The 140,616-nt window shown below is 39.8% G+C and overlaps 4 protein-coding genes across 6 annotated transcripts; 3 read left to right on the top strand and 1 right to left on the bottom strand.

Annotated features, from left to right (window-relative positions):
* Positions 1-69,762: 69,762 nt before the first annotated feature.
* Positions 69,763-93,081, top strand: ccdc80 (coiled-coil domain containing 80). Its single transcript, XM_072397366.1, has 10 exons — positions 69,763-71,149; positions 71,231-71,428; positions 72,297-72,754; positions 74,679-75,008; positions 77,441-77,597; positions 80,015-80,151; positions 82,894-83,045; positions 84,112-84,215; positions 89,304-89,387; positions 92,151-93,081. Exons 1-10 carry the CDS (start codon positions 70,462-70,464, stop codon positions 92,471-92,473), a joined length of 2,631 nt encoding a protein of 876 aa, XP_072253467.1. The 5' UTR covers positions 69,763-70,461; the 3' UTR covers positions 92,474-93,081.
* slc35a5 (solute carrier family 35 member A5) lies at positions 92,970-102,696 on the bottom strand. Of its 3 annotated transcripts, none has more exons than XM_072397369.1 (10): positions 102,620-102,696; positions 100,881-101,032; positions 100,624-100,722; positions 99,045-99,178; positions 98,738-98,805; positions 98,312-98,500; positions 97,431-97,631; positions 97,212-97,339; positions 96,166-96,434; positions 92,970-95,635 (listed from the first exon to the last, which is right to left on the bottom strand). In XM_072397369.1, exons 2-10 carry the CDS (start codon positions 101,005-101,007, stop codon positions 95,567-95,569), a joined length of 1,284 nt encoding a protein of 427 aa, XP_072253470.1. In that variant the 5' UTR covers positions 101,008-101,032; positions 102,620-102,696; the 3' UTR covers positions 92,970-95,566. The 3 variants fall into 3 exon arrangements, with proteins under 3 accessions (XP_072253470.1, XP_072253469.1, XP_072253468.1); XM_072397368.1 differs by having other exon boundaries at positions 102,612-102,689; XM_072397367.1 differs by having other exon boundaries at positions 100,881-101,035; positions 102,620-102,689.
* A 1,662-nt stretch (positions 102,697-104,358) lies between these two features.
* On the top strand, positions 104,359-123,409 carry f5 (coagulation factor V). Its single transcript, XM_072397365.1, has 25 exons — positions 104,359-104,617; positions 105,018-105,100; positions 106,441-106,563; positions 107,095-107,307; positions 107,416-107,574; positions 107,889-108,110; positions 108,199-108,364; positions 108,528-108,708; positions 108,954-109,050; positions 109,156-109,361; positions 109,815-109,962; positions 111,075-111,287; positions 111,376-113,476; positions 113,605-113,773; positions 118,505-118,741; positions 119,031-119,247; positions 119,467-119,646; positions 119,751-119,867; positions 119,971-120,042; positions 120,176-120,261; positions 120,619-120,774; positions 120,867-121,011; positions 122,140-122,291; positions 122,517-122,699; positions 122,814-123,409. The coding sequence occupies exons 1-25, from the start codon at positions 104,457-104,459 to the stop codon at positions 122,958-122,960; spliced, it is 5,934 nt and encodes a 1,977-aa protein (XP_072253466.1). The 5' UTR covers positions 104,359-104,456; the 3' UTR covers positions 122,961-123,409.
* A 1,613-nt stretch (positions 123,410-125,022) lies between these two features.
* Positions 125,023-130,050, top strand: rgcc (regulator of cell cycle). Its single transcript, XM_072397364.1, has 5 exons — positions 125,023-125,154; positions 125,313-125,486; positions 127,902-128,009; positions 128,448-128,510; positions 129,320-130,050. The coding sequence occupies exons 1-5, from the start codon at positions 125,127-125,129 to the stop codon at positions 129,325-129,327; spliced, it is 381 nt and encodes a 126-aa protein (XP_072253465.1). The 5' UTR covers positions 125,023-125,126; the 3' UTR covers positions 129,328-130,050.
* Positions 130,051-140,616: the final 10,566 nt, after the last annotated feature.

The raw sequence follows: 140,616 nt of genomic DNA, 5'->3' as shown, positions 1-140,616 counted from the left end.
TTGGCTCTGACAAGCTTTAATACTGTCCCGCATGCTGCAATCTTCCATTTGTAAAGATTCTTCTCGATTATGAAGCTGAGTCAGTGTTTCAGTAAGGAATTATAACATCCATCTGTTGGCTCAAATCTTGTCCTTCCTTTCAGGCCTGAAGGAAACGTGTTGCTTCAGTCTTTATCTATGCGCTGATGACAACTACATACCTACAGTTTTTCATGAGATCTCCTGAGCAGTGAAACCTTTAAACCCTCACTCACCATTGTAAGTTGAATGCTTTGTCACCACATCTTTTATTACAACGTTTTTTTCTTTGCTCCAATTTTAAAGCCTGTGCTGAGCTGGTAGAAAATTGATTTAAATTAGACTGCTAGAAATCAGCCACAAAATCACCATAAACTCGGGGAGGTGGTTCCTTTAATATAGATTCAAGGAAATAATTGTACTGCTGTATCTACTGTTGACCCAAGTTGCTTCCTTTCTTAGTCAGAACTCTCTGAAACAAATAAAGCAGATAAAATGATAAAGCAAACAAATGTTGAATAAAAATATTTTCTTTGTAAGTAATTAATTACAATTAATGGAGTTTCTCATCTGTCCCAGAACTTTCAGTAGGAAGAGTTTGAACAGTTGAATGAATATGCACAGACACATTTTCTTTGTTAGAAGAGAGTAAAATTATTAATTTGCTTTGGATGTTGAGCTTTTTGTGTAGCTTAACTGTACAATTGTGAAAGATGATTTTCATAACAGATAGAAAAAAGGGACTGGCTTTGTTTAGAATTTTTAAAGACTAAAGGAAAATTTAGCTGTAAACAGAAAACTGATCAAAAAGAATGAAAAAAATCAATTTGTTGTTTGCAGGTATCATGTGAACGCATGGGTGTCTCGTCCAAAATAGGTACTTTTGCACCGCCTTCTTGTGCTGACGCGGCATACATTTGAGGTCTTTGATGAAGGGATTGTCCATGGGAAAGTCTGGGATGTTGATGGTGACAGTAAATACACAAAGTGGGTTTCACAGCATGCTTTTCTTTGGGCTGACAGTGATCATTTAGCTGTTGATGAATCTTATTGGTCAAATAAAACAAAAACAAGAATTTCCCGTGAAATGAAACAAAACTGTGTGAGCAGGTGTTTCTCTGTGGTAAGAAACATAAACTTTTGGAAGTTTTTAGGTTTCCGTTTTACGGGCATTTTCTCAAACCTTGCCTTGTTCCACGGCACATTTTATGTTCACTTATAGCAGCTTTTGATCAAAGATATTTGATGCCGACACTGAGGGGAACCACACGTGTTGATACTTCTGCATTAGGTTACACTACGTACTTAAGACTTCATGCCTGATTGATTTGTGTTCATACCACATTCATGCAAATGCAACCAGCAGTAAACCACTGGCTCAAATGAAATCTTGTGCTTAATTTTTCAAAAAAAGATCAATGTATTTTAAGTCTTTGGATCCGTTCCTCAAATGCTGAATAAAGTTCTTTTGGTTTTCAACAATGTGAAACATAAACACATAATTCCTTCAGAAGAAATATAAATGAACAAATACATAGTAGTACTGACTCCAGGAGGTATGATTGCGTTTGGAGAGTTGACTGGAAGCAGCACTAAGTTTAGTTTAGTATCAGGAGACACACATGGGGGATCGAGGGGTTTCTCCCCTCCTCTTCCGAGAGAAAGGTGGTCTCATTGACTTGTCACTGACAGGAAACATTAACCACAAACCAACGTCTTCTCCCACCAGACAAACACACACAAACAGACAACCCTTCATCTTCTGAGCACAGAATGATTGCAAGAATCATCAGTTTGACACTTAATCATGTGCTATAACTTAAACTAGGAATTGTGACAGAGAGAGGGAAATACCAATACGAATGTGACAAAAATAAAACTTGCGTGTGCACATACATGTATGCTAATGTGGTGTTTGTGTGTGATTTCCCTGCACCTTATACAGGGAATTCCCCTCAGTTTTTTCATTGCAGAGGGACTCTTGCTCATGTCCCGGCAGAAAATCGCATCTCTCACAATGAGTGCTGGAAACTTTTCTGAGTATTCTCCGCTTGCTTCCTTTCAAACTTCTTTCTCTTCCAGATCAGTGAGCAAGTTTACATAACACTAGAAAAAAAAAGTCATGTTGGAGCTCTGCTTCTCTTTGTAAATACATGAGTACATTATGTTACAATAGCACAGATGAAGTCCCAATAAAGCCGACGTAGTTTCTTTTGTTATACAGCTGAAAGCGTCAGGAAAATCAGTCCATTAAGACTATGCGTCAATTCCCAGTCACTTAAAGTATTTCCAGACTCTAATAAAATCTTATCTTTTATTACTGCAGCATAATCTGACCTGAATTAACACACAACTAACTTAAAGACAATGTCTAAAGAAGGTCTTGAACATTTTCTCACAGTCCAAAGCATTGTGGTGGCAGACATACTTGGATTAATAGCAGGATTCTGCTCCCATGCATGTAAACTGTTATAAAGACAGTGGTCCAGTTAGACAGCACAGTTGACCTTTACCCGTAGCTCAACTCAACTGTCTCTGACTGTCTACTTCCTCAAATGTTTACGGAAACAATCCTTCTTAGTTTTCCACATGCATACAATCATCTCATTTTTAGGTATTTGATTGATGCAAAACAAAATAAATGAATAGAAAATCTAATTGTTACTACCACTGTCTCTTGTCTAATTTTATGCAAATAGAAGTGCGCAGGTGCCAAGCTCTGATTGGCTAACACTCCAAGAGCTGATAGAGGATTAGCTACCGGATTGGCTACCGGACTGGCTACCGGATTGGCTTCTTATGAAGACCTGGGATGATGACAGCAGGGTTCAACTCATCTCCCTCTCCTCCCAACCAGCCACACTGTTGCCACAAGTCATGTTGAGGATAACTTTATACAATCATAACTTAAAGTTTGTAGGGGTGGGCTGCCATATTCTTTTCTTTAGTTTATCCTGTTTTGTTAGACCAGGAGGTAAGTCATTGTCTATTCTTTTTATTTGCTTTGCTTAGGTCCCTCCTGACGTAGATAGCTTTGTTTGTTTGTTGCTTTGGCCTTTGCCCATCCTGAAGCTTATCATTTAACTCCAGGTGGACCTTACATTTCTCATACAACTTGTAAATAAACTTTCACGTTAAAATATCGAAATTGTGTCTCCGTGGCTGCTTGAGACCTGAGGAAGATGGGTCACTTTTATGTTGTGTCTTGGTTGCCCCTAGACTGGGCACAACATAAATTGGGGGCCCGTCCCATGTCTTTTTTTCTCTCACTTTGTGGTAAGTTTTGGTGGGCAGTTTTTTTCTGGTGGCCAGATGTATTTCGGTATGTAGGGAATAATTATGGAATTTTGTCTTGATACCTTTGTTGCCTCTCCTGCATGGGAGAAGTTAGAAGTAGGAAGTGTAGGAAAGCAGATTTACTTCTTATAAATTTACATGTATTATATGTAAGACATAAATTAATATGCATTCCATTTGTCACAAAACAGAAAAATGGGTTTTTAACCACATAGCCAAACACGAATGATTCAAATGATCGCCATGTAAATAAAATCAGGTTTTTAAACAAAAAAAGCATTTTCATTAACTAGTACTACTTCACACCGGGAGCACGGTGATGCATGTGTGCACATTATGATTTTCTTTTTGGCTTCCATGTTAACAGTGATTTGGGTTGAAGCCTATTATTCATGCACAAAGTAAATGTTAGGGAAAGGGTTCTTAGAAAAAACACACAGCAAAAACACTTGTTGGTAATCGTATTGACGTCATATAATCAAAAATGCACTTTTTGCTGTAATTTCAGTGCAAAGGTGAATTGATTTCTTTTATTTTCAAGTTGTAACTGGGCTACTTTAATTTCTTCACTTTTCTAGTCATATGAACCATGGGTTACACAAAGTTCTTGTATTAATGTTACTACCAGAAGGAGTTAAAGTTACGAAGAAAGATCAATTGATGAATGAATGAATATGAATGGATCCACGACACAGCAGCTTCCTGATGTGAAGCTTATGCAAGAAGTTTTGGCTTTAAGTCCAACACCATCCTCTCTAGATTTCAGAAGTGGACACATCTTCATCTGAGCTTGTCCTCAGTTAAGCATCGCGATCCATTTGTCCGACATAACAACTTAGGAAAGCACATATCACTTAGCCAATGGCTTTGAGTGGTGTACAGATGATTTGGCGAGGAGACATCTGATTCTTTCTTTTTTTTTAACCATTTAAGTTAACAGCAACATAGCCAAATACACACTCGCACATGTCTTTGTATGGATGCATTTCAGTAAGTCAGGCACATCAAAAGCTTGTCATTTGTAATACCTTTAAGGTGAAAATAAGCCGTGGAGAAAACTACAAATTTCATGGGTGATTAGCCGTTTTCTGTTGCATAGATTTTTTAAAAGAAATTTGGCCTGAGCTCAAATTTCACAATACCAAACAAATCTCAGATGTTGTGTTTTGTTTAATCTAATTTTACACTGCACATACAAGCTGCTGAAAGCAAGTCCAAAGACAACAATCAGTTTTAAAAAAGACTTTGGGGGATATAGTGTAATTCCTTAACAGAATAATTTTGTTGTAGAAAAATCTCTGTCCAGCAACTTGTAGCATTTTATTTGTAGATCTCTAGTGATAGAGAGAAAAGATCCTGTAACTTGGAACATAAAAACAAATCTGCAACTGTAATTTATTACCTGTGAGAAGACATTACGTTCATCCATTTTATATACCTTTCTTCAAATTCAGGGTTGTAGAGGGTTTGAGTCCATCCTCGCTGCCACTTGTCAAGAGGCGAAATACACCCAGGACAGGTCACACAGGTTTATCACAGGGGCAGCAAAGAGACAAATAACTATATTATATATTACACATTCTATTTTTTTGGTCCTATTATATCACATTGGCTCGTTGTACTTTTAACTGTAGAATTTATTTAATCACAAAGCACTTTTTATTAAATAATTTTTTTTTATTTCGGCCTCTATATGATAATTAAGACCTTGACTTTGAAAAGGCAAAGTGGATTTTGGTAATTGGCTGCATTTCTTCCCAACTGTGAAGCAAATTGAAAATATTTTTTTTTAAATGTTGCCCAACCAGAAAATCTGCATGGGGAAGGATTCCATTAGGTGGTTTGAGGTGAATAAACTAAGCTGTGGGCCTTTTCACATGTGCCTTTCACACTGGGTCTGAGGTGCCTTTTGTGTGAAAATACAGAGGCAGCATGGAGGGTCGACCTCTGATACACCTCTGAGCTGGCAGGGGAGGTAGTAACAGAGGCAAAACAAGCTAACACGCCACTCTAACCAACGACACTGTGGTCACTCAGTTGAGTTCACACCGTTTACAGGGCTGAGCCACCTCTGGCCCGCATGTATGAAATACTGAGGAGAAGGTTAACAAAGACGGCTTTTATGCCAATAAGCCACAACTAACGTGATAAAGGCTACTATTGTCAAAATGTTATGGTATTCAACCATGCATAGTGGAAAAAGACACAAACAAAACCAACCTTTGGCAATAAAGGAGATAAAAACTAAGAGTTTTTCAGGAATCATTTTTAGCTGTTGTTATTCTTTCATTTCAACAAGTACTGGCCATAATTATTCTCTCCAAAAAGAAACAGCTTATTGTGTGATCAATCATGTAAATATTCACTGTCAAAATGAATTTACAAAGGCTTTTTCGATCCATTTTTGTTTTCTTCTTTTTCAAATTTTACCATTTCCATGAACCTTTTCTGATGTGAAACCTCAACATCCGCATAATTATTGGTGGAAACATCAGCTGTGACTCATAAAAGATTGAAGAACCTGATCATTTTTAGACTGAACTGAACTGAAAAGAAAAAAATAAAAACACACAAAAAGGAGCTGCATGGAAAACATTCAGATGAACTTAGATGACAATAAATGTAAAATAGCAAAATTGTATAGAAATAAGTGTAATTTGAGACGCTTACAGTAATTTTATCTAGACAAAAGTAACAATATAATACATACAAGTGGAAATATTCATATCATCACAAAGAATATCTTTTAAGATGAAAAAAGAATGGTAGTGCAACAGATAATCAACTTCAGTCTATTGTATTAGGCTCAATCTGAGAACATTTCTGAATATATTTTAGAACTGGCCAGCTGGAAAAGTTGTGCACTGTGTGACAGAGACTGAAGTGTCCTCATCCCTGATTGATTCATCCAAATTATGATGCAGCTAGTTGAACCTTCACCGCTCTGATGGGGAGGGCACTAGAGAAAAGCCAATGCGATGTTCTCTCATGTTGGGGCAGGACACTGAGAGGTATTACAGAGCTGAGTGACATTTTGATTCAGGTAAGTGGACGTGAGGTTTCTGCTGAAACAAAAGAGAAAATTTTGCTTGCATGAGGAGGAGCTGAGAACTATTAATGAGTAAAAAACACAGTATTTATTTGATACTGTATGATGTTGGATAATTAATCTAAAGGAGAACTTTTTTAGAAGGATATTTTTCTTTTGAAGGCGAGAAATGACATGAAAAACTTAAAAAAAAAAAAAATTATTCTTTCTATTTCTCATTTCCTGATGAATGGCATCACTGAACTGCTGGTTGGAGCGGTCCTTATTCAAAGCAGCACTGTTGGGTTTTATTTCTCGTGAGCTTTTCCATCCTGTGTGGAGTGAGTGTGACTCATTAGCTCTTTACCACGGCTTCATTCCACATCAGAGCCCAGTCAAATCAAATGTTTTATTTGTGCTTTTGTTTGAGTTCATGTTAGCAGGAGAGAGTCAAACAAACTAAATAAATGCATGTTTGTACTGGTGGACAGGTGTGTGTTATCATTGTTGGACTTCCCTAACCTGAGTTCTGTCAACTGTCCATGAGTCAACAGTATTTACTAGAAACCTAAATAGTAACTGTGCTCTTTCCCATAACATGATTCACACTGGTTTAGATACAAAGAAAAAGCAGGTGTTTGGACTTCACCTGCGCCTAAGTGCATTATTTTCCCTTAATTAAGGCACACACCTGTCTGTATGAGGTCTAAGGGTTCACGTCAGTTAAAACCAATAATGAAGTTAAGAGACTTCTTGGTTGAACTGCTAGAAAGGATTGTAACACAGCACATGAAGAATACAAGAATACAGAAGAACACAGTAGCCTTCATTGTTCTACAATGGAGGAAACGGGGAACAGCAGAATTGCTAGATCTGACCGAGTAATTTGGGATGAAGGGCTCCTCTCCAAACAGGCCAAGCACCAAGCTAATTATCACTATGAAGGAGATCCAAAGTTTCCTTTAGAAGATGGAGAAATGTTACAGATGGACAACATCAGTGCAGCATCAGTGGTCAGACTTAAGCTATTTGTTGACAGTGTCTTCACTTCTTAGTTTGAGAAGTAAAATGAATTTAGTAGATTAAACATCATCACCTGATAAATGTCATTCATACAAACATATTGATGGTATCATTACATGAGGATGTTTTCCTGCTACAGGACCTGCAGCAACCTGAAGCAGACAGCCAAATCCGAACCAAACACCGGACCTGAACCCAGTAGAACAACTCAGTTATGTGATGAAAACAACCATCCAATTTAATCAAGCTTTCTCCCAATAGGATTCTGACAAACTTCCAAAGGAAAGGCATGTCAAGCTTTCATGATCACTTACAGATTGCTGCAATTGCTGCCAAAGGTTACTGCTTCTCTTTAATTTTAAGTGACGCCCTACTCCTTGAAACTAAGTTACTTGGAAAGTGGTTGAAATATTATCCCATGGAATGAGATGCCCTTTAAGAAGCTGATACATTATCAGGTGTTAAAGTGTCAGGTGTTTTTTCTATGTAAAAAGATGTAAATGTAAATCAGATGTAAACAGGTCAAAATTAGCGGGCAGATTGGGTGATCAGTTGATTGTACTTTACCTTACAGCTGTGTGGGCTGCAGACATGCTTTTGTAGTTGACTGCAGTATTTTTGTTAATGGTAAGAAAAGAAAATATATTCATTTTGTGGAAATGCTGATGTTTCAGTTTGTCTGATAGACCACATATTAAGGGTATAGTGACCTCATTTTATTTTGAATTAACCTGTGAAAGTAACAGTGATTACTTTGTTGAGCTGTGTTGATCATGTGATGAACTGTGTTGAAATGTATTATAACTCAGTTTGAAGGGCTGAATCACTTTTCTCGCCTCCTCACCCAGAAATGAATTGTTCCTTGATGTGAATGGGGGAAACTTAAGGGCTTAAGTAGGCAAAGGTTGAAATGGAATTGTGCTCAATTGGGTCTGAACACTTATCTGAATTACCTATTTCAAAACACTCCAGAAATATGTTTTTGCCTTTTCATTGTGGAGTATTGAGAGAAAAACAGAAGGAAATCCATCTGATGATGCCTCTGAAACAAAAAAAGTGGAAAACTTTTTGAACACACTGAAGATGTAGATTGTGAATGAGTCTTTTATTCATAATGTTCCGTACTAACTGGAAACAATTATATGAGAAGGGGTAATGGTGGAAAAAATAAACAAACTATCAAAAATAAACCACAATGCTGAACCAAGTGGTAAACATCAACAGAATAACTGAATTAAAAACAGAATAACTCCTCTATAAATCCCTGCATAAATAAGATATGTTGCTTATAGGGAAGGCAGTTTAAAACAAATGAAAGCAGTGACAAAAAAGAGGAAAGGAAGGAGGATAATTGTAGTTAAAGTTTAAGAAATACTCAAAGTTCATCTGCCACTAAAATCGTGCCAGAGGTCGAAGTCACTCAAATTGCATGTTTTTTCCATTCTGATATTTGATGTGAACATTAACTGAAGCTGCTGACACGTACCTGTATGATTGTAAAGATTGCACAGCGGCCCAGAACCGGACCAGATAATTATATGAAAATGAAGGTGCTGTCATTCTTAAAGAATATATATTTACTGAGAACTGACAGGAAATGAATACTCATCAATGATCATCGATTATTCACCAACTTGTTGAAAAGTTTTCTGTTTGTCAGAGAGAATGAATATTATTTAGATCCAAATGTGGGATGAAAGAACAGCCATCTCAAAGATGTCTTTGATGTAAACTTATGTGGAGAAAACCATTCCAATTTCCAGAAAATAATGGCCAGTTACCAAAAACATAACTGCTAAAGAATGCTGAGTAACTCGTTTGGGTAATTTCTAAGAACCTCTGAATAAAGACCTGCATATTAGGGATAATTTAAAGGCTAAATAAGACATTTGGATGAGTTCTTGTTTAGTTGGTATCATTTCTTCATGATTAGTGACACACCGCTACAAAGAAAAACCCTTTCCTCACCCGTGGTTCTGAGGTATTTAGTTTTATTTGGGAATTTCCCATTAATAAATCTAAAAAAAAAAAAAAATGAAAGAACATCACATTCATGTTTGTTTGATGATCCATTTGTAAAACAGCTCTAGACCCAATATTTACTGGTATTGAAATTCCTCGTGTTTTATCTATAAAAGCTATTTTAGTTTTACATCTGTTTTGAAATTTAAATCTACAAAGGGAAGGTGTAATTTATTTATGGTGAATAATTATGGAAAATTAAATATAATTTATCATGTTTATATGACAGACATGAACTACAGTCTTTATAAAAAATGCTGACTTTGACATGCAAAAGTTTAGCACCTCTAATGATCATTTTGTAACACAGAACAGCCAAGCAAGCAAGTAAAATAATAAAAGATTTCCAAAATGAGTAAATTTATACACATTTATTTTACAGTTTTAGCCGGAGAACTTTTACAATATCAAAATAAAAAGTTTCGCCACCATGGATGGCCAGTGGAGGGTCAATACTCGTTGGATGGGGAATTTAACTGAGTAATGCTTTATTAATCTCCAAAGGGAAATTAAACTTGTAGTATGAACGATTAATTCATTTTCCATACCTGCATCATCCAAATCAGGGTCACAGTGGGGGCTGGAGCCTATCCCTGACATCAGATAAGAAGCATATATTATTATGATAAAGTAATAATAAAAATCTTGGAAGTGTAGCAGAAAGAGAGAGGTGGTTGAAATCTCCAGAAATCACCACATGGCTGTTTGCAGCTCAGCAACAAGTGTGCTGATAACATCTTATGCAGCGTCCTCAGGTAACACAGATGAACTTTCTTGATAGACAAAGCCAACAGTTCAATAATCAAAATGCATAATTCATCCTTGTAACATATCAATGATTACACCGTCTGTTGTTAACAAGGACTATGTCTATCTGTATAGTCTTAGGCTCAGTACATAGCAACACAGATTTTTTTAAAACTGGGATTTTTCCCTCCTCCACTCCCCACCCAAAAGCAAGAACATCAAATCACATCCACGCAGCACCATTTACAATCCATACAATACCATTATAAACTACAGCCACATGAAAACACACAGACACAATTGACGCTAAGTCATTTGCTGCCCTTCATTGTATAGACAGAGCAGATCAGTCAAATGACACAGGGATGTCCGGGACGTATGGAAACACAAATGCATTAAAAAAAATATATGCTTATCAAAACACCTGTGAGTACAGGGCTTAAATGATGGGTGGAGGAACATGTTCCTGCAGCCATGTCTCAGTGAAAGACACTATACTGCAATTATTCTGCATTCATTGACCAGTGATCACATGTTCCGAATGATTCAAGAGAAGAAATGGTTCCTCCTCCTTATTCTCCTGGCCCTGCCATTCATCCATGAGGTCTGCATGCACTGCTCTATTGCGGTTTGTTCAAAGCTGATTCAGGGTTTGGAACTATGAAGGCCACGTGGATGTTTAGGTGTAAATAGAATAATTATTGTGTTTACGTGGCCATCCGCTTTTCATCTTAAACTATTCTGTGGACACCTTGACGTTTACTCCCAGAACTGTTTGCTATCTAACAGAGTTTCTTGATCTCTGAACTAGAGAAATGTTACCTGTGCCTCTGGCTGCAACACAAGCCCAGAGCATGATTGAGCCACACCTGTGCTTAATACTTGGAAAATGTTTTGCTCCCATGGATCTACACCTCTTTCCTCCAAGAACATTGTTGAGAAAAGCCAAAAACTGCTATTCAAATTTAGTCGGTTGACAGAACTTGTTTCCAAAAGGCTTTTATTTATGTTTTTAATTACATTTAAATCTGAGGAAACATCTACCCGTTCGAGGAGGTAGAAGGGCCTGGCACTAGATTGTTGGGAGGAGGTTTTTGAAATTTGAATTGAAATTTGCATCATCTAGCCTTTCCTAACAATAACTGTGAGCAAGCTAATTAAGGTCTGAGATTTAGGTAACAGTTACTGGAGAGTTCAGATCTCTTGGGGTGCCCTACTCTCCTAGACAAGACAATGACAGAGTTTAAAATCACATCCTGCCATTTTGTCTCTTGTTTCTGTGGTGCCACTTAAAGTCCAATAATAGAATAAAAAGAAATAATACTTTCCTCCAACAATCTTACAGGGTAGGATAGAACATTTTAGGAATATACAAGGTTGTGAGACACTGTTGGTTAGGGATGACACAAAATGACGACGATTCATAAGAGTCTGATGTGTCAATTTACAGCTAATAGAAAACTGATGTTAGTCATAGAAGCAAAAGTGAATGGCTGAACTGCTCTGAAATGTTAGTTCTAATTTCCTCACACTTTACATGACATTTACCCAATGAACTAAAACCTGAAGTGTTTTTACGTGTATATCCTGAAGCTAAAAGAAAGAGAGGAATACATTATTTTTGAGGGAAAGGAGAGAGTATCAAAATCACTAAAATTAAACCCACTTCAAGGTGAGTGAGTAGTTTTCAATTGCAGTTTCTCTGTCAGCTCTTTTTTTTTTCTCCTTTCCTGACAACTATATCTGTCAGATAAGATTTTTTCATCCAAATGTAAGACCGCTTAAGTATGGGCTCTTCATATTTTAACAATCACTATTTTTCCCCACTGTCTCCGTGAACATTTCTTTTCACCTCCTGAGCATCGATGCTCTGAAAATACAGTTTTAACACTTCAGACTTCCAATGTGACGCTCAACCCTATATCTTACTGTAGGAAATATGTAATTGTTTTTCCTACTTGTGCTGTGGTAACAAACATCATCTGCTCATAAACATAATCTCTCACTGAAAAAAGATAATAACATAATTTGTTTCCATGTCTTTAGTTGCAGCCATAAAAATGCGAGAGATAGCACAGTTTCACAGATACAAAATAGTGCTTTTGGACCAACAAGTTGATTCCCAAATAGACAAGTGGAAGACAAAAAAATAAAAATAAAAAAAATGATCAGAGATGCATCTGGACCTTCAGCTGATCCATCTACTGTTGGCCTCATCACAAATGGTCTCCATGGAAGGGTGGCTGTCAAGAAGCCGTTCTTAAGGAAGGGAAACAGGGAGGAAAGGCTGAGCTATGCCAAATGACACAAGAAGTGGACTGAAAATCAGTGGCAACAGGTCTTATGGAGGGATGAATCCTCCCCAGAGCCCGGACCTCAACATTATTGAAGCAGTGTGGGATCATCTTGACAAAGAATGGAACAAAAGGCAGCCAACATCCAAAGAAGAGCTTTGGGATGTCCTTCGAGGAGCCTGGAGAATTATTTCCTGAAGACTACTTAAAGAAATGACAGAAAGCTTGTCTAAGAGGGTTCAGGCTGTGTTGAAGAATAAAGGAGCTCAGACCAAATACTGACTTTCAAGCTGGAAAAAAAATCCAAATTCAGTTTTTGCTTCATATATTGTATTTCCATTGATGTTTGCATATGCTGCACTTATTTCCGTTTTCCTAGCAGCATATAAAGAGTGAGATGTGGCTCAAAACTCCTGCACAGAGCTATAGGTGACAAAAACATTTAAGACCGTATGATATTTGCAGGATGGCTTTGTCTTACTGTCTGCAAAAATATCATTAGGGTTGTCAAACTTAATGAGTTAATAACAATGTACTGATTTAATTAACATATTAAATCAGTGAGTCTTTGTTTTGTCGGACTAGACGAAATGTCAATGTTTTTTGGATCTGTTAAGAGTTATCTCACCTTATTAGGATTCAACACACACCTGCCTCACACACACCATCATCTACCACTTTCACACTCGTCCCACCACTTCCCCAGGGTTACATATTACACAGAATAGTGGTGGATGCTTTTCCTCCTCCCCATATACTTAACCCTGTATCTCACCTGTGTGTTTTCTGTGAGTCAACAGAGACAACAGCCAGAGAAATTCTTGCCTCGGTGGCTGGATGCTGCAGGGTTCGGCCGTTCTGTGGATGTACATGAGGAGGCAGAGGACTCGCGGGAAAACATCTCCCTGGAAATGAAGCATCATCCACCTTTGTGTGTCAGTTCTACCTCCTCTCCCCAGCTGCTTTTACACCTACGCGTCCTCCACCTTCGTACGTCCCAGTCCTGTTGCTCTCTTCATCTGCCTCCTCTTACTTCTCCATCCTCCTCCCTCCTCCCTGTTTCACATCAAAGTTAAAAAAAAAAAAAGCACAAATAGAGTGGATATGTCTTTTAGATGTGGTGTAAGTGTAACAGAGCAAAACTGGTGGAGGGTTGTATTTTGAAATCCACTTTTCAAATTTTTGATTACATAACATTATATAACTGCATCTGTAATCGTACAAACATTTTGGAGGTGCATGACCCTGTGCTTTCTGTAACAAAACTGAGTTTCAGTTCCCCAGATATTTTACGAATAAAAATGATGGTAAGCACAGTGCATGGCAGGCTGAAGATCCCAGCAGCTTTTAGAGCATCACATAAACACAAAAGTCAAAAACAGTTCTTTGAGGGTAAAACACATGATGACGCACATTCAGATGTCTAGATGAGCCTTGGGATGGTCAATGCAATGTGTAGTTTCACAGACAAAGGAAACTGATGAGTGCACTGGGAGGACTATTGACTGATTTGTTTTCTGTCAGTTTTTGCCTCTTGCCAGCTTGTACAGAGGCAAAAAAAAACACAAGCGCTTTAAAAGGGGATCTCCTATTCTCACATCTATCCCCATTTTGCTCCTTATCTTTATTTCTCTCTTCTCTGCTACATGCACACAACACTGTGCTTTGTCAGACACACCCAGTATTTTAGTCAAGTAATTCTCAGACTGTACGCCACAATCAGAGCGCGATTGTTGGAGAACCGCCTGTTGCACCTAAATGTCAGTAGACCAATTCACCACAAGAGTTCAATGCTGCTTCTTTTAACAGCGGATCATAATGAAAATTGTAGGTTTTCAGGGAAGAAAGAAAGAAAGGGAATGAAAAAAATTTCTGGAGCGCTCTTTGGTTTCTAAGCAACAGTTAACGCTGGGTGCAGCAAGAGCTGCAGGGTGGGTTCCTGAGTTCCCATGTTTCTGCCTTCGTATCCACATTCTCTTCCTGAGGAATTTGACCCGCCTGACCTCTCTGAATATGTCTGGATTTACCCTCCCCTCTGACACACAATCACAGAGCACTGTAATCAAAAACTGTTACGAGAGCAAATCTAACTCCTTTTATCACCGCTTCTTCGCAGAGGTGGTTTCAGTCATAACGTCATTTATGCTGTGGGCATGCAGGTTGATTTTATAGGAATTTTTGATAAATCCAGTGCATCCGGTGTATTTTACTGTGTGTTGGCATTAGTTGCTACATACTGTTTGAAGCTGTGTAATTTGCTGCATGCATTTGTCAGTCAACCAAGGACGTAGATACATGTATATAAGCAATTCTGAGTCCAGTGTCAACCCATCAGTGGAGAAACTACACAAAGAGGTTATTATTGTGCAGAAATAGAAAAAAAAAATAATTGGAGAATGATAAAAATAACTATATACTGTCAGGGCCTCAGGACACAGATGCAGGGTCGTTTTCAGAGTAAGAGTGTTGATTTGAGAATAAACAAGTTGGTTGAGGATCTCCACATAGAGCAACTGAGCGGGGTGTGAAACTGCTAACGCGCTCACCTCAATACCTACGATTGTGGAGAGTGCAGCTATGAAAATTAACAAACAAAACCTCTCCACTCTAGGAGGGACACAAAAGGCTATTAAAGATTACAAAATAAACTCACTCTCCTACTGAGGCAGACTTAAACAAAAACCGAGATACTATGAAACCTTAATTATCAATAAGCGCAACACTCCACTATTGGAGGTTCTATGAAACATTAATGAAAGCAAGTCACTCCTTAAGGGAGGAACAAAAACTGGCTATGGAACTTATCGTGAACTAAACCGAAGCTATGGAATAAATTTCAACTGAAGATAGCTCTGAAGGAGGATCGCTCAACTTCAGGCTCAAGGAAATCACGACTTTGGGATACTTGGAATAAAGACGCAAGGATGAGGCTCATGGAAGAAACACAACACACTGGCCCAAAATAAGGGAGATGCAGACTATTTGAGCACATGAGGAACCAAGGGGAACAGGTGGAAACACTTTGGGAATCAGGGAAGACAATCAGACACCTGACACAGGAGCAAGAGCAAGATACCTGAGGGAGGGAAGTTAGTGATTTCAAAATAAAACAGGAAATGACGAGAAAAGACATGAATCAAACCTAAATTGTGACATATACCAATAACAAAAAAACAAATAAATTTGGAAAGTTTTGTTTGCACGTCCTTAAAACTACAAATGGATGCATCCAAGAGAGCATTCATCAGGAAAAATAACATCACTTCTAAAATTCTAAAACTATCACACATGCATGCCCACATACAATTTTTGCTGTGCTCTAACAATAATTCACACCTCAACAATATGCCGATTTCAGTAACTGGAAAGGAAGGCAGCACTTTCTTTCCTGTAGCCATTTTATTAGGAGCACCAGTGCACCTGCTTATTCATGCAATTATCCAATCAGACAATCATTTGGCAGCAGTGCAAAGCACAGAATCTTAAGCAAAGGTCAAGAGTCTCAGATAATGCTCACATCAAAGATCGGAAGTGAATAATGTTAATTTTGTAATTGATGTATTGATGTTTGTTACGATAACTGCTTTCCATCCCTGTAAAATCAGCCTAAAACACCTACCGATGGCATATCCAAAGTAAATTGAAAGCTACTCTAGAACCATATAGAGTAAATGCTTGATTTTTGTCTCTTTTGAAAACTAAAACTCACACTAACACACTTTGCTCTCCCAAAAGGTCAGAATCAGTTCGAGTGTTACTCAGACTTAATGAACGATGTTGGAACAAACTGGAAGAAATGTGAATATCGGTCAAATTTCTGTAAACAGATGCCAGTCCTGCCTCAGTCCTGTCTCTTTTTGTTAACGCATCTTTGTTAACAAAGCTCTTGATTTACCATTTGATCTATGATCTTGAGCAGTCATCCTAAAACTTAGATAGTGACCAAAACAATGAGATTGTGAGTACACGACTGAAATGAGTTCCCTCTGCTGGACCTTGGTGATATGGGTAAGGATCAGAGTAGAGCTTGCACTCTTTCACGTCTTTTTCTTTTATAGTTTTCTGGGCACACCCATCTCATAAAAAATTTGGGGTAGACCCCAAGGCCACGTTTCATTAGGCCTTGCAGCAATTTGGGACTCCCAAAAACAGTGTAAAAGTGTATTTTGGGAGGAGGACAGCTTGAACATCCTGCATGGACTATCATCAGTCATGACACTCTGGTTTCTTGCAGTTTTGGTTGAGTTAAAATAAGAGGACTTTTCCTCACAGTTGATTTTTCCCAACTAAACCTCACCTATAGATTGTCTGGAATGGGCCACAATAGCTATCCTCACCATTTCAGTAAAAGGAAGATGGAGAATTGGGTACCCGGAAGGCCAAAACAGACAGCCAGGGCAAAACTGCCACACCACACGAGGTTAAGGTTGCAAGATTGGGACAATGAGTCAAGGTACAGGGACCCCGCACCTGGCCTTTACGTACAATCACCATCAAGTTTGATAAGTGGACACCTCAAAAGACACAACACTGAAGCCCTGGGAAGAGCCATTAAGGGTAACTGCCTGGAACCAGGAAGCAGTGACCATCCAACTTTGCCAAGCACCACTAACAACAAGTTGGGTGGGAGAGAACTTTTGCCATACCATACCATACCATATCATACCACTTTATTAATAACAAATAAAATCAAAGTCAACTCTGGGTTAAAGACCGGGGAGTAAAAGTGTGTTTTTAAATGAGATTCAAAATCAGTGAGTGACGTGTTGATATGCAATAATATCAACATGGAGTCATCTGGTGAGAATAACATTTATAAATTATCATCTAATTGTACTGACAAAAGGAGCAATGTGAACAGATGACCTGACTTAAGGAAGTGGTGCATATTGCAAACAGAAGGTGCACCAGCACCTTTGGAGGCACCCCTGCTTTAAGCCGAGTACACTTTGCCCAAAATAAAAAAATTCAGGAAGTATGGTTGGATAGTATGATGTTGTGGTTTATCGTGTTAAAATCTTAACAACTGTGCTTACAAGCCTACCAAAACTGGGCAATTGAAGATGAGAAAATATAGCTGCATTTGGTTTGGCAGATGGTTTGGTCATGATTTGGCATCAACAACATGAAACTAGGGACCCAAACTGTCTTGCATCACCAGTCCAGGCTGCTGCTGATGGTGTAATCATGTGAAGAATGTTTTCTTGACACACTTCTTAGTATCAATAATCATGGTTTAAATGCCACAGCCTGTTAGAGAGTTGTTGCTGACCACCTGCATCCTTTATTACCACAGTTTACTGTCTTCTAATGGATACCTCCAACATGATAATACACTGTTTCACAAAGAAAAGGTCATCTCAAACCACTTTCTTGAACTCAAGAATGAGTCATTAAGTGGCTTCCCCAGTCAGCAGATCTAAATCTAGTAGATGCAGTGACTTGATGCAATCATATCAACATGGAGCAGATTTGCTGGGAACACGCAGAATCCATGAAACCAGGAACTCAGGCTGTTTGAGAACAAAGGAAGACCGAACCCAGTATTTGTTTACCCATTCTAATATCATGCGTCCTGACTGTGCATGTGTTTTGTTTACATGTCAGAGAAAAGAGCTTGAGAGTTTTTCTGTCTATGCCTGCTATGGCTTGATAAATAGAGGTGTATGAGGGATGATTAGCCAGAAGGACATCAGAGAGCATGGCACACACTCCATCTGGACACACTGTCACTGTGAAAAAGAGTGTGAAAGAGGAAGAAGAAAGACACACTGAGAGACAGAGAAAGAGATGGGCAGATTATAATTATTTAATTTAAAATATAAATATGTATAAAAATGACCACTAATACACCAATGGTCTAGTTTTAATCAGTGTTTTTCATTTAATTTATATTGTGCACAATGTCCATTTGCTCAAGGTGATCTATCCACCACTTTTGTTGAAAAGCATCTAAATGAACTGTTTTAACCCAAAATTGAATCATACTCTTTTAGTGGTACGAACATTGGCATCGATGTAGTAAAAAGTCAAAATGATTGATTTTGACTTTAAATGAGTAAAATAAATAGTTTCTGTTGGAAAGCCTACAGTTGAACTTTTGTAAACCGTAAGTCCCCTGAAACATTTGAGAGGGAGGTAAGGTTTTCTGTTAGTTTATGCTGGGTTAATAGGGATGTTAACTGCCTCCCCTTAAGAGAAATTAATTAAAGCTGTTAGATTTCTGCAGACCCAGATACTGAAATCACATGTCCTTTTCCCAGCATTACAATTACTTTACTGCATGCCATTTTGTTGGTTGCCCAGGCGCAACATTTCATGAAATGAATTGGTAGGCTCAGCAGGTACCAGAAGGTCACTGATAACACCTAGAGAACAGACATTAGAATGTAGTTAATGTGGTGTCCAGAGGTGGTGCACATCTTCATTTCTGAGACCAGGTTGATTTCCCCTGAAAGAGAGAAATATATGCAAGAGGTTTCTAATATGGGAAATAACAAATACTATTTAAGGAGAGCAAGTACTTTAGCACAGTACTTGAGTAAAAATAAATTGTTACTTTCTGTCACTATTTTATTTTACCAGAAATCTCCATTTGAGGGCTTGTTTTTTTTTTTAGATTTTCTTCTCCAGATGCACGACCCCCAGACTGCAGGAAAAACAGCACAAAGTTTCTTGGTAATCCCTGGAATTGTGGAGGAGGTTCAAGTCAGGAACAAAGCGGTGAGACTACGAACATACTACAACTAACACTGCCATCTTTAGCACAAGGAAGAAGAGAAAGGAAAAAAATGGGGATTAGATTTGATAGCATTTATAACTTAAACAGACAAATGGTCAGTAGCTTAGTGATGGAATAAAGCACGTTACTATGTTACTATGTTGAAAGCTGATGACAAGAGGTTTTCCTTCTCTTCTCACCATACTGATCATTTTATTTGTGAACTTTTGCCAATTAATGATGGATAATATCTAGTATTGTGTGTGAGGATAAATCTCTGTTTAGTGCTGAGCAGGCACTTTACAGAAAGACTAATCAGTAGATGAAAGTTCTTGAGCTTTTTCCTGCCTCATTAAGAGTATCAAACAAACCATTGACCAAAATAATGAGTTTGAATATTTTCACTCAATTCTAAAGTTCTACACATCATTCAAGATATTGTAAAAATTCATCTGGTTGTTACTAGGTTTCAGATATTTGTAAATTCAACTGGAGATTAATAACTTTTGTCATATTACACATATTACATCTTTTTGTATTTAACAAAAACTAAACTGCATGAAAAACAAAGTCCACCCCATGATTTAAGCTTGTACAACCACCTTTAACTGCAATAAACTGAAGTGGTTGTTTTCTGTACGATGTTATCAGTCTCACATCCTTTTTGGCCCATTCTTCTTTCCAGCTTTGCTTCATTTCATTAAGTTTTCCAGAATTCATTTATGCACAGCTCTCTTATTGCCCCACCACAGCATTTCAGTCAGGTTGAGATCTGGACTTTGACTGGACCATTGCAACACCTTGATTCTTTTCTTTTTCACATATTCTGTCGTAGATCTGCTGCTGTGTTTGGGATCATTGTCCTGTTGATGAGGAAGTTTCAGACAAGCTTTAGCTGTTGGACAGATGGCCTCACATTTGACTCTTGGATACTTTGGTATCCAGAGGAGTTCATGGTGGACTCAGTGACTGCAAGGTGCCAAGGTCCCATGGCTGGTTTGTCCAAAGGACATTGTTCCAGAAGAACCCTTACCAAACAAGCCATGTTTGTTAATTTTATTTCTAATTGAACTGTCATGAACTTTAGTATTTAACATGTTAACTGGGGCCTGCAGAGTCTGAGATGTAGCTCTTGGGTTTTTTTGTTTTCAGTTTTTCTGAGCATTGCACGGTCTGACTTTGGGATGAACTTCCTTGGAGGGAGGAAGGAGCAAACACTCCTGGGAAGATTGACAACTGTCTCGAATGTTCTCCACTTGTGTATAATCCCTCTCTCTCACTGTACAACTCAAAATGGTTTGACAATGACCTTATAACCTTTCCCAGATTCATGAGCTGTAACAATTGCTTCTCTAAGATCATTGCTGATGTGTTTCTTCCTTGGCATTGTGTTAACAGGCACCGATTGCTCCAGACCAGCAAACTGTCTAAACTTCTGCTTTTATGGAGGTGCTCACACTTAACGATGATCAATTATTCAAGTACGTTTGATACGTTTCTTACATACTATGCATTTTATCATTGTTTTTGTTCAGTGAATAATGGCACATCATGTGTTGTTTTCTATCTGAGGTTATATCTACCTAATCTCAAGATTTGGTAATAACCAAAAACTTAAATTCTAACCTATATTATGGGTGTCAGAGAGTATATTGAGAAACATCTCTCTATACGCTGTGAACAGATATTTGATGCTCTGATGCTGATACGTATCCCTGTATTAAAAAGTCCAGGGGGAAAAATATGTTACATGTTTCTTTCATTATTTTAATTTCTGTTGTTTTCTAGGTCAGTACACACGTGCAATAGCTATTTGCTCATTAACCGCACCCACACTAAAATTACATAATCTTAAATCTTGCAAACTCACAGAAACATGGACACACATTATTGCAGAGGTGTTGAGAGAGCTGACCTGTGGCCTTATAATCAGTGCTCGATGTGCTTCAGTGTGTTATATAAGGGAGCAGTGAGTGCTAGTCAGATCCTCCTACAGATGCCTGAACAGTCACGACTAATGCGGATGTTCTCCATCCATCCACTCAGCCTGGCTAACGCAGACTTCACCTTAGCCTCTGCTGCACAGTCCCACACAGATACACGCATCCACGGCATGCACACACACATATGATTAGCATAAATGTGTGGTTGGGCAAATAATTACCACATATTTCTGAGGGTTCCACAAATATCTAAAAAAATCTTATAAATTAAATATAATATTTATGGTATGGGGTTTATAAGTTTGTGATGTAGAAAATGAAGCAGAGCAGTGGATGGAGGCAGATTTAAAATATTAGAACATATACTTTGAAATGTTATAGAACTAACACTTGCAAAGTTAAATACTCCTATTCAATGCACATGAAAAGATTGACTCCAACTCATTCTACAATTCCCTCAAGTCCCACATCTTTTCAGATGTATTTTTCCGGTCTCAAGGAAAGGGTTATCTCACCACAGACCTGCAAGTAGCCTTTGGAATCTCAGCATCTCTGGCTCTAAGAAGCCTGTAGCTGAGAATAGCAGGCAGATCCTACCCACCATCTAATGTTCACATGCAGCACTGTCTGCAGGGAGACAGATGAACCCTGATGAATAAATATGAAGATAACCTGCACCTCTGCTGTACTTTTTCTTTTCCCATTCCCCATATGGTTCCACTGAAGAGAAGGTTAGAGAAAAAATCATCTAAGATTTTCAAAAGAAGCCTCTGGGCCATTGTGTTTGGCTATGTGTGTGCTGGTTTATGTGCTCCAAGGATGTGTGTGCATTTATTTGTGTATGTGTGCGTTTCTTTGTATGGTACAATCTGAATATGTGCATTATTGTGTGTGCATGTGTGTGGGCGGCACTGTGTAGGAGTGTGCAGTAGCTTTTTGACAGAGCCTCCAGTAGCATGTATTTGTGCATCTTTTGTTTTGTTCTCCATCTCGTATTCAGCTCTGAAATAATCACACCCAGCAGGGCTTCTCAAGTGCCACTGCCCTTGAAGGAAGAGAAGTAAGATAAGGCTCTTCATAAACTAATTCTCCAACCTTCCAATCATTTTATCTGAATACCAACAGTAAAGAAGATCAGCTTGTTTATATTTATCAACATAAAAAATAATCTAAGCATGATGAAAATGAACATACGATCTCTGCAGCAAACAAGATCAACTCAGTACCCAACAAGCTCAAATACTGACGCGGTACAAAGGTGAAATGTGTTTTGAATGTGGAAACACTTTGATATTAGTAGATGCAATCACTGTAACAGCTCATGTTTTGGATTCATCGGAAAGAGATGCAAATTGATCCATTCATTGCAAAATTGTTCTGACGAAGACCAGGCAAGTGAATTGCAAGAAGAAGAGATGACAAAGACACAGACAGAATTTTATCAGGGTAACTCAAAAGTGAAATGCTTGGCTTAGAACACGACTACCAAGTTGCTGTTTTTTTCAAAGGTTAATGCAACACAAATTTCTCTTAGTTAATCTCTTATATTTAGATTTTTTCCCCCTGTGTAATTAAATGTCCATTGTCTAGGATGTAGTGATATCTCGCACTGCACCTAGCCCTAAACTTCTGTAGCCATGACAAACACAATATGCTTGCAATAGAGTTGGTGGTTGTTTAGTCACCTTCTGGGCAACTGTACTGCAACATGGTGCAAGAGCACAGAGCCACTGTTAGATATAGACACAGCCAATGTTGAGTCTGCAGATAACGGGGTGGGCTGGAGCCTATCCCAGCGGTCAGTGCGCGAGAGGCGGAGTACACCCTGGATAGGTTGCCAGTCCATCATAGGGCATAACAGGCAACTAAAATAACCAATTTTAAAAAAGCATTCACATACTCTTTGTCACTAGTAACATGTCACAAAAATAACATTTCTTCCAATTTTGTTATTTGCATCTATGAAAATTGCCAAAGATAAGATAATTTGACAGACATGAAATAATATTTTTTTGCACCAAAAAGGTGATTCCCAAAGAGCTTCTGGCTGAAAACATGCATATTTCACCATAGTGTGGAGTGTGTCCTCAAAATGTCTTTTAAGGGAAACTGGACAAGTGGAGGACAAAAAAGAAAAAAATATTTACAGCAGATGAACAGAGATGCATCTGGACCTTCAGTTGATCCATCTGCTGTTGGCCCAAGCCTCATCAGAAACAGTCTCCATGGAAGGGTGGCTGTCAAGAAGCCATTCTTAAGGAAGGGAAACAGGGAGGAAAGGCTGAGCTATGCCAAATGACACAAGAAGTGGACTGAAAATCAGTGGCAACAGGTCTTATGGAGGGATGAATCCTCCCCAGAGCCCGGACCTCAACATTATTGAAACAGTGTGGGATCATCTTGACAGAGAACAGAACGAAAGGCAGCCAACATCCAAAAAAGAGCTTTGGGATGTCCTTCAAGAAGCCTGGAAAACTATTCCTGAAGACTACTTAAAATAGATGACGAGAGTTTGTCTAAGAGGGTTCAGGCTGTGTTGAAGAATAAAGGAGCTCAGACCAAATACTGACTTTCAAGCTGGAAACAAAATCAATAAAAGTGGTCATACCAAATATTGACTTTCAAGCTCATTAAAACTGTACACATTCATCATGAATGTTCTGACAAGCATGTTTTCAACCATAACCTGTTGGACCAAAAGTTTCAATAAATCACTTAATCTATCTCTTGTTTTCCTGCCAAAGTTGTGGCTTAAGACCCACAAGACAACCTACTTAAAGTGAAAGTATCCATTAGATAACAGATTCAGTTTCAGCAGTAAGTGGTGGAAATATGCCATTAATGGTGGTTCATAATTTCAGTAGAAGAACAGCCTTAAGGACTTTACTATCATCATTTTAATTTTTTTTAAAAATTTATTTTCTTAACTGTGCAACTTCTATTGTTACATTTTTGAAAATCTTTTGTGATTGCAAAATTCTTCAAGTTTCCTTTATATCCTTCCTTTTGTCACACATCTGTTAAGCAGCTGATTTTATATATGCAGATAGATTTAGTTTGAATGATTTATTAATTGAACTCCTGATCATCTATGGTGGTGAGCTACCAGAGCACAGGTGTCACACCATCAGTCTGTTCCTGCAAGCACAAACGTTGATATTTCACTTACATGTACTGATGAAATCCCTGCAATGATTTTAAGAAATGGCAGAAACTCATCACATTGTTCCTCAGCAGTGGCATAGCACAAATAGCACAGCCTGTCATGCATGTCTTCCAAGTCTTTAAATTGAGTTTTTTTTCCTCTGTCTCTTTTTGATGGATTTTATTTGCTCCTCTAAATGGGTAGTCTTGCTGGGATTCTTGAATGCTTGATGAACAGGCTTAATGAGCATCCTAAATGTGCTTCCAAAGGTTCACTGACAAAAAGAGGAGAAGCTCACAAATAATTTTTTTTTTTAACTCTAGGAACAAGCATGTTTTCAATCATAACTTGCGGGGCAAAAAGTATGCATTTTTGATGATTGATTACAGCTTGAAGATTTAGAGTCAGAGAATTTGACTTGTTGGTCCTCCACCAAGTTCCTTTGACAGAGACAATACCTTATTTACCATTATTATCATTATCATTATTATTATTAATAACATTAGCATCGTATCATAGCGGAAGTGTATTTGAGTTTTGAGTGGAAAAAGAGTTTAATTTCTATGGGGTAGATTGAACAAAACTGCATGAGCAGTAAGATGTTGTCTATTGCATACTGCCTCCTACAATTGCCTAAAATTCTTTTCTGATTTAACCAAGAACTAAGTAAATACTTTACCCACTTACAATAAATACAAAAGATACAATCTTTACTTGCCGAAAATGATCGACTTGTTTATTGGTGGCCGTCAAACAAGAAAAAGTAAGAAATATCATATAATCAAAATATTGGTTTTATAGTCCTCACATCTCATATATTCTTTCTCAGTTTATCTTTGTAAAAGGTACATGTTCTCACGGGCTCCTTTCTTTTTGTGGCAATCTCAAGTTTTACCTTTAGACACCGCTAAAACGCAATATCATGCCCTGCGTTGTTTTACAGTCCAGTGCCTAAACCTAACCAAGAGACAGGGTCATTTGCAGCAGAGACACCTTACAGAGCACAAACATGGCCCATACATATTACCAGAGCAGCTTTTACAAATCATAGAATAAAAATGGGATTTTTTTTATGATAATAGATTAATTTATGTTGTTATCTTGGGATAACAAGGTTTATTTTCTCATAAGAGTTAAATATATTTCTTAGTTTGACCTAGTAAAGTTTGTTTCCTGTCACCACATACAGTACGATCACCTGAAGGGTAGCTACTTGTTGAAGTGCAGCACGGGTGGTTAAACTCTTATCAACGCCCACAGAAGCCACTGTCTGTGCTCAAGAGCAGACATTTATTAAACTCAGTGCAGCAAACAGAATTAAACATGCTTCCCTTGACTCAGTGCTATGCATCCTCTCCAACTGTCATGACAACGATAATGAACGATGAAATTAGGTGTTAACACAGGAGTCACTCATTTTTCAGCACAACACAATCACCTTGTTTTCTGATGATAACAGGTCATGTGTCGTAATCTGGAGAAAGCAGAAGGCTCATTGCTTCTGAGCCTTTTTGAATAAATGTAGTGTCCCATGATCATTAATGTGCATGAATATTTTGCATGAGGACACAGGAAAAATTGTGTGATAGTAAATGTCATCAGTCAGTGTTTTTACATTTCAGTCAGCCAGGATTAGAGCGTTTTTCCTTTAGCGCCACTCAAATTGCATGTCTGTCATTTTTCTCTTCTTCTGTGTATTTCTGATTCTTTACAAATCACTTGATAAGTTAAAGGAGATTGATGTGAAGCAAGTACCATCTCATGTCTTTCAGTGGTAGTAAGTAAATTATGATCATAAGACTAATCGTAATATCTAAGATGCCATATGGTGTGCTAAAATTATGTTTTAGCATGTATCACCTTGAAAGACCTTTATGCCCATGGAAACATTGCAAAATTACTTTACATTTACTTTATATACTTTAGTTTACATATTAATATTGCAGCATTTTTCTGTTTCAGTCTTGGGGGAAATTCATACATACACACACATATTTATACATAGTATAAACGCACGGTTATTCATGCAAATGTGGTCTGTGCATGTAGCAGTGAATGCTACAGCGAGCAGTTTATGAATGCCAGCCAGATCAGAGACAAAGACATACACTACCCCATGCAGAGAGATGAGAAGTCAATGATGTGTTGTGTAATAATGGAAGCATATTTCTGCCTCATTTATGCTGCCAAAACTCCCAGGATCTCACAGCATCTCTCAGCATCCACGCTTAATGCATCAGATCTGCCCAGCACCTTACTGCTCTGACACCACCTAACACCAACACATTCATTTACAGGCAAATGCAAGCGCTATGGAGCTATTTTCTGAGAGCAGAATCACCCTTAACCAACCTGACATGATTCATGGTGCATTCAAAAACCAAAGCTTTGTGGAGTGTGAAGTGATTTAGTCTGTAATGTGCCATTCTGCCATTCTACCGTCACATTCTCCCCCCCGAAAACATTGTCTCAGCTGTCATCTGTTTGCTCTCAGCAAAATGTCAAAATTGTTTACCAGGACAACTCGCTGGTTTTCAGAACATTTTACGATTGGGTGCAGTGAGGGGGAATGTCACAGCACCCTCCTGCACCCATCCTTCCAACATCTGCAGTATAATCAGATTTGTCTGATTCTTTCACTTTGGTTAGCTTTAAGCACTAAAACAAAATAATTAGTTAGAGGAAACCATCTTGATCAAGCAATAGCTAGTTCAGCTGGTTGGGTGGGTGCCCCAGGCCTGGACTCAAGTCCCCACTTGTTTGCCTTTATCTGCTTGTCATCCCTTTGTCTATGTCCACTTTCCTTGAGTTCTTTGAGAAAATTCAACATATAAAATTGCACTGCTTCATAACATTTATCCAGTGCATGAGATACAGAGACAAAAATGCACAATTTTACTGTTAACTTGGGAGAACATTACAATGTTAGAGTGACAATGGGCAAAAGTGGTTCATTTCATGCGTTATGTGAATTGTTAATCTTTCCACAAAATAAGATTGACACCCATCATGCACATTTTGTGTGAACATAATTTTTTTTCTCCCTTTTGCCCCAGTAGGCCAAATGAGATTGACAGACAGACCTTGTTTTCGTGCATTTAATCTTTAATATAAAATGTTTTAAATATGTCACCTTTAAAAGCTGACCGAAATGTTGTAATGTTGGCCTTCTTTCTCACAACACTTAATTCTGGCATTGAGGATATCAAGTGATGAAGAGTTTTAAATGTTATTTTGTCTAATTTTTCCAGCAACAACTTAAAGTCTGCAACAGTACAGGGTTACCACTATTGCATTTATCGTTTCAAAATACTTCACATATTTTCTGTTGGAACAGGTCAGGACTGCAGGCAGGCCAGTCCTGTACCTGTAGCCTCCTTTTCCTCAGCCAATAATGTTTAATGTGTGCAGTAAGTGGTTTTACATGGTCTTGTTGAAAAATGTATAGACATCACTTGAAAAGATGAGTTCTGGAAGGCAGCATATGTCATATATAAAATCTCAGTGAACTTTTCTGTATTAATGTGGCCATCGCAGATGTGTAAATGAGCTATGCAAACAACACTTATACCATCATGGAGCCTGGCTTTTGGACTGGTAGCTAATCTGGATGCTCTTTTTTTGGTCTTTGGTCCAGAGCACACAGCGTCCATTTCTTCCAACAGAGATCTGGAGTACTGATTGGTCTGATCACAATACACATTTCCACTGTGATGGTCCATTCCAGATGCTTCCAAGCACACCGCCTCTGGATAAGATTAACATAAGGCTTCTTTTTTCCACAATAAAGTGGCATTTGTGAATTTAACTCTGTATTGTAGTGCTTGACAAAGGTTCAGTAATCCCTTGTCCATGTGATTATATCAGTTCTTGATGCAGCACCGTCTGAGGGATCAGAGATAACAGGTGTCCGGCTTCCAGTCTCTGCCATTATACAATGCAATTCCTCCAGATTCTCTTTATTAATTGATACTGATATAATGATAAGATGTCTTATGATATATGATATTTTGCACCGTAGAATAGAATAGAATAGAATATGCAAATTCTTACCAATCTTTCTTGTGAGGAACATGGTTTTTAAAGTTTAGTGAAGAAATAACATCACAAATTTTTTTCTAATGAATTTCTGGTCTGAAATGCACAAATGGATGCATATTAAGAAGAAACACACCCTGAAAACCAAATGGAAAATATTGTGGGTTTTTACTGTCTGAAATAAAAGTGAAAGTAAATCTAAGAACTACTGCATTGTCTTTTAGATTAACATTTTCCATACTGTCTCACGTCTTCTGTTTTGAGGTTGTACTTAGCAGCACTTAGCAGTGGGTGTAACATGGAGCAGGGGTGACCTGAAGTAGGTGTAGTTTTAAATCTTCTAAGCAGCAGATGGATACTGTTGCCTGTAAGGCCTGTAGTGTTTATCAGTGATAATACAGAACACGGAATGGGGAGCTGCTACATTACATAAATATGAAGCTCCTGACAAAGCATGTAAAGGGGAGAGAAAATTGATGCCTCAGTGACCTGCTTTTTTAAAGCCACACAACAATACATTGGTGAGCTGAAGGCCTTCGCTCCAGAGTGGCCTTATAACTGTGTAGGTGGCAGGGTCAAGCATCATTGTGCTGGTAGGCAGGGAAGAGATATACTAACAGAGGAGATGCTCTACATTGTCAATTACCTGGACTTCATCACTGACAGACCTCTATAGAGGTGTTAAGAGTTTATTTCACCTGCCTCTTTTGGCTAGCCATCCACGCCCACACATCCCATAATAATCTCCTATAAGAGGGAGGGAAACCTCATATTGGGTGAAGCTGCTTGGCTACTTTTTGGGTAGAGTTGGTGCAACTGAGTAATGGCCACATAGATAATTATTCAAGGTTCAAGGGGGGATGAGATGAAGATAGAGTGAGATGATGAGATGAAAAGAAAGTCTATTTTAATAAAGCCTTTGGCATGAAACTGTGTGTAGACTATGGCATTGAAAAAAAAAATAGGAAATTAACAGATTTGGCCAATTTACTCACAGGGATTTAAAACAGCTTTTTGAAAAATATCCATATTTTAATCTAGATGCCCCGGAACATTCCTCACTTAGTGTTGCATAACTAGGACCTACCTTCAAATTACTGGAGGAAAGTCCTAGTATTGCACAGTTGTCTCTGGAGCTGCTAAAGCCGGGAAAAAGGGTCCAAGAGGCCTCTGGAATGCATCAACAAGGATTTAGAGGCTGTCATTGTTGTTAAAATTTTAGATACAAAAATAAGTAAAGGATATGTTTTGGATCTGAGAACATTTAGTGTTTGTATATTTTATCTCACAATATGAAAATCTCTATAGTTGCAAAATAACTGGACATTTTCTTTAAAACGAAATCATTATTTTCTGTTCTGATAATTATGAGCAGCACTGTGCTCTTTGTAGGTCCTTACAAACATTAAGTCAGAGAACCAAGCTTGGCTGACTTTTTGACAGATCTAAATCTTCATCAAAACTTGCCATTTTCAGTTCAGAGGTTGCCTTTTCCAGCAGAGAAGGAGATACTGCAAACAGTTTGACAGTGGACCTCGAAAAGAGCAGCCAATCGGAAGGCTGATATCCTGTGAGTCAGACTAATTCAGATCTAGACAAGAGCATTGGTTTACTTGAAACAAAGTGCTTGTCAGATTCATGTAGGAAAAGGGGTTTTGCAACTTTCCAAATCTGACAAAAAGCACAACCACTAGAAGAGGCAATTGATAAAGTGTGAGGATGACTGCAATTAGACTTTGGCTTCTCTCAAGCACTTCTTTAATTATACAATTAGCGCGGCCACTTTTCCTGAGTGCAACCACATGTAACACAGTAATTTCTTTCGAGGAGAAATGTTTTTGCCTTCATCCCTAATTGCACAGTTAACAGTAACAAGACAACAAGAAGCGATGCTTTTGGAGATGGCTTGGGGAGGTATTGTGACTTCAGGATTTGCACCCCACCTTCAAGTTTGCCCAGTTGGAGCAGGTAAAACCTCTTTTGTCATTGGACCCAGTCAGATGACACCTCAGACAAACTAGTTCTCCAGACGGAAAATAAACCAAGGTGACAGATGAAAAGGATTTGGTGTCCTTGAACATTTTCTTTTTCTATTCCTGGAAGGCATTAAACAACAATTGAAGACGTCTTAAAGAAGACAGTTAAAAAACACAGGCCATGCAGAAAGGGTTAAAAAAGTCAAATAATATGAGTGTGGACTTGAGGTGGCAGCGAAGTTGGTCTTATGCTGCTGTTTGGTACAAGGTGATGACATCTCCAGTTCATTTGTGGTATGTGTGTTATACCTTTGAGCGATCATTTGGTCCAAAGGGTGCCGTGTGTCAGGAGTGTAAGTGTGTATGCAGGCTTGTGTAAGTATTTGCATACCTCAGATTCCTGGTGTGCAGGTTGCATGTGGGAGCAGAGAGAAAGCACCTGGCTGAGAGGTGAGTCACAGATGCAGGTAATCACTCTGACATTTAATTCTAATGAAGTACTTGGAGGATAATGGCACCTACTGGCATTAGCAGACGTGCACATGCTCACACAACTGCGCCCAAATACAGACACACACACACACAGAGACACAAACACACACAGACAAAAAGCCCTCCCCAACACTTACCACTGTAAAAAACTGTTCTTAAGACCCTGACTCATACACATTAAGGCAGAAAATGCGGAGGAGTGAGAAGTGTATTGAGGCCCCAGACAAGATGACAGTCAAAAGGACACTTACACAGCCAAACAGTGCCAGCACTGACAGAAGGCAGACGGCGGAGACGAAGGAGGAGGGATGGAGAGGGTAGAAAGGTGACTAATGCAGGAGATGCTGATTAGCTTACTTGAAGACGCTGTGAGAGTTAGAGAGAAATGAAAAGTGAGTTCATAGTTTTAGCAGCTTTCACCGAAAACTCTCAAAGTATTTCACTTTGGAGGAAGAAAGGGGAATATCTTCAAGTAATATTGCAGTCAAAGAAAGAGTGGGCAGTTTCACAAGGCCCAACGTTTCCAGTTGTTCTTTGACTGCCTTTTATTTGAAAAGCTGAAGGGCAAGTTGCAGTAAATTAAAGTGGGGTTTTCTCTGTTGCCAGTCTGTGAATTTGAATGTAAAATATTACAGCCACGCATGTCTCTGTGTTGCTTAAGGTCACATCTGATGTCACCGTGTTTCCCCGCAGTGAAAGCGTTGCTGCTTGTTGTGGTTGTTCTTGACTCACTGTGGTTTCCCTCTATCTCTGTCAGAGTGAAGTTTTGTATTGTGTGTGTGTGTGTGTGTGTGTGTGAGAGAGAGAGAAAATGAAAAGAGAGAGGATTTTCAGTTTTGCGATTAGATTCTTGTTTGCTTCCCTGGTCACGTCAGGGAAAACGTTAGGACTCTGCGTCGTCCGCCACACAAAACAGGTTCAGACTCCATCTCTTTGTGTCTCCTCTAAGATTTTCTTTTTTTTTTTTTCCGGGGAGGTGTTTTTTTTTGTGTGTGTCCTTTGCCCACACATACCAAAAAACACGAAGTACAAAAGCCCTCGTTCATTTAACCTCTGTCAAAGTTTTTGATGTTTTTGACACACTGTAAAAACGCCCATGTGGTTTTGGGAAATTCTGCCTTTGAATTTCTTGCTCTTTTGTTCTGTCTTCTCACCACCCCCACCCCCAAAGAACAGTCACTATTTACTGACTGTCAGCTTACACACAGACGACAATGACTTTATGAGTGACTGTGATTGAGTATTACAGAGTCTGCGTTCATGAAACATAAAGAGAAAAATGCATATTTGATAAAGAAATCAACAGCGGACTACCAGTGCAGCACAAGAGCCCTTGAAATTTTGCTTGTTGCTCCGGTAACAGCAAGGTCTAATTCAGGTGAGAATCACACGAAGTGAATGCACACAAACTTGTGCATGATTTTTTTCCTTTTCTATTTGTGTCGGGGTGCAGTTATGGGTAACACATTGAATTTCTCTTTGACAGCTAAACACAACAGGTCCTGATCCACAAACCTGTCTGCTAATAGAGTTTATTACTCACATCTGTTTCTGCACAGCATTATGGTTTTCCATTCACTACTTGTATAGGCTCATTCTCGTTCCTTTCATTGGTTTAACAGAAGCTTCACCTTGTTAATGTGCATTGATCATGCAACTTTTATCGAGATTTCATAATATGTTCTATGGCAGCGCAGCATTAGTGGCCTCAGTGGCACATCTTTTCTTTATCTGGGGATAGAGGGGGACTTTGTCCCCACCTCACCCCACCTCTGAGCAAATTCTTGTATCTCCATTAAATATGATGCTTTCATTGGTTTCAAAAGCAGCAGTCTTTACACCACGCCCTCTCCATTGTGCTGCTATTTGGCGATGAATCCCGTGGCTGAAAAAAACATCTTAGAAACTGTCACTTTTCAGGCGTGGACTCATTTTTTTCTAACAATGCTTCAATTTTACTTTCAAATGATTTATTTATTTATTTATATATATTTTTTTTGCCAAAGCGCTTGTTTGAGCGGTGGAGGTGAAACCCATTATAAGATGTGTCGGCAGAGAAAATGAGTTAGAGGGGGAGAGAGTGGCTCTATGGTGCTCGATGAGTGGGCTGTCATGCATTCTTTTAGCCTTATTCACTAAGCGTAGGCAGCTAATTCGTGTTTGCATTCACCAGGTTTACCTAAGGGGGAAATGTTTTATTATATGCTGTCTTTGAAATAGATGACTAATTGTACTTCGTTCTCTCTTCAGCCATTTGTCTCATGTCCATTCATCTCCCTCAGCTGTAGTTTCTCCATCGTTACTTCTCCCACCTCCCGTCTCTCACCACCATCTCTTCTGCACTTCAATTTGGGGGTAAACTTGCTTTGGGTGATGGTCTTGAAAAGCGAAGAGGACGTTCTGTGCAGATAAAATCTGTCAATACTGTAGCTGCTGAAAAATACTGTACTGTACAGTGTGTAGCTTTTTGAAAAGGTGTTGTAATCGCTCAAAGAAAGAGCTCAGGAGAGTTATGCAGACATGACCTGAGAAGAAAAGAACAGATTGAGATAAATGGAGGGTGAATGTGATTGAAATTAAATAAGACAGTTGGGGAAAAAAAACTAAGAGAGAGAAAGAAGTACATTCTCTCAACATGAGTCACTTCTAAGTGAAAGCTTTGTAATTTAAGCCACACATGGTGAAGGAGAAGGCAAGCGGGAGGGATAGATGGAAAGATACAGCAGGAAAAACAGACAGAAGTAGACATTATCCATCACAAAAATCACCAGCTTTAACCACAGCGCAGTAGGTGGGTTCAATTAAGTCGGTGGGCGTACTGTACCTGATGTGGCAATACCTATTAAAGTTGATTCAGACATGCAGTAATTATACACTAACAAAAAGTGCAGGTAAAGTCTTATGTTGGCATTCATTTAACCGTATGAAACCTAGGACTACTTTCACCCTTCAACCCATTTTTTTCTTTCCAGTTTCAAACCAGCATTTGTCAAGGCTCTGTGTCATTAATGATCCAAGCAAATATACACCAAAAATAATAAAATATTTTTTCTGCATGCTTGATTTATCCAGGACAGTGATATGAATGACCAGGGTCCCCCACTTATTACTGTTCTGTATGTGTATATACAACATGAGAGCATGATGACTTCCTTTGGCTCTGAAGTGATGAAAAAACACAGAATTATATCTAGAAGTACAAATTACAAATTGCATTTAAATAGATAACTTTGTGGTTATAAAAAACATGAAAGGACTGTTTTGGAGCCAGTAATTCATTTACCCCTTTTGGGATTCTTTGGCAACAAAGTGATATAAAATGCTCAGTCTTATGTAATGAAAAGACAAACAGTCTTATTTTCATGTAACTTTACATGAATATATATTATATTTCACTTCTGCCAGTAGATCACCCTAAATGTTACACACGCTGGAACTTTAATGGAATATTTGTTATGTTGCATTTGATGACTATTCATGATATTCCATGTAATGCTGTATATAGTCCTGTTCACATTTGCCATCAAGACGCTTCCTGAGTGATTCACGAATGCATAATGTTAAATATGTGTGTAAACACATTCAGGTTGGATTGACACACACACAACTGATTCCTATTGCATAATCTGATGAACATTAATCTCATGGGTCTCACTTTCAGCATTTACGGTCATTATTTTTTTTCTTTACTGATATACAAGTGCTTCAGTATAGTTATGGAAACACATTAAAACATCTTCCCTTGCAACATATGTCCACCAAATAGTGTAGGCTTATATATATAACAGTGAGGCGTAAGGAAGCCACATCAGTGGGCAGCTGGATTCAATGTCTGTATCCCTTAAATTATCCCACTCTATTCAGTTATTTCCCTTGCTGATACAAGAAAATTGTTTTCATCACTCGTCTGTGCTGTATGTTATTAACTTTTGGCATTATCTGTTATTTTTTTGTTACTTCGTACACGGTCATGCCAGGACTTAAGCATCAAAGGTCTAAAAACTAACATTTGGCTGAGCATGTCAAATCTGTTCAGTCCACATGGCCAACTGTACATGAGTCATGTTGTCCTTACCATGACCAGCCTTGAGTCCTACCTCTTCTCTGACCACCAGCTACTGTTTAATTTACTGTGGTCTGGATAATGACGTTGTCCTGGCTACATACACACACACACACGTGCATAAACCTGTATGTGTTCTTTAATGTAGCCGATCCACTTCAAACTTGCATTTTCAAAAAGAAAAAAGAATGTCATTAGTCTTTTTGTGGTTCTTTATTCTTCATTTTAAAGGAACAAAAACAGAGACACATGTTGTGAGTCACCGCGGTGTGTCATGCTGATCCATCAGGGAAGATGGCGTCCTGTGTTGGTGGTGATGTGGTCCCACAAGTTGCACATTTTTTTCATGACACGCACTGTACCTCCTACTGCCTCAGAAGTGGACAGAGAAGCAAGACAGTAGAGCTTGTTGTCGCATGAAAGATGAAGCACAATACATTGTGTTCCCATATGACAACAAGTTACCAGATCCACAAGATTCAGCAAACAAGTGAGTGGTAGTACATAAAAAGACAGACCAGAAAACTATAATTAAAACAAGTGTTGCCTGATAGGACACAAAGTTACTCCTTTAACTCTATATAGAAACAACACTAAAGGTCACATCATACAAAATCACCTGTAAGTACAGCTAACACGCCACATGCAAGCATAACATAAGCTGCCTGTACTGAAAACAATACCATCAGTAACTGATAGTCTCTAAAAAGCTCTAAGCTCAGGCTTTGCTTATAAATAATGACCTAATACCACATATAATCTAATATTCAAACAAACTTTACAAAACCTTTCAGACTGTCACTTGTTTAGCTTGTTATCTTCACTTCTAATCAAATTAAAAATATGTGGTGTAACCAGCTTAATTACACTAAAAATGTAAAAAAAAAAAACATGAGCAGGCAGAAGAATACAGATGCTGTCCATTACTGAACCTTCACCTGATGCTTCGACTGAGGGACAGCAGAACTGCCTAGTTGAAATACTAACTGAGGAGAGTTTCAGTGAACACTTAAAATATTTTAACACATCTTGTAACATCCCATAGGGAGAAGAAAAAAAACTGATGTTCACGCTCCACAAAATGTTCAAAGAATCCCAGACAAGCTCAATGAATGGAACGCAACAAAATATGGTAAGAGACACTAAGTTTAGACTAAAAAAGGGGGCTTTATCCCCTCTCCAAAATGAGGGGAAGGACATAGACCTATTAGTAAATTAATAGCTTTGCTCTACATCTCAGCCTTTTCTTTGCAAAGTACAGCGATCACATTACTGCAGAATCTGAAACCCAACTCTGGTCAATACCAATATCCTTTTCCTCATCACTTGTAAACCAGACCTTGAGATAGATTAACTCCTCCACTTGAGATAGAGCCTTCTTGGATCAGGATGTCATAGCAGAAGGGTTTATATGGTGTAGTGAACCTTGGGGTTATCTGGAGCTAAATGCTTCTAGCAAGGTCCCTCAAGGCAAACATATCTGGGGTGAAGATCCAGAGAAGCATGATCCATTACAGCTCAGTGAATGAGGGAAACCAAAATGGTTACCCTGACTGGAACATCAAAACCAGGAAACCTACCAAGAAACCATCCCTTAGAGTAGAGCACTGACAAACTACAAACCCGATTCCACAAACTGTATGAAAAATGTTGTATAAAAAATTAATGCAATGATTTACAAATCTCATAAACTAATATTTAATTCTCAATAGATAATAGAAAACATAGCAAATGTTGAAAGAGACCTTTTACTATAGAGGCAGAGTCTCTCAGAAGTAAAGATGTGCAGAGGTTCTGCCAAAACATGTACACAAATTGTGGAGTAATCTCAGAATATTGTTTATCAGAGGAAAACTTTGAGGACTTTCAATAACCCATCATCTACAGAATATAATTGAAAGGGTTTAGAGAACCTGGAGATATCTCTGTGTGCAAGTGATACGGCCAAAGATTTGTATTGGATACTTATTGTGATCCTCAGGCCCTGCATTAAAAACAGGCATGATTCTGTCATGGAAATAATTTCCTGGGCTTAGGAACACTACCAAATATCGTCCGTGAACATAGTTCACTGTGCCATCCACAAATAGAGGTTAAAGCTGTTATCATGAAAAAAAGAAGTAGCCATATGTGAACATGATCCAGAAACACTTCCATCTTCTCTGGACCAAAGCTCATCTAAAAAGGACTGAGCACAGTGGAAAACTGTTCTGCATTCAGATTAATCAAAATTAGAAATTATTTTTGGAAGTCATGGACACCACATCTTCCGCACTAAAGAAGAAAGGGACCATCCAACTTGTTGTGGTGCAGCCATTGTGTATGATCCAGTATTTCAAGTCTTCAACAAACCCCAAAATACTGTAACTACAGGACATAAGTCTGAGTTGTAGGAGCATTAAAAAGAAACAGATCCTCGTCCTTATCTCCTTGATTAAAAAAAAGTGTTGGATTGTGATAGGTAAACTGGACAAAATGTTATAAGGGTGTATGATGCTGTAAATCCTGCAGACATTGGTTTAAGAGCCTGCTATGCAAAGCACGTTGACATTACTGTCAGAGAAAGCACACAATGACGCAGAGGTTTAAAGTGGATTATCACACTGTCAGAGGAAAGAAAACTGTCATTATCTCCCAACTGCACCGATTACTTTCCCTATAACTTAAACTGTGTAACTGAAGCCAATGCCTTACAGGTACAGAAAGCAGTACATTAAAAAAGAGGAGGGCTAAACCTATGAACGGCTGAAATATATCACTTACTTCCTGAAAAACGTCTCAAGTTCTTTTTTAGGGGTGTTCCCAGTGAAATCACAATGCAGTTTGTACAGACACTGAATGAGACTATAACATGATTCTGTTTCTAACCCCAAACAACAATCAAAATGTCAGCATTCAGTTGAGTTCATTTGAAGGACTCTGACCTGCTTTAGAAATAGAGCTGTAAATAAGGGAAATCCCTAATATAGAAATTGTACACCTGTGGCAGAAAATCCAGCGACTCAGGTGAATAAAGTTATGTTGTCAAAGCACACATGGCTGACACTGTATTTTGCCCTGGATCTGTGACTTACAGTCATTGTTGCACAACTGTTGCAATTCATTCCAAGTTCGTGACAGGGCAGAAGTGCAAGCTGCTGGCTCAAGTCCACCATAAGTCCCTGCCTGCCGCCTAAGCAGCAGCGTAGTCTCCAGAATCGGCTGGAGGCTTTGATTTGCATCCAGAAAAACTTAATCAAAGGGCATATAGGTGATAAAGCGGTTCACTGTATAGTTCTCCCCACCCATCTTATCTGTGTGACCTACATCACGCTACAGTCGGGTCATGTACTGCGTGGCAGGCCAACACATGGTATCTTACAGTCCTGTCTACTGTAAGGAAAAAGAGAAACAAGTGCGGGACACAGTTTAAAAGCCCAATGTTCATCTGAATGGAATATCCTTGAATGTGATTTTTGCCAAAACATTTCATGAAACACCTTTTTTTCCAGAGTGTGACTCAACATATTTAAAATCCAAAGTCTTAAAAACGTAAGATACACAACAGAGTGGACTTTTGCTTTCTGTGATTTGTTCTAACCTCTGCAATTATTGGATGATATCACATTGTAAGCACGTTTATATGACGTGAATACAAGCAATTTTCGTTTGCTGTATGGCACCGTATCACTGATAAGGATCCAGACATCAAATGTTTTTCATGGGGTAACTTAGCAACCAATGTGCCAGGAACAGTAGGCTGAGGATTTGCGGCTAGCTAGAAGTTTGACCGTTTAATTGCTGACATCAAAGAGGACTTTCACAAGCCATGTGACATCACTCTGCGGTACACCGGTCACACGCAGATGGTATTGACCTAAGCTACATAACCTCTAAGTGCTTGAGGCCAAAATAACAGAGCGGGCCTGTGCTGAGCACATTTAAGGCTGAAGCATGACACAGCATTGTGGCGCTTAAGTAAAGGGGGAAAAGATTTTTGGGGCTGGGGGATTTATCCTTTCCTCTGCATACAAGAGCAATCACTGACTGAATCAAATACGAATGACTGGAAAGACAGTTTTTTACATTTGAAAATATAAAAAATTTGAACTGTGATTTTTACGGCTGTAAACCCACAGCCTTTTAAACCAGGACCTTGAGAACACAAATGTCTTGAAAGGCCTTTTTCAGAGGCACAAGGTCTGTCTCAGCTGAGGTTTTTGTACTGCAGAGAAAAGCATTGATGGGAGAGGGAATGCTTCAGCTTTCCCCTTTAACAGAAGTCATATATTTCTAACTGAAAGGCCTTTCGCAACAAGGCTGCAATCATGTTTCTCTGAAAAGGCTGTCTGCCCTTTGGCCTCACATATCTCTTATAGGCAAGCAAAGGAAGGAAAAGAGGGGGGACAAATGAAAAACAGCTCATTTACAACCTTCTCACTCCTTCCTCTACACCTCACCTTTTCATCCTAATATGGAACCTCTATATCTCTATGCTCCTTTTCCTTTTGAGGTCGTGTCAACGTTTATCAGTTTATCCAATTCCGCCATCCATCCATCTCAGGTATTTGAGCAGGAATTAGTTGCTAATGCCAGAGTATTGTTTCCCACGCTGAACATTTAGGGGTTAACAGAGCAGCGTAGGAGTAGTTTCGATCCGTCAGGTAGGTCAGGTTTCTCTTAACACGACTGCATACCTGTGTGAAACTGTTTGTGTGTGCATGCGTTTGCATGTATTTTCAGATTTTTCATTGTCTTTTTGATGCAACAGTCCTCAACAAGTTAATTTAAGGCTGGCCCGGTGTGCACACAGCAGAAGAGGACCGTGCACTAACATGCAAGAAGGATACTTGTTTGTTATTGTAGCATGTGGACACAGCATGGAAGCTCCTATGATTTCAAGTGAAATATCAATCAAAGGCTTAAACACTGGCTATATTTTGAAATCACTGTATCAAGGATGTTTACAGTCAAACAGACCTATAGGTGAGAATATGTGAAAGATTAGACACAGAATCAAATGTAAAAATATCCAAAAGCGATCTGTAAGGATATATTGAAGAATAGACTGTTTTGGCATCAAAATTGAAAACTGAATTTTTGGGACATTTGTCAGTGGAAATATCTCGTTTTTGGGGGGAAATATTGACCATTTAGTGGTCAAGCTGCACTAATTATGTAATTTGTGTTTTGGTTGTTGTTTTCTATGATCGCACCCGCTGTGGTCATTTTAAAACACTTTGTGTCAATCAAATCACAAGAATGTCAGCTTTACACTTATATACAGCGAATTTATGAGGTAAAAAATGTTGATGGCTCCCTTAGGGCACCCTCTGAAAGGTCCAGTCTACTCTGACTGTCCAGCAGCTCACTTCTTATTTTCCCTTCATTGTAGATTTTGGGCTTTGTAATAGCAGCTCTTTAAATGCAGGTGTGTGCAGTCCTATTAATGGGTTTGATTTCTGCTTTTAGGCTATAAAATGCAAGAAATATACAAATGCTAGGAAATCCTAGTTCTCAGTGGGTAATGTACTGTATTGTAGTAAACTGCTACAAAGGTGCAGGACCTCAGTTATGCTCTTGTCTCTAGATTGAGGCAGTTTTGGAAAGCCAGGTTCCAAAAACCATTAAATCAGAAGACTAATGCCAAAGTATAGAATAATTTTATACTCTTGCTTAATTACAGAGAGACTTAGACGGTTAACCAGAAATCAGCAGTATAGATGTGTATAGAATAAAAAGTAAGATAGAAATGAGTGTTGTGATTTTTTAAAAATTATGACGTGCATTTTGATGACAAATGTTTGTTTTGGACTGATTCGTGTTCTGTTTATCATTTTTCGATCTTGCAAGGAAACATGACACGCAGAATACTCTGAAAGGGAGCATGCTTGATAAAGCATCCTTGCTTCATTGAAATGCTTTGTGCAAGGAGAGTGCCTGCAATCAGCCAGTCTGTTTGTCTCCTACAGTCACTTTCAGACATGCGTGCACTCTGAAAAGCATGTAAACTGGAAGGTGGCAACTCACATTTTTGTAAAAATCTGACTTTTTGATACAGAAGAAAGATTTGTTTCTTTAATTCAAATGAATCAAAAGTAAATCTTAGTAGCTGATTTATTTTGGAAGCAAATTGAATCAGGCTAACATAGACATTTTTTGCAGCGTTTAAACGTATATACACACATAGAGACCCACACACACCTTGTTTAATCCCTTTCATGGCGGGTGGCTGTGCAGGCGGATGCTGTTTAAACAGAGCGGGCCCTTGATGTGGGGCCTCTAGGGGCCAGGGTTTGTGTGTGTGTCTTTCACCCTGGATGTGTATGTGTGCCTCTCTGAGTTTTCTGGCCATGGGAACAATGGTCCTTTAGAATGCGAGGTTACTGGTGCGCTGACCCCTGGCAAATAAGAGCCATGTTCTGGCATTCCAGGCCTGATTGGCACTTTGAGCCTGCAGGGAGCTCAAAGGAGACACAGGAAATGTGACCAGTGTAATTGGTTATATATTAGCGGAGCATTCTCCCCCCGTTTAAATGATGGAACATTCTTCAGTGACACTTAGGTGGATGGGGCTGGGATTCCACCAGTTACAAGGGGAGAGGGGGAGGGACAAATAGTAGAGTAAAGAGCAGGGAGAAGACAGAAGCAAAGAAAGACAAGATGAAGGGAAGGAGGGTGAACAAAAGGGTGGGAAGATAGAGAGATTCAAAGATTTGTTCCTATCTTCTTCAGAGAAGAGAAGGCATTCAAGAAGGAGAGTGACCATGAAGAAAACTCTGAGCTGGGGGTCGTCTCTTGTGCACCTTGTGTATTTACCCCTGGTGGTGGTAGTGAATGGGGCTGTCAGGTCATGATATGCTCAGCACTCTCTCTCTGAAGCGTGGCGATGGAGGGGTAGGGGGCAAATCAGTAGCTTGACCTTTGGCTCAGAGCGCACGATCGCAGTTCATGAAAGCTCTATCTCACACTTCTGCTTGTGCGCCGGTGCATATTTGTGTCCCCAGTCCTATTGTGCCGACAGGCAAGTATCCCTTTCTGCAGAAAACATATCTATGAATAACAGGCATCTGTTAAAAAAAAGGGGGATCACGTATGTGGAGGCAGTCTGAAAGCCCATGCAAGGATCCGTAGCCCTGCATCAGAGGAATGAATTATCATCCCCTGAGGCTGAGCCAGGGGAAGTTTCAGAGACAGCCGACCTTCAGAACCACCCTGCATTCCTTTTTTAGTCAGTGACTAAGGTATAGAATTAGTACTGATGGGTGCTAATGTAGTCACCAGAGCACTCTTATCTGCCCATTGAAAAAAAGAAAACCTTCTTGGAGTTCTTTAGATAACATTACTTTAGCAAACCTCCCCAAAACTCACAGGCATGGGTATGAGGGTACCCACACACAAGCACTTAAACACATGCACACACACCTTGGTATGTGGCCTTAGGCTAAATGCAAAACACACAGATCTTGTTGTAAACTAACTAGAGGTTGTCAGTTTCTGTCTGTCAGGCCATTAAATCCTATGGGAACCATGAGAATCTTGTCAAAATGGACCACCCACTCCTATCAACACAGTTGAAGTTCACATAAAGCTGATGACAGCAACAAAACACTTGAAAGGAGACCATCGTGATGATTCAGCTTTACTTTTACAGTCTTTCTGACAAGAAGAAAAGTCAGAACAAAAGGTTATTTTTTTTTCTTGTAAAGTAATTCAAGTTTGATTTGAAAAAAAAATAATATTCAGGGTACTGGCAGAAGTGCCATGTAATATTCAGATCAATGTTTTTTTTTCTTTTCTCTTAATTGATGTCTTACAGCATGTAAATAAAAACTATGTTTTCATGACCTAGAAATGAGCAATTTATTTCCAGAGACACCGTTGGTTGCTTTCCATGATGTTGCCATTATTTGTTAACATAATAGCCAAGAAGGGACAAAACATATAGACACCACGTATTTAAAAAGTTCAGTTGGTTGCAGTTTGCAGTTTATGCCATTAGATGTCAGTACACCCCTCACACTGGACCTGGTCTGATAGTGGAAAGAAATGCCAAATGTTACACTTTGCTTCCAGCTTCAGTCTAACATTATTCAAGGCTCTCAAGTTTCTACGTCAGCTTGGCGTCCTATTTGTTGAACCAGAGAGATCAATTGTAAATCTTCTACTGCGTGTGAAAATTGATGTGTGACATGAGAGTATCCAAAAAGAGTGATCTGACTTGAGAGTCATGCATTGTTGCCACTCTAGTTGAAGTCCAAGAGAGAGGGCATTCACAACTTGCCAACAGTCTGAGTTTTCCCCGAGTTTTGAGAATGGAGTGGATTTCAGTGCAAACATTTGTCATTATCAAACACAAATGGTAAATTCATGGCCCCTAAATTGAATGAGTGAACAAGTTACAGATCAGTGAGTTAGTGAGTAAAATGGCATTAGTTTTAACCTCAACCTGTAATTCGATTCAGTTGGTTAGAATCAAGAACAGATTAATGAATTAATCAGTAGTTTGGCTTTTGAAATCAAGCAGTCTTAAAATAGGGTGGGAAATTTGTTTCACACAATAAACAAATTACAGCGTTTTTGACTGCGGACCAAAACCCACATCATTTGTAACTGAGCCTACAGATCAGTAAAAATGAATCACACTGATAAAATTGACCAGAGTTTGTTTTAGATGAATCAAACACCTTAGCTGAGAAAACAATCAATAACAGGGGCTTAAAAGATGGCAACCACCTGCCTGTGGAATAACCATTTGTACTGTTATATGAAAAAGGAGGTACATCTTGTTTTAGATGTAGGGTTTTACATATCAGGACATGACAAAAAAATTCAAAATCTTAAAATGAAATACAACCTCAGATGAACAACACCACATGATGTATTGCAAAATGTATAAATAATGTGAAAACCTAAGTTCACCCTTACTACTTACTAAGAATTATGAAGGTAAGAAGCAGCTGCTAATAAAATGCACTTCATTCACTGACCATCAGTAGGAGTGAGAACCACTATAAAAGCAGAGGTTTTGCTTGTTTGCCGGACTCGAACCTTCAGGTATCAGTAGTGATCTTAGAAAAGCAATTGTTGCTTCTCATTAGTTTGGGAAGTGTTCTCACCTTGGCCATGAGCTATGGACAGCAAAGGAAAATATAAAAACAAGCAGCTGAAAAGAGTTTCCTCCATAGCGGCTGTACTCTACCTCAGAAAAAGGGTGAGGAGCTCAGACAGCAGGCGGAGAACGGAGTAGAGCTGCTGCTCCCTCAGGCTATGAGCTAGTTTAGGTGGTTTGAGCATCTGATTAGGATGCTCCCTGGGCACTTTCCCTTGGAGGTTTGCCAAACACCCAGGAGGCTTTGAGATGGGCACAGATTTCTCAGACTTCTGACATGGGAACTTCTTGGAATAAACTAGGAAGCGATGCTGGACAGAAGAATGTCTGGAACAACCTGCTCAGCCTGTTGCCACAACGACCTGACCTCCAACAGGTGGAGGAAAATGAGCAGAGTAGTTAGAGTAAGAGAATTATAGAACATCCATAATATAATATTCCTATTAAGGTCTGATTGTTGAGTGACACTTTTCTTTCATCAAACTCTTGAGCCACAGTTTGACTGTAATGTTAGCTTCACTAGATGGGAAGATTGAAACAGTCAAAACTGAGGGAAGAAATGATAGGAAAGAAGGGGAAAATGGAACTTACCACAAGAAACTGAATAAAATGAAAGGTTAATGGACAAACTTAGAAAAACAACATAGATCCATACACCACGCCGGACTACTAACTTTGATACGTTGCCTCTGCAAACTAAATGTATTTTTGGACTGAGTGGATGCACTTTGTGTAAAGAAAGGGTTTTGATCCCATCATTTTTGCCCCAATTATTATATTCAACAAACTGTCAAATTTCCACAAACATTCAACAATGTGTTAATTTTATTGAGAGGGCTTTATCAGATTATTAATATTATGAAAGACATAATTAGACTTTTGTTATGTGAAGTAGAAATTGATTGAGGCATTACTTCAGAGGTTAGTTCTACAGTGTTTGCCTAAAAGGACAATTTACAGTGTTCCTGTATACAAAAGGCAACATCAGAGTAAATATAATCCTAAAAACATGGCATTGAAATAAAAACAATGGTCCTCACTTACACAAATTTCAACTTCCTGTATAGGTCTCCCCAAGGTTGAGTCTGTAATGAATCTATCAAACCCACACACACACACAGCACTAACTGATTCACAACAGCAATCATCACCACCACTATCCACCATCCTTAAATTCATGATCAAGATCCGAAACAGCATCTCACTTTCAAACCCACATCTTGATGTATTTTTCTAATGTGCACAGTAAGCATGCACATCTATTTCCGCTGCCTGCACAAACACGCTTATTTTTACTGTTCCACTGCATATTTCTGCTATACTACAAACCCTGTCCTTATTCAAACCATGACTTTCACCCGGAGAATTTCTAAATCTGTTCGCCAGTGTGCACACATGCATACTCTTTTCCCATCCTCTTATGTGTAAATGTAAAGGGGGGCGAGTTGATTCCTGTCCTTGGTTGTTAGCCATGGGAACTGAGGAGCATTCCCTTGCATTCCACGCTGAGGTGAACACAAGGGTTGAGAAGAAGCATGTCTGTGGATGTCAGTGACTCACTGTCAGACCACTTTGGATCATCTGTCTTTATTCAAAGGGGCCGCCACAGTTGGCACCACTAGCTGTTTAGACTCAGTACAGGATTTTCATAAATTTTCTTCTTCCTGTAAACCCTCTGAGGGGCTGTATTTCAAACAGAAAAACACTGGCTGGTGGTCAGAGTTGTTAGGAGTATTGATTTGGCTGAAGGAAGCCGCCATCAGGCTTTAGGAAAAGCTTACTGGTGAGTGAGTTAAGTGTTTATGCTATGTGATCAATCATGTTGATCTGATGGACCAAGACAAGATGTGTCCTGCGTGACCGACCTGAGGATTGCGCACATGCACACACGGACTTGGCGCTTGTAAAAAATAGTGAATGAAAACACACTCGCAAACACAGACACAGGGATTACGCAGGCATTTAACAAGCTCTTTGTGCAGGTCAAAGTTGACTGCAGGCCCCTCAGAAAAAAAGGAGGGGCGGAGGGCGGCTGGGGAGGCAATGGAGGGGAGAGCTGGGGAATGCAGGGGTACAGGGGGAGCAGAGACACAGACTCAAACAAATACTGTAAATCTTAAACAGACACAATGGCTAAATTTTACTCTTCCTTACAGAGTTACTCTGTGTCTTTATGTTTTGTTTCTAAATGTAAAGGTTTTCATTTTCTTTCAGGAAGTAAAATTCTCTTATCCTAAACACCTCAGAGGGGATCAGGTAAAAATGCGGGGCCGTAAAATATCATGTTTTATCTTGTCAAAGCAGCTTTAAAACAGCTATAGATAAGACAAAGACAAAATCCATTTAATGTTCTTGAATTGTGTCAAAGATTGCCAAAGGCAAGTACATCATAGTGCAAGGACTGAGACCACCCAGGAGCCTTAACTCCACACAGAGATTAGTTCATGTTTGATGTTGCAGGACAAATCTAATAGAAGAAATAAAAATGTACAAATCATGATAAGTTTTCTATACATTCTTTTTTCCATCTTAACCCTGCAACATTGCTTTCTAGCATATTTCATTAAATAAAATACATTGAAAATGATATAGATGCTTTGGAATAACTTTATTTTACCAACTACAAAAAACAGGAACATCAGCAGTCATACCAATTTCCTCCCACCTGATTTATTCATGCCTGACAACAGCTCTTTTCGTTTAGAGGACTGGATTGCTCTTTAAAGAACATACAATTAATCCAAATAACTGAAAAACTCTGTAACAAATCTTTGAGGCATGACCAATTTATTCTTCCTCTCTGCAAAATCTCATGAGCCTGAATCGACTGGATCAGGGGTGACTACATACTCAAAACCGCTTGTTTCTTAAAGCAGGTCATTCATGGTGATGTGCATCACATAAACCAATCAATTCACAGTTTAATACAGAAAAATGCTGAAATTTAGAGATATATTTGCATGACAATAACCAAGATTTAGAATTAATGCTGCTTTCCATCAAGGCAATTAGGGGAATTTTCTGGACTAATAGCTCCCTCTTGTGTACATGTATGGTCATCATAATATGGAAGGCTCATTTTTAAAATCACCAAGAGGCGGCAGGCTACTCACAGGACATGAAATAAAAACACAAGGACTGTGTACCTGTCCAGGGACAAACTGAAACTTTACCGGAGGTGATGCAGTCGCAGCCCTCAAGAACACTGTGTTTGCAAAAAATGGCCCACGGATGGCAGTGTTGCACATTTTACTGTTGTACACGCCTCTGTCTTAGAAGGGTGCACATGTGCAAACATGGAATTTCTGAGACCAAGTCACACCTGGACTGAGTGATATAACTAATGTGTGCCCTGAAATACCCACCTCTGTGTGTAGTAACAAACAGTGCTGATAAGTGAGTGAAGAGAGTCTGCTACAGCGATCAACGACATTTAACATCAATTAACTATTTTAGCACTTGTGTATATATGTGATTTTTTTGTGTAAACTACAAGCTAGGTTTTCTTCTGTGGCTCTCCACACTCTTATTTTGAACACAGTCTGACCTTTGCGTCCCAGCAGTGCATTCCTGTGGTGATTGTGTCTGAGAAAAGAAAACAATCTTCAAAAACCTGCTGCTCCCCGTCTTTGCCAGAGCTGAAACTCTGACATTTCTGCAGAAGTTCAGGTCTGTGTGGGTGTTATTCTTGCTAACCATTTAAAGAAAACAAACAGCTGGGCAGATTTTCTGGTAGGGAAACATGAAAGACTTCCATTATGCACTGTTTTATATAATAAAAAAAAGCAAGAGGAGAGGCTGTATTCACATCAACAGTTGAGTAAGATGACCAGAGCAGGAATAATTATGCAAGCTCTCCTCTAAGCTTACCAGATAAACATGTCATTTTATTCAGATTGAAAGATACAGTGGTGGGGATTGATATTATTCAACATTATTGTTCCCAAAAAACTCTGAGTATTGCTTCAAGATGATGATGATGGTATCCAAGCACTGCACAGTCTGGATTGTATTACTCCTCAGAGTCAAAAGGTTTAAAAATCATTTCAGCAAAACTTATTTAAAGTTAACTAAAGGTTCCTAAAATAAACCTTTTTCCTGAAACTTTTGAGGATTGCTCTATCTTCATCATTTTGCTCTTTGGGAACAGATATTTATTTTGTGTACAGGCATTCTTGTCACTGCCATACTCTATGGTCTCTTGTGTTTTGTTTAGTTTTCCTTGTTTTGTCGGTCTAGTCTTTAGATTGTGCTTTGTTTTTGTAAGTTTGTTAGTTTTGGGCATTTTCCATATGCTGTATTTTAGTCAACTTTATTTCAGTTTTATTTCAAAGTTGTTTTGTGTTCTGCACCACAGTGAGCTTTACTGTTTTATTGATACAATATTCTTGCCTTCTTCCAACCTGTTTAGTCAATCTTTTGGGTCCTCTTTCAACCAAATTTGACACCTTTCCTTTTTTTCTACTAATAATGATGGTGTCAGAAAACATTACAGATATGCACGTTTTTGGACGCTGGGAGGAAGCTGGAGTACATGAGAACCCATGCATACACGGAGAGAACATGCAAACCTCACACAGAGAGGCCCCAGCCAGGATTTGAACCTGGAAACCTCTTGCTGTGAGATTATGGTACTAACCACCACACCCCCGTCCAGCCCCATTACATAACCAGCAGTTGAATAAAGTCTCTGATAAAGTAAAGTGTTGCATTAGATACATGGTCTGAAACTGTATGTTAATATACCGATTGGCCACTACATTAAAACCACTGACAGATGAAGTGAGAATCATTGTTCATCTTGTTACTGTACAATGTTCAGCTTGAATATGACAAAGAGTCTAAAATGTTCACCTGGCCCCCCAAACTCCCCAGATACCAACCTGATGGGACCTGATGGCATCTGTGGGAAGCAAGCCCAGCCCACAACAACCCCACCCCACAGCACACATAGCCCAATGGACTCATTGGTAATGTAACACATCTCATATGTTTTATTTTCCTCACCTTGATTGGTCAAAGATTGATTGTATGAGGAAGCCCTACTCAGTTTTACTTGAGTGGTCATGAGGCTATAAAGTCTACATATATGTTTTCAGGTTTGAAAATGTAATGACACCCTTAAATGGATCAAAACACACAAACTGTAGGCAGAAATATGTAAATGAATACTGACATTTCCAAATAGCAAGAACAAGCCAGTAAAACTATAAATAAGATTTATACAGTTATGTACAGTTATGTGAAAAAGAAAGTACACCCAAAATGCCTGCTTTTATTGAAGCGCGCACATTTGCTGATGATCAATTAATCAAGTGCATTCGATCAATAGCACCTGGGTGCTGCTTACCTCTCTATGGAAGCAGCAAAGGTGGACTTCGCACACTTCTTCAATGTTTTTTGTTTGGTTTTTGTTCAATAAATAATTACATGGTGTAAAATCTCATGTCTTGTTGTTTATATAAGGTTTTATTTGCCTAAATTTAAGATTGATCTTTAAAACCTTGACATTGTAATAATGTGTCATTTCTTTTTTACATGAATGTACATGTTGTTTAAAATCATTTAAAAAAAGAACTTATAACAAATAACCAGCTTTCAAAGCGAACCATTCTCTTAGCTAGATATTTGGTAGAACCTGCAATGGATCAGGTCAATGATGCTCTTTAGTTTGGAACAGAAACATGTTGCCAGGACAGAAAAGTGAAATCAATTCTGACTCCTGGTTCAGAGCTCGCTGCAGGGCTCCAGGGGGAAAATGGTAGCTGTCAGGAGTTTACTGTGAGCACTTCATAACTTTTGGATGCTGTAATAGTTAACTTCACTCCTGCGAGTCTTACTGTGAGTCTGTGTAGGTGACGTCAGTGGAAACACTGCAGGAAGTGGCAGTCGGCTGATTCACCGGTGTCTCAGCTGGGGGTCAAAGACTGGTCTCGTGGGACTGAGGCTGGGATTCCACAGGTTCCATGATGTTGGCGCTAACATAGGAAGCAGGAAACCTGTTGCTCACATTAGCTATAGACCCTCCCAGTGACATCACCGGCAAGATAAAACCTTGATGGAAAAGTTTTGTCAGACTATAAATGGTTGCCTTGTTTCATACATTGTAGAAAAAAACAATTCTGAATTCTTTCTAAAAGTGCACATCAGCATGAAAAAGGTTTCATTTCTCATTTGCAAAAATACATTTGAATACTGTATTAATGCAAAATATTTGGGAGTAAAGACATATTTACTGCTTATGCTTAAGACTTCTCAGGTCAAAAGTTCTCTTTATGAAACAAACAGAACAGATGTATTCAGCCCCTTAGAAACAAGCACCAAAAGCTTTTTGGACCAAAGTATGTTTCAGTTCACAATAATGCTGCTAAAATCTTGTTCTATAATTAGCTGTTAGTTTGTTTTGAACATATACATTATATGCGTCCATGTTTGCTTTCGTAGGTATTATACAACTCTATGGGTTCTGTTTATTCTAGACAGATTTTCTCTTGGTCTCTAAAGATCTGTGTGTTGCAAAGCTAGAGCTCAAATAGAAAAGCAAGTATTTCAAACAGCAGCTTGCAAAGTGGGAAACCATTTCCTGAAGATAAGGGCCTACAGCCTTGCTGGTAGCACTGTCAGGTTGCTCTGAGCTAAATAATAGTGTGCTAAAGAGGTTCTTCCTCTCTGCCAGACCTCCACCACTCGATGAAAGCACACAATGTTTTTCTTTACTTCATTCACCAAAAAAACAAACAACACCAATTCCAGAGTGGGAGCTAACTGTACACAGGGTACAGCTGGTGCATTCTTGCCTCATAATTGTCCAAACCCCTTGTCTTATCATATGTGACCTCCTCTTGCTTGCTAAAAAGTTCAGCAACTTCTCTGACAGCACCGACGGAACATCTTACAGTTTTCTTCCTCTCAATTTGAGGGCAAAACATCTAACTCAAAGAAATCCTACCTACAACCACTTTGTTCTCAAAGTCGTACAAATAAAGGTCAGATCAGGTCTCATCTGAAACTGCAGAAGGTGGCTGACATGTAAAAAGTCCTGTCAGCACAAGTGCTATCTTGCTGGTATCTACCGTTGCAATGTCGTTGAAAGGCAGTAAAGCCCATTTTCAATCGTTAAAATCAAGGTCACAGCGGGTTATTAGGGATACTCAGGGATTAAGAACTGCAGTTGTAAAATAATCTGTTTGTCAAAACACCTGTGCTTGTGTGTACAGGGCTGAGGTTTCCCTAAATTTAGCCTGGTAGTTATGTGTGACCTGACAAAGGCAAAGAAAAGCAGTGACTGTATACCTTAACATAAGAGATATGTTCTGTAAACTACAGATTTCACAGGGCCTCCTCCTTGTACTTCATGCCACCATATACAGTAGCACAGATTGGTCAAATCAAACAGTAGTTCAGGTTTTCATTTTTTTTGTACACTATACCTCTATTACATACATGGAAGGACAATGTAAAGTACAATAAGTTATAACCAAACTTAATACAATTCATTCTGACAGGGAGACCAATGTTTTAAACAAGAAACAGCCCACAGAAAAACAGAAAACCTCAGAGTGGAATAAAAGGAAAAGTCAGGGAATCACATTCGTTAGTTAGGAGACATAATTTAGGTATCATTGGTATGTGTACTAAATGTGTCACAGATTTCCACTCAGTATTTCTGCATTCCTTAATCAGTTTCCAGAGGTGGGGTGTGCTGGGAACTTCTCATAAGCATGTAACTTTTCCAAAACTTAATTTAGGAATGTGACCCAGACATTATTACTTATCGAAACCTTTAAAGACTATCTGAAGACAATTTTACGTGTGCCTTTTGCTTCAGTTTCAGCAAGCAATCGTAGCCATCTGTGGCTTTCGTGCCGCAGAAAGCAGCAAACTCAGCCAGAGTCCTTCTCCGCCTCTTCTCAATCTGCCAGTCCGCAGTGCACAGTCCCATGATTGAACAGATCTCATGGCTCTCATTTGCCAAACCAGCTGTGGAGCTGGCCGCTGACTTCATTAACATTTGAGTCAGAAACAGATGTCCCTGAAAAGAGGCTCAGAGCTTTATTGTTATGCCAAATATTGTCCAGGTTTATCCATCTCAAAATACAGATTTTTTATGAAACTTCTGCCGAATATATTTGGAGTTTTTTTTTATTTATCTTGCATGCTTTGGCCATAAATTCTTCTCGTTCCTTGGTCCACCACCCTGTCTTGTGTCAACATTTCCTTTAGAAACTCTAAACTATGGAAGCACTTGATTGCCTTTAATGTTGGACATGTCAGTGTATAACATGTGTGTTTCAATGTGAGTTTTTGTTCATCTTTTTAATTCATCTATTTTTGACTGAAAGAATTCTGGTAGAGGGAGATAAAAGCCCAGGGATGTGAATGGGTAAACCCACAGACCAGTGCCACTTCAAGAAATCAACCCCTAGCAATTCTGCCATTTTATGTTCAATGAAGAGGAGATATTTCGAAGGAACAGCTTATCTTGATTGATAGTGCTCTACCAACTTCAAATGATAGACAGCTTTATACATTTAACTTTCGTGGTCATAGAGTGAAACAAAATATGTTGATTACAACAGTGCTCTACATGCGCTTTGAGTCCACTGTGATGGTAAATTTTATGTCTCAGGACTGACAGACTCTCCAATCCACATTAACCATTTGTATCACCCAGACACGCTAATTGTTTTAAATCATTTACCTCTTAATTAACACTCAGACAAGATAATTGTTTTAACCTCCTGTTTCTTAATCATCAAGACTGCATCCTGCCCCCCTCTGGAGGTGTGGTTACACACCTAAAGAACAAAGCCCCCCATCTCAGGTATAAATGCTCTGTGTTCCTTTTGTTTGTATCTTTTCATACCATTACCGCTGAATAGTGTGGACTGATCTTTTTCCTTGCAATGAAGAATAAAAACTTAGCCGGCCGGCAGAAAAAGTAAGTTTCTCTATTTCATTGCTCATCAGAGGTATTAGGAAGGAAGAGATAAAAACTTCCATAACACCACCCATGTTTACTAATTTTCTGTAGTGATGAGAGTCGATAAGTTACATTAGTTCAACCAGTTCTCAAATTATTACTGTACAATTATGGGTATGACTATGAATTATCTTTCCATATCTGGGTTTTTTCATGTCTACATCAGGTCATGTGTTGCTCAACTTTGATCCCAGATGACATCAAAGTGAAGCGGCTTCACACAGTCATTTGCGTAATGGTGTGAGAGAGTCTGCGCTCTTTGTGCTCACTGGATCTATTGCTGTAGCAGTTACACTCCTGTTGTCTCTGTGAACTGTCAACATTAGTACAGCGCAGACTGTCTGCCTCACTGCTCCACAATGGGACTGTTGTTTCAGTGTAAAAAACATGACAATGTGTTCAAAGTATGAAACACTTGAAAGCTTAGCTTTGCCATGTTTTTTGCAGAATACACAAGCTTTGTTCTGAACTCTGAATGCCACATCTAACACAGACCAGTCTCTGTTTTGTTTTTTCTGTTTGTCAAGTCATCATTTCTTCCAAATTATTTGCTAATGATTGGTGAAATGTGCTTTATGTTAAAGTGAGAGACTTTATTTCAACATGAAAGAGGTGATTTGGAAACTCTTTGCAACAACTGATAATGATTATTTAGTTATCCACAGCCCACTCTTATTCTACCTCACACGTGAGGATTTGATACTGTTCTTCTCTGAAAGCTTGTTAATGAATCCCTGCACCTACATCTATTGTGGCTTAAGAGACTAATAAATTTGTAGAAAAACAGCAATGATAGTCTAGATGCTCCTTTTGATCTTTTGTCCAGAGGACATGACATCCACTTCCTCCAGATATATCGGCATCAAGTATCATCCATAAAACAGGTGTATTCTCTTAAATTTATTCCAAAGACATAAAAAATCAGCAGTGTGTAAGTCTGAAAGCAGATCCTTAGAACCTGCTTTGAATGTGTTGAGCCTCATGTGAACTGGACACAGTTAGACATGATCTTAAAGTTAAGTCAAATTTAGTCAAATATTGTTCTTAATTGGTTGATTTGAAATAAAACAGTTTTTAGATTTATGATATAATTTTCATACCAAAAGTAATGCATTTAGACAGATTTTTCAAGTGCAGCCACACCAGTCATAACTTTTCCCACTGTGTAGCAGCAGCTTTATCATCTGTGCTCCAAAGGATACAACTTACTGCTCCAGGATACCTCTACCTCCCAGAGGACCATGACAATATAAAGTTGATGGCCTATAGGCTGTTTTCTTATAATTCTGACTCTGACTCCACAGAGTAGAACAAAGAACAAGCTTCCAGCTGTCTTAGTGCTAGAAAAAAAAAATCAGTTGTTGCTGTTAGTTCAGTGAAAAAAAATGTGAGCTGTGCCCATTTTTGTTGCCCTGACTTAAGCATTCTTAGTGAAAATGGTTTTGTGTTCCCTTTGATGCCAAGCTTAGTATAGTGCACAGTCACTTGAGCCAGATGTTAGAAAGTGTTTGTAAGTTTTGAACTAGTGTAAAAAGTGCTTAATAGGAATTAAATGGTTCCTAGAACCACAGTCTTCTGGATAGAGACCTGGGATCTTATATGGAAAATTTGCCAGACCCTCTCCGCCAGTCCTGGTGTCACCACTGCTGATGCTCCACCACCATGGACTTCATCTTCCACATCTGTCGAGGCTGTTTTTTTCAATCTGCGATTCTCAAGCAGAATTTTGTTTTTCTGTGATACAAAGATGTGCAAGTTACTAAAACATCCATTAAGGAGGCTGAATTTGCAAATCAACTTGGTTTTCTTTACGCTCCTAATAGGTATTTCATGAATGAGAGCCCTGGATATTTCCTATAGTTGAGGGAGATTCTCACTTGTTGTAATTTGTGATGTCAACCCTCATTGTTCTTCTCAGTTAAGAGGAGCTGTTAGTGTAACATTTACCCAACACACTCAGAACCACACCAAATATTATCATTTATTGTTATTTTTTATTGCAGTTTAACGTGAGGGGGTGGCATCACTGCACCACATATTAACAATGTAGAAATGTTTCCTCTCTCAGTAATTTAAGTTATTATCAACATGTTCCCTAAATGTTGATCAGTACCTTTTCTGTGGAAATGTCTGTCAGAATAAAAAGTTTAATACTGAACCCTTGTGACTCATCAAAATTACTCAGTTACACGTATGAAGCCATTTTTCAATATTTACTCTTTCATTTAAGCATCCAGCTGTCGAGTGCAATGCTGCTAGTGTCTACTGTAAGAAAAATAATCAGGATTTATGGTAAGGTTCCTCTATGGTCCTTGGATGAACATTCAGCTGTGTCTGCTGATCCATTTAAGGCCCTGAGCATGTGTGTGTTTGAGTAAGTGCGTGCACAACTATTTTTAGTGTAAGAAGAGCTATAGTCAGCTTAATTCTGCCTGTGGGTCTGATCTTTTATAAGATCTTTAACCTGGTATTAGGGACCCATTCATCCATCTCCAGACATCAGAGATGTTTTGGTGCCCGGTGTCCTATGAGCAGCTAGCCGCAGGGAGAACTGGCACCAGGAGACGTCGGCTGGGGTGAATGAAGATGCTGAAGAAATCTGCGCATGCTTAGTGTGAGAGCAAACATTTCAACCCTAATCCCCACCAAAGCAAACTTGACCAACAGATATGCCAAGGCCTTGGGACATTGTGCAGCAGACTGGGTGTTAATAGCTCCCTCTACTTCCTCAGACAGGTTAATGTGCTCCAATGGCTCAAACAAATGAGAAGATTTTGGCAGCTTATCAATAGAGAAAAGTGTTGATGTTATTTTCCCTGAGTCTGAGCAAAGGTACAGAGGGTACAATTTTATTTTTACCATATGTGAGGTAACGCCTGTTTTCATGTGGTTATGCATGCAGAGGAGAACTACCAAAACTGCAGCAACAGCTGTATGCTTATGCTCATTTTTCAGTCATCAATCCCTGGAATGTGTGGAGGATGCTGTCAGCTAAAAATAAGACTCATAAACAGATAATTGGCAGACAGAGTGCTTAGATTTACTGTATATGGGTACACTGGACTTTTACAGGATTTATCAAAAAATTGGAATTAGAATGAAGGTCAATCTGAAGGAAAGGGCTCACTTGCTACATTCTGAAAATATGTTGTGAATATGGAAGAAGAACTGTAGATGTGAAAGCAAGCTTAAAATCAGTGGGCTGAAGAAAAAAACACAAGGATCCATAATGCATGACATCAGTCAACTCTAGCCTAAACATACCAAGCTTAGTTTTACACATTACTATAAACCGATAGACTTGATTATTTCTACGTTTTGTTTAATTTGTAATCACTATTTGCTGTTAGTTGCACTTCCTGTTTGATCAGGTTCAGGCATTAGAAACTACTTGGTTAGGGTTAAATAAAACATCATGACTTGTCGTAACATAAACCTTTGCTCAACATTTAGTGTTTTAAAGTAACAGGTGTCACACTAAAAGTAATATAGAGGTCTAATATGGAGGTAAACTGGCACAAGTACAACGTTTCATGCAAATTTATCACTGTGACTGTCTCACTGAATACTTTGATTTCTTCCACGTGTGGTTGCACAGGTACAGTATGTATGAGAACCTAAAGGCCTGGTTCATAAGAAGATGGGGCACTTGGAGTTTTTTGTACCAGGAACTGTGCATGAAGGGAATGTTATTCTAAAGCCTGGCTGTGGAATGCTCTATTCAAACATTATAGACTTACCCACACACTGTACTATGTTCCCTTCACATGCTGATTGAAAACATCAGGGTGGCTTCTCAGTACTATAAAACTATATCTGTTGTTAATTTTTGCTTTAGTTTGTTGCTTGCTTTGATTTGTAGAGAGCATGAAAACTGTACATGTCTGAGAGTGTTTATCTAACCTCATGTCAGAGAGTATTTGTCGGCATACATATTTATACAGCCTAATGTAGCAGCCATAGACAAGCCCCAGCTCTCGCATGAAAGAGATTTTTGATTGTGATTGCTGTAATTCAAATGCTAATTGTTGAGATTTAAAACTATTTGATGTCTTTTCTCACATGGAAATGCACACATCTTAACTTCACCTTGCCGATAATCGACTGTTGGAAACATAGAGAGTATGTCAGAGATGGTGCTGAGGGAGGACCCAGATGCAGAACTTCAACGAAAACACTTGATTTATTTAAACAAAGACAAGAACAAAAGCCGGATAACAAGAACTAAACTGTAGAAAACTATAAAACAAGACTATGACCGCAGAAACTAAGAGGCAAAACCAGACCTGACCAAATCTGAAAAACATGAAACCTGTGGCAATGAACTGAGGGAAACCTGGAACTAAATACTGTGGGCAGGTGATTGGTGATGGGGTGCAGCTGTGAAACAAGGACAGGTGACTTGAGTGAACCTAATGTGACAAGGGAAAAAACATGAGAAGAAATAAACCTAAAACTTGAAAACAAGACAAAAACAAAACTCAAAACATGACACTGTAGACATCATTGTGCTCTATTGAACCCTGAAGTGGTTCATGATGAACATGCTGAATTATGTTACTGTGGTCTGTGAGAAAGACACCCTCTCATAGGCCTTCATTTGACCTACTTTTTAATGCATGAAGCTTAAATGTTAAATGAAAGCATAAATGTACAAAACAATGCAAATGGTGTGATCATTTAAAACAAAAACAAAACAGGTTTTTGAGTAGTCTTCACTCGTTAAAACAAGTCTAACTAAAAAATGAATTATCAATGACCTTTATACAAGCATTGCAACAATCGTGAGATTTGATCTTCTACAAGTGCTCTTTGCATGAAGGATGGAGAAAGAGAAAATGTATAGACAGAGCGCAAGAGTCAGCTCTGAATCTATTTTGGCAAATGCTTGGACACACTGGGCTGCACCAAATGAAGCAGCCAGTATTTGGGAGTGTTTACTTATGAACAAAGAAAAGCGCTCAATAAGGTCCATTTATGCTTGTTTGCAACAGACAACTGTAGATATTATAGATCCAAAGCTGATCCTATTATAGTGTTGATCAGCATCAGCATACAGAAGGAGTTTGCAGTCAAATCCCCACTACCAGGACAAAATTGGTGGCAATACAATTGTGCGCAGAAAGACTTATTTCCATCTTCTCATAATGATTTTTAGTTCATGTGATCTAACTAGGGTCACACGAGTGAGTGTACGCAGTGAAATTAGAACAACTGCTGGTTTGTGTATCCTCAGCTGTTCATGTGCATATCTCCAACTGAATATAAACTTGACCTAAGGTGCTGTAACTGGAGGAAAGCCACATGATCTACAAACATGATACTTGGATTCAAGACGATGTCATTTTTTTGTTTGATTAATATAATTTCATTTTCATTTGTTTTTTGATAATTTATTTTCTTTTTAATTGATTTTTCACTCACTATTTGGTTAGGTTTATGTTTGTCATCCACTTGATTAGGTTCACAATTCTCTAAACTACTTTGGATTCAGAAAAGATCATGGAAACAGAGTTTCTCTACATTTCATGTCTCTTTGAATCTTATGCTACAGTGGTCCTATTCATCCTTTCTTTTTCCATACCTGCTTTATATTGTTAGGGCTACAGGTGTCAGGAGCCTGTCCCAGCTGCTACTGGGCGAAAGGCAGGTTAGACTCTGTCGATGGATTTGTTTTCTGACATTTCTGATGACTATGCATGCCATATATTGGCAGCTGTGGCTCAGTGGTTACAGTGGGTCGTCTAATAACCAGAAGGTTGCCAGTTAGATTCCCACTCTCACCACTCAAAGACAGCTGGAGGGGTGGCAGTCCATCTCCTTGCCACAGCCAAGGTGCCCTTGAACAAGGCACCATACCCCCATGCTCCCCGGGCACTGTGATTGGTTGCCCACCACTCCAGTGTATGGCATCTGTCTCCATGAGTGTGTGACCCTGTGCATGTGTGTGTTCAACAGGTGCCAACCTGGATGGGTTAAGTGCAGAGGAGAAATTGTATGTATTTCCCTGTACATGACAATAAATCATATATATAAGATATTGTTTTTATGCTTTATATAAAACTTCTACTACTACTTCTGTAGTTTTAGGTTTCCTAAAGTTTTTTCTGGTTTAACTTGAGCTAACATGAGCTAATTATGAGTTATGAGCTAACAGTACCATGAACTCTAGCGGTGCAAACAACACATAAACTTCTTATTATCTAACAGCAAGATCTAACGATAGATAATTAAATGATTATTTGGTGTGACTCCATTTAAAGATTTAAATCCACAGAAGTGCTTTTAATACTTCATATTCTGACAGCTCAGTCCCATCAGTTATTACCATAACCAATAGGAATGATAAAAAAAGTAAAGAATTGTTGTGTTATGATCTGTGTTTTTTTTTAAATGTTTTATGAAATTATGAGCCACTTTCATGACTCCAGATAACCTTGAGATGATCATAGCCCATGTGGTGGTGATGTCTCATTTGAATGTCTATCATATCAACTTTTGATGGTACTTTTTGTTAGGTTTTATTCCTGGTTTCATTACCTTTGTTCAGCTGCTGTTGTATGTTGAGTTAGTAGCTGCTTGAGTTATCATTTAGGAGCTGCATTTCTTGTTATGTTTGGGTTCTAGGTCTTGGTTCTAGTCTCTGTTTCAGAGTTTGTTTTTTCTGTCACCTTTGCTCTTAGATCACAATGTCATCACCAGTTCCTTGCTGCTCATCATGCATCCACTCACTTAATCACCCATGAACTTTTGCAATATATCAATTCTTACAATCTTTTACAATCACAAAATGAACTTCTTCCGGAGCCAGATGCTGATTTCAAGTCCTGTGTCTTCAGTTTGTGGTGTTTCATGCTGTACTATAAATGTAAGCTTGGTATTTCTCTCACCCTTTTTTTGTTTTAGAGGAAACTCATCCTCTGACCTACAGCTTTCCATGTAAGGGAGGTTTCCCCCTTCCTGTTGACCATGACCTTCACTATTGTTTTTTTTAAACCACTTAGAAAAAAGAAATCCCTTCCTCAAACAGAGGAATCCTTGGTTTGGTTGTTATTAAACCCACAGGACAGATATAGAATGGCTGGGATATTACTCATTCAAGAGGTTTTTCACCACAGGAGCTTTAGGGTAGCCCACACTGAAATGCATGATCAGACCTCAGGGACTGCCCCTGTTGGACCTCTTTCATGGCTATTATCAGAGGAGAAAACTGTATCTACTTTGGCGCTTGATTCTGAATAAAGTTGAAAAAATTCCCACACTTATCACAGTTAAAGTGTCTTGGCCAATAATTCTCAAAGCTTTCTGAATGTCTGTCAAAGATTTTCTTGGAACAAAGGCTGATTATTATATATTTTCACTCATTTTCAGTCCAGTCCTTGTACCTGAGCATTTTCAGAGGAATACATTTTTTTTGTTGTTGTTTTTTTGTTGCCACTAGATCACTGATCTGTAAATCATTCAAGCACAAAAAAGGCACCTAACTCAAGTGATGAATCAGTGTTGCATCTACATACAGAGAACTTGGCAAAGAACCAGTTTTAAACTGTATTATTTGTTATTATTGAAGCAGTGTGGGATCATCTCGACAGAGAATGGAACAAAAGGCAAGCTTTTTATAGCAAAAACTAATTATGGCAGCTTCCTCTTCAAAGCACTTAGCAATATAAACAAACTACCCAACTAAAACTGACAAAATAGCTCGACTTATAGTTTGCTTACATTGATGATACAGTTAGTTAATAATAGCATTATTTTACCATAATTTTTGGATGTTAAAGTTATACAAACTTGTTTTTGCCTTATATACTGTATTTCTATTCATGCTTAATTTTGAAAACTTTTATTTGCTGTATTACAGAGTTCTGATTAATAATAGCAGAGCTGCACACTAAATTGTCAAAATTCTTCTCCTTTTACACATGGTAAAACCATAAGAGGAGCAAATATTTTATGTGAAATAGTCAAATGTCTCACTTTCAACATTTTATGTTATCTATGCTCCATTGTGAATAACACATTGCTTTATGAGATTTGCAAACCATTACACTGAGTTTACATTTTATTGCCTACGTGCTTGTTTTGGATTTGAAAGGTTTTCCAGGCTTTTAAAGGCCAGCATAATCAAGATACTGTCTCTACAGTAATCGCAAGTGACGCATGTGATTGTGACCTCAAATCTCAGTGAACTACCATCTTGCATCATAGTCATGCAAGCATGAAAGTTAATATGATCTGAGGGTATCATAAATATACTGGAGCTAATGGGAACACAATGTGAGGCTAGAAGAATTTGGAAATAAAAACTGCTGTTTGTAATGTGAAAAATAAACCTGAAAAAGCTACAGTAATTTATCCAAACAAAGACAACTTAATAAATTAGATTTAGAAATCAGGAAATGTCCTTCTTAATCACAATTAAACAAGACTCAACCATCTTAGAGAATTTTCACATGTAGGCTTTTATTAAAGATGTATATCAAACATGTTTGACCTCAGAATTCAAGGAAAACATCCGCGATCCATCCTGGATTGTTGTTGGATCTCTTCACAATCCAATATAGCTGTCATTATCATCTTCATCTATGATCTATTAGATATCTGTTATTTCCTTCCTCCAGTCATGGAATGCCAATTTTGATATGCATTTGGATTAAGAAACATTGAACTGTGTGTGTATCTCTATCTGGCTTGCATTCAAGGTTAATAGTCCCACTGCTTTCCCAGAATGGAAGTCTGCAAGTCATTATCCAATCTGTGCCGCAGTGTAACTAAAAACAAGGCCACTGAGTACAGAAACAGCTCACACAGCCATATATTTCATACTAATTTGTAGTTCTTTTTACTCATTTACTTATCATAAATATTCTTCAGGATATGTCCTTTACTCCTTGGTAGCATTCCACAGGGAACATTTCTGATCAGGTAGCCTAAAAAAAATTAAGTAATTTTTTACAGCTGTGAAAAACAAGAGGGATTTTGATACCTCGTTTAAAAAATGGAAATCATGCAAGTTACTTTTCTTAAAGGGAGTCCCTAGTCAAGGTGCCAAAAGCTTCCTTTTCCCAGGCTCCCACTGCACTAAAACCATTAACATACCAGTAACAAAACTTCACATGGAATTGATTTTGGAGATGTGGTTTCAGTGTGTCGCTCTGATACACAAGATGAATCAGGCAGCATTCTTTCCCTTGTCTTTATGCAAAGCTAATGCAATGCAGGAATGTGCTCTGTCCCGCTGAGTTTGGGGATGCAGCCTCTGCTCCACCCACGTGAACACGTTGCTACAGCCATCTGAGCAGCAGCTTTTCTTTGGTTGCTCTTTGACAAGAAGCACAGGGCTGTCAGATACTATTAATTGTAAGTTGCTTTTACATTTGAGAGCAGAGGTATGATATTATTGGTCATCATTCTGGGGCTTCACCGCTTGGGTTTTGTTTAAACATTTCATCAGAGCTCAGCTGAAGGATGTTTCAGCCGCTTTATTGTTTTTGTCTTCAGCATGAGAATGTTGTAGACAAATGACAAATTTATCTTTAAAAAAAACTTACAGATTAGCAACCTCATAGACTTAAAGTGTTGGAAATTTTGTTTTAATGAATATGTCTGTATACAAGATCTTTACCAATACTGCATTGATAACGTAAGAGAGAGCTGCCAAGGTTAGTCAACAACAATGAGAAGAAATATTTGTCCACACAAGACTTATGACGTTCAAGACATCAAAAACATACATTCACACACATACACACACACATAACATACCACAAGCTAATAAGTATGAGCTTGGCTTCAAAGAGACCAGGAAAGGACTAGGATTAGGAGAAATATTACACACAGAGAAATGAATTTGTGGTGTGAAGAGAACTTGTGTAGAACTGAGCTGGTGTGCTGCTGAGTAACTCATTTTACCTATCAATTTCTAACTTTAGGTTCACAGCGCTGTATTACAGAGTATTACAAAACTAGAATCAGACATTTACCACTGGGGTATGAAACAGGAACAAAAACAAAACATAAAACCTAAAGATCTGCTACTAGACTAAGTCATATTGCACACAGAATACCGCATTTCACAGTGACAGGGATGGTAAGTCCAAAGACAGAATTTCACCTTAACTATTAAATTAAAAAAGAAGACTATTTTCGGTGTAAAGCTGAAGAACAGTGAGAGCTCTGTTCTATCATTAGTGCATCTTCAGTCCTGTGTACTGATGTCCTGGTAGGCTTATGGTCAAAATTAGGGGGCTCCACAAAGTAAATCGTACCAGATATCAATCCCTCAATGTTTTGGCTTCTAGAGCTTTTGGAGCAGTGATGGCTGCTTTTTCTCCCTGGTTCTCTGGATTTGTTGTTGTTTTCTTTTGCTGCCATCCAGCACAACTTTTAAAGTAATGTATTTCAGTGGGATGTCTGCTTGTGTGTTCAGCACATTTTGTGTGTTTTGCTGAGGAGGTTCGGTAACCAGTTATCCATGAAATAGATATTTTGATGCGATACGTTACTACAAGGTCAGTTTGAATGCAAGCCATTGTGCTTTCCTAACCTTAACCATCTTCTCTTTAATGCCAAGACGTCTATTTTTTAAAACCTATCCACAACCAAGAGGTTTGTAATGAGGAAAACGGCAAGAAAACAGCGACTGAATGCAAAAACCAACTTTTTAAAGTGAACTTACTTGAAGGCACTAGTGGTTGATCTTGACTTGCCCACTTGGCAGTCGAGGGTTCTGCCATTACATGTAATGCAACAATCAATCTGTGACCATTTCAGGAAATTGTTTTTCGCAATTTTCATGTTCAGGAACGCAACAGCAAAAATTGTTTCCGTGGACATGAAAGATTGGAATAAATTCACATGACTATATCCTGTTTTGTTGTAAGACTGGTTTGAAAATACATTAAATCAACTAGTAACTTTTCAGAAAACACATTTCCATGACACAACCTGCAAACTTGACATTAATGACTTTTTGAACTTTGACAATCCCCCCGCCCCAAGTATTTAATCTCAGGTTCACTTTTAGATGAGATCTTTCAATGATATATCTTCTTCTGAAGGCCCCACATGTTAAGCTCATTAGCTGGTGAGTCATGGCCTGGGCAGCACCATGTGGGGTTTGACTCAATCTGTCTTTGCACACCAGAGGCCCTAAGATGTTTGTCCCAAATGAAAAGCACCCTAATGACATGATGAATGGCCTTAGCCTCACGGGGCAGCATTCAGGGAAATGGAGTCATGGCCTGGAGGTCATCAGTCCAGCCTGGTGCACACATGAACATAATCATCCTAATATGCACCCACATGCATCTGCAGGTTAACACACTCAGGGGCTGCCTAACTGAGGCAAAGCTCACGGAAAAAAACATTCACACATGTCAGAGGGCACACTGTCTGCTATGTAACTAAAGAAACCAAAGGGTCTTCAGAATGGTGACAATCCTGTTTGGTCAACTGGGGACTGAGAATACGTTTAATGCATTTTCTGTTCTCTGGAAGTATTTTCATGGGCTCAGGTAGTTTTTAAAAGCAATGTTTCCAGCTGCCCAAATTCATATTCCCTCAGAGTTTCAATGTCATGTGCGGAAACCACTTTAAAAGTTTTCCAGTGGCCAGAAGTATGTATTTGACCTTCTTTTTAAAGTGTGAAGGTGTGTTTTTACAACATTTTCAAAGGCTTTGATGACATGATCATGACCTCAAACATTAAATATCTGCCATGTTTCTGTTGAGGTCTGATTTCTTCAGTGATTCTAAGGTGTAAACAGAAGAACAAAACCAGAACAAAGCAATATTTCAGAAAACACAAAAACAAGAACAAATTAAAACAACCTTTTAGAAAACAGCTCCATCCTGAATTGGCTTAATGGAAAATAGATGAATGGATGATTTAATCTGAAATTTATGGCTCAAACATACCTTTCTGTTGGTACCACGCAAACGCATGTCTATATGCTACATCTACATAGTGTGTTGCTGAATTTGAGGTGATGGTTGCTCTTGGTTGTGTTGATGCTATTGTTGGTCTTTTAACTTTGCTCTGCTGCGGAAAAGACAGAAGATCTGCTGCTGGACTGAAACTAAGTGTATAATGAAGTTTGCCCATACAGCAGTTGTTTCTGCTTTTCAACTATGCTTCACTGCTATTTATCGTTTTTTTTGGGGCTTCGACTTCTTTGTTATGAAGACAGTTGTTGTCGGCTCCTTTTGGATCATGAATTAGGTTTCAGGCAATTTGTGTATTTCATGCTGAAGAAGCACCAAATGTGAGCGTTCACTTTAGTTGTGTTAAACTTGTTCAGTTGTACATCCCTCTGGTTTTGTATGATTTTGTTTTAGTTTGTGCTTTCTCAGATGATGTGGATTTGGTCAGGACACTGTGTATTGTTCAGCGTTGGCTTGATTTATACCTCAGGAATGCCGTACTTTCTCTATTTATCCCTCAACAAGACAGCCTTAGATACTGGAAGAAATACAGCGGTTCGCCATTCTTCACTAACCTCTAATTTAAGCTGTTAGTACAAGGTGTGCACAACAAGGGTATATGATCTCTACTTTTAGCAAAACCCTTGTGGTAGGGATTAAGTTCCACACCCAGAAGTCACACTTACACAAAGTAGATTTAAACATCAAAGACACGCTTGTCCTTTCACATGCACATTAACCTCGTGGAAAAAAATAGATGAGCAAATTAAAACAGAGGACACGACCCAGAAATAACAATACTGAGGCTGAGAAACATTACAGCATGAAACAAAGATCAAGTCGCTTGTGTCTGACTGGCATCAACCTCTACATGCTACTTAGTCACATATTTTTTGTTTCCTTCCTGCTCTCCTTCACTAATTGATGCCATATGTGAATCGTAAGTTTATCTTGGCTACATAAGAGCCACTTATCTCCAGCAGGTCCTCTCTTTCAGGTGCTTCCAACTGAACGCTTCGTACGACTACTTCTGAAGTTGCTTGTATGTGTTGTTGCTTTCTTCCCTTAAATGTGTCGTGGTCAATCAATGGCATGCCCTCTTTTTTCCCCCAACTATGAAGAATTCTTCCAGTGAGTGAAAATGAGTTTTGCTTTATCAGTACGTAGCCATGAGATGTGTGTAACGTAACTGTTTTCCCTCTCATTGACCCGCCAGTGGGCTGTTTAAAAGAGAGAGGAAGCTGAAAGGTCAGCAAGCAATGTGAAAGGTCATTGTGTTTATGAATACCGCTCTGGAAGTAAATGAGCTACATCAACAAAAATTCACTGGGGCCAGGATGTCACTGTAGAGTGAGACTCGTATTTCTGTCAGGTTGGTTGGTGTGTAACAGAGTCAGTGTTTGTGATATCTTTGAATATCAGGTGATGAGCAGGTTTTTCTCCTTATAAGTGATGGTTGGGCTCCTAATCTAACATACGTTTCTGTGATATCTAACTGCAGCTAGATTATTTGTTGAACTAAGGGAGGAAGAAACGTCGATGTGTAGCCACATTCACTGAACCCTGCATGTCTTAAAACTACACATGTAGCAGGCTGCCATTCACCAACACACCACTCACTGTTTTATAAGACACATGAGAATTATCAGGGACCTTTTGAGCTCTAAATCTCAGAGAGATCTCAAGATGCCAATGAACTTTCAGATGTGTTACACTCCCCACAAAAGACTTTGAACAGAACATGTGAGACACAGATGGCTGTAATCTCAGTGTGGGATGTTGAACTCTGTGAAAAGCTCTCTGAATTGACTGAATGAAGACTATGCTGTGCTCTGTTTCATATTACATGTCCTAAACAAGAGCAGTTCACGAAAGACACAGAATGCTGTCTATTTGTGTGTCTCCAGACACATTATTTGTGAAAGGTCTTGAGCAGCCATTCTTTTTAATATTTTGCTTCCAAGCAGCCATACTTTCTTGAACTCTTTAAAGGGATCTTGAGCAGTTGTTCCCCCGGGCTTTCCGAATCTTTCAAAGCTTTTCTTTAGATATTGACTGCTTATTCACTCAGTGTGAATAAATGATCAAACGTACAGTCACTGAGGGCAGATACACATAACGTCTGACCGAATAAGTTAAACAAATAATGTTGTAAACATTAGAAAATGAAGAAACACATCATTCAGCTGACTGGTTAGTTGTAGCACAAGTATTTATATTCAACGTATGTTTTAAATACACCATAAAGCTCTTCTATGACTTTCCCTCGTCTATATACAAATGAATGTGGATGTGGATGAATGTGCTACTTAAGTTTGATGGACGTTAGTCTGAATGGAAGAAAGGTCTGTAATAAGGAACCATCTGGATGAAAGTCAGACACATCCAGCTGGCAGTCCTGTGGCTGATTTGAGGACTGTGGCGATTCCTCATACTATGTGTAATTACAGAGTAAATCATGGAGACTTCTGTGGAGACTCAGAAAAGAATATGTGCAACTCTCATCGCCCTGTGTAAAGCTGCCATTATGACAAAAGATTTTGCAAGAATCACACGAGCTTTTCTTATCATCTTCATCGGCAGGGACACTGAAAGTCCTGATGCTGCTCTTTAACAGCTGAATAGCAGTTCAATGGCAGTGCTGAGGGGAAAAACACAAGAAAAACTCACATATTAGGAAAGACAAAAACAAAACTGAAAACACAACAATATTTCAGGAAACTTAAGATCTCATGTGTTCTCATTTGTTGTTTTGGGAAATGTTGAAGAGTTTATGGTTCTGTTGAGTTTTGACATCTTTCTTGGTTAAATGTTTTTTCAAATGTGTTTTTTGGTTTTGTTGTGGTGTTACCTGTTTCACTGTTGTGCTTTGAGTTTTTGGAACTTTTGTGTGTTCGGCTTGACGTTGTGCTCTCTGAAGTTCAGCTAAATTTAGCTGTTGTTGCTATGATGATGATGTTTATAATAATGACACTTTATTGTCAGATAAACCTGAAATTCTTTTTGCAGCAAAGGTGCTCATTTGAAACATCACACAAAGAACAAGATTAAAAAATTATACATACTTTAAAAATACCCAACAATCATTTTTCTAAAATCTAGAACTAAGTACCTTATTCAGTTTTAGAACTGATTGGGGCACAGATGATTGTATCTAACAACATTAAACACTGGAACCTTTACTCTTAGGTTCGGGTTTAAAAAGAGCACATTGTTGTGGATTATCCATTTCTTTGCTTGTGGGTTTTTGGACACAAGTGGGCTTTATTTGACAGTAGGTAGACATGAAAGGGGGCAGAGAGAATAGGGGAAAATGTGCAACAAAGGGCCTCAGGCTGGGACTCAAACCTGGGCCACCTGCATTGAAGAACTGCTGCCTCTGTACATGGGCCACTTGGTTAACCAGTTGAGCTAAACAGTGCTTTAATGCTTGTGGGTTGAGGTTCCTGTCACATGACACTGACACTGCCCTACACATTGCCATTTCAAAATTCATTCAATTTATTTTTCATGCACTTCATCCTGAGGACAGGGTACACTCAAAGGAAAGCAGTATATAGGGCTGACACAGAGACAAACAACCACGCATTTTCACACTCACTCCTATGATCAATTCAAACATGCATGTTTTTGGATTGTGATATTTGAACCTTATTGCTTTGAGGCCACAGAGCTAACCTGGTTGAACCTGACCAGAGCACCATACATGCCTGCCCCGTTAAGACATTTATTTTTATATTGTAATATTACCACATTTTCCACATCTGAGAAAATATAACATGTTTTTTTTGTTTGTGTGTGTGTTTTTGTTTCAGGTTTTCTTGTTTTTCTGCTTTACTGTTTTGTTGTTGAGTTTGCTGAAATGTTTTATTTATTGTTGTGTTCTATTAATTATCAGTTTTTGTTTTTTTCCTGTTATTATCGATGTTGTATTTTACTCCTCAGACGGCTCCATTCTGAGGAATCTGCATGCAACGCTGACACACTAAGTCCATCACTGTTTTCCTGACATGTTGCTGAGAGCTTGTCTGGCTCTCACAAGATGGTGTAGATAAACAGGTGACGTTTTTTGTTCCTGTTGGCAGTTAGGAGAAAGAAAGAAAGAACAGAAAGTATGTGGTCCAGTGGTGAAAAGCAGCTCGACTGAGACAGTCAGACTGGGTGTGTGCAGAGTGGCTGGTTTACAGTGAGACCACTCAGGAGCATTTCTGATTGTTTTTGCTTTCATTTTATAAAAGGATTTGTCCATTCTAGCTGCTTCAAATACAGTGTTACATCACACCATTGATAAATAGCCAAGCAAAAAGTGAACATAAGTGATGAAACTTCTGTAAAATATTTGAAAAAAATGTAAAAAGCTGTATTTCATTCACTGAAACAGCAGCTGTAGTTTAGCACATGCAGTATATGATATGCCTTTGCCTTTGAGAGTGGATGTGGCATAGACTCAGTGGTTCACTTTTCCTTACTTGGGCCTTAATTACAAGCCAAACTGGGAAACTTTTTTGTAGAAAAAGGAAAATCGCTGAATTTAAAGGGTCATTAAAAGAGCAAAAACACTCTTTATGTTATTTTGGCAACAAACGTATTACAACATCATTCATATGGATTTTTATCGTTCGTATTTAAAGGATAAACGATCAACCTCACAGTTTAGCCCATTTTAAAGTTAATAGTGTTTGCAAAGTTTCTGCACGCAAAATTAAGGACATGATTTTGGGGTGTTTAGCTCTTGGCTTCAAGGGAGGAACTTGTTGATTATGGTCGTTTCTCTTCTCGGGAAACTGGCCGAAACATTTCTACTTCCCTCCATATTTTGAAATGTAACAAGTAACTTCAACTTCTATACTTTAATACAAAGTAAAAACCTTTCCAGCGAGATCACTTTTCCACATCTGTAGAGAAAAGGGGTGTTGCTGAGTGAACTGGTAACCGTCAGTCCCGGGGCAGGTCCTGACATTGTGTCGCCAAGAGTCCGGAGGCTGAGGTTTGTGTGGACAGTTCTGGGAAAGCCTCCAAAGCTCACATTTGCCAAAGGGGAACCTGGGAAGAGGCAGAGACACTTTTTTTCCCCTGTGCAGTCCCAGCGAAAGGTTTGCAAGCTTCACAGTGAATCCTTCCTTCCTGCGACCAGAGGATCCTCTCACAGTCTTCTGAAAGTAAACAATGCCTGAGGATTAATGGAAAGTTAATGAGTTAATCTGGTGTAAACAACAATTTTTGGCGATCTGACGTGGTCTGAAACTTTTCCCCGAAGGACCCAATTAATTGTCTGCCGGTTTTACGGAATAATTCAGTTCCTGATGTTTTGTTTATAAATGATAATCCACACTCATGTTCCTCCTGATAGACTTGTGAACGGAAGTGCTGCTAGAATGAAGTTTTGGATATAACTACGCGCAATAAACTTCCCCTCCTGTTCGCCTCGTTTGCCAAATAGAGAGCAGAGGTGGATTTCCTCCATCAGCAGAAGGCATGCTTTGAAAGGTATATTTACAAACGTATTATGTGGCGATCCTGCGCACCGTTCGTCTTCATCTGGAATTAATTGATTCACATCAAATGTTCTAAAGACGTGACCGGATCGAGGCTCCACCACTGAATCGTTATCTGGATCGTGAGTGATTAGCCTACGTAGTTTGACATCTCATCATAATGAGGGCATTTGTTCTCATTTTAGCTCTAGTTTATCTGCTAACCTGTACCGAAGCTGACAAACAGACTCGTCTCCAGCGGGTGCAGCTGTACCGACGCGCACGGATGAGACATGTCCAGCAGGGCTCAACAGACAAGGAGAGACTCTATGAGCGCCTGCGCCCAGGATTTAGCTCCGCGATCTCTGTGCACAGTTCCAAGAGGGGAGAAAACGTGCAGGCTGATGAGGGTGTTTCTGCTCCCGTCAAGACAGGGGCTTTACAGGGCAGGAGAGCAGGGGGGCACGGTTTGGTGCCAAGGAGAGGTATAACCGGACAGATTGGCTCGCCTCGTCAGTTGGACAACCGACAAGATGAGGGTACTCCAGGGGCGAGAGCCAGGATCACCCGGATGCCCAACAGCGCCGGGTCACCAAATCTGCTGGCCAGTTTTGCGGGAAAGAACCGGGTCCTTGTGATCTCTGCGCCCCACGATTCAGACGGCTACTACCGGCTGATGATGTCTCTCCTGAAGCCAGATGTGTACTGCGAGCTGGCTGAGAGACATGTCCACCAGATTGTGATGTTTCATCAGGAAGGAGAGATGGGGGGCAAAGTGAGAAGGATCACCACTGAGGGGAAGGTGATGGAGGAACCGCTGGATACAGCACTCATCCCCAGACTAATGAGCTTCCTAAAACTGGAGAAAGGTGAGTAATGAAGCAGCACGTGGATGGGAATATAAAATCCCCTTCTTACCCCAGCCTAACTGGTGTTGTCGATTCCTGCAGGGAAATTTGGGATGGTCCTGCTCAAGAAAACCCTTCAGGTTGAGGAGAAGTATCCCTACCCAGTGAGATTGGAGGCCGTGTATGAGGCCATTGACCAGTCACCCATGAGGAGGCTGGAGAAGCTTCGCCAGAAAGGCTTTGTGCAGAAGTGTAAAGGAGCAGGTGTGGAGGGTCAGGTGGAGGAGGGCACATACACAGGTGAGTCACGTTTTTAACCAGTTCTTCATTGTTTCTTAAAAAGATCTTTTTAAAAGCAGTATTTAATTGTATTTATTTGCTTGGACTATTGATCTCTTTTCATGAAAATAAGCATTGAGAAAGCATCCTCATCCCTCAGCTTTATCTAAAACTTATTCACAGTAACAACAGTCTCCACAGGGGTTGTTTCTGTAGAATTGGTGTGTTAAGTACTGGACATACTTTCGGGAAAGAAAGACTGATACTAAAGCTCTTTTAAACTACTCACCTAACAGTGAGCTGCACAGACAGAGCTCCACTTCGATTAAATTGTAGTGTTGGCAGGGTCATTGAAACCATCTTCTGAGAGTGGACGGTGTCATTTGTGGATGGGGTGGCTTTGGTTAAGTGTGAAGGAGGATTCTTGGATTATTTTATTCATCACAGTTTGGCCATTACGGTATAAGAAAGTCTGACTGTGTATCTAATCAAATCCATGGGCTGAGGGTGCATTCACGGGACATGCAAGACATTTTTGACACGTTGTAAGATGGATGTATTACAAAAGGCAACTTGAACAAGATTTCTTAAAATTGGACTGGCCCAATCTGAGACAGAATTGTCAGGTCAGTGGAGTGACTGGAATTAAAGGGCCCAGGCAATAAAACTGGTGCTTGAATATGAGAAAACAGCAAGGAAACCTGCCACGACAAAGCAGAAAGTACTCTTAACTTGACCGTATCTGCCCTGTAGCAGTTTAGCTTTACAGCATAGCATGTAGAAATTTTAGTGATATGAAGCAATACCCTTTTCATATGAAAAACATATTTTAGAGGTGATCTTGTGTCCAACTATCTGTCTCTGTTTATGTGCTGAACACCATCTGTAGAGAGAAAAATTGTGAAGATTCTAAGAAAGCCCTCACAGACCTCGACAACAGCTGCCGCAACCACCGTCACAACAACTACAACCACCACCACTACAACAACGACCCAACCCACAACTACAACAACCACCACAACCAAAGCAACAACGACAACCAAAGCTACAACAACCACCAAACCCACCACTACCACCACCAGAAGAACCACCACCACAACAAAAAGACCTACCACCACACAGAGACCGACCAGAGCCCCGACCACAGCACTGTGGCTCCCAGCTCCGAGAACCACCGCTGAGCCATACTACTACAACCACAGAGAGAGGTACCCGGCTAAAACCACCCCGGCTGGAGACAACCGCACTGACAAGGAGAACAGAGATCCACTCAGCAGGAAGCTGGTTCCCGTCACACACAAACCCTCCAAGATCAAGCCGACCAAGAAGAAGAACGGGCAGGAGAAGGTAAATCAGGGGAATTTAGCTAAAGGGTTCAAGAATAGTGTATACATTTAGAAATGTTATTTGATTTCTGTATTTAGACTACAAAACATTTGGAAAACATTGATACCAAACCAAACTTTAAAGTCCCAATGAAATCAATAATAGTGTGTTTTTACATGATCTTTCTCACCAATTCCAATTGCTTTACAATAGACATTATAAAAAGAAATGTAATTAAGCTTTTTAAATGGTATTCTAGAGTTTTTAATTTCTTGAAAACAACTTAGAAATGTTCATGAGTAGACCAGCCTTCAGAGTGCGCATTCTAATTTAGTCCCCAATTACAGGCTTTATTCAATATAGAATTTCAGCAGAGTTGATATGGCACGATGTGCTGTGACTGATCAGGCCAGTAGTGCAAATCAGTCAGAGTAAGAAATAAAGGCTGGCTACAATATTAGCCCATCAGGAGGGGGCGGGGAAGCACGGCAGGACTATTATTAGAATCATCACGCAACAAACAAAAAGCATTACATTTTTAGAACTTTAATCGATCGGTCTTCATTAAGCATTTGTCTGTCAGAGTAACATATTATTATCTTACAATTGTGCCAGGAAGGTGTCTGTCCCACATCACTTTTAATTTGATATGGTGCGGGAAGTATTAAGTGTGTAATAAAAACTTAATGTTGTAACATTAACACCTCATTTGCACTAACTTGTGTATTGAATCTGTAATTCTGTTTGATATCTGAACAAGACTCCCCTTTGTCTATAATGTAAAAAGGCAAGAGTAATAATATAAAAAGAGAAGCAAGTAGGTCGGTTGACCTGTGTGTGGTCAGATTTTTGAAAGGCATTATTGAAAGATTTATGAATCACTGTGCATGCTACTCAGCCTTTCATCATTTAATACATTTATTGATACGTTTTATGGGGTTTTCACTTGAATGAGTTTAAAAAGTGTTGCTCAGTTTAACTTTCTAGCTACTTTGTTTCTCCAACTTCCTGCCACAGATTTCTCCAAAATAACTGAAAAAGTAAAATGTTTCACTGTACTCGAGGCAAATTCCAGAGGTAAAAAAAATCAAAAGGGGAAGTTTTGCACACCTGTTGGAGATTATAGGGATTCCCATAGGAATGAATGGACTTCCTACTGACTTGCATTCGAACACACGGCTCGAAGTGTTTGGGTGCATCCTTCAAGATTTCGTTTTGAGGCAAAAAAAAAGTAATAGCAGAAAAAATATGATGTCATACTAATGACAAGTAGAGGCCTACCTCTAATAAGAGCCTGATACCCTTTGCAGTCCAAGTAAATAACACCTTCAGTCTTTATTTGAGACAGACAGCTTTCTGGTAGCTATTTCAGGGGAAACGCAAATGGTGAGCAAGTATGATTCTCAATTTAAATCCCTTGAGCTGTGACAATATTTTCTTACCAAAGTGTCACTGCAGAGGTCAATATGCAACACACTTTAGTCAAAGTGTGTTAAGTGCAACAGCGGACAGACTTTGACATTTTTTAAGCTAAATATCATCAATTCTTATATTTTCTCGAGAAGAAAAAACCTTTCTTTCTTTGGGACTATTTGTTTTTAAACATGTTTAGTAAAGCACATTTTGAGACACTGCATCTTCTTTAGAAATATATAGAATTAAAAATGTTATGCATGACTTTTTCCTCATTTTGACACTTTGAACCTACATCTCTGACAGCAAATCTGAAGCAGTTGAGCATATCTTGTGTGTAAATTATGCGTATATTATTTGTATGTGTCTTTGGTTGGGGTTTTTTAAAGTGAAGCATTACCTCTGCTGGATGTGACACATTAACTGTTAATACTAACAACCTAATCAACTAATGATAATATACTGGGTCTTGAAACGTAAAGTTGGTAGAATCATCATCATATTTAATAATGACATATTCTTCTTTGTGCAGATGTTGACTAAAGATTATGTGGACAAGTATGAGCCCAGCAAGCCAACCATGAGCAATCCAGAGGAGACGGAAACCTTCCCTGAAATCAGCTCCACCAAGAAGGTCAAGAACAAGCACGATAAGCATGACAAAAAGAAGAAAAAGAGTGACAAGGCTGCCAAGAAAGCTGATAGGAGAGGAGGAAAGCATGGGGGGAAGAAAAATGGAAAAAGTAAAGTAAAGTACCCAGAAAAAGAGGACTACCTGAAACCCACTAAAAAGCCAACGCCCCCTCCGAAGGGCTCTCTGGCCTCCTTTCTGGATTACTTTGAGAATAGGAGGCGACTGCTGGTGAGGGCATGATTTGATATTCACATTTCATCATTAACTTACTACCTCTCACTGAGGCTTCAGCCAGAGAGAGAGCTAGGTTCTTAGGCACAGCACCATTTATTAAGCAGTATAGATATATAAACTACCAGCACACATTCACTGTTAATGAATAGTTCAACATTTTGAGAATGGTTTATTTGATTTGTCAAAGAGAGCCCTACTTCATTTCACAGAACTTCACACTCTTGTGTCTCTACTATGATTTTGTTAAGTGTTGAGGCTGAGCTTGCTACAAGGTTTTCTGCTTGTTGGACTGTCCAGACAGCACTAGTGTTTTACTTGTGAAGTCTAGTGTATTTTATTATTTGTCCCCACCATTTCTTGATTAAATCCAACACACTTGCCCTCTGCTCTCGCATTTTATGCTAAACTAACTAACTGGCTGCTAACTGAAGCTTAATGTTATAAATCATCTCATCCAAAGCCTAATCCTTTTTTAAAGTAGGTTTTTCCCCTCTTTGGTTTCAAAAGTTAAAACTTTTTTTTAAAAATTGTCCACACAGCACTGTTTGAAAAAATCTCCATCTGCATAAAAATGCAGACTCAACTCAAGCACTCTCAAAGGCATTCAACACCCAAAAGGAGACTTGGACAAAGTAACACTGCTGTGATTAGTGATTAAGGTGTTAAGATTAGGATGAGTTTTCTCTCATCCAGTGTTTCATGGCAAATTGGAGCATCATATCCACTGCTACTTATCAAATTCGAAGAACTGGCTGTTAAATAGCAAAGATGCATTCTGACATGAAATGGAAAAAGTCTCCCAGTCTACACCTCGACACTGCAAACTGAAGCACTTTTCACACAGTACGTTCAAGGCTGAGCTGATGTGGCTTTGTTACACTTTGTCAGAGTACAGGGCCGTAATGGGAGGTTGAAGTTGATGCGCCACGGATATGCCTCTAAGCTGGCAGTGGAGGTAGTCACAGAGCCGAACTGACTCATGAGTGATAGGCTGAGCTTGCATGGCACAACACTTTGCTCTAACCAGGCTAGAGCTGTCAATTCTATTCATGAAATTTGAACATCTGTTCATAGGTGGGGAAACTTTGAATCTCAGTGACCTGCTCAGATCTAGAAATTACAGTCTCTTAAGTGCTTCAGTCTGTTAGCTGCATAGATGGATGCATAAAACTGTTAGAAGTAGTTTCACTTGTGATCCAGTAGAGGGCGCTCTAGAATTAGCTTGCTGTGATGCGTACCCAGCTAACCTCTCTGTTGTGTTCTGTTGTTTGTTAAATTGCAATGAAAATGGAGAAAACTAGTGAACAAACACGCTGTGAATGTCTACCATTTACACATAAATGGTAGAATAACAAAGACATGGTCGTTTATGAACATTGTATAAAGCTATTGTCTTGCCTAACAATGTCAACAAATCTGCAGTCTCACCTACTTCGTGGCCACCCAAATGGGGCAGAGTAGACACCTTATATGAGCAAGTCAATATCAGGTTTTCATTGTTGTCTGACTGCCTGCTGTTCAGCACATTCAGCTACAGCAGACTCTTTGCTAGAGGCTCATACAATTACCCTTACTGACAAGATAGCTAGATATATATGCAAAGGTATTTTTGTACATGGGAAGGCTTTCGTGTTTATTTAAAATTGTTCAAACTAAATTTTTGGAAAAAGTCACAATATAAACATTGTGACATTTCATTTTCTCTATTTTGCAAAAATAAAGCAAAATTGCATGTGAAAATCTTCATGTGTTCATGTGGGTGAGGCCTAACTATTAGCAAGAAAAGAAAAGAGCATTCACACACAAACTATCCCTGTAAAACAAATTATCAGCACTCGCCAAACAGTTTGACATGATAGGTGATAGGAACTAAACGCCAGTATAACAAAGTGAACAATAGAACTGTCTGGAGAATTCATCAGATTGTACTGAAGGAAACACTTGACTTCCAGCTTTCACTGACTTCAGAGGTTTCTGTCAAAATGAGTTGTCAAGGTGGACATTCTCAAAAAGAGACTTTGCTTGTTTTAACAAAGTTCTGAAATTGTTGAAAGTCAAAACAGTCTCACCATCTGGAAAAGTATTTTTTTGTGGATTTTTCCTGGCCAACACAACAGTAAGCACCTCTGTGCTTTGTTGGAGACAATCCTTCACTATTTTCACACTTTTGTTTGAAATAGTACTGTTTCCTTAAAATCACAGTGTTACAAGTGTCCTGCAATACTGTGCATCGATTCTCCTGCCAATGGACTGCTTGCACAACAGTGTGCTAACAGACTGTGTGTCTCTGTTTTGCAGTTAGAACAGATTCTTATCACAGCACGGCTGTGGGCTGGCTAGGAAAATAAGCTCTGCAGCACTCTGTGTATGTATGTGTTTTATTGACAATACATGATATTCTACTATCCATAACTCCCCCTCTGCAGCTGATAACATCCCCGAGTGAGGAAAACAGCATGTATGTTCAGCAGAGGGATGAGTACCTGGAGTCAGTGTGTGAAATGGCTATCAGGAAAGTCTCTATCATCAGCATCTTTGGCTCCTTGACCAACTCCACCATGAAAATTGACCACTATCAGATAGGTAAGTACTTCTATGTGCAGTAGTACAGAAAGCTTGAAGAATGTACTGGGTTGTGCAGCTGTGATCTTGTTAATCCATGATTGTGTAAATGCTTTGCCAGGCCTCCAGTGGTCTTACAGTTGCAGAATCATGCGTCAGCTTTGACCAGTAGTTCATGTCTCTTTGAATTTGCAGAATATGCACAGCTGTTTCTCTAAAATGCCACTAAAACTTAAATCTGTAATTTGTTGATTTATTTGAACCTTTATTTAGGAGTCCTAAGAAATTATTTGCAGCAACACACTCAGTGAATTATATAGAGTCATGTTTTCCACTATGTTCTATTGGCTTTATTTTAATGGTTTTGGAACAGAGGATACTAACTGTAGCCGTTCTTCCTGAATACAAGGTTTCAGTTGCTCAACAGTCCTTGATTGTTGTCTGATTCTCCTCTTCATGATGCTCCATACATTCAGGAGGAGACTGATCTAGACTGTAGGCAGGGTCAGTAGAGCACACACACTTTGTGTCTATGAAACCACACTGAAACCACATGCAGAATGAGGTCCTCCCGGCAAATCATGTCACCTTGATGGTAGCATATGTCTCTCCAAAATTCCAATATACTCCTCTGCATCTATGGTAACTTCACACAAATGAAGTCATCCATGCCGTGGACACTGATGCACCCTCCAGACCCCCACGACCCTGAGTAAGATTAAGCTGGTATAAAAAATGGACGGATGGATGAATGGGTTTGGAGTTTTATACTTTGAAGTGCTCCCCTTTACTCTCTCCATTCTGCTTCTTTCAACTTAGTTTTTCTGTACAAATTACACTGTTACACTTCCACTGTGGTTTAGTTGTAATATAGGAGCAAGTTTTCAATAAGAAGGATGATGAGTTCAGAAACTAAGTGCAGGAGTGTGTAACACATATCTGGAGAGGAAGTGAATCATAGCCAGGAGACAGTACATACCATCCTTATACATCATTCTGAACAAGGGGTTAAGTCTGTCTCCTGAGGGGCTAAAGTGCAAGCTGTAGATGGTTAAATCATCCCACCAACACTCACTTAGTGCAGTGTGACTCCTTATTATGGAACTACTTACAGCTTGCTGAAAAGCAACAGAACCGCTGCTGTTTTTATGAGATGTGCTGCGTCATTTGTGTTTGGCAGCTGTCTCAATTTTATGGCTGTCTCAAATCCGAGGCTTTGGTCATTGTGTGTTAACTTCACGACAGTCAAACCCTCTTTATGAGTCTGTCACTCTGCATGACTACAACGTTTTATCTAGATGGAATGCCGGAAAAAGGGCTGAGGTGATGTGAGCCGCGTCCACCTCTGGTTCGGCTCCGTTACAGTTTTGTTCCACTTACTGGCTGGAGGGTCAGTGTGTATGTAGCAGTGCTTGCATTGCTCATGCTGTGCAGACATAAATATATTTACACAGCCACATTGTGGTAACATGACTCCTTTTGGGAAGAAAAATCAAGTTCTGATGATGTAATTTCTAAAATTTTAGCCTTGGTTTATGGTTGGGTTTAGGTTACGGTAAGGGTTATGGATAAACAAGTATAAGTCATGGTTAGTGTTGAGGTTAGTCAGTGTAAAACATTGCTAATGCATGTGAACACAACTGGTTCTTTCTGGTGTTGCCTCTCTCAGTTAGAGTGAATGGTTGATGAAAAGCATGGGTTGTCTGTTGGTCACATTCAAGTGTGTTTTCCGTATATTTCTGTATTGTGTTGTTTGGCTTTTTGTCGGGTTTTCCTGATGTGATTTCTCATGCACATTACACAGCAGAGAGTGGGTGAGCCAGCCACTAAAATTCGCTGTTCTGTGGTTTGTATGTTGTGCACACATCCGTGGAGGGAGGGGCGATTAAAGGCTTTTGCTCTGGCCTGTACAAACGCCAGCTACAGTATATTTGTAAGGCATCCAATCCTGCCAGATTTCAGTGAATAAAAGCTGCTCTTTGTTGAGTTTGTCCCTGATTCACTCTACATGTTTCCATCGTGCTCTTCACAACAAAGTCATTCATTATCGTGTCAGACACCTTTTTCAATGAAACACTGTTCTGAAGTCAGACAGGACAAGCACAGTTTGCTCTTATTATGTTTTATTTGATTGGAAAACACATGTACATCATGTTACTTTTAGAAATCAGACACTTATGTGCCGTTATTACAGTTATGTAAGAACTTTTTATGTGACAATTGCTAGTCTCATGGACAATATGTGTTGTCATATTTCATTTAATTTTTTATTTTAAAGCACAATATGGAAACATTTCATCAGTTGTCTAAATGCCCAGCATAATAAAAGCTCTGACTCTCTGAAGACATTTAGTCAAAAAAGTTTCCTACATTTACTTTCAGGGGATAAAAGTCTAAGTACGTCACTAAATCTGACTAATTTCTTTTCCTTTTTTCAGAGAATGATAAGCCTATGAAGGGTCTTCGTCAGGAAGACCTGGTAAACCAAGACCTGATTACAGAGCTGAGGAAAGAGTTTGAAATGACGTACGATGAGTTCTACATGGTCCTCACTGACACCGATATGAGAGTCAAGGTCGGTACTTTGCTCTATTTAGAGGGACTATAACAATATTTTGACCGAAGGAACCGTTTTTAGGAATATGTTGTTTTTTGTGGTTGGAGGGTCCTTTAATCAGCTCCCTCAATATCCACTCCAGATAGATAGATTCTAGATTTTGAGTGATCCAGCGAGAAGAACTCAGTGGAGATAAATCGGACCTTGGGCTGAAATTATCTGCCACATCTCCATAAACATTGATTTCATTAATTTATTTTATATGTATATTATATATATATATATATATACTTGCTGTGCAACTGCAATTTTGAAACATTAGTGATAGTATTACAGTTAAAAAAATGGAAAAGTTAAAAGACGAGGGAAAAATATAATGACGTATAGTTATGCCTCTTGAGCACTGACATTTAAAAATCAGGCTGTCTTACCCGATTTACCTGAAAATACAGTATCTGAATACAGATTCAGCACATATGCAAGTAACATTAATATCTGTATTATTTATTAACACCAAATAGCTAGCTAGTGTAAGCAACACCAGGTCTGAGCACATGCATGATATTTTGCATATCATTGCACATGTATAATCAAGGTTATTTTCAATCACTATATTCAACCTGCAGTTACATCTGAACAAACAGATGGTTTAACTATGTATTTTCACCACAAAGAACAGCTAACCTACAATTAGCTTCTGTGCAGTAAGATACAATGATGAAGCAATCCTATTTTCCACTCCATGGTTGTCGAGTCATCTATCCAACGTACAGTATGTGCCCACTGAGCACCTCACATAACTTTAGCAACTTCTGCTTAGTTCCAGCTCTGTCAAAACACGGACTGCGAGATGTTTTCAGAGAATCGTCACATGCAATAAAAGTACTAGTTTACAGTCTGTTCCTCTTCCTGCTGTTTGCCTCACTGTCAGTGCTGATTTATAAACAGTAAACAAGGGAGAGTGGAGCCTCTCTTCAGCACCAGAGGATGGCGCATGTACCAGATCTGTGGGGTCCCGAGCGTGCATATGATGTCACAATTATGACTGGCTACGGATCCCATGAGAACAAATGATCTAATAAGACACTAACTATTTATTTTCTCTGTCCACAATGAATACAGCTCTCAACACAATAGATATACTTTATTAATCCCAGAGGAGAAGTTGAGTAATCCAACTCAGAGAATAAAGAAGAGAAGGACAGAGATGCTACCACTCCGTCACGCATGTTTTCCTCAGATGAGAGTCCACTACAGCTTTATAAACATGAAGTTTACTACCAGCAAGCACTGCTTTCTCTGGTTCACATTCAAGGCCAAAGCCAAAAACAGACACTCAAAATAAGATGAAGACAAATAATCTAAAAGTTTGTTGCTTTTGTTGTTTACTGTCTTTGAATCATTGCAAGCATTATTCTGCAAGAAGGATAATTCAGCGTGTGTAACTTATGAACATTTTATCACACAGTACATTAGCACATCCAGCTAATCAGAAAGTATGATCTGCAAGCTTAGGACCCAGAGCTGATTTGCCAATATGGTGCCCACAATGACATTGTTGACCAGCTGTAAGAAGACAAACATGTTTAATATTAATATTCAATATATAATACATAAAGTGCTTCCATGCTGGTGGTAATAAGTCAGTCATCCTGTAAGTACAGTAGACCACAAAAGTAAATTTAACAGAAGTGACAAAAGCTAATACCGCTGGGATAGGCTCCAGCCCCCCTGCGGCCCGACCGATTAAGCAGATATAGAAAATGGATGGATGGATGGAGGAAAGCTAATCTCCCCTGGAAAACCTCAATTGGTCAGCTCCACAGGCCTGAACATTACCACCCACTGTACTGCATCAGCCCTGCAGATGGTCTTACTTAAATTTCAAGTTTTTGGGTACTTATTCAGATAAAAATCTGAATAAGCATTTGAAAAGTTGTCATTTCTCAGCTACCTGTTTCCACCTGGAAATATGTATAATGTCTTTGATTTGATGGTGACTTCAAACATAACTAATTCAGCTTGATTCGTGGCCGTGTTTTGCTCTGTTGGTCTTCATGTCTCTTTCTCTTTGAAGGTGACCTGGACTCATATTGCCAGCACAGTGGCTTTACCAAAACACTGTTTTAGTTCACGCTGCATGACATTTGCCCAACAGCTGTGCGTGTGTGTGCCAGTATAAATCAACAGGCTGTTTTTGGACAGATTCATCAAAGAGGCCAGTGTTCACATCCTCTGCTGACAGAAGCGCAGACAGGGGAGTCTGTGAGTGTTCACGGATGTGGGTGTGTGTAGGAGACAGAAAAAGGCATGAGCACAGTGGAAAGAGAGGTGTGAAAGAGAACGAGCTGTGCAGTAACTTCAGCAAATCCCATGGAGGGTGTGAGAGTGTTCACATTTTCATACATGTGTTAGATATTTCTGCCGTCATTGCATAATATTTAATAACTTACAGGCATGAGATACACTGTCATGCTTGAGCAACATGCCCTGTGCTGCTTCCCAGAAACGGTTGCAAAGAAAGTTTCGGATGTGGCAAAGTCCATGCCACATTCATAAACATGCTCCAAACTTTTTTTAAAAGCAGTTTTACCATTGTTTTATGCCGTGGAATTCTGTTTTCAGATCTGTGTGCTGCGATCAGGTTTTTGTTTCCAAAGACATGTTGATTCATTTACTCTGTGGCTAAACCACATTTCAAATCAAGAGGATGACTGGCTCTTGTTAATGTTGTTTTTCTTTTTCTTTTTTTGCGGTCAGCAATCCTATGAGGTTCCCATCGCCATGAAGGCTGTGTTTGACTACATCGACACCTTCTCCTCCCGCATCCGAGAAATGGAGCAGCAGAAGAGAGACGGGGTTGTCTGTAAAAAGGAGGACAAGCCCAGATCACTGGAGAACTTCCTGTCCAGGTGAGGTTGCCTGTAAAGATCCTGAATTCCTGACATGGCAAAAAAAAAATGTGGTTGCAAAGGCATGGCAGAGCAGCCTGCTTCCATGAGAACACTTTACAGAAGATTGTGTAACTTGGCTGTAGGGATTTTCCCAAATTCTGTCACATTGCGAGGTCAGTCACTGACGATTGATGAATGACCAGTTTACACTCCCAAGTTGCAAAATATCTGTCAACAGCTAAGCTTTATATGATAAGTTGTAGGTTATTGATTCTTGTTTCTGCATTTCTTGCTATGTATGACAAACCAAATCAGTTTTTAGATTCAGATTCCTTTATTGTCAGTCAGGCAATACATCACAGATGCATAGCTGAACACAATTACGAGCCCAGAGAAAAATAAATAATCACAATAAAAACAGAACCAGGTTAAAAGACTGTAGTGCACCCTCATCAATAACTTACAAAAGTAATTAAAGATACTCAACACAACCAGAAGGACATTTCTGTCCATGCTATTCTGTTTTATTTTAATCTATATTGATAAAATGATGTGAAAAAACCACAACATCTTCAGTCACAGATATTGTGATTGTTCTGCTGAGAAACTGTCAGAGATAGTCAGAGTCATTGGGTGGCCAAATCAGGCTGTTTCTACTTCTATCAAACATCTGTTGCTTAACTCAGAAATCAGCTGGACCAGAATTTATGGTGATTATGTGCGATGTTTGGCAGATTGCAGATTCTGCAATACACAAACAGCTTGTTTGTTAGTGTGCCACAGAGATTAAAAGTAACATAAAGCCCTGTCGTTCCTAAAACCTGAATCACTGCTGTCACATATTTTCACGAGATGTCTTTAGCAGACAGGCCGTCTTTTGTTTCCATGGAGACCATAGAGAATTCCACTTCCAGGGTGTAGCGATCTGGCAGGTTTTTGACCATAATTCGGGGTTGTCACCCTCTGGCAGTAATTGTATGGGAATATGTAGAGTACAAGCACAAACTGCTTGTCTTGGCACAGAGCTTTCACTGCTGCACAAAAGTGCCACTTAAATGCAGGCTGAAATTCTCTGTGATTGCAGGTTCCGATGGAGACGTCGTCTGTTTATCATTTCCGCCCCCAACGACGAGGAGTGGTCCTATCAGCAGCAGCTCTATGCCCTCACTAGCCAGGCCTGCAATCTGGGTGAGTCACCTGAAAGAAAGTATTCTCTTCAGTAAACTGTAAATTGAGACTGAAAACTAAGTCAAAGCTCAGAAGCAGTGTGTGGAAACCTAAGTCCACCCTTACTGCCTCCATAGGATTTAACAGGATTAGTAGCATCCAGGTGGTGGTGATCAAATGCACTTGATTAACTAGTTATCAGCAAGTGTGAGCACCTCTATAAAAGCAGAATTTGTTTCAGTTTCCTGGTCTGGAGCATTCAGGTGTGTTAACACAATGTCAAGGAGGAAAGACATCAGCAATGATCTTAGAGAAACAATTGTTGCTGCCCATCAATCTGAAAAGGGTTATAAGGCCATTTCCAAACTATTTGGAGTCCATCATTCTACAGAGAGAAAGATTATTCACAAGTGGAAAACATTCAGGACAGCTGTAAATCTTCCCAGAACTGTACGTCCCGGCAAGTTCACCCCAAGGTCAAAAAGCCAAGAGCTACATCTCATACTCTACAGGCCTCAGTTAGCATGTTAAAGGTTAAAGTTCATGACAGTACAATTAGAAAAAGACTGAACAAGGATGGCTTGTTTGGAAGGGTTGCAGTAGAAAGCTGATCCTATCTAAAAAGAACATGGCAGCACAGCTTAGGTTTGCAAAGCTGCATCTGAACAAACCACAAGACGTCTGGAACAGTGTCCTTTGGACAGACCAGACCAAAGTGGAGATGTTTGGTCATAATGCACAGCAGCATGTTTGGAGAAAACCAAACACAGCATATCAGCACAAACACCTGTTATGGAAGTTTTTATCTCTTCCTTCCTAATACCTCTGATGAGCAATGAAATAGAGAAACTTACTGCCGGCCGGCTAAGTTTTTATTCTTCGTTGCAAGGAAAAAGATCAGTCCACACTATTCAGCGGTAATGGTATGAAAAGATACAAACAAAAAGAACCCAAAGCATTTATACCTGAGGAGGGGGCTTTGTTCCTTAGGTGTGTAACCACACCTCCAGGTGGGGCAGGATGCAGTCTTGATGATAATTAAGAAACAGGAGGTTAAAACAATTATCATGTCATGAGTGTTAATTAAGAGGTAAATAGTTTAAAACAATTAGCGTGTCTGGGTGATACAAATGGTTAATGTGGATGAGTTTGTTAGTCCTGAGACATAAAATTTACCATCATACACCTCATACCAACTGTCAAGCACGGTGGTGGAGGGCTGATGATCTGGGCTTGTTCTGCAGCCACAGGACCTGGACACCTTGCAGTCATTGAGTCCACCATGAACTCCTCTGGATACCAAAGTATTCTAGAGTCAAATGTGAGGCCATCTATCCAACAGCTCAAGCTTGGCTGAAACTGGCTCATCAACAGGACAATGATCCCAAACACAGCAGCAAATCTACAACAGTCTGAAATGTCTGAAAAAGAAAAGAATAAAGATGTTGCAATGGTCAAGTCAAAGTCCAGACCTCAAACTGATTGAAATTAACCCCAGATTGTTCTCATTATGTCCTGTTATGTAAAAATCTAGAATCAAATGAATATGTACTTTATTTTTCACGTGTGCCCTCTGGAATCTACCAAATCTTTTTTTTTTTTTTTGTAATGTAATTGACACAAATTCCAATGTGAGAAGGGAAACAAGTTTTGCATCATGGATTTTCCCATAGGAAGCAATGGACAGTTGGTTTTTACCTTTTTTGAAAAAAGGGAAGCAGTGATACTTCACTCTTGGGTCATCATCAATGCTGCTGATGAAATATTTTAAAAATAGTGATGACATCACATTCCCTTTCAAATAACCCTCATATACTAAAGCAACTAGCAGATGGGGGTTAGAAACTAAAGTTCCTAAAAATGCTGCGTTCAGTATGGTTATTAGTATGAAGCAAGTCGAGTGACTTCAATAGAAACTACTCTATTGCCTGGTCACGTGATACTAACGCATGGGAGTGAGACTGTCCCTTTTTCGGTCCCTTTTTGTGTGTTGTAGCTCTGTGTCCAACTTCCTGTTGCTGCAGACCACACAAAAACAGGTTGAGATATCCTACAAAGATTTGAAAAGCAATTATTTTGCCTTCAATGAAGTGACCATAATGAATGCTAATCAAATATCTTTTGTTTCACTGTGACCTTTACCTCACTGAGGCATGTATCCAGCCACTGCCTGCCAAAGTTTTTAGTCAGACCAATGATGAATATATTAATCACAAGATTCACAGATTACACAGAATGTTTGTGTTTGCTGCTATGCTTTCAATATCATTAGCACGATATCATGCGTGCGTACGTGCACACTGTGGCGTCAATGCCACAGAGGGATCCCAGATGACAGAACTGGCAAAGAATTCCTCTTTGAGGCAAACTAGATCTTGTTTTCCTTCCTGACGATGGCCCATTCAGACGGCCAGTTAGTCAACTTTTCCATAGTTACTTTAAAGTTATTACTGTGTATATTAAAAAGATGCATTCATCTGAACTTTGCGAATCTCAACAATCTGACATCTCCAACAGATTTATGGGAGATACATGTAAACTTTAAATAGCCCCCAGATAACTTCCCTTCTGAGTGAAACTAAATAGATTCTATCATCTGGACTTTCTACCCCAGTTGAACCTCATGCTTCAGAGTTGTTTACATGAATTTGAGAGTTCTGACATTTCTCCATGGCTCCTTCTACTTTTGGTCTCATAATGCTTAACAGAGGAACATGGATGCATATGTCACAGTTATTGCTTTGACCCTTGCACTTTTGATACTTAAGACACTAAGAATATATTTCAGTAGGTTTAAGACTGTATTTCGATGTAAAATTCTGAAAATAATAAGCTGATTGGAGAAAGTCAGTAAGATATAACCCAATAACCCAAAGTTTAAAGGGTTATTGTAAATATAAAGAAACAATATTTTAGATAGTGAGGTAGAGTAAAAAAAGAAATTGAATGTGATCAACATGATTATTGTCAATTAATTAACTTAAATGAGCTTTTTAGGCAAAGTCAGAAATAAATAAGACTTAACTGTGTTTATTTTCAGTGTTCATGTGGCCTGAATTAACCAGAATCAAAGGCACTGAATGTTTCCAGTTTCTTTCTCTGAAGAAAAATAATCAACAATTCTTAAGGATACAGTGCATTTTATAATGACTTCTGCAGTTTATGATGTTATCAAAAAGTTCCACAGTCATTGGTTGAGATGCCTCCACGACACAGTGCTAAGGAGGAACTTGCAAAAATGGCTTGAACACATAGCAGTGCAAAGATGGTAAAAGCTACCAGCTGACAGATGCAGAAGCTTTCAAACACCTACAAGAAATATTCAGAGCGTCATTGTTGCCAAATGTTCTGAAACCAAAGATCAGTGACGGCATCAAGAGCTGTGTCCTTAGTCCTCTAAGTGCATGGGAGTCAAACTGCAGTCCATTCAAATCTGTGGGAATTTTTATGGTCTTCACTATGTTTGAAAGTTCCTCTTTTTTAAGGGCTGGAATTTTACTCTGTTGTGGTGGAAATTAAACATTTTTCCAGCACTTTCTGGCACTTCTTGTCAGGAAGTAGGAAAAACTGTTGCTTTTTTTAAGTGGAAAGTTAAAATGAATATGTGACCATTTTGGAGGTCAAGTGAACTGAAATGATAGGACGGCAGTTGTTCACACGCAAGGTACATTGTCATCAATGTCATTGATATATCTTTCAGCTAAATAGTTCCAAGAATTGGCTACATTTTCTGTTAAGAAAACTTCCTCTATAATTTTCTATGTGCTCTCTCTCTCTCAAGGCTGAAGTGACTTTCATTTATATAAACCACAAAGAAGAATGTGAGCGAAAAGTGCAAGTTTGAAATTTTTTAATTTGCTTTGTAGCCTTTGACATTTTAAATCAAATATTCAGATGATATAAAATTGTTATAAAATTGTATTAACATATATTTGTGAAGATATTCGGAAAATTAATCAAATCCTTTAAAGGATGCACACCCCCATACATTTGTTTGTGGTGCTAAATTAAAATCAGAGACTTCCAACACTGAATACCCACAGATATGTAGATAGGAAATGCACAAATCCAACTACAGGACCAAGTTGACAAATAAAGTAGTTAGATTTAGTGACCTTATTACCTGATTTAGCATATTTAATGTTGATAATTTGAATTATATACTCAAAATTCAGGGATAACAGTAACTCAGACCAAGATTGAGTGAACATTTGGTGTCAACTTACCTCCTGCGGAATATGTTTTGTAAAGAGCAGTAAACCGGTGACCTTTCACTGCCCTTTTTATGGTGGGAGTTTCATATCCCCCATAGAAAGGCTTTCACGTTTGACCACAACCAAAAATCACGACTGAGCTTTATCAGGTGAGACAAATGTGCAACAACCACACAGAACCATGATGATAGTAAAACCTTAAACTTCTGCAAGTCAGCATAAGGGAGATTACTGTTGAAAAAGCATCTTAAGAGTTTCAAACCTGTTTTACTCATCGACAGTAGGTCAACAGTCCTGTGATGAATTGGAGAAGGACCTTAAACAACAACTCTGTCAGCTATACAGATGAAGATTTGTTCACATTTGTTACAGCCTTTGAATCTCTTGTGAAATAGGACTGATTTGAAAGTGGTGTTATTAAACATCTGTATGTATGTGCATGAGTCAAGTGACTGAAGAAAAAAGCCTGTCTTTCCTTATCAGTTGGTCTAGATCTGGTTGTAGGGGGACTTTCTGTCCCTCATGTGCTGATCTTGGCACCCGCAGCTGCCCCGCCCCCCCAGGCCCAAACAAAGGCTTGGGAGGTTTGATCCTGGTATTCAGCACTTGGCGCTGACCAAGTAAAACCAGTGTTCTTCTGTGTTTAATGTGGGCTTTATTAGTTAAGAGGAAACAGCTTATTGGCAGGACTCTCTAGACCACCACCACATTCCTTCCCTGGACCTTGAAACCAGAACTTAGGATGGTTCCAATAATAAACAAGTGCAAAGAAATCAGCTTGGATCAGCAGAAAAGCTGATGAATAAGAACCAGTTAGGCTGAAAATAGCACAATGCATATTGTACTTATATATTTGCATATCTCTCATGTGTGTGTATTTGTCATGGTGACACAGGTCTGAGGCACATCGCCATTATGAAGCTGGTTGGCACGGAGTTGCCAGATATGGGCGGAGTCTTGGAACTGTATCCCATTAACGGTAAGAACTTTCTCATGAGAAGGAAAGGGTGAAACTGTGGATCGAACATATCTGGAGCAAGCACACGCACTCCAGTAAATCTTTTTCTGCACAAATGACCTCCTTTTATTAAACACTAAGACCAGAGGGGTAGGCTACGACGGAAGGTCAACACAGCAAGATTATCTTTGAGCTGGCTCTAATAAGAGGTAATGGGTAACATAATGGTGGTTCTTTTTTTAAAAAAAAACAAGAACCAGGTTTCTTTCTTTAGACTTTGTGCATGCCTGCATAGAGTTTAGAGGTGTGAGTCGTTATTGCCCTCACATTTTGATTCAAATGCAATTGTCCCGTTATTGATTTGATGCGTCTCTGCATCTTGCATCATTTCTACATAACTTCACATTTTAAAAAAGTTTTCATTGCTGGTGAAAATCAGGGATCTCTTTGACAGAATAAATCTATAGATTTTTAGCTATGAAAGCTGCCAAAAAGTTAGTGTGTCTCCTCTTTTTGTCAAATTTGAAGAACAAAAGTTGCTTTGGTAATTCTTGGGTGATTAGTCGGGCTGGCTGTGTTCCTTGAGATTGTAGACAGTTAACTCAGGGTGAAAAGTAAGTAAGTTAAGCTTATTTTTATAGCACCTTTCTCTGACTAAAGTGCTTCACAATAAATACAAGTGCATGCCAGAGTTGAGGTGCAACTGCTTCAAAGTAACGCCCCCCAGATAACAGTCTCTTAGTACATAACCTGAAGGTTCAAATTCAAGAGTACTGCTTTATCAACTCTGAGAGGCTTTTCCATCACCAAGATTTTATATCTAGAGAAAACTAGAGTCGTGTGCTCCTCTGTTGGTTTCATGAGGAAACAAACTATAAATGTCTCTTATTAGGAGAATAACTAAAGTACTCCATGTTTGCGAGGTAGACTTTACTCACTGCCTGCTTTTTGTCCAGTACATACGTTCTGCTAAGATCATACAATCCAAAGTGTGCTCAGATGTCCACTTTGAAACGTTTTATTGAGTTCTGTCTTCCTCTGTTTTATCACAGTAGTGTCAGTGAAACTTGGTAATAAATTTTCCTGAAATTGGATTACCAACTTGGAAAATCTAAGGAACCTCACCCGCCCTGACCTTAAAATCTGATATTGTTTCCCTGAGCAACAATAGTGGTGATATTTGCTGTAATAAACAGTTTATTAGCACTTAGTTTTAGTTTTATTAGCATTTAATTAGTTTGTATTTCATTACATCAATTGCACACATTGTCATAGTACTGACCTACCTCTATCAGTGAACATGTTGTCTTGGTGTTTGTAGCTGCTCAAAATACAGCTTAATACTTTAATAACTTTTTTTCTCTTTTTTGGCAATACCAGCTTGCACGATCAATGAGCAAATCCTGCTGGTTTTCAAACTTACAACTGAAATAACATCAACTTGGGTATAACAGAAGTCCCAGACACTTCTGAGCAAAATAGAACACAGCATAACTTCTTCTGTTTTCACCGGGGCCTAGATATAACCAATTCCAAATCATATACTAGGATTTTGTGCATGCTGCAAACCTGCATGTTGTTCCGTCACTGCTCTGAAAGTCGTCCACATCTGCATCGAGATTCATCATAGAATTAGGAGGAGGAAGGCGTTTTTTCGACATATAGTGCTATAGAACATTAAAAAAATGTACCGGTGCATTAAAATCTTACACTGCTGCTGAATGAAGGAAATCACTTTATTTTGTATCTAATTCACAGTGAAATCAATTAGAAATGAGACATTATTTGTTATAAATCCTAATAAACACATCAGTTTTCTATTGTGCTCTATTAGTTGCAATTTCAATAGCTAAAACAGATGTGGAAGCGAATCTGGACCAAACTACAACTGCATGCATTAATTAACGAAGCTGCAAGTAAGGCTCAACAAGTTATAATGCATCCTCTCAGCTGAGAATCTGCATCACAAGTTGTTAATTCAATGCTGAAGTCTGGTCAAAAGGGCACGTTTTAGTTCAGGTTTAAAAAAAGTAGGGGGCACCTAATCAATACTGCCTCAACATGCTGCACACTGTTGAGATAAAAGCTGAATCAATATTGATTTGCAGTCAGTTATGGTTTGAAATATATCCAATACCTGAGGATTGTTCCAGTTTGATGTTATCCAGGTTTCCATCAAGAAAAGTGTCAGTAAAAAAAAGAAGAGCTTTTTACAGCTGATTTAATTGGAAATTCTGAACATCACCTCTTCACGATAGGTCGTGTGTTCAGCATCAGTTACCGTGGTGATTTTGTATGCTTTAAAGAGACTTTTGTGACTCTGACTTTAGAAACATGACTCACTAATTCACTCATCTCACTTCACAACACACCCCTCTTCGCTTCATACATTCACTTCACTGTTTCCCTTTTAAAATAGTTGTTTTTGTTCCAGCTATGAATCAGCCCTGACTGAGATCAAATCTTCTTTCTCATAACAAAAATCCGAAACACATATCCCACAGAGGCCATCATTTCTGCATCCCACTCCCAATCAATATGGTATATCACTCACATAGTTCTTGGTCAAAAGAACTTTTTATCAAGCTGTTACTTTCCTGGGAAATATGAGTCAGGCTCATGCAACACTGCAGAAACTAGCAGATTGAGGTGTTGCCTTCTGGTATCCAGGGTCAGCATGAGGAGGTGTGTTTAGGTGAAACAACCCTACAAAGGAAAATGTGGCTGTGCTCTCTACTGTGAAAATTCTCTTTCATTCCTAACCTGTACCTCTGCTCCATCCAGGGAGTTCCACTGTTGAGCGTGAAGGCCTCTCAGCCACCCTGGTGAAGGACATGAGGAACTACTTCCAGATCAGCCCAGAGTACTTCTCTATGCTGCTGGTAGGGAAGGATGGCAATGTCAAGTCATGGTACCCTTCGCCCATGTGGTCTATGGCAAACATCTATGACCTGGTGGACTCAATGCAGCTGCGCAGACAGGAAATGGCCATTCAGCAGTCCCTCGGAATGCGTTGCCCTGAAGACGAATATGGCGGCTATGGCTACCACCAGCACGGATACGAGCATGGTTATCAAGACGGGTATCACCAGGGTTATGGTTACTAAGAGTGGCGTGCTCATCGAGGATGCTGGTTCTTGGGGCCTTTAATTGTCTTCTTTTGATCAATAACATATCTTCATCTTTCCTACCCATCCTCCACCCGACAGTCATCACAGATGGAGTGAGCTCCTCGAATGTTTTGTAGCACTTAGTGAAAGTCTCAAAACTGCTTTCACCTACCCAGTTCTTCCTTATACAATCAATAATATAATAGGCTGCAAGTAATGGTAAGTTGAAAAGAGCTTTTAAGCAGAACTGGTTAGTCAGTTTGCATGTCTGGAGGATCAGGGATTTGTTCTGTACCTTAATTTTATGCCTTTGTCATTTTTACAACTCAAACACAGTTTATATCATCTGTCATCTCCACTTGCCTCCCAGGTCAAATTGACATTTTTAGAATATGAGCACACACCTTTATTTTGTAGATAATGAGCTAAAATAAGATGTATTTATTGGACATCTGTCGCCTTTGAAGTGCAATTACGGATCCTTTTTTGAAAAAAAACAAACTGTCACATTAATTCTTTTTTTGTAAAGTTTATGTTGTTCTATAATGTTCTTATTTATACTTTACTGGCAATTATGACAAATAAACGTGCGTTTACCACCTGCATTGGTTGCTGTGCACAATATATCAACTAACAAATTCAGCCTAAATGCATTCCAACAATCTTTTGTGCTACATCTCCCCCTAGAGGCTTTATTTTGTGAGGTGGTCAAGAGAAATACCTCACAGTTTGATCAATTAATGACTGTGACGTGAGAAAAGTAAAACTGGAAAAGCTCGAATTAAAAACACTTCTCTCCATAATTACAAACACATTTACTCAAGTGTCCAAACACTAAACTATTTAAAAGCTGAAGACCAAGACGGCTCAGTTTTGCTGTGTTGCTGCTTTTCAGCTCTTATCTTAGCAGCAAATTCATTTCACAACAGTTGGCATCGACGCATGTTTTAATGTCAGAAACAATTTTAAGAGAGATGTTTCATAATATTTACAGTACCACATAAGAACAATCAAGGCAAAGTAAAAAAAAAAAAAAAAAAAAAAGCAAGAGCAGTTTGTGCTTATAGAAATTCAGGCATTCGTGGTCCATTAGGTCATTGCTCACAGATCAGGGGCCTCATTTATCTCTGCATTTCACACTCTATAAACTCTGTGAATGCATATGCTCATATGCAAACTCTGACCTTTGCGTATGAGCATGATGGAGGGGTGGTGAACTAAAGACAGGTTGTAACTCACGTATTTACTTTAGTTTGACGTCATGCTACAGGTCCACTCTATGAGCATCAAATGTCCCACCATCTGAGCCCAGAGGGAAAAAAAAACACGTCACCTGCATATCTTCAGCACCTAAACATGTCAACTGTGTAAATTATATGTCTGTAAAGAAATATGTGATAGGATTTTTGTCATATCAACAGGACTGAAAAGCTTAATATGTAATACTGCAGGATGACTGTAGGTGTTTCTGAAGGACAACATGAACAGAGCAATCGGGAGAACGGGCGCTCAGGTTCCTACAAACAATTTCAGATTTTCTCTTTGTTGTTGCCAAAGTTCATCTGAAGCAGCCATCAATTAGTTGGCTTGCATTGACAATTTAGTGGTTATTCATGGCATGTGCTAAGGTGATGTGGCCAAAAATAATAACATCTTTAGACAGAAACATGACTTATTTCTTGGTATTTTCTGTTGACATTTCCTATTATTAGAGTTGGGTACCACTCTCATTTGAACTAATTCTGTTCCCACAGCTGGTGTGTAAAATTCTGTACTTTATTGTCTCTGTAGTAACAAGAATATAATTTTAGCTAGTAAAGATAAAGTTTGAATTGAATTTGAATCTTTCATAGGTGATGTCTATGAGTGAGAGAATACTGATGAAATCAAAAGATCTGTTATAATCATACTATTATAAACAACATTTAGCATAGACTGATAAGTTTAAGAGCTGTACTTGAATGTACCTGGAAATCATGCAGGCTTTAAGGTACAAAATGGATGTAGTTTTCAGAATTTACAAGTTAAACGCACCATGAAGTCCCTTGTTTTCAGCTAAAGTTGGCTCGTTCTTATTTTTCCACATGCTGCTAGCATGATAATTCCAAATAAGTTTGCAAGTAAAATGATTGAGAAAGTTTAGACTTGCAGCTCACTCTCACGATGAGGCTAATCTTTGAACAGAAAGTGGTCGCATTTGAACAACATGTACAAAAGTGAGGGAAATGAGGAGAAATAATGAACAATCCCTAAACTCCTCGTGTTGTTCACGAAACAAATTTCTCACACTCTGCCATGACTTTACAGAGGAAACAAGTGGAATCAGAATATACTGATGTCATCGATATCATCTGACGTTATATAACATTTGACACAAATCTTAAAACAAATGAAAAAAGTTGATAGCACCCAGCCCAAGTGTCTGCAGGGCAGAATATAAGGATGACATCTATCCACATTTTTATCATAAATTTGATTTTATAACTGTGACATTCGGCTTTTGTGCACATCCACTGCAGTGCTTTCTAAATGAGGCCCCTGGTTTCTAAAACCCACGTTGTGAATTGAGAAACATAAGTGTCTGCACATCAATCTCACATACACACACATAAAAAAAAAGTCCTGAATAGTGTGTAAACATCTGGCAATGCATTATTTACATTTACATAAATGCTTTTAAATCTATAACTTGTGGACCTGTGCTTCTTTTCTCGCCACATTTCAAAAAGCCTGATGGAATCTTGGCAGAAATGTGGGGACCATTCAGAAGCCAAATAGCAGCATAAACTGGAATCATTGCAAGAAAAATCCTCCTTAACAGCAACTCCAAAGCGGTGTCAGTTGTCTTCCTGCACACACACATAACTGGCTCTTCTGTCATCACATAAACGACAGCAGTCATACACAGACAGGCCCGTTAAAAAATATACACCACAGCCATACACGTACAACGCTGTCATTCACCGTTTACCCGCTGACAATTTCAATAACTGGTTTTACAGACAACTTTTCACCATGCTGCATCGAGCAGAAGTCTGAGCAGCTTAGTGTGAGCAGCAGTTATGTCCTCAGTCTTATGTCTGAGAAGGTCTACAACGATTCCTCCTCAGATTCACTGTCTGTGTTAGTCTTTGTCAAAAGCTCCAGTTCCTCACCATCCTACAACAGGAAATACAAAGAGGACGTCAGCACAACTGCAAAGATGGCAAAATCCAGTACAGGACCTGCAGACACTGAAGTATTTCACACATTTACATCTTGCTTTCTAAGCCGCTTTAAGGCCATGGTAAAGATGTTCACTGCTTTGAGAACAGAGAGGGGAAATACTTTGCATTTCAAAGCCAGTTGCCGGCCTGCTGCTTGTTTTTGTTAGCGCACAACCAAAGAAAACTAAAATGCATCAGCAAGAGTACAGTTCAAATAAAGATGTTTTGTAGTCTAAACTACCATAGGAATTATGTGAACTATGGCTTCAGTGTGAGTCTGTATGCTGTTTTCATAGCAGGGAACCCGGTTCCCTCCTGCACTGGAGAAATCGCATTATAAAGAAATAAGAGCCATGTTTCCTACAGAGGTCCTGGTATGTGCGTGGGAGGAGAGGAAACAGCTATATGTTTGGGTTCAGTGAGTACAACAGAGCGAGGAAAGGAGTATGCGCGACTGTTGAAGATTTGTAGTTTGCTGCTTACCCCTCTGGACCTCTCGAACACTTCTCCATTCATGACCCGCAGCTTCTCCTGCTGCAGGCTGTATTCTAGGTCTTTGGGCCGGCTGGCGTTGTAGATAAAGATGGCCAGGAGGACTATGGGGGCCTGCAGGAAGAAGTCCAACGATGGGCGGAAGTTGAAGAGGAAGAGGGAGAGGCCAGTAACCAGAACAGTGGTGATTTGGCCGGTGAGTACATGGAACATGTTGTCTCTGAACTTTAAGATGAAGGCCACAGATAAACCCAGAGCGGCTGGTGGAGAGGAAAGTGAGGAGGGTGAGTTCTTCAGATGTGCATAACAACCCTCTCAACATAGTTGGTGTTAACCGATTATGTAGGCAAATTCCAGGATTCTAATACGCCAAGAGTAGTGCAGTCACATTGTTTCTTTTAATGATTACGAACACAGTAACATGTGAAAACAAAAATAACGCCTCTTTCCATTATAAGGGTACACGTATCAAGACTTGATAGAAAAGAATGTGTGAATACAACCTCAGATGAACAACAACACATGACATATTAGTGATATATAAAACCTTACAGGAAGAGGGTGTACTTTCCTTTCCACGTGGCTGTAACAGACCAACTGCGTGGCTCATTTTAAATGGTGACAGTAGCAGCTCCTCTGCCAGTACAGTGCGAGGTGTTCGAATCAAAGGTTATGTAGTGATATTGGTTGTGATACTGTTTGAAAAAGATTTGTTTTCTCCATTACCAACACAATTATACCAGATGATTTTTCAATCAAACAAAAAGGAACTGCAGTGCGACAGACAAGTCTTTCAATGACAGTGCTTCAAATGATCATAAAGCATCTGCATGTGTGCATTTTTTTAAAGGATAGAATGCCATATTTCTTATTTATTGGCTGTAACTTAATGTAAACAGAGAAGTGCCAACAATCTTCTTTCTTATCTCTTTGACAGAGAGTAAACACACACATTTTCTTAAATAATCACTTTTAATTGCCTTAATCTATCTTTTAAAAAAATAAAAATAAATAAATAAATTTCCACTACTACTCACCAGTGACAAACACCAGACCCAGGGAATAAATGTTATGTCCATGCAGAAGGCCACAGTGAACAGTGAGGCCTCGAGCCTCACTGCCAAGCCCGAGGGTCAGACCATTAAACACCACACCAAAGGCATACCTACAAAACCAAACGGCAAAGGATTAAGAATCACAACAAATGCAGCCATGTGTGCTCTGCTTTTGTATTTACTTCATTATCTCCTCCTCACAATTTACTGTTCTGAATGAAAATGCTCTCAGTGAGTTGGTCCCCTTCTTTGAGAATCTTCTCGTTGTAGATGTTGGCCATGGCAGAGATGAAGCACTGGAGGAGGAGCAAGATGTGGCCCACGCCCAGGGATCGAAGCCTCTCCACTAACCTGTCCCTCCAGGCCTGACCGGGCAGCGATGACGTCCATGATTCAGAGGCACTGCAACAAACAAGAATCTGACTGATTAATGAACGAAAAAGTGTGTTCAAAGGTCTGTGCAAGATGTGGTTCTTCCTACAGTACTCCGATTATGATTATTTCAGATAAATCCTCATGCATTTGTCCAGTTAACTGAATGAAATGCAGTAAGTACTTTATGGTGGTAAACAATGTTTTCTTTAGATCATAAATGCAAAAAAAAAAATGAATGTGAATACAAGCTGAAATGAGCTTCCCCATTAAAGTGGCTGGATTCAGCTCCACAGGCACACGCAGAGACGCTGTTTATTCTTCACATTCAAAGGAGCCTGTTCAGGTGGGTCAGGTATGTGGTTATGACACCTTCTCAGAATTTCCTTTAGGAGGTTTTCCAGGAACATCCAGCCAAGAAAAGGCCTCAGGTTAGACCCCAAATAGCTATTTTGACCTGGAAATGCCTTGAGTTTACAAGTAAGGAACTACAAAGTGTTGCTGGGGAGAAAGACAACTAGAATACTCTCTTTAGCCGGTTGCCAACACAACCACACCCCAGATAAGCTGAATTTACTGGAGAAATGGATCGATGAACATTTTTGTGATTATTATTTGTTGACTAAATATATTTTCCAACATGCTTAACAAACCTTAACCAATATCTCCTTTAGTTTGTTAACGAGCAACCGTGAACACATGAGTGCTACCTGCTGTTTTTCATCTGCTCCAGGAGTTGTGTGTAGAGGAGGCAGGAGTTGGAGGACCTGGAGAGGGGGTGTGAGTGGAGGCCTGGCACTGCTACGGAGTTCTGGCTGCCTCCGGATCCCATTGTCAAGGAAACAATAGCCAGAAAGAGAATAACTAATGCTGCCCACTGAACCCAAGACAGGCGTCTCCTGAAGGATGAAGACAAGAAACAAAAATGACTCCATATCATTTTATATCATTTAAATATTATGAGCTTTGCAACTGTACACTAATGAGAGTGGTTTATAATTGAAAAAAAATCCCTTTAAAGCCAAAAAATAACAAATATTTGGTTAAAAGGAAGTGGACACTATAAGAAGAAACAAAACACTGTTCTGCGTCCATTACAATCAGAGCATTACAGTGTTGTGAAAGCAGCCACTTACTTGAGAACGATTCTAAAAAGTACAGCTGTGGTCAGGATGACAAAGTTGGAGAACAACACTGCCATCGCCTGGCAACAAGAGAGAGAACAGCAAGCTTTGAGATAAGACAGCTGAGTCATGGAAAAGTGCATCAAACACCATCAAAAAAGGTCTAACATATGAAGAAAACCTTTACAATCAGATAACAAGTAAACAGCACAATGATGTTTCTTCTTATGTGAAAAGAATCATTTTAACCTCAATTTGCACTTTACAAAGTCTTTCACTCTAACAGAAGACTGATGGCAGATATAAGTTTTTAACTCACAGGCTGCAGGTAGGTCATCACATAGAAGATGATGAGGTTGTCCAGAAAGTAGAGGAACGCTGGGACAGCCCACTTTAGGGAGATGAGGAAGGAGGAGCTAGAGGCACAGCCCAAATCTCTGCATGATCGTCCCTCTGAGGACAAAGACAGAAAAATCTGTTCTCATTATGATGTTTACATAGATTCTACATATACCCATCCACATACACACACATACAACACCGGTATCCTTGATACACATCATTGCATATTTTTTAAGGAAAGTCTGATGATTAACAGCAAAAACAGACCAATCTCAATCTGAAGTCTCAGAGGTAGAAGTTCTACACCAGTAACTGTGCAATAATGGTCCCACCAATATTCTGTCATCCGCAAAGTCACCTGACCACAACAGAGAAAAACAGCTAAAGAGAAACATGGTGCACATTAATCGGCTGAGCATCGCAGTGATTACAAAGTGCCACAATGTACAGCATATAGCATAAATATCCACACTGTTCCAAAGTCTTATAACAACAGTACTCAAAGCTACACTTAGAACTTTAACATCACATGTCTCAAACATAGTGGAACAGAAACATCTAGGTCTATCCTGCACACAAATTAGTATCTATTAAGGAAGAATCTTCAGTGAGAATCTAATTTACAGCTGCAAACACACAGCACCCATTAAATGTCTTTGATTGAAATGGCAGTAAACATACCACAGCCATGTAAAAATAGCATGATATATATATATTCTAGTTTTGTCAGTTAGCAATTAACATGAAGGTGATTTCAGTACCAGAACCAGCTAAGACACCGGGACATGGTCTAATCTAGGTGGCCTGACTTAATGGAGGTAAGGAAGGAGTCAGAAAACAACAACACTGTTCTGATTGAGATGAGGAGCAGGCGTTCTGAATTGAGACTGTGTGCATTATATGGTTGTGACAGATGATCAAATAATTATGTTTAAAGTGGTGTTTAAGGTCTGACTAATAATAAATCAGTTGTGCGCCACTGTTTGAGTGTCAACACTATCTTTTGTGATGTGACTGCAAAAATGGCAGCTAATAAAAAACAGTGAGAGGCTGGCATCATCTAAAATCAAGTCACTTCTGCTGATAGTAGATAAAGTTCATCTTTAACACTGACATTGTTATAATTCTGACATTCCTGTAACTAACAACCTTAAATCAATTTAACATTTGAGAAGACTTCATCCACAGTTAAAGTTCGAAAACCAGCACCCTGAAACCTGTCACCTACATTATTGAGTAGTTTAACATTTCAGTGTGTCCTCCCATAAAGTACTGGCAAAATACTTGGTTCTATGTCTTCTCTGATGCTGAAATGCGATGCTTCAACTGCGGCCATATTACATGTTACAGAAGCAGTGCAGGGATTCAGGAACCTGGATCGGCTGCAAATATTCAAAACTATTCTGGTTTCTCTGTTTAGATATGATATTTCAGTTCTATCAGTTTCATTTAGCACAAATCTACAGCAACCCAAAATCATCTAGGCATCTGACGTGGGCAAACATAAGAAAAATGAATATTTCACAAACGAGATCACTTTTTACTTTGATGTTTACCTTGGACTATGACCCTGACTGACATAACCAGACAGAAGAGCAGTTTGAGCGCCTCAGCAAGGAGATTGACAGAAGCAGGGAGGAAGTCGTATTTATTTTCTGAAAATAAAACAAAATCAAGGTCAACAACCTGCAAAGTGTTACTGTTGGTCATAACAGATAAAAATAACCTAAAACAGCTACACAATATTTCAAAGTGGGAGCTGGTTTGAGGAGAAGGTTATATGATGTCACACATTATTTTTGTATTCACTCACCAGCATTGGCTGAGAATTTGAGCAGCAGGATGCGGCTCGTCCCCAATGTTACAAAGCCCACAGCAAGCGCCAGAGTGTAGGCTGAGGAGCGGGAGCAGAGCCTGGGGCAGGAGGGGCAGCACACCATGACTGGGGCTGGAAGTGGGTCAAATCTGCTGGATCACATCAAATATGCAAATAAATCTTGGTGGTGTCGGTCTGGTCTGTGGGATCTGAGATACCCTGGCCTGAGTTTACATTTCAGAATGTGTATTAACTGAAATCAATAGTAAACTTACAGAACTCGAACTAAAAGTGCAACTACAAATAATATATTGGAAAATAAAGCTAATTTGGGACATTGTGCAAGATAATGTGATTAAACCCTTTCCTCCAAGTGATCCTGTAGAAATAAGCTAACCAGAAGCAGTCAAGTTTCAAGAAAGACATGAGATTTGGACATTAAAAGCTGACAAATAAATTTCCCATCTGGATATTCAGTACTTCCACTGTAAATGAAAATAAATAAAAAAAACACTGTACAAACGCTGATGATTTTGCCATTTTCTTTTCTTTCTGTTACTTAAGTTAATCATTTTCAGATTCTTCTTCTTTTGTTCTCCACTTGTCCAGTTTCCTCTATTTTTTTATAGGGACGCACTGCTCACCATGCTGAGATATACCAAGCTCATAGCTCTTTGGGAATCAGCTTGTTGGTGCAAAAATACTATTTCACGTCTGTAATACCATGTTATCTTTGAGATTTTTCACAGAAGCAACTAAAAAAATGGGAACAAATTATGTGTCTCTGTGACAGGCTGCTGGTAACAAAGTGCCAGAAGATACAATTCAAAATGGGTTCTTTGCTAAGTTGTCTGTTCTATTTACATACAACATGAATTAATCCATGGAGTTAGGTGCCTTTTATTATACTTGAATGATTCATGGGTCAGTGTTAAGTGGTTCAACACACAAATTCCTCTGAATATGATCAGGTACAAAAAGACTGGACTGAAAACGAGCAGCCATTGTGCAAAGAAACACTTTTGAAAGCCTGGAGAACTATTGCTCAAGACCACTTAAAAAGATTACAACAAAGTATACAGCCCCGTGGAAGAAGTTTTGATCCAGCCCTCATTGCAAAAAATAAAGCATACAAATTAATATGGTTGTGAACAATAGACATTTACTTGCTATAGTGCACTTTTATAGTCTGGTTTAGTACTTTTGCTTCCTGTTTGAATGCTTGCCTCACATTTACTACTCACGAGTAAGATATTTTTCGTGAAGCACTTTCCCCGTCTGTTGGTCCCAGCTGTTCATCAAATGTATTTTACAATAAACATGTCTGAGGCAGGGACTGTTGGTCAGATAAAACAATTGTAAGATGTCACTTGTGGCTTTCAAGAGATGTAGAACTAAAGTATTTTGACATCCTAAAGACAAAACAACAAGTGAAACAATCTAACGAGACAAGACAAAATGTTCGCTGTCATTTAACTGCATAGTCTGACACACCTATGGCTTTCAGAAACAATATATATCGTCGTTCGTTTCTGTAAAGGACTTAAATCAACCTGCTCACACAGAATATGGCAAGTGAACACTGATGACTGTGAGCTCACAGCTAATTCAGTAACATTGGCGTCTCAACTGTTTTATTTCCCGATAAAAGCCTCTCATATTTTTTTTAGTTTGACACAGTTTAGAAGCTTCTGCCAATGAGACGCTGAAAATAAGTAAATTATAGACCCACTTACCAATTATCAGCTCTTTTTTTAAGACACAGCAAACACGTTTCCTTCCGTAAACAGAGGCACCCCACAGAACTTCTTGGTTAAATATGCGCATGCGTACTTTGGCGCAGGTAACGTGTTGACGTAATCTCCTACGCAGTCAGTGCCGCAGAGTTGAGCAAATAATATAAATTACAGGCAGCATTTAGACGTTTTGAATAGATTATATAAAACAAAATCAATTCTTAATATCTGGAGCCCAAGAGATATGTCAATATTGGGGAGAGTCCTCCTCTCAAAAGATGAAGGTTTGTCTCGCTTAGTTTATTCAATATTATATTTACAATAAAATATGCAAAACAAATCGCATAAGATAAAAAAAAGAGTGCTTTCCAATTAGGTCTTGGATTTTTCAGATACTATTAACATTTTCAGAATTAATTGGCTAAGAAGATGTCTCAGTAATGCAAACTCCATTTGGTCACATCTTTAACCGAATTGGACGCCTCTCTTTTCTTTTATCTTGCGATTTCATGCCGGGCAAACTATCAATTAAGCTTTAAAATTTCCATTACAGACCCTTCTCTCTTGGAAGCTGGTCTTTGTCCACAGTTTTTCTCCTCACAAATCTCTTCTTTGGAATAACTACAATATACTGTACTTTGGCAAGTGTGTATTCCTACGATTCTTGTCCAAATACAATTTTCTGATCCCATTCAATGAATTTAAGCTTGGAACGCATGCGACTCCCAAGGAATTATCTCAGATATTGAAAAATCATCTTTGTTATGCTAATAAGGAACAGTATTCCTTGGCTTTAGAGGGAACTAACATAACTGACCCTAAATGCAGCAACCAATACATCAATACATTAAAAACACCTGAAACCCCATAGAAATATGTAACATGGACAGATTTTGTGTTAGTCAGGTTTTACCATAGGTTCAGCATGGTAATGCCAGACTCTGGTGTGCACAGTCAGGGTGATGCAATACAGATCAGTGAACTTAATTTGGCCAGTCTACTCTGAACATTAGTTCATTTGGAATGCAACAGACCCAAGACTGAAATAATCTCTTAGAACCTGGAAAAACAGCCCTGGGCCATCAGGTTCTGGGTGCTAGTAATCAGAATGCTTCAATACATTAATTCACAGTGCAGTTGGTAACACAACCAGTCTATGGTTTATAAATGGCTAAACTATCTAGATCAAAAGCAAGCTGTCAAAGTAAATATTCAGAAACTTTAAAAGACAATTTCATTAGTCTAATATGAATATATTGAATGAATAAGAATAAGAATTATATATGAATAAGATTATAAATGTTTGAGCAGTCTAGTTGGAATGTGGCTTAAGAAACCAAAGTTTGATACATGAAGGCAAGATTTAGTTGATTTGGTGCTCACAAATAATTTGAGAAATGATTTACCTTTATTAGATAGATCTGTTGCATATATGCAAATAAACAAAGGGTGTCTGCCTCCAACATTTACACACAGAGTATAGAATAATGTCCTATTCTTGAATTGAGGCGTGTTTGGGGGGGAATTACTGGTACATTCTGAGGTCAGAGAAATTTGCGGTAAAATTTTCAACACTCATCCAACTTTGCTTTTCAGATAGGATGGAAATCAACACACCCTTAGTGATGACTCACAGCTAGACATACGGTTTCAATTACAAGAGAAAAAAACATGCGCAGGGACACAGTTCATTGCCCTGGGACATAATGTTTAGAGGTGCGTGTGTGTCTGTGAGTGTGTCAGTGACAGATAAAACACAGAGCAGACCTCCCTGTCAGTTCACAGTTTCACAGACTTGCAGCACACACCGGCTCCATCTGGAAGATCGATCACAGACATGAGGCTCTGTCCCTGGACTGGAGCTCACTGTCTCCTGCTTGTCCTGCTTCTTCTGAAGGTCCTGTATGTTAAAGCGGACCAAAACCAACTGAAGGAGAGACACTACTACATTGCCGCTGTGGAAATAAACTGGAACTACTCTGGCAATAACTCAGACAGGTGGGATACTTCGAGAAAAACTATGATTCTAAATAGCAAGAATAGATCTGCAATATTTTGCAGCTTTATTGTTTTTATTGTCATACAATTATCTTTTTTTGTTTTTTTATTTTCATCATGTCCATCCAAGTTTGCCTAAGATATCTGGCACTCTGTTGTTAACCAGTTTGTACTGAAATCAGTCCAGCTTGTCCTTGTTTTTTTTTTTTTCAGCACCCTGTTCCTCATCTATGTTGTTATCAGTGTTACTGTGACACAAACACTCATTTAGATTACATTATTTACAATATATGTTTCTGTGTATAAGGAAATGTATCAAGTACAGCTGTATGTAGGATATCTCTGTCCTTTCGTAATTTGCACGCTGATTAATGTTTTGTATTTTTCCACCATTCCTCAGGTCTATTCCCACCTATAAGAAAGTGGTCTTTCGGGAGTATGACAAAGACTTCAAACAAGCTAAGACTCATCCATCCTGGTTAGGTAAATGTTACTTGAGGTTTACATGAGCCCTCTGTCTGTCTGGCTTTAATTATGAAGAACACTTACAGTACTCTGTCTCCAAAGTCATCTCCCAGGCAGATAGAAACATTTACTGTATGTCGTAACGTCTTTCAGTGACATCTGGTAGAAGTGTATTCAGTTTTCAGTCTATGATGGGGCAAGGAGAAAAGACATTTTCGTTTGTTAAATTTGAGGAGCACGTCAGATTTATGCTTCCTTTAATCCGTTACAATCAGATGGAGAAGCTGCACATGTCATGATGTTTCCTAGACCAATGACCGAATAGTATCTCTGTAAACATTGATAAAGGTGTAAGTTTTGCAATGTGCATGTGTTATATCACTCATATCACCATATCACTATATTTTAATGTGCTAAAGTAAATACAAATCAGATATATGTGTCAAAAAAGTATGAATAACATTTACAAGAATTAAATGAAATGTACAAGTTTTGTCGAATTGATTTGGATATGAAGATTTGTTTTGTAATTAATAATTTGATTCAAACTTCCATCCATCCATTTTCTATACCCACTTAATCCGTCGGTCGGGTCACTGGAGCCTATCCCAGCGGTCATTGGGTGAGAGGCAGGGTACACCCTGGACAGGTCGCCAGTCCATCACAGAGATTCAAACTTCTTTATGTGATTTTATTTAATAAATTTGATCTTACTGACACTTAGATTTGATTTGCACTTGTACTTAATTTAACATTTGGATATGATGATACAAACTTATATTACTATCCTAGCTCAACAGCCTTAGGTTTTAATGGGTTAATGTTATCGGTAGATAAATCCTCATGCACCACAGTGCATGTCAATAGTGTTTAAGAACATGTGACTTCTGTGGATTTGCCTGGAAAGACTGGTAACATTTATAATAAGTTGTAACAATGTCTCTTGACTAGTAAAAATGCTCACATTTCACCAGGTCCCTCTCGCTATACTTTTTATTTTTCACAAATTTTTGTTCCAAAGTACACATTTCTTTCCAGGGAAGAAATAGTTAATAAGTTTAATAAATGTAATTAATAAGTTACATATTAATTTTCTCAGAGAACAAAACTGTAAGAGAGAAATATAAAACTTGTCTATAAAGCCTAAACATTTTGTACAACATTATTATTCCATATTTGTTTATGATGATACATAGGTTAATAGATAAATTATACGTATTTGTAAGTTACAGCTGTCAAATCAACATAGCCACTCAAAAAGACTGCGTCATTCTGAGTTTTCTCATGTAATGACACAGAATAGTACAGAACTGTTGTTGAGTCAAAATAAATAAACTGTGGCCTGTCATTTTCTTGAGGTCTGCTCGGACCCACGCTGAGGGCTGAGGTGGGAGACACGATTGTTGTCACCTTCAGAAACATGGCGAGCGGAGCGTACAGCATCCATCCACATGGTGTGTCCTACGGAAAACAGTCAGAGGGTGAGCGCCTGTTATCCAAGCAGCAGATTATTTGGACAGATGTTACAGATCTTTGCAATAATTACACAACATTGGCCAATACAACAAACAATGTTGTTTGTCTTCTTCTAAAATATTAACTAGAACAGGCAGATTACCAAAGCAGACAGTTCTGAAGTCCAACAGGAAGTATTGCTAAGCCTTTGGAAATCATTGTCTGAGTCCTTGCACACAGCACAGAAAACCATTTAATGGAACTGTGGATTTAGGAAATTAAGGCTAAGTGCTTGTTGATTTTCACTTCATCAAAAAGCTAATCACAGAGGAAACAAGAAGTTAAAGAACAGCTTGCAGGGAAGTACTCATTATGTTTGAATGATTTTAAGGAATTTCAGTACTTAGATTTAGAGTTAGTCAGTCATCTTCTCAGACCTTTGCACAGAAGTGGAATCCAATTCATCTGACTATCATGAAACGCTATTTCCAATAATTTTCTGATCTGTAATGCAGGCAGATATAGTCCCCAATCAAACTAGCTGATTTTTTTCACAGGAGCCAACTACTTTGACAACACATCCCTAAAAGAAAAAGAGGATGATATAGTGCGCCCTAACAGTGAACATGTTTACTACTGGGAGGTGACGCCAGAAGTTTCTCCACAGCCAGATGACCCCACCTGTCTCACCTATACCTACATCTCCCATCAAAATGTGGTGCAGGACTACAACTCTGGTCTCATTGGTACTTTGCTCATTTGCAAACCTGGTAAGCAGTCAATTTTGTCAATGTTTTGGCGTTTTCTTACCCAAAGGGAAGACTAAATGCTGCAGATGATTGATTTTAACTCTGCTCCATTTTTCTTTCTGCTTTCAGGCAGTCTGGATGAGTCGGGGAAGCAGGTTGGCGTCCATGAGCACGTGTTTCTCTTTGGAGTTTTTGATGAGAATGAAAGCATGTATACTCCAAATGATTATGACCCAGACAACCATGTAAAATATACCATCAACGGATACAGAAAGGGATCTCTACCTGGTTAGTCTGTTTTTGTAGTCTAATACTTTTCTTGCAGAAACCCTTGCTGTAGAAAAGTAAAAAAGAAGAAGTGGAGAAAAAGCAACTGGGTACCTGCAGTGTCACAGCTTGGATGCTAAAATTAATTTGTACTATTACTTTAAAAAACAGGACATTTTCTAAATATATTATGTGAATACTTCCTCTGCCACTGCATGTATGTACAGATGCTGACTGGTACACCACATGACACGTGATATACAATCAGTAAAACATCCAGCTGCTATTCTAACTAAACAAAACAAAGTCCACAAAGTTTCCTATTTTCCTTCCAGATGTCAGTATGTGTGCTTATGCCTCTATGAGCCTACATCTGGTGGGTATGAGCTCAGGGCCCGAGGTATTCTCAGTTCACATGAATGGACAGGTGCTGACGCAGAACGGCCACAAAGTGTCATCGGTGGGGCTGATCAGTGGGACCTCTGCCACTGCCAGCATGGTGGCTCTCCACACAGGTCGCTGGCTGCTCTCCTCACATACCATCAAGCACATGGAAGGTAGGTGTTTCACTGCACTCTGAGATAAACAAATCCAAGACATTTTGTTTTTCTCATAGCTAAACTGAAAACATTGCTGCTACTGCAGCTGGCCTGCATGGTTTTGTGGATGTGAAGGAGTGTGAAGACTTTGAGAAACCCCAGCGGATTATGACAATTCAACAAAAACGAGAAAGCACAAAGTGGACATATTACATTGCTGCAGAGGAAATTGTCTGGGACTATTCACCCAACACGCCGGAACATGTGGATGAGTAAGCAACATCCTTCATATATTTCCTAACATTGTCAAAGAGAGCTAAATATAACCGTTCTGTTTATGATTGATTTAAAACGCTGCTGAGTTGTCATTTCTCACTATAGCATTGTAAATGACTGGTGTCTTAAAGTTGATTAGATATTTCTCTTCTTGTATAGGGACTTCCAGCACCAGTACCTGAGACAGTCATCGACACGTATAGGTAGGAAGTACAAGAAGGCAGTGTACACTCTCTATAAAAATGAGTCATTCACTGAAAAGTTGGAGGCCAAGCAGAGGAAAAATGAGCTGGGAATCCTGGGCCCAGTGATCAGAGCACAAGTCAGAGATATCATCGAGGTGAGACCATATAAAAGTATATTCTGAAACTGAAAAAATGGCCACAATTTCATACTCATCTGCAACAGAGACTCAAATAGTCAAAAAAAAATCTGAGAGCCTGCCTTTTAACCCAATATTTTGTAGTATTTTAGTACCATAAACAGAGTGATAACGCAACACTAAAGTGTAATGTATGTTTTGTACAATCATTTCACACTGATTACAGACAGTGTGTCCTTACTCATCCTCCTCCTCTTTTACAGATTGTTTTTAAGAACATGGCCTCCAGGCCCTACAGTATCTACCCTCATGGACTAACAATAGACAAGTCACAGGAAGGAGTCAACTACCCAGAAGGAGGTACTGATGTCTTGTCACTTTGAAACAAATTGATTAGAAATGTACTGGGTTACTCTTATCTGATGGGGAAAAGAATGATGGCATTCTTTTTAATGGGTTTGCTAGGAGGCCAGTCTCATGGTGTTCGGCCAGGTGAGACACACACCTATGTGTGGAAAGTGCTCGAGGAGGATGAGCCTTTGGATGGAGATTCCCGATGTCTTACACGAATGTACCACAGTGCAGTGGACACACCACATGACATTGCTTCAGGACTGATAGGGCCAATCCTAATCTGCAAGAGTCAGTCCCTCAATGTCAGGAATGTGCAGGTAAATAAAAGTCTAGAAATTATGCCCTGTAAAAGTTTTACATGTCAATGATGAAACTTTAGATTCAACATTGTCTATATTTCTGAATAGATGTTTAAAATTCAGAAAAGCAGTGTACTAAAAGAGAAGTTGGTCAACTCTATTATAGAAAAAAATATTCTTATCCAAATATGGTCACCTCAGGCTCCAAAAGGAAAAGAAAAGAGACAAAAAGTTTCACAAGCCAATGGCTGAATGTCCATGTTTTGGAATCTGCCCTTTGTGGTTATTTGCAGTATTGCCATTTAAGGCACTTCAGCTTCAATGCAAGGCTATGTGCATACACAGTGTTTCATCTCTTTAACTGTTGGATTTGGTCCTTTAAAGAAAGATGCCCTATGTTTGATGACTGCCCTGTAAAATAAGTACAATAAGACAAGTAGAATTAATTATGGGATGTGTTTGTTTCTACAGCTGAGAGCAGACAAGGAACAGCATGCCATGTTTGCTGTGTTCGATGAGAACAAGAGCTGGTACCTGAATGATAACATTCGCCAGTATTCTGATCGATCCAAAGTCAACAAAGCTGACCCGGAATTTTACAAGTCCAATGTCATGCACAGTAAGTTTAGCCATAAACAGCCCGATGCTAAATACAATGAAGCTGTTGTATATTTCCTTATTTTCTTTTAACACGTAAATATTGTTACAATGCTAGTTGTTCATAGAAAAGATGTGCAAGGGTTCAAATACTGATGTAGTAAGACACGTACAAAATGTAAAGATCTTTTTTATTTTTCAACTCTCAGACCGGCCAAAGTTAGTTAGTCACAGTTGAACTTGTCACAGTCAAGCAGACCTCTTGTTAAATATGTGAACAAATTCCCCACTTGTCTTCTTGGATTGTAGTACAGGTGTTACAGTATGGCTCCTAGGCGCAGATGCACTACACAGTGGTTTGTCCAAGAAGCCCTTTACCCCCGCGTTTTGTGGGAAAAGATAACCAAGAGGCTTTCTTGAGTTTTTGCAACACGGTTTTTTTGTGACACAGTTTATTACCTGAACATAGTTTGTACTGGTTAGAACATTTACTTTCTACAGGCAGCGCAAACTAGTACTCTACAAAAGAACCGCAAGTTATTTTATAACAGAGGCTTGTTAGAAAGCTTTCTGATTTAGAAGCATATTTTGTCATTGAGGTAATTAGATAGAGATAGATTTAGCCTCCATCCATTCATTTTCTATATCTACTTAATCCAATTCAGGATTGTGAATTCACACAGAGACAAACAGGACAAACAACCACACACTCACTTCTATGGCCACTTTAGAATGCTGGGAGTACCCAGTGTACCCAGAGATGAATACATCTCCATACGCAGGGAGAACAGATTGAACAGATTTGAGAAGCTGCCGTTTCCAATCAAGAATGAGAAATTATGCCACTCGGAAGGTTTTAGTTTGCTTTTAAATGGGTGATGTCAGTGCTCACAAGCACTGGGTGCTTCTGGAGGCTGACCAATCATTAGGAAGCTGCCACCTTCAGGAGAGTTTCAACTGATGGACTAACTGTGACTTTTTCAGTGCCAATCGAATGAAATTCCAAATCAAATAAAGATGGAAAAGGCCACAGCAATGGAAGCTTATAAAATATAAGATGCATTATTATTCATATATCAAAGCCTTCACCTGTATTACCTCAGAGGTATAATACTCATGTTAATATCCTTTCAGCAATTAATGGTTATTCATTTGAGAGTGGGCCACTCTTGGGCTTCTGTAATGGTGAAGTGGCAACGTGGCATGTGTCCAGCGTTGGAGCACAAAACTACATTCAGACCGTTACTTTCTATGGCCATCCGTTTGAGCTGAATGAAAGAACAGAGGACTTTCTAACTCTCTACCCCATGACTGGAGAGACTATCTCTATAACCATGGACAACATTGGTGAGTGATCGTTTGGAATTGTTGTATCCAGATAGTCAATTTATTGGGTCCCTCATGAACAATTTTATTATGTCTTGTCTTGGACTAGGTGTCTGGCTTTTGGCTTCCCTCAATTCCCATGAGACAACAAAAGGAATGCGTGTTAGGTTTCGAGATGTTGAGTGCTACCGTGACTACCAATATGAGTATGACAACGACGCAGCAGCAGCAACCAAAGAATTTACTTTGTGGAAACCTCCCACCTTGGATGATATCAAAAAGGAAGAGGAGAGGCCAGAAAAAGTACTGGAAACACCAAGGGAGAGTGATAGTTACACAGACATGTTTGCAGCAGAGTTAGGTCTCAGGTCTCTGAAAAATGAATCCACTATTTCAGATGTGGAGAAACTGGACTTGTCTTTTCTCGATTATGATGCTATTGATGTACCCAGCGAGGATGTGACACTCAGCCTAGATTTAATAGAAACAAAGCATAAAACCAACTTCTCTTCAAAGTCAGATGCATTAAACATAACACATCAAACAATGAATACAACACTTTTCAGTGGACAAAATGTATTATTAAAGAATGACTGTTCAACTACAGATGGTAATGTTTCTGTAGTTGTATCAAGTCCAGATAATGTTACTATTTATGGCACATTGAGCACAGCAGACATCAATTCTACAGCATCATCAGTAGTTGGAAATGCATCTGCAGACACCACCAATTTTACCACAGCTTTACAGGGAAACGCCAATCTAACCATGGAATTACACACAGTCAATCTAACTGAAGAATTACAAGATGCTACCAAACTCACCATACAATTACAAAAACCCACTAATTTTACTGTAACATTGCCAGAAAATTCAAACTCCATCTCAGAAAATGTAACCGCACCAGGTGGTGGCCATATATCTGTGGATATAATCACGTCTGAGGACTCTGAGGAGCAACTCGTTAGAGGAGATGTGATCTCTTATGAGGTGCCTCAGTCCAAACCCAGCAATGACACTCTAAACAATACCACAAACAGTAATATATCTAATTCTGGTCTGTTGCAAAACAGAACAACAGAGGATAATAATAACACAATGCAGCATGCTGACATGTCAACATTTGGAACCAGTCATAAATTGTCTGTGCCAGACCTTGATGTTGAGGAGGTAAACATCAGCAGTACAGACAGACACAACCTGACCATCTTTGAATTGGTGGTTGAGACCACAGACAGCAATGAAAATAACTCTTTAATTGCAACTACACAGCCAGAGTATGGAATTCAAATGAATTCCTCTGAAGTTGTGACTCTTTCAGCCAATTCTAGTCTTGAAAATGCAACACATGTTTCACTCAAAAATGGGCAGCCACTAGCTGTCACAGTGGATGTAAACAGATCAAATTTAACAGGTAGGAGTAACTCAGACTCTGGGGAAATTGTTACAGCTGTTCTCGGCATGCTGAACAACACATCTTCAGTGGAAAGTGTTTTCAGCAAGATTCTAGTTTCTTCTAACCTGTCCCCCCCTGATGGTCCTTCAGAGAGCAGTGAGGAAGTCTTTATCTACCTTAAAGAAAATAATACAGAGGTTATTAAAACCTCATCCTTCAACCCACAAGGTTATAACTGGACTTATGATGGAACTCACTACATGGTGTCCAAGGAGATTCCTGACCACATGAAGAAATACTTTGAGAAGGATACTCCTCAAACAACACCGCATCCAAAAAAATCCAAAAAGGTGACTCTTCGCCAAAGACCCAAGAAAGGCCAAGGTTTGAAAACAAGGAAGAGAATGGAATACAAGCCACAGGCCAGGAGTGGTGTACCTTTTTCCCCTCGTGGATTCAATCCAGAGATGACCCCTCGTGGGTCACGGCCCTTGGCACCACAGCCTGTCTCTGATGAGAACGAGCTAATTGACATACCCGTGGTCATTGGTGTGCCCCGACCCGATTTCAGTGACTACCAGCTGTATGTACCTGGAGATGAACCAGATCATCTGGAAGTGAATGAACAAGATTTGACTGCTGATGAATATGAGTATGTGATGTACAAAGACCCCTACAGTAGTCTTGAAAATATCAATAATCTCAACCTAGATGAGACCACAAAATACTACTTGAAGTTATCAGGCCCAAATGTAAAGACTTATTTCATTGCTGCGGAGGAGGTGGAATGGGACTATGGTGGCTATGGGCAGAGGTAAGCTAAAAAATAAAAACATATGTAAAGCTTATATAACAAAAGAAAATGTGACTACTTTCAATCCCCAAAAAACTGTACTGCAAGAAGACATCTATAGCTAAAGTGAGTTTTGGTTGTTGACACAGGAGGCAAGAAAAGTCCCAAGTTCACAGTCGAGAAACTAAATTCACCAAGGTAGTTTTCCAAGGTTACCTGGATGGTAGTTTCAGCACTCGTGACATCCGTGGAGAGATGAATGAGCATCTAGGTATCCTGGGGCCTGTCATCAAGGCGGAGGTCGGACAAAGCATCATGGTAAGATTGCTGGCATTTGCTAGTTGCCCTAGTTTTCATGTGTGACAGCTTTATTTCTTATTCTATTATGTAGTGGTGAAGAAAGATTTAATACTTAACAAAATTAATACTTGGATAAGAAGATCATTTGATCTCCAAAAGGCATTGAATTAAATATGTATTTATATAGATTAATACAGCATTACATTGTCTATATATGCAGGTCTTCTCTTACCCATGGATCTCAGGGGCAAAGTCAACTCATTGGTTTATCAATTGATGGACCAGCACTTTAACTCTTAAACCGCTGTCTCCACCATCGTTAAAGAATATTTAAATAGTTGCAAAATGCAAAATTTGGGCATCCCAGGATTTTACCACTTTCTTAGGCCATCCATCCATCCATCCATCATCTGCCGCTTATCCGGGGGTCGGGTCGCGGGGGCAGCAGCTTGAGCAGAGAAACCCAGACGTCTCTGTCCCCGGCCACTTCCTCCAGCTCTTCCGGGGGGACCCCGAGGCGTTCCCAGGCCAGCCGAAAGACATAGTCTCTCCAGCGTGTCCTGGGTCTTCCCCGGGGTCTCCTCCCAGTGGGACGTGCCCGGAACACCTCCCCAGGGAGGCGCCCAGGGGGCATCCTAACCAGATGCCCGAGCCACCTCATCTGACTCCTCTCAATGCGGAGGAGCAGCGGTTCTACTCCGAGCCCCTCCCGGATGACTGAGCTTCTCACCCTATCTCTAAGGGAGAGCCCAGACACCCTGCGGAGGAAACCCATTTCGGCCGCTTGTATTCGCGATCTTGTTCTTTCGGTCACTACCCACAACTCGTGACCATAGGTGAGGATGGGAACGTAGATTGACCAGTAAGTAGAGAGCTTCGCCTTCTGGCTCAGCTCCCTCTTCACAACGACGGGTCGGTGCAGAGCCCGCAACACTGCAGACGCCGCACCGATCCGCCCGTCAATCTCCCGCTCCATTCGTCCCTCACTCGTGAACAAGACCCCGAGATACTTGAACTCCTCCACTTGGGGAAGGATCTCATTCCCGACCCGGAGAGAGCATTCCACCCTTTTCCGGCTGAGAACCATAGTCTCGGATTTGGAGGTGCTGATTCTCATCCCAGCCCCTTCACACTCGGCTGCGAATCGCTCCAGTGAGAGCTGAAGGTCACGGCCTGACGACGCTAACAGAACCACATCATCTGCAAAAAGCAGAGACCCGATTCTGAGGTCGCCAAATCGGACACCCTCAACGCCCTGGCTGCGCCTAGAAATTCTGTCCATAAAAGTTAGGAACAGAATCGGTGACAAAGGGCAGCCCTGACGGAGTCCAACTCTCACCGGAAACGTATCCGACTTACTGCCGGCAATGCGGACCAAACTCTGGCACCGGTCATACAGAGACCGAACGGACCCTATCAAGGGGTCCGGCACTCCATATTCCCGGAGCACCCCCCACAGGACTCCACGAGGGACACGGTCGAACGCTTTCTCCAAGTCCACAAAACACATGTAGACTGGTTGGGCGAACTCCCATGCACCCTCCAGGATCCTGCCGAGGGTATAGAGCTGGTCCACTGTTCCACGGCCAGGACGAAAGCCACACTGCATCTCCTGAATCCGAGGCTCGATTATCCGACGGATCCTCCTCTCCAATACCCCCGAATAGACCTTACCAGGGAGGCTGAGGAGTGTGATACCCCTATAGTTGGAACACACCCTCCGGTCCCCCTTTTTAAAGAGGGGGACCACCACCCCAATCTGCCAGTCCAGAGGCACTGTCCCCGATGTCCACGCGATGCTGCAGAGGCGTGTCAGCCAAGACAGCCCTACAACATCCAGAGTCTTGAGAAACTCAGGACGGACCTCATCCACCCCCGGGGCCTTGCCACCGAGGAGCTTTTTGACCACCTCGGCAACCTCAGCCCCAGAAATGGGAGGCCCCGTCTCCGAGCTCTCCGACTCTGCCTCTTCCGAGCACGTGTTGGTAGGATTGAGGAGTTCCTCGAAGTACTCCCCCCACCGACTCACAACATCCCTAGTTGAGGTCAGCAAAGCCCCGTCCCCACTGTAAACAGTGTTGACTGTGAGCCGCTTCCCCCCCCTGAGACGCCGGATGGTGGACCAGAATCTCTTCGAGGCCGTCCGGAAATCGTTCTCCATGGTCTCACCGAACTCCTCCCAGGCCCGAGTTTTTGCCTCAGCAACCGCCGAAGCCGCAGCCCGTCTGGCCTGTCGGTACCTATCAGCTGCTTCCAGGGTCCCACTGGCCAAAAAGGCCCGATAGGACTCCTTCTTCAGCTTGACGGCTTCCCTCACCACTGGTGTCCACCAGCAGGTTCGAGGGTTGCCGCCACGACAGGCACCGACCACCTTACGGCCACAACTCCGATCAGCTGCCTCGGCAATGGAGTCACGGAACATGGCCCATTCGGACTCAATGTCCCCCACCTCCCCCGGGATATGGTTGAAGCTCTGCCGGAGGTGGGAGTTAAAGCTCCTCCTGACGGGGGATTCTGACAAACGCTCCCAGCAGACCCTCACAATACGTTTGGGCCTGCCAGGTCTGATCGGCATCCTCCCCCACCAGCGGAGCCAACTCACCACCAGGTGGTGATCAGTTGACAGCTCCGCCCCTCTCTTCACCCGAGTGTCCAGGACATACGGCCGCAAGTCCGATGATACAACCACAAAGTCGATCATCGAACTGCGGCCAAGGGTGTCCTGGTGCCAAGTGCACATATGGACACCCTTATGTCTGAACATGGTGTTCGTTATGGACAGTCCATGACCAGCACAGAAGTCCAACAACATAACACCACTCTGGTTCAGATCGGGGGGGCCGTTCCTCCCAATCACACCCCTCCAGGTCTCACTGTCATTGCCCACGTGAGCATTGAAGTCCCCCAGCAGAACGAGGGAGTCTCCGGTAGGAGCATTCTCCAGTGCCTCCCCCAGAGACTCCAAAAAGGGTGGGTACTCTGAACTGCTGTTTGGCGCATAGGCACAAACAACAGTCAGGACTCGTCCCCCCACCCGAAGGCGGAGGGAGGCTACCCTCTCGTTCACTGGGGTAAACCCCAATGTACTGGCACACAGCCGGGGGCCAATAAGTATGCCCACACCTGCTCTGCGCCTCTCACCACGGGCAACTCCAGAGTGGAAGAGAGTCCAACCCCTCTCAAGAGGACTGGTTCCAGAGCCCAAGCAGTGCGTCGAGGTGAGTCCGACTATATCTAGCCGGAACCGCTCAGCCTCGCGCACCAGCTCCGGCTCCTTCCCCAACAGAGAGGTGACATTCCACGTCCCAAGAGCTAGCTTCAGTAGCCGAGGATCAGACCGCCAAGGCCTCTGCCTTCGGCCGCTACCCAGCTCACATCGCACCCGACCCCCTTGGCCCCTCCCACGGGTGGTGAGCCCATCGGAAGGGGGACCCACGTCATCATTTCGGGCTATGCCCGACCGAGCCCCATGGGCACAGACCCGGCCACCAGGCGCCCGCTGCCGGGCCCCACCCCCGGGCCTGGCTCCGGGGGGAGGCCCCGGTGTCCCATATCCGGGCAAGGGATCACGAGGTCCAAATTTTTTGTTCATCATAAGGGGTCTTTTGAGCTGTTCTTTGTCTGGTCCCTCATCTAGGATCTGTTTGCCTTGGGTGACCCTACCAGGGGCTTAAAGCCCCGGGCAACATAGCTCCCAGACTCATTGGGGCACGCAAACTCCCCCACCACGATAAGGTGACAGCTCAGGAGGGAGTGACAGCTCAGGAGGGAGTTCTTAGGCCATGATTAGCTTTTTACTTTGCTTGTTCACAATTAGGTGATGCATAACCTTAGAAAGTCTCACTCCTCAAACCTTGCCCCACCAGCTAGAAGTCATAGGCTCCACAAAGCAGCTACCTGTCACTCTGAATGTTAAAATGATTGATTCCTGAATACTGCCCAAGCTGTGGGAAGATAGCAAAGTGTTTCCAGGTAGGTGTTTGCGACACAAATGGCTCAAGAATCTCACAGAACTTGAAGCCTTTTGCAGGAAACTAAATTACCAAAACTAAACTAAATACAAATCTGGAGGTGAGAGATATCTAAGCATTTAAAAAAAACATTTACAAGCATTCACACTTGACAGAGGTGGGGTTACAAGTAGTGTAACCCTGATTCAGATCGATGCCTCATTAGCTGATTTTAGCAGAATTGAGCAATCTTTTTGAAGGGATCCACTTAATCTCAATCAGGTGTGTTGGAGCAGGGACACATCTAAAACCTGCGTGACAGCGGCCCTCAAGGAACGGAGTTTGACATCCCTGTTCTAGAGCAACAAAAATATTCATCCAAATTTCTGCATGTCTGTGCATTATATATAAATTACAGCATTCACATCCACAGTGTGATGTGAATTATGCCTTTACTGTGTTGTTGAGAGTTAATTAAGTAGACTTATGCGACTCCTGTGTTCAAACAGCAGTTTAGTACAAAAACCAGCAGGACCAAATGGGTCCCTCTCTGGCCAAAGGGAGCAAAATATATAAATTAATTAATTAATTTTCACTCCTACAAGTATAAAATGAAATAAAAATTAAATGAAAAAATACTTGATCAATCCTAATACTTTATTTTTACGAATATGATAGATGATAGATGTCCTCCATTAATTCTGCAATTAAATAAACAAGTATGTTCCAAAATCTCTCGCCTAGTTGCCTCAGAAATCATCAATACCCAAACACGGACTGATTGTCTTTTTTCTCTTAGGTGGTGTTCAGGAACAATGCCAACCGTCCGTACTCTATACACCCTAATGGGGCTTCCTATACGAAGCAGTTTGAGGGTTTATCCTACGAAGATGACTCCAAGTATTGGTTTAAATATGACAACGAGGTTCAACCCAATACCACCTACACATATTTATGGAAAGTCAATTCTATGGTTGGCCCAGCTAAAGGAGAGTCTCACTGTCGGACCTGGGCCTACTACTCGGGTGTCAATCCTGTGAGTAGTGTGCAAAGAGATGTGTGGAGAATTAAATGAATGTACATGTTGAATGTCAGCCATTGCAGGAATTTACATTCACAAAAACAGAAAGTAAATACATGATAGTTAAACAGTGCAATTACTTTTAGACAAGTAAACAATTTTTATGCAAACCTAGAATCAGATTAAAAAGATGCACAAAGGAATCTTAAATAATCCTTACTTGATTTGACAAAAAAAAAATTGCAATGTTCTTTTTATAGAAAATTATGTAAAACCTTCTGAATGCTCTGTCCTTTGTCTGTAGGAGAGGGATATCCACTCTGGCTTGATTGGGCCTTTGCTGGTGTGTCGAGAGGGGACCCTGGACAAAAAGTTACCAGACATGAGGGAGTTTATGCTGCTTTTCATGATCTTTGATGAGTCAAAGAGCTGGTACTACAGTAAACATCTTGAACTGATGCAAAGGAAGAGCCGAAACCGAAATATGGATATCAACAACGATCAGAGTCTCAAGTTCCACTGTAAAATATGACAAGTCTTTAACAATTATTTTACAGATTATATCCAAAAATCGTGTAGCATGTAGATTTAACATATTTACATTCAACATTGATGAACATTGTATTGAAACATGACCCAGCAGGTTAAGCCGTACCTCCTGATCATCTGTATTTTAAAAAAACTTACATCTGACAAAAAATTATATGAATAAAATATATTTTTCTCTGTTGCTTCTATAGCTATCAATGGAATCATACACAGCCTAAAGGGCCTGAGGATGTACACCAACCAGCTTGTGTGCTGGCATCTGATAAACATGGGTTCCCCTACAGACTTTCACAGTGTTAACTTTCACGGACAGACATTCATTCACAAGAAGACCAAAGGCTACAGACAGGCTGTGTATCCCCTGCTGCCTGGTAAGAAACATGCAGAGCATAGCTCCTGTTCAGATTATATTTGATGTCATCATCAGAGCAGAGAAACTATGTTCTCGATTAATCTGTTTTGGTTTTTTTTGCAGGGGGCTTTGCAACTCTGGAGATGTATCCATCCAAACCTGGCCTGTGGCAGCTGGAAACAGAAGTAGGTTTAAACCAACAGAGGGGCATGCAGACCCTCTTTCTGGTTCTAGATAATGGTGCGTAAAGTTAAAGAACACCTTACAATCCTTTACATTTTGATTTTCTTATTGTCCTGATGTGTTGTGCTCTAACATTTAAATATCATCTCAATGACCCAAGATTGCTTCCGTCCACTGGGTCTTCAGTTGGGCAGTGTGACAGATGACCAAATCACAGCAAACAGCACTAGAGGTAACATTACAGCCTCCAATCTGTATTCATTTGTTTTTCGCTATAAATATCTTTGCATTTACTATGACTGGTGAATTTATTGCAGTTAAATAATGAATTCACAAAATTAGTGACAGTCATTCCATCTTTGAAGGATACTGGGAGCCCCGACTTGCCAGACTGAACAATCAGGGTACATACAATGCATGGAGCACAGAGAGTAACTACAGCTGGATTCAGGTATGAGGTGCAGGTGTTTGATAGTATAAAGTATGTTCTCTTACTTTATATGTAGATTTATATAGATTATGTATCCCCAATCCCAATTTCCTTATTGGCCCTACCACTTAGCCCTACACCTCTGTTTTGCAAGGAAAAGGTGCTCCTTGTTTAGTTTGGATCAAAGAATAGTGGCCATTGAGACCTTCATTAGGGGTGTTGGCAGCCACTTGAGTGGCTAGATGACCACTTCTCCTGGATCCCTAGAGGAAAAGGGACCCCTTGTCTCTGTAATGTAGAGGGTTAGAGTCAAGTGGAAGGGCCAAGGGGAAGAATTGGGATCAGGTCTTGATCTGCCTCCTGTGGATTTCTGTACAGGTAGACTTCCAGCGGCCAGTTGTGATCAGCCAGGTGGCCACTCAGGGAGCCAAGCAGATGTTCCAGTCCCATTTTGTGGAAAAGTACTCAATCTCATACAGCAATGACCGTCGAAAGTGGATCTTCTACAAAGGCGACAGCAGGGACTCCTGGAAGGTTGGGAAAATTTGACAACCCTTCTGTAAATTAAACAAGTGTGACATCACAGCCTTATCCCTCTGTGTGTGTGTCTGCCCCTCTTTAATTAGGTATTCCCTGGAAACCAGGAGGCCTATGAGACAAAGAAAAATACTTTCTTTCCTCCTTTAATTGGACGGTTCATTAGGCTCCACCCCATCACCTGGCACAAGGCAGCAACAGTTCGAATGGAGTTCTATGGCTGTGAGCTTGATGGTAAGACAAGTCAAAGCAGTACTAGATTGTTTCTTCTGTTTTTTAATGCTGACAGGCTGCTGAATAGACAGAGCAGCAAACATGAGAACACAGCAGTGAAGCATGAATACATAAACCTTCCTTTTCTAATAGTTTCACAGCAGTTATATTCAAAGGCACAAATAAAACGAGCCACACCAATTTCACTCTGTAACAAATGGACTGTTCTTTTTAGATGGTAGAGCCTGGGGATGAATTAGTGGGAGGCTCTAAAAGGCAGTTAAGATCAGGAGCTGGTTTGGCTGCTACGATCCTGGGCTGCATGCCCTGCAGAGGGTGGTAATGCACGGGTTCCTGTCATTTGGTTGTCTGTTGGTGAATAAAAACCCGGTTGGTCTGTACTGACACTCTGCCTCAAGCCTCCTCTCTGAACCAGCCGCTATCAGTCATCTTAACACACAACTTTCAATTTGGACTCTCAAAGTCTTTTGACCAAAGAAATTTGGCTGATCTGAGACTGTAGATCATAGTGGAAGTACTAACATCTACAGTCTGAAGGGATCTTTTTAGTTTCTTTAAAAGTTTTAAGAATTAGCGCTGCTCAATATATAAAAATATTTCACACAACTGCGATATCAACACACACAATATCAATATGTGGAAAAACTGTCTGGACTGTAATAAATATCAGGCCATACAGCTTTTTAATAGCAGATATTTTGACTTTAAATAGTTAGACAAGCACAGATTGTATTAATGTGGGCTGCATTCCACTTAGAGGAAGTTCTGCTTTTGTACATATTCTACAGCTAATCAGCATGCACAGGTGCAGAAGAGGAATGCAGCTCTCATTAATACACTTGATATTAATCATCAAGGCATCATCAAGACGATATTAACTGTCTTAACTGTCTTAAGTCACTGTCCAGCTGAAATAAGAATTCATTACAGAATCCAAAATTAAGTGAACTTTTGGTCGAAACTCTGAAAAACTCTCATTAAAAGCTTCTTCAGATTCAGCACCTTTCCTAATGGGACCCAGATCACACATATTTAATTTGTTGAAACTCTAACTACAGGTTTTGCTGTGGCATTTACAGTGTTATGACATGCTTAGTTCCTGCAAACATTTCTAATCTCTTACCTCAGGCTGCTCGGTGCCTCTGGGGATGGAGAGTGGAATGATTAAGGACAACCAAATCACAGCCAGCTCCATAGGCTCCAGCTGGTTTGGTGGATCCTGGAAACCCTCACTCGCTCGCCTCAACCAAAAAGGCACCATCAATGCATGGAGGGCCAAGGTAGTCATCATAGTTACCAAATGGTGCAGTCAAATTAAGAGTAACTTCAGGTAGAAATACAAAATTTGACATGAGATATTTTGCATCACAAAAAATTGACAAGAGACAGCCTACACACACCCACAGCCGTTAAAATCCATTGAATATATGTGAATTGCCTGCTCAAAGGATCAAAAAGTTAAGGTGAGGTGTATTAACTGCATGTCTGTGCCTTGTTTTCTGCAGTATGATAACATGAACCAGTGGCTTCAAGTGGAGCTGCCCCAGATCAAGAAGGTCACAGGCATCGTAACGCAGGGAGCCAAGTCTATGGGGAAGGAGCTGTACGTTACCGCTTACATTCTGCATTACAGTGACAATGGGATACACTGGACACGCTACACAGATGATGAGGACAAACCTGTCAAGGTGAACAACAGCAAAATCACATGGGAATCATTATCATTCTCTGAACAACTTCACTGGAGTTTTATTTCACAGAAGTAGATTCTAAACTGTTCCTCTATCTCTCATCAAATCCAGATCTTCTCGGGAAACTCAAACAACAATGACCATGTGAAGAACTATATCTACCCTCCCATCTTCTCTCGCTTCTTTCGAATCATCCCCCAAGCCTGGATGGGTTCAATCACCATGAGAATAGAGTTACTGGGCTGTGACTTTGAGTGATGCATATTAATGCTTTATAGGATGACAGGTCAGGTCAGACATGCTAATAAACACACATGAAACTATTTACAGTATTGCTCCAGGCTTAAGCACATCCACTCTCACATATACAGCCACATTACATAAACAGATATGAGGTCACAGGTCAGATGCTACTTAAACACATCTCTTCATATTTTCTGTTAGTCAGAACTGCAATGCTGCAATAAAGTGGGACATGAAAAATTTTCTTTTTTTTTTAGAATGAATGTAGCGTGAAGTATTTTCTTATACAGACATAGTTCAAGTTTTAAGATTGTATAAGGGATCTTAACCACTAGTTCTATTTGTTTTTCCGATATAACTTAAATGTCTGAGTTCATAAGTGTGATAAAAAATGTATTGATGTACATATGAAAGTAGTAATCATGTAATTTATATTTTAATAAATATGATTTCCATCCTTTTTATTCAGTGTCAAGCTAAGTGATGTATTATGACAGACGTGAATGGAATTCAAAGAGAGAGCCTTGGTATCTCAAGTATGAGTCTGGGAAAACTGTGATCTTCTCACAGTGTCTTGAAGGTGTCACTTTTAGCACCTCTGCTGAGGCCAGGCACCACCTAGAGGTCCCAAGAGTCAACGGACACGTGCAGCTGCAAACACATGTTATGTTTACCCATTTGCTTATCATGTTAAACTGGGGACTGGAAGTGCTAAAGTTTCAGCATGGCTCCACTGCCTGCCACTGATCCACAAAAGGAAATTAACTGGGGGAAGGCTTTCCTCAACAACCATGGAACTACAAGTATTGGTACATGCACAGTTGAAAGCAAAGCCAGCTGCTCATCTCTGTGTGATTGATAATCACCGTACAATAGCGATAATTTAAATACAAAGCCATTGAAGAATTTAAAAGTATGTCAACACTTTCATCATTTGAAAATGTCACCACACTTTTGACAGTTTCTGCTGTATCGCGCAATCCTCAGCAGATGGTTTTTGGTAAGGCATAAGTAAATATAAAAAATGTCTCTGTCATTGTAAGGTCTCGCACTTCTTTTTAAGTTCAACCTCAGCAGTTTCTGACTCCTTAACGACTCATCTTTTTTATGTCAGTGAGCTCCACTCACATCTCAGTCTTTTATTACTTTCGAAAAGTCTCCTCCAACTGAAGTATGTCACAGTTTCAAAAATGCACATGGAGGAGAGAAGAGGGTAGCTGTGCAGCATTACAACTCAACCATGTTATGATCACGTGCAACTGTGACATTCCACCAGCAGATGTCACTGTAAGTTCACTTTGGCTGATGTTTGGGTCTAGACAAAATATCCTCCCGTTAGTGAGATAACTCTTCTATGGTAGCCTTCCATGTGATAAGAGCATCTGGAGATCCTGGAGATCACATGTTAAGAAAACAAGAAGACTTATGTCCTGTTTTATTTTGTTGCCGTTTTATGTTCCCTTTCAGTTATATGAAACGTATCTTTTACTGTAGACAGATAAAACAAATATTGTGCTTTCCATATATTGAGATCCATGTTAACAGAACCAAATATGATAATCAGTTCTATAATTTAAAGTATCGGAAGCAGTCATTTTACACCCCACTGTAGTCAAAATCATGCACTCCAAATGTTGTTAAAAACGGGAGTTCAGTTGTAGAAATGAGCTTTTTAATCAAATGTACAGGTGCTGCATTTGAGAACAGGATGACCTATGAGTGTTTTAAGACCATAAAGAGCACACTTTCCATTTATGACCTATATCTCAGAGGTCACAAGCTGATGAAGCTGCTTCTCGTCAGTCACTTTGGTCAGTCAGCTCTGTGTCATCATCTGCCTGGTGATAAAGTATGAAAACCAGCTGAATCATGATTATAAATATCTCTGGATTACTCCTCTGCCTGGCAAGCGACACGGGATTTGTTTACAAACACACTTTTTATGAAGCAGGCGTCGATGAGACGGGGGTGGGGGGGCTAAGTTTTATCTGCCACAGCGCACACACGCACACTGCCCTCTCCTCCAGCTGTCACCGCCCCCACCAAGCAGCGCTCGTTAAAAAGCGGCGGTCCTCGGCCGGAGGGAACAGATCAAGACCTGCAGTGTGCACTAAGGAACACATTTTCTGAACAAGCTTCTGAGAAGATAACTGGATAATCTTTAACCCCACCAGTGGAATCATGAAGTCCCCGAAGCTGAAAACCCAAGGTAGTTATAAAATGTTTTTATTATTTTATATATATTTGATTTGACCTCAAAAACACTTGCTTGGTCTGCTGATGCAGAAGCGATTCCTCCAAACTGTTTTTAGTGTATTATGCTCGACACAGTCTTGCTCACAACTGACATCGCGCCTTCTCTTCCAGCGAAGTTCATCAAGGAGGAGGACCTGAGCGAAGTGCTGTGCGAGTTCGACGCGGTAATCGAAGACTTCACGTCGCCGGTAGAGAAGCGTCACTTCAGGTACGACGAACACCTGAAGACCATGAAGAGGAGGAGCAGCGCCAGCGTCAGCGACAGCGGCATCAGCGACTCGGAGAGTAAGTGTTTTGGGTTTTCACCAGTGTTGGGCCAAAACAATGCAAATGTATCTTAGATTTATCACTTTTTATGACCTGTAACGACCAAAAATCGCACAATTACACAAAATACAGCACAATTTGACAGAGGTAAAATAGTATTTTTACACCAACAAAGTGACTGCCAAAGAGCTATTAGCTGAATTTTTGAATATCTCAGCATCATGGGAATTGTGTATTTGAAGGAACTGGACAAGTGGAGGACAAAAGTGTTAGACCTAAAAAACTATCAGACGAACAGTATCTGAAAGTGATCAAGTAAAGACCTGACACAGGACCTGAGAGATGCACAGAACAACAGAACTACTGTTGGCCCAAGCCTCATCAGAAATGGTCTCCATGGAAGGGTGGCTGTCAAGAAGCCATTCTTAAGGAAGGGAAACAGGGAGAAAAGGCTGAGCTATGCCAAATGACACAAGAAGTGGACTGAAAATCAGTGGCAACAGGTCTTATGGAGGGATGAATCCTCCCCAGAGCCCAGACCTCAACATTATTGAAACAGTGTGGGATCATCTTGACAGAGAACAGAACGAAAGGCAGCCAACATCCAAAAAAGAGCTTTGGGATGTCCTTCAAGAAACCTGGAGAACTATTCCTGAAGACTACTAAAAGAAATGACAAGAAAGTTTATCTAAGAGGGTTCAGGCTGTGTTGAAGAATAAAGGAGCTCAAACCAAATGTTGACTTAAAAGCTTGTTAGAATTGTGAAAACTCTGTTTTTGTCCTATGTTCTCAATTTCCACTTGTCCGCAGCCAATTCCCATTATCTTATCTTATAATATATGAGAAAATAAGTTGTGGCACAGGACCTTTGCAAATCACCATAATGTGTTAGATCACCCAGAGAGAACCATAGGGACTGAGTCTAAGTCTGCTCCTCTAGCCGGAGGGTTGTGCCCAGGCAGGCAAATGGGGCAGCTTGATATGCTGACACACAGAGAAAAATATCCTTGAGGCCCGCATATGCAAAGATGGTTTCCCCACCCACATGTGAGTGGGTTGGGACTTCCAAGGGAAGGCGCGAAAGGAGTTTTATGCTCTTAAGATTTCTGGAATGACTCTCTGTAGAATCACTTAAGAGCAGAAAGTATTTTTTCTCTTCTCAGTCATGTAGTTGCATAATAACTGGAGTTCCAGTGGTTTTGTGAGGAGATGATTATTGCTACAGTGTTTTCCACTCCATATTATCACACCAGTGATTAAAAAAAACTGAACCTGTGTCTATGGCACTAATGAGCTTGTTGATTTGGACAAGGGATAAGATTCCTGCACGAGCCCTGTCCTCTCCATGGCAGTCTAATGAAGCGAGGCCTGTCCCACACAGGGATGACCTATTGTCTTGTAGCCTGATGGATGGAAGGACTGATGAAGGGGCAGATAAATAACAAAAACTGCCCCCTGGAGTGTGTGTGTGTCAGCGAGGGAGGAAGAAAGGGAGCCATGGAGGAAGCAATAGATGGAGAGAAGAGAGGAGACAGTGAGTGACAGAGATGGATATGAGAGGAAGCTTGAGAGTTCAAGTCAAATACTGATGCTGAGCCATGTGTGTGTGCCTCCCCTGGTACTCCCTGTTCTGTGTGGTGCCTCCTATCTTACGCTGTGTGTTCAGAGCTTAGTGCCGGGAGGGGTGAAGGTCAGAAAGAGGGGAATAAGTGGGTGCTTGACATCTGAGACACTGTTAAGTTCCTCTGGAGTTCTGCAGAGCGGAGCAAAATAGAGTTCTAACTGCAGCCCTGTCTTCTGCCTGTCACACTCACTTCACAGTCACACATATCACTCTCAAGAAGGTTCAAGGCTGTTAGAGAGTGTGAATGACAAAAGTAGCTGTTAATGAATGGAGCAAGGTAAACTTTATTGTATAGTAATCATTAGGTTTTTCTTTCTGTGCCTTTATTTTCTTATCAGACAAACTGGAATATGGTCTGATGGAATCAAGGTGGCTGGCATATCATGCATGTACAGACAGTTGAGCAGTACAGAGGAGGCAAAAACCAGCGTCCAAAACATGAGCATACGCTGCTACTATGCTGTGAATGCACTGATGATCTTGTGGAAGAGCTGATGAAGAGTTGAATGAATTTAGAGCTGTCTCAGCCTGAGAAAATTATGCAGCGTTACAGTTCAAATTCAGAGAAGCTGTCACGGGAACAAAAAAAAACTTGTGAACTTTGTCTAATAATGTGTTTGCATACCTAAAAAAAAAATAAAAATACTTGCCACGTGCATGCGTTGCATGTGCCTGACAGGCCGAATAGGAAGGTTGTCATTAGAAGAGAATGCAGCGGTTGAAGCTGCTCCACTGACACAGATCAGCTTTGCAGGAGTGGAAAAGCTCACTGAAACTAATTTGTTTTGTCTTCTCTTTCTTTCTGACAGGTGCAGAGTCGCTCAACAGAAACAGCTTCAGCTTCAGTGATGAGAGGCTGAACTCCCCCACCACACTCTCCCCCACCACCTCCTCACCTCCTCTGATGTCACCTAAACGTGAGCTCAACACACTCACGGTTGTCTTTTGCGCTGGTGCCGGTGGAATGAATGAATTTCTTCAGCTTTGACCATTTTACAGTCATTTTTGCTGTCCTTTTTTTCTCATGTTGTATATAAACATCACTGAGTAGGAAAGCCTTCTTATATGGGTGGCAGGCATTGTTAGTTAAGTTATCTTTAAAGGAACATATTAGGTTGCAGGATTGCTGACTTCAAAAAGTTATTAGTTACATTACTATGTTAGTGGCTGAAAAAGTGCTGCCTGCTGAAGTGGAGAAAAGACATATTTCTTTACTTCGCATCGATTCAGAAGGTTTGGATGAGATATGTATCAAAGTTATAAGTCAGACAAAGAAAAAACTAAACCAGCAGCCTCAGCCTTTTCACCTGTTTTCTCATTCTGACGCATGGATCTCTATTTTGTCTTCCTTGCAGCTAAACTGGGCGACACCAAAGAACTGGAGGATTTCATCGCTGACCTCGACAGGACATTAGAGAGTAAGTGTTAATGTGACCTGGCTGTCAGAACTCGCTGATGAATTAGGCTGTGTGCTGGCACCACCCACTCCTTGGGATTAACGCCGGCGTTTGTTCCCCATGTCAGCTATGCTAACGACTGCTCATAAAGTGATGCAAGAGTCACTCCCCTTTGCTTTTCAAGAAACAATCATGTGTCAAGATAATGAAGTGACTCAGTCATGTTATGTGGACCATGAAGCCTATTAGGTTACTCTGGAGAAAGGCTGCGTATATATTTTCACCTGTCACTTAACTGTAATGTAAGCTCTGCTACCTTCACTGGGTCATTTTTTGGGCTATATCAGTGTAACTTAACTTGACACTAACTTTAGAAGGCAACAGAGCGTTGTTAAGTAGTTTATAGAACATCATGGTTAATAAACAGTACCTGGATTTCTTTACTTGGGGCTTCTATGTTTAAACTTGCACACTCGACTACGAGGAATGTGTGCTGGTGCAAACCAGAACTGAAATTTCAACTGTAAATGTCAGGAATGGAATGAGACAAAATTGGGAGTTACACTGTCTTGTGTTTTGGTCCTGAATGTGCATCTTTCACAACTTGCAGGCGTTCCACTGCAAAGCTGAATATTCAATCAGCCAGTCAGGCAGTCAGCCAGCTCTCCAGCTCGCCCCTGAGAATGGCGTGTTTATTGGGGCCACCGCTGTTTCTGATGAGCAGCCTTTAAAACCAAACGTCTGCTGCTCTGAGAATAGAACCGGCGACCCAGGAGCCAGCAGTCCTGTTCTAATCATGTCTCTCTCTGTCCGTCTCTGTCTTTTCTTAGGCATGTGACACAGGGGCTCACAGCCATCTTGGAGTGTAGCCATGACGGAAGGAGGGAGTGGATGTCTGGACCCCCCATGAGCAGTTAAAATGCACCTGCCCCCGCACACAAAACAGCCACCCAACAGGATGCAGCTGGATGGCACAGCAACTGCCAAGTGTCTCTGCCACAACATCAGGTCCAGCCAGCGCTCCTAAAGTCACCCTCACACAGCGCTCTGCTGCCTCCAGACCACACAGCTACTGAGCTGTAAAGACTGCAGGAAGGGTCACAGTTATCTTTGCAGCCATGGTAACATGAACTGAAAAGTTGTCGGGACTGAAGATGTGCATCATCAACAAAATCACTGGAACATTTGTCTTCAGACATGTAAATCATCCCACCACACAAGCCAGGCTTCACTCCCTCACCCAAAACTTGAGATGGAAGAGTATTTAAAAAAGGCTTTTTATAACAGAAATATATTTGTAATTTTATAGAGCTTCTTATTGTAAATGTATCACTCTTTTTGTGAAATATATTTTTGTATCATATGTAAATAATATTTGTCTCAAATTCTATTTGCCTCAGTAATGACAGAACAGTCGGATAAGGATTTGACACTTGTTGATTGGAATAAAGTTGATTTAATGTGAATTGAAAACGGCTCTGACAAAACTGGAAAGCAGTATGAGTATTTAATACAGCTAATACCTGCCAGAGATAATAAACATCAACATATTGTTCATTTAGTTACACAGTCTATGTTTTACTTTTGACTCAAAACTTCTGCTTCTCTGGGTTGTGTGTGAAAAACTAAGGCCACTCCAAAATTCAACAGCTTGTAGAACCACCTTTAGCAGCAATAACTTGAAGTAATTGTTTTCAGTATGATGTTATCAGTCTCTCACATCATTGTGGAGGAATTTTTTACAATATTGCTTGTGTTTATTGAATTTTTCAGCTTTGGTTTATGCACAGCTCTTTTAAGGACCCACCAGAGCATTTCTATCAGGTTGAGGTCTGGACTTTGATTCTTTTCTTTTTCACACATTCTGTTGTAGATTTGCTGCTGTGTTTGGGATCATTGTCCTGTTGATGAGCCAGTTTCAGCCAAGCTTTAGCTGTCAGACAGATCGCCTCACATTTGAATCTCTGAATACTTTGGTATACAGAGGAGTTCATGGTGGACTCGATGACTGCAAGGTGTCCAGGTTCTTTGGATACAAATCAAGCCCACATCATCAGCCACCAGGCGTGGAGGGCTGTGTATCATGACCAAACATCTCCACTTTGGTCTGTCCAAATGACATTGTCACAGAAGACATGTGGTTTGTTCATATGCAACTTAGCAAACCTAAGAATGTATTTCATACATGTAATAATCCTGACACAGAAATAGATCTCACAAGTCTCTTAGCTTCTGTCCTCATTAATCATACACTTAACAAAACAGAAATTATGTAACATCTTGATCATCATGGTCTATTTCCAGAGGTGGACGAGACAGGAGGGTGTGAGACAAGAGGGTGTGACCGTGTTTGGCAGCAGCTGAGGCTAAAGTCGTCTAATGTCGGAGGCACCCCTCTGTCTACTGACCAGTAGAGGTCAAATGTCACTAACTAGGGGTAGACATGCTTCCATATTGGTTTTATTACAGGCTGTGCAGCAGGTGCAAATGGACTCGAGCCATAAGTAAAATTAGATCTGCTCTGGATCCTACATTTCCCATAATACAACTCACTTCCCTTGCTGGTAAGTACAGTCTTTCAAACTCTGCGGCTGTGTTTATATTACACAGCTAAAATGACTGAAATCTGGATTTTGTTGAATTTATGCCATAGTATCAATAGTCAGAACTCCATTCACGAGCAAATCAAATCTGAGGCAATCATTTTAATATCCCTACACTTTAAATCAACTTTTTCACCCTGTCAACGTGTTCATATGTAGGGTTTTTACATGTTATAAAACACCATAAGCCATCGACACCATGGCTGAGATTCTCTTCTTTGAATCAGCAGAGCACTACCTTTAGTCTTAGAAATACGAGGTCAGACAGCTCAAATGTTCAGTGTAGATTATTTCGAGGAACCAGCACCAACCAATCCAAAGTATTTGCTGGGTGGGGCTCCAGCAAGTTATATGAGAAGCTAACACAAGCAAGGTGGAGAAGTACTTTGGTGTATTTTCCTCTAGTTGCAAAAATGGCAGACGTGACATATTCTGCCAATGACTTTGATTACCCAAAGATATGAAACTACAGCAGACGCTGCAGTGTCCCATCAAAAATACCAGAGGACACAGGTCTGCAGTCTTATTTGTCAGAAGGCTGTCTCACAAATTTGACCCATTAACAGCTTGGTTTTGCAACTGATTTTAGAGAATGCAAAGTTGGGTGTCCAGCTTAGGTTTGCTCACTTGTACTTTACACACTGAATTTCCTCCATATTTCTTGAATCGTCCAATGATATTCTACAATGGATTCCAGCCATTCATCTGGTAGACACAGGTAGCATGGAGTTTGAGGAATTGCTGAGAGGCTGAGATATGGTTAGATCTCCCACACATTTGGATGAGGAGGAAGCTGATGAGCCATGCCCTCTGCAGTATTAAGGACATGAGAGGGTTTTTTTCACAGCAAAAACTTGAAATTATGCAATTTTCAGTAAAAGGATTGAGTTGTTAGGGTGTCAGGAATCAGACTTATTTCCAATGGCTGGTTTGAAGTGAATAAACTTGGACACCTAGTGTCACTAAAGAGTGACGGTAAGCATTTCTTTGCTTGCAGTTGTAATTTTGTATAAGAATTAGTCTTCCTAGCTGGAAACAAACCTAGAGGAGGAGAAAAACAATCACAACTGCAGCGGACATCCATAAAAAGAAAATGGAGAGACTTTTTCAGGAATTACTAAAATCTCTGGGAATGTCTAGAATGTTATATCATATTTGAATCACATTTAGAAAATGTGAATAAGAAAGTCTCCAGGTTTTTTTCATGTTCAGTACCAGATCCTCACCGCCACTGAAATCTCAGCTACTCATGTCATGTCAGGTCAGGTTTGGTCTATGTCAAGTTTGTTCCCATGTGTTTTCATAGTCACAGTCAGGTTTTTCTTTAGTCATAAAGTCAAAGTCAAAGTTTTTCCATAGTTTAGGTTTTTTGTATTGCGGCTCAGCCGCGACTTTGTGTTGTTTCTTTTAAATAAATCAAGTTTTTCTTTTGAAATATCTGCATCCGGGTCCTACCTTCATCTCGCCACACCACCACCCAACGTGACAGAACCTTACAGTATACTCACACACTTGGTCCAAAGCTGCATATAAATATATAAATCATGCCCCTAATTTCCATGCATCTGTAACTGTTTGCATCTGTGCTGTAGCCTTAGATTTTGTTGGACACAAAGCATCATAAAACCTCAGCCCACATATTGAGAGTTGCTTACGTTCTGTATATCCGGTCAACTCAGTATCACTCCATGCCAGTCTGTATTAATCTGATGGCAGGAAGCTGGCACAGAAACACCAGTTTCCACGTTGTTTCTTCAGTATAGTTGGCAGAAGCTGTAGTTGTGGGTACAGTCCCAACGAGAGTCCACCTAACTGCACTGGTTTTCACCATGAGTATGGATTTTAGAGGGGAGCTGGAACTGGTCTGAGAAACAATGTTGACACAACACTTGATCCCTCGAGGGTAAGGGGGTGGTCTCTCCTTTTAAACAAAATCCCCCCTTGGCAGCAGTGGGCATCTTTTTGGCAGCATGGGTCAGTCCTGTTGGCCTTGGCAGTGCACAACCAGTATACACAGGACTGGAAGAGTGGGAAAGCAGGAGAAACATGCAAAGTGTACGCAGCTAACAGAGGACTGTTTAGAAGAAGATAATAAATTACAGTTCGTACATTAAGGTGGAAGAACCTGAAGTCTTTAGAGAAAGAAAACTGACAGATTAAGCAAAAAAAAAAATCTTTCAGCCATATGTCTTTACATTGAGATGGATTCCCATGGGAGGCCCCTTAGGACCGCCAAAGTGGTCGTTCTATGAATAGGCCAGGCAGGCACACGCAAATGTGTGTCCACATCACAAAGACACTGAGCCAAATATGAGGTTCAGCTTTCCACTGGGTCTCCTCACATCACTGGAGCCCAGATGTCCTTGCTGGCAGTGCAGAAGGGAATATTAATGAGTGTATGCAGATGTCTTTAATTTGTTCACCTCTTAGGTTGCCCTGTTGATTCTGATGAAAGGGTTAAGGTTTGATTCAGCACTCTCTTAGTGGTGTTGAGAATTAAAAGTTGGGATGCTGTGTAGAAAGATGATGCAAAGATTTGCAAATCTCATAAATGAATATTCTATTTACAAAATAACATATAAAACATCAAATGTTGAAAGCGAGATATTTTACTATTTCATAGTAAGAGGAGTTAGGTCATCTTGAATTTGATGGCAGTAACACATCTCAGTAAGTTGGTTCAGGCTATCTTTACCACCGTGCAGCATCTCTTCTTCCTTTAACAACAATCTGCCAACATCTGGGAACTGAGGAGACCAGTTGCTGGACCTTTGGGAGAGGAATGTTGTCGCATTCTTGTCTGATTGAGGATTCAAGCTGCTTTAACAGTCACTTGGCAATCAAGTGATTCATCAGATAGAAAAGAGAAAGAAAATTGAAGATAAAAGGAAAATAATCTAACATAATCTTACAACATTGATGAAACATTGTCTTTTGATTTGTGTCCTGTGACATTTTTCGTGTATGCAGACTCAAAAGATATTTGCATTTCGTGAATACTCACTGGATTTCAAGATATTGTCACATAAGGACACAAACTGTGTCCCATTTTAAACAAGAAAAGAAGTCCACAAAAGGCGGCTGGACGAATTTAGCAGTGATGTCCCTGCCAAGAGACGAGACTTCAATAATGCAATAATTTACACACTCACTATGGTCTTAAACCACATTTTTGCTTTCAGTCACTGTCTGGTTAGGTTTAAGGGATATGCATTAAAACTACTTAGCAAGATTTGGTAAAAACAGACTCGGTTACAGTAAAAAAATCAACAGCTGAAATACTCTTAAAGTGCTGCAGGGTTTCATGAAAAAAATGCTGAATTTGCTTCCAAAAGCATGAACACAGAGATTGTTTTGTGCCAGTTGATATGTTTTATCAGAGTCCAGAATGAACATAAATTTGACTTTTTTTTAGGTGCCCAGTTTTTAAAGACATAGGTGCCTCAGTGGAAAGTCTGATGAGCTTCTTGGAAAGACAATCTTTTACCACGGCCTCTTTAAACTGAAGACTGACAGGCAGGTTTGGCTGTCAGGTAGGCTGTTATCATTACTTCTCCCTGAGTTAATTCAGTTCCTTAAATTTCACATCCATTAGGAGCTTCAGACTGACTTGTTTCGGATATGACTAAATGTATCTGCAAGCTTATTGAATTGATTCTACAACAGCAACTACACTGCTTCAGGCCAGTTCAATTCAAATGATGATATCTCTAACTTCATAAGTAAAGCTAATTATTGAAAACGCTGATAACATTCCACCTGAGGTGGTGTTAATATTTAACAAGTGAAAAATACAGTTTTTAGTTCTCATCTCCACCATGAGAATGAGGTCACGGTTTTCTAAGCAGGCAGATGCTTCACACACACACAGACACACACACCAGACACTTTGGCTGTTGGAAAGTCTGGATAATGTGTGGGTGTGTTGGAGTTGACAGAGCAGTAAATCTGCTGCTGTGGATGTCCATATAGCTGGATAGACAGCTCAGTGGCAGGTGCTGGATGGTTTTCTAAAAACTCATTACTTAAGGGAAAAATGTGACATGTGACTTTTTGGCTTGTTTTGTGACTAAGAAACACTGTCTTACATTAACATTTCAAATCTGTGTGTTTTGACAACAGAATTAAGTCTAGTAATTATGTAATATATACTGGGATTCTACTGGGATCTGTCACCCAGTAAATTAGCATTCCTTCCTTTGTCTTTTTTCTAAGTTGAAAGTTGCTTCTGAGATCATATCCGTATTCTAAGATGATTTGGTATCTTCCTTTTACTTTACTTGGCAGTAAATTATGTGTGACTGTGGCTCATATTGTGTAAAGCATCAGCTATTAAACATAGAGCTGCTGGTTTTGACCAAGAACGTTTGTTGAAATGTCCTTAAACAGAAAACACAGAATTGTACATTTTTCTCAGTATCTTCAAAAGAAAATGCGCGAAAACTATAATAATACCTGGTATAAAAAAAAGATAAAATGAAAACTAGTTTAAAAAAAAACGGTAACTGTGTTTGTGCTGATGGACGCCAGTAGAAGGAATACACTTACGTTGCTGCTTCATTTAGTCGAGACCCCACTATGTGACAAAAACACCTACCGCCACTAGTCGTGGAATTAGGGGTATAACATTGAAAGGCTGCTGTTCTAAGCAGGGATCCTTGCGATCTACCGAAGAATCGTGAAAATTCTTTCTGAAATCAACAAAAATACAACATGCTGCAAAGGTGCTTAAGGCATGCTTAGTCTTAAAAGAAGGATTTCTCAGCGGAATTAAGGTGATGACGACCTCAGACAATACTCTGGTTGTAAATAGATAGGTCTGTATCAACATTTTTTTATTTCATTGAAACTTTTGAAATGAAATATGTAAACCAGAAGTGTATGTTTTTTTGCCAACTGCATTTGTTAGATCAGAAGACCCTATTGCAGAGTCATAATTTCAACAGAAATCAACAGAAAACTCTCCACACCCTAGCCCCCCTCTTTTGGAAATCAAATTATAATTAAAATAGGGGGGTATGAAACTTGCTTATGCATAACAAACTATGCATAATAATATCTTTTCAGACAATGGATTAAAAAGAGGAAAACTAACTCCACTGCCACATTCTAAATCCTTCTAAAACAAACGTTATCACCAGTAAAAACTGTTGTTTTTGTGCCATCGACAGTTTCAAGAAATGGTAAATGGTAAATGGTAAATGGACTTGTACTTGTATAGCGCTTTTCTAGTCTAGCTGACCACTCAAAGCGCTTCACTACATGCCGCATTCACCCCACTCACACACATTCATACAGCACGTCTTAGGATATAACTACGTGCTTTCTAAGCATTCACACACAATGATACACTGGGGGAGCAACGTGGGGTTCAGTGTCTTGCCCAAGGACGCTTCGACATGTATCCTGGGGAAGCCAGAGTCGAACCACCGACCTTCCGATTGGTGGGCGACTGCTCTTCCTCCTGAGCTACAGCCAAATGCTGTAATGATTCGATAAAACGAGGAATGTAATGTAATCTGTACCAAAACAATACAACACACATTTTCAATTGTTTTTTTGATCAAGAAAGAAAAATATCCTTCTATGATATATTTTCTTTTGTTAAAAACAGTTACCGCACAAGTCCTGATGACGACTGATTATTTTCCTGATCTGTTCTGCACTCCTCCTTTGCTCTATATTCATGTAGATAACACGAGATGGAGAAACGGAAAGATATTTTCGGGGAGATTGAATGCAGAAATGTTCTTGCAAAAATGTATCCGAGATTTGAACAAAGAGTGGCTGATTGAAGAATTGGCACATTCCAGATGATGGGTCATAAAATGGGGATATGTTGGCCGAGGAGATGTGGTGATATCATTTGGATTTGAGCCTGTTGAATCCTTAGCCAGCAGTCACAGCTGTCTCCCCTGGCTACTCTTATCTCAAACAGTACTTGACTGAGTCAAACTGGAGAGGTTTTATGGGAGGACAAATCAGGACATTAATGTAAGCTTGTATGTTATTTGTGAAATGTTGGACAGCAGCTGATGGTGGCAAATAAAGGAGAGAAAAGAGACACTGTTTTATGTAATTTGTGTTGTATTTGGTAGACTTCTTTTTATCCAACAGAAAAGACCAATCTAATCACTGATCCATTGTGCATCAGAAGTGAGAAGCATGAGAAGGCCAGAATGAAATTTGGAGGATGAAAACCGGATAGTGTTCATGAATCACACGGGACGTCTTAGTGGCCTTTGGACAATTTTGCAGACAGACTCTGAGTCAGTGTTTACGGTTCATTAGTTTGAAATGAGTGTGACCCCATATTTCCAGCTGATGAGTCAGTGGACTTTAGCACATATGATGGATGTGGTAACCCAAGGAGGAAACACGATGACTGCATTCCACATTTGTCAGCAAGCTTTGCAAACATTAATCATATATTTGTTAAATTAACATTGTAGATATCACCTTTCTCACATACATGGAGACAAAAAATATCACTAACTTGGTAAAAGTGTTAAAAAAATGAGGACAGACACACCCAACAGATCCCAGATGGTCCACTGTTGTCGTGCAGACCTTCTTCGTATTGTCAGTTCAGGCTGTCTGGCTCCCATCTGTTCTTTTTCCATTTCCTTCCATTTATCCATCTGTCTTTAGGCATCTTAACTTACAGTTACAGCTTTTAATAAGCAGATCCACATCATCTGATTTCCTGCCATGGAAGAAATAAGTTTTCTCCTTGTGGTGTCGAAGTTTGGACCCCAGCTAATGTATATTTGGGCAAGTTTTTGTAACATGCTTTACCAGTGTATAACAAAACAGGAACTTGCAGATTAGCAATTTGTTGTGGATAGGGATGATGACATAAGATAAGATAAGATAAGATAAGATCGGATCAGATAAACATAACATAACATAACATAAGATAAACCTTTATTCTTCCTACAAGGGGAAATTCCAAATGCAATAGTAGCAAAAGAATAAAGAATAGCACTCAGTATTGGAAAATATAAAGATGGAAAGTATAAGAAAATCCATATATATATAACACATATATATATATATATATATATATATATATATATATATATGTTATTTCAATTATACTGTTTGGCATTATGATGGGTGCAGATATAATCTAGAAATAAAATGAATTAATTAATCTGTCATTTATACTCTTATTCTGAATATTGTTGTATGTTGTTATGTTATTCTAAATGACTGTGTTGTTTCAAGTGAGGTTACCTGTTTATTCAATTTGTTTCGTTTTAGTCATTGAAAGGCTCTGAGTCCTGCCACAATGATCCTGTCTCAACAGACTTCCTTGTGGTGCTGATAGAGAGATTCAGCAAGCGGGAGAGAGTACAGGGATATAAATACACACCTTTTACCTGCAAAAACAGAGAATTAACAGTAAATTGATCAGTATCTATAAACCAGAAACACTCATATAATTCTATTGAATTCTATTGTCAGCCTTGCAGTGTTATTAACTTAAAAAAATGACCTTTTTTAAAGGTGTTACCTGAGCCTAGATTGGGTGCCTGTTCTGGTTCATTTGGTTCATACTTAGTGGACAAGTAGCATTGCTGTGGTTTGGTTGTGGCCCAGGCCTGACCAACAGGATCAGCCTAAGTGCCATCATTCCACGCAGTAACTGAGCCAGATACCCAAACAACAAGAATGTCTGGCCCAAACTGCCGTAACCTTCCACCCGTAAGTAGCCTTAGGCTGAAGTGCCAAGAGGGGCCAAGATTAGATCCAAAAATGTCTGGCTAAATGCATCCTGTGTGCACCAGACTGGCTACAATAAAACTAAATATAAATAAACTGTGGCCCACCTCTCTCATATATATATACAGTTTTTCACTGGCTAGAGTTCCTAATGCAAAAAAATTAAATAAAAAAAAACTACATTAAACATTATTTCAACAAACATGGACCATTGTCAGTGATTAAGCTCCAGAAGATCAGCACCAGAAGCCTTCTCTAATCCCTCCTCCTATTTTCACTACACCTCCCATGCTTCTGTTTTATCTCAACCTCCTCAAACTGAAACCTCCTCTCCACCCTCCTTTTTTTATCTGTGCACTACATCTCCTTTTCACTGCTACTGTACACTTGCCCCTGTCTACTGTTTTTCATACTATCTCACTCTCTTATCTCCTGCCTTGCACTAACTATTCACACTACTTGACTTCTGGCATTTCTTAGAAGGGTGGGTTGACTTCAGTTCTCCATCTCAATCCTCATTCCTCCCCATCTGTCTTTCTTTCCTCCCTGCCCCATGGCCTGGGTTAGAAAGGTGGGTCAGGGTTAGGTTTAGGCTTTAGGTTAGCAAGAGCTTCTCTGTCATTAAGATTGAGTTCACACGTGACCAGACTTTCACAAAAACTGATATTTGAGTGGGAACTTTGAATGGTCTAGAATATTAAAATCTTTTGATATGATTGATTTTTTTTGCAGAAAATAGTCAACAAGTATAGAGTTGTGCAGTCTTGTGCCATCCCTCATTTGTATGCATCCAGGAAAAAGGTGCAGGGATTTACTGAATGTGCAAACGTAAATGGAAATATCGTATATAAGGCAAAAACAGTTCTAACAAGCTTAAAAGTCAATATTTAGTAAGAGCATCTTTATTCTTTAGCCTGAACCTTCTTAGACAAGCTTTCCAGTAATTTATTTAAGTAGGAATTAAACGGTCTTCAGGAATAGTTCTCCAGGCTTCTTGAAGGACATCCCAAAGCTCTTCTTTGGATGTTGGTTGCCTTTTGTTCCGTTCTCTGTCAGATGATCCCACACTGCTTCAATAATGTTGAGGTCAGGGCTCTGGGGAGGATTCATCCCTCCATAAGACCTGTTGCCACTGATTTTCAGTCTTCATTTCAGTTTTTTTAAATGGGCTGCTGGTAACAAAGTGCTTAAAGATACAAGTCAAAGCTGGTTCTTTGATAAGTTGCTGCTATGTGTAGAAACAATACTGGTACATTGATTGAGTAAGGTGCCTTTTCTATGCTTTAATGATTAATTAGGTCAGTGTTCAGAGGCTTAACAAACAACTAAATCCTCTGAAAATGGTCAGGTACAAAACCTGGACTGAAAATTAATGAAAAAGCAGCCAATGATGAAGATAAAGAAAACTTGAAAAAGAGTGGATAACTATTGGTCATGACCACTTTAAAATATTACAAGAAAGTTTGGCTGCCTAAAAGAAGAATATCAAATTAACGAAGAGGCGAGAAGAGATGCAGCCTCAGCACACTAAGTACTGTATCTTTTAATAAAGCCAGCAAACTTATAGGCCTGTGCATGTCTAACCCCGAGTGACAGGATAATTTGGGACAGAAAAGTGGAGGAGTTGATATATGGCAGGAGGTAATGAGGAAACAATGAGCAGGTGTGCAGAAAGAGCTATCACCTCCACAAGACAGATAAGTGTGCACGCACACACACAAACACAGATAGAGAGAGAGAGAAAGAGCAGGCAGGAGGGAAAAAGTGGGACACGGGGAAGAAAAAACTGAGGGCAT

Source organism: Leuresthes tenuis, unplaced genomic scaffold (assembly GCF_036924035.1).
Source record: "Leuresthes tenuis unplaced genomic scaffold, fLeuTen1.0.hap1 SCAF_12, whole genome shotgun sequence".
In the NCBI taxonomy this organism is placed as follows: Eukaryota; Metazoa; Chordata; class Actinopteri; order Atheriniformes; family Atherinopsidae; genus Leuresthes; species Leuresthes tenuis.
The sequence above is the reverse complement of the archived record's forward strand: the minus strand, read 5'-3'. Positions and strand labels throughout refer to the sequence as shown.

Coding starts and splice junctions, on each gene's coding strand:
- ccdc80 (XM_072397366.1), top strand. CDS start 70,462: ATGAGGGCATTTGTTCTCATTTTAGCTCTAGTTTATCTGCTAACCTGT. Junction 71,150..71,230: donor CTTCCTAAAACTGGAGAAAG/GTGAGTAATGAA, acceptor CGATTCCTGCAG/GGAAATTTGGGATGGTCCTG. Junction 89,388..92,150: donor GGAACTGTATCCCATTAACG/GTAAGAACTTTC, acceptor TGCTCCATCCAG/GGAGTTCCACTGTTGAGCGT.
- slc35a5 (XM_072397369.1), bottom strand. CDS start 101,007: ATGGTGTGCTGCCCCTCCTGCCCCAGGCTCTGCTCCCGCTCCTCAGCC. Junction 98,806..99,044: donor TGATGACCTACCTGCAGCCT/GTGAGTTAAAAA, acceptor TCTTGTTGCCAG/GCGATGGCAGTGTTGTTCTC. Junction 96,435..97,211: donor GGGTCTGGTGTTTGTCACTG/GTGAGTAGTAGT, acceptor CCTCTCCACCAG/CCGCTCTGGGTTTATCTGTG.
- f5 (XM_072397365.1), top strand. CDS start 104,457: ATGAGGCTCTGTCCCTGGACTGGAGCTCACTGTCTCCTGCTTGTCCTG. Junction 107,308..107,415: donor TTTGCTCATTTGCAAACCTG/GTAAGCAGTCAA, acceptor TTCTGCTTTCAG/GCAGTCTGGATGAGTCGGGG. Junction 113,477..113,604: donor TATGGTGGCTATGGGCAGAG/GTAAGCTAAAAA, acceptor TTGTTGACACAG/GAGGCAAGAAAAGTCCCAAG.
- rgcc (XM_072397364.1), top strand. CDS start 125,127: ATGAAGTCCCCGAAGCTGAAAACCCAAG. Junction 125,155..125,312: donor CCCGAAGCTGAAAACCCAAG/GTAGTTATAAAA, acceptor CTTCTCTTCCAG/CGAAGTTCATCAAGGAGGAG. Junction 125,487..127,901: donor CGGCATCAGCGACTCGGAGA/GTAAGTGTTTTG, acceptor TCTTTCTGACAG/GTGCAGAGTCGCTCAACAGA.